The sequence below is a fragment of the Psittacula echo genome (assembly GCF_963264785.1).
Source record: "Psittacula echo genome assembly, chromosome: 5".
Lineage (NCBI taxonomy): Eukaryota > Metazoa > Chordata > Aves > Psittaciformes > Psittacidae > Psittacula > Psittacula echo.
In genome coordinates, this window is record NC_137739.1 from 65,224,141 (window position 1) to 65,333,043 (window position 108,903).

Sequence of the window (108,903 nt, forward strand, 5' to 3'; positions counted from 1 at the left end):
GTCTTCACTGACATAACTCCTGTGCACATTAAGGGGTATAATGTAGAGAAGACCAAGAAAGGTGATCAGGAATATTAACAACCTTGGCAAGCAGTAATTAAAATGAGAATCCTTCCATTCCCAAACAGACTTACAGTGAGGAAATGGATGAGTTTTGAATACTGTTGAGCAGGTGGGTGAGAAAGGACTGCCCAGTTTCTCCATGTGCACATCCATGCTGCTGATCAGGCAGCCAGCAGAAGACTAAAGGAAGGGTTTCTCCACACCACAGTTCAGCTCTGCCAGTTAGCTACAATGAGTTATATCCGAAGAATAGAAATGCATTCAGAAAAGGTTCAGACAAAGTCCTGGAGTAAAGGTCAAACAGCAGCTACTGAAATAATGATACAAATGTACAAAAACATACACATACTCCATTGCATATACAAAATCTCTGCCAGCAATTATCAGAAGATACTGGATTAGATATGACATTGAACTAAAGGCACTCTTGTGTTCTCCAGAAAGTATCATTTACTACTGTGTGCCAGTCCTCCCTGCTTCCACAGTCGTGTGCACACAGAGCATCTACATCTTACCTGGCATGAAGAGAAACTAGTCCAAAACTACGCACACTCATGCTCACACATACACGGATCAAGCATTCTACATTGCAGATAAGGCCAAAACTCAGATGTAGGCACATGTGGCCCAGAAAGTTAATTCTAAGCCTAGGCCAAAGGTTCACATAATCATAGCTTACTCTAATCTATTTTCTCAAGATTACATACACAAATATTCTTTATTAAAAATTATCAATAGTCTAAAATAGTGCATCCAATTGCTTGATTTCCATACTTATCCTCTTCATCTAAGGAGCACACACCAATGCTAATTCAGCACACACAAACATCCTCCTACTTTTGCAGAGAAGTCATTCAAATGAACACACAAAACACCAATGCAGCTGGCAGAGCTAGTCCGTTAGCTTTCTTTTGCCAGCTTGCATAGTCTCTTAACTCTTGAATAAGGACCAATAGTGTCATCAAAAACGAAGTCCCACAGAACCCGAATCCAGGACTGGTGATATGGAAGGTTATCATAATATTCTGCTGCAATCTTCTTCACCTGGAAGAAAAAGAGAGAGAAACAGCTATTTAGCTGCAGTGTCAGGTGTGTTTCAGTCCTTGCGTTTAGATCTGATAGCACAGCCATAACCTGAAGTTACTTGTTACTGCTTGTGAGCTTCTGAAGTTCAGCTAAATGAGATGTACTTAAACACATTTAGATACTTCTCAGCAGATTTCTGATGTAAACTTTGCCTCACAATGTCAGAATTTGAAAGATGATGGATCACTGCCTTCAATCAGAACTATTTTGTCTCATTTTGGTGGTGGAGTAGTCTCCACAATAAGATGCCTAATCCACCTTATAAATCACTGAGAATCCATCTATATTTAAAGCCCTGTTCACCACTCGTAATACTTGTCTTCTGAGGGTTCTGGGTAGGAGAGAAATACCAATTGAGAAAATACCAGACACAGCCTGGCCTGCACTTTAGGGTTTTTTTCCTCGATTCAGCTAGTGTGTTGCAAATCTGAGAGATGGGTCCCTCCAGCAGGCAGAGGAAATTGCAAGGGTGGTCTGTCCCCCTCAGTCTGGTGTTAAAAATGCAGCAAGATTCATTATTAGGTCAAAAGTGTAATAAAATTTCATCGCTTTTGCAAATCCCCAAGCCTTAGGACTGTTGCCATCAGAGAACCATTGTGCACCACTGGGGGTGGCGCTTGTAGCAGGAGTAACGCTGGAACCAGAGGACAAAGAGATTTCAAACCTGGCAGGTTCAGGGAACTATGAGGATTCCCGAGTTGTCAGTAGTTCCTGCTCTAGCTAGATGCTCTGCTTTCTGAACACACTTATGAAGCAGCAAAGTCTGCTAACTATTGTGCACTTGCAAATAAACTGCTTGGGCATGGTTTTATTGCAGCTCCACCTCCCAGACACACAGCTCTATTCTAGAGTAGTTTGTCTTGCTGGACAGCAGGACTCCTCTCTTTAAAAACCCTGCAGAATTTTACAGCCAGCTATGCTGAGTGCAGCATGGGTTTCCAGTGAAGAGCAAAAGGGTTACACAGAAATTGTCATCCAGGAGGAGAGTCTCATCAGCATCTGAGCTGTAACAGTGGAATCTTAACACAGCATTTTGACTGTAAAAAGGTAAGAATCCCAGCAGAAGTTAAATTATAAACCAGTATGGCTCACTGATAGTTACTTCATTAATTCAGCTTCCTACCAGACACTTCCCTGTGAGGTAGTTGGGTAACGTACAGGTTTCACTAAGATCTTTTACCTTGTTACCTCAGCCCCTAAGCATTCCCTGTGCTCATGGCATGGTGATGCTGTGTTGGAGGTAGAAGATTCAATTCAGGTCTGGTTGTATTCTGCCTTTCACTGAATACCTCTGACTTTCTAATAATTCCCTATATCCTGCTTTCAAGTGTTGGTCTGTAAGCTCCCTTGACTTCTTTGAATGAAATCTACTAATAAGGCCTGCTGCAAACACAAAGGGAGTCTCAGACACCCAGCCCCAAAAGCTTCACTCCGGCTCTGACATGGTCATTCCCTAGCACACTGCTGCTTAGAGACCTTCCCTGCTACCTCCATTTTAGAAGTTCTGCCTGAATTTTTACTTGCAACAGTAATTTAGCCCTCATCCATACTAGCCAAGTTCATTTAGCAAGTCTACCATTCCCCTCTTCTCCAGATCCCCTATGTTTTTCTTGCTCTCAGAAACAATGCTGTGAACCAGACACATTTTCTCAGCTAGTTATCTGCAAAGCTCTTAATCATGTTAGACTGATGACTATGAGGGCTTCAGAAAATCTTTCTGTATTGACCCTTGCACATGGAAGCAGATGGCTGGAGATTAACAGAAAACAATTCAGCTCCTAGGAACAATGTCTCAGGCAACGGCTGTGCCCTCTGGCACTAAAAGCTAACTAAGAATTATCCCAGTAATGAAGTAGGAAATAAAGGGCTCCAAGAAGAGGCCAATAAACAGCCCATCTATGTTCAACCCAGTAGCTTCTGTGTTTTCAGCAAACATGAGCAGCAGTATAGTCCAGGCATAGTGCTGAAATGCTCAGGTGGACACAACATGCAGGTCTGGAAAATTGCACTTAAATATATTCCATACACATATTCTGCAGTTGCATTGTGGATTTAAAACGGGCACCTAGAATACAAGTGTGATTTCATAAGTAAGATGATTAATAAGAATACTCAGCAGTGAATTTTGAAGCTCATACACATCATATTCTGGAAGCAGGCAGCCTGCTTCAGCATCAGCTGTCGGGGGAGTTGCTTGTTCACCAGGAGTATCTGTTTAGCACCTTCCTGAAGTGTATGGTGACAGCTCATTCTAGCTGAGAAGGTCAGTATGGAAACCACAAGAGATAATCAGGGACTTGCACTGGAGTGTGTCACCCTAGGTCAGCCGTGGGACAGTGATTCACACCTACATGAAGTGATTCTTTGCTTTGCTTGGCTTTGTGCCCATCAACACCTTGTGCAGGAAGGCAGGCAGCACTTCTACCATTGGGAAGGTTCCTGTGCTCTGGGCAGGGCAGTTTTATGGGATGCACTGCAACAATGGAGAGAAGGTAAACTACAGTAAAATATTTGTGACAGAGGAATTGGGAAAAGAGAAAATAAGGACTTTCTTATGGAAAAAAAAGGAAGTGTTTTACATGCATGTTTCCATTTTGCTATCACATGGCAGGAAAGAATTTTTAAAATGGTTTCTCTTTTACAATGAATCTGCAGAAGTTTCACAACAAAACCAGCTCATCTATTACAATTTCTTTCAGCATCTCCATATGTAAAGCAAAATTATCATCTCCTCCATACCTACCATAAAATCTGGGAGTGGGAGGGCAGAAAGTAATTGTGTTTAAATGCAGATTACCTTTTAAATACAACATTTAACTAAATCTATTAAGTATGTTTAAGGCTGAAAGAGTCATCCTCCATGTTGCATTCTGGGTGCAGTATAAAATCTGCAGTTTCCGTATTGCAAGTTTTGCAGCCAGATTATAGATAGTCTCAAAGAGGATTGCACTGTGACAAAGTATTCCTAAATCCTGCTCCTGACTTCCCCTTCAAGCTCTCCATATTGCTTTGGAGAGGGTCCATGGAAGGATAACAAGAGATCGCAAAATCTGTAAGAAGCTTATCAGGCACTTGGCGTCTGGTATGTTTAGGCTTCCCCTAAAACAGATCAAGGTGGTAGGTAAGAAATCACATCTTTTAGACTGAAACTTTGCTTCTGGTTTTGCGCTTGTAGAGCACAGGAACAGGACTCCAATCCAACACCATTGTATCTGGTAGGCACAAAAGTTAAACGTGACCTAGTATATCACCACAGCTGTTATAGACCCTTTGTCCTGGACCTATACATAAACTAGAGATCCTTATGACAAGACTAAAAAAGTTTTTTTAGAATGCTAGAAAGCACATTACAGAAGCTTATTCTATAGTCCTTGACCGGACCTGGAGCGCTCAAGCTAGCCCTCCTGGCCATCACAGGGTTAATGCAATCTGCAATTCAAAACCAGCACATCTACCATGTTTTCCAGTCTTGTCTGTCTAATAAATCTGGTTTCATACCATGTCTTTTCCTTTTCCCACAAGCTTAATGAGTAACTAGTTTGCCTCTGGTAATGCTGCAGTTTTTATTGCAGTTTGTAGGACAAAGTACTGAGTTTCTCCTCCTCCTATCCACTCTCTGATAAGTGTATTCAATCCTCCAGATAATGAAGAATGGCTCTTTTACTCATTTCATAAGCAGTGCAATGTTTTATTGTTATAAGGCTTCATTAAAAGACTGATCCAGTCCTAGGGGTTTTTTTTAGAGCAGGTCCTTCATTGTAATATTAAAGTTCATGGTCTCTTGCATAATCTCTATTATACTAGTGGGACAAGTTCTTACTGCACCCTTATGTCACTCATCCTTAATATCTATAAGTTTACAGCACAGCCTAACTCTTCCTCTTTCAAAGGTCTTTCCAGTGGCAAACACATTACTCAGAACATTCTGAAGGACATACCTGTAACAAAGGACAAAACTGAATTTACTTTTCTGATAAGCAAGCAGAAGAGCCAGTTAGTTTCCAAGATCCAGTTATTCTCTGATCCTCTTTTTCCCCTGCTCTCAGTCTTGCAGGAACTAAATAAAGATCTTTATTCCACTTTCTACTTGCCAATTATTAAAAATTAAAATATGTATATTGAAAGGTCATCCATATTACACAAGTCAGCTATTTAAAGTGCATAAGAGACTAGATATCGAAAAACTAGACTTCTGTTGAGTGAGGAATTTGCTGGGAGGTTAAGCAGAGGAGAGCAAGGGGAGGATTCTACCCCTACCTGCAGTGGAGTTCAAACTTTAAAGCTTTCCAGAGATAATCTGTTCACTTATCTCTTTCCACCAGAGACAGAGATTTTTTCTTTACAGAATCATAGAATAGTTAGGGTTGGAAAGGACCTTAAGATCATCTAGTTCCAACCCCCCTGCCATGGGCAGGAACACCTCACACTAAACCATGCCACCCAAGGCTCTGTCCAACGTGGCCTTGAACACTGCCAAGGATGGAGCAGTCACAACCTCCCTGGGCAACCCATTCCAGTGCCTCACCCCCCTCACAGTAAAGAATTTCTTCCTTATATCCAACCTAAACTTCCTCTGTTTAAATTTTAACCCATTACCCCTTGTCCTATCACTACAGTTCCTAATTTCTTCTCGTTTTGTAGCAAAGAATAAACAACTTGTTTTAGCGGACAAAGGATTTTCTTCAGTAACTGTTTGCCAAAGGATTTTCACTTCCTAATACATTTTGCTAAGCCACGGTCCATCATATTTGAAAAATCATGGCAGTCAGGTGAAGTTCCCAATGACTGGAAAAAGGGAAATATAACCCCCATTTTCAAGAAGGGGAAAATGGATGATCCGGGGAATTACAGACCAGTCAGTCTCACCTCTGTGCCTGGCAAACTCTTGGAGCAGATTCTCCTGGAAGACATGCTAAGGCACATGAAAAACAAGGAGGTGGTTGGTGACAGCCAGCATGGCTTCACTAAGGGGAAATCCTGCCTGACCAATTTGGTGGCCTTCTATGATGGGGCTACAAAATTGATGGACAGGGGCAGAGCAGTTGACGTCATCTACCTGGACTTGTGCAAAGCGTTTGACACTGTCCCACACGACATCCTTGTCTCTAAATTGGAGAGACATCAATTTGATGGGTGGACCACTCGGTGGATAAAGAACTGGCTGGATGGCCGCACGCAAAGAGTTGTGGTCAATGGCTCGATATCCGGCTGGAGACCGGTAACGAGTGGTGTCCCTCAGGGATCGGTGTTGGGACCGGTCTTGTTCAACATCTTTGTCGGTGACATGGACAGTGGGATTGAGTGCGCCCTCAGCAAGTTTGCCAATGACACCAAGCTGTGTGGTTCGGTTGATACGCCGGAGGGAAGGGATGCCATCCAGAGGGACCTCGACACGCTTGTGAGGTGGGCTGACGCCAACCTTATGAAGTTTAACCATGCCCAGTGCAAGGTCCTACACCTGGGTCGGAGCAATCCCAGGCACAGCTACAGGTTGGGCAGAGAAGAGATTCAGAGCAGCCCTGCAGAGAAGGACTTGGGGGTGTTGGTCGATGAGAAAATGAACATGAGCTGGCTTCAATGTGCACTTGCAGCCCAGAAAGCCAACCGTATCCTGGGCTGCATCAAAAGGAACGTGACCAGCAGGTCGAAGGAGGTGATCCTGCCCCTCTACTCTGCTCTCGTGAGGCCTCACTTGGAGTATTGTGTGCAGTTCTGGTGTCCTCAACATAAAAAGGACATGGAACTGTTGGAACAAGTCCAGAGGAGGGCCATGAGGATGATCAGGGGACTGGAGCACCTCCCGTATGGAGACAGGCTGAGAAAGTTGGGTCTGTTCAGCCTGGAGAAGAGAAGGCTGCGTGGAGACCTCATAGCAGTCTTCCAGTATCTGAAGGGGGCCTACAAGGATGCTGGGGATGGACTCTTCATCAGGGACTGTAGTGACAGGACAAGGGGTAACGGGTTCAAACTTAAACAGGGGAAGTTTAGATTGGATCTAAGGAAGAAATTCTTTTCTGAGAGGGTGGTGAGGCACTGGAATGGGTTGCCCAGGGAGGTTGTGAATGCTCCATCCTTGGCGGTGTTCAAGGCCTGGTTGGACAGAGCCTTGGGTGGCATGGTTTAGTGTGAGGTGTCCCTGCCCATGGCAGGGGGGGTTGGAACTAGATGATCTTAAGGTCCTTTCCAACCCTAACTATTCTATGATTCTCACTTGTGATTGATCACTCTTGAAAGACTCAGTTTTTCGTATAGTTCAGATAGACAACAATGATTGACAAGCCTGGTATCTCCTCCACCAGCGATGCAAGTCTCAGTTGCCCAAGAGCGAGAAACACATGAAATGAGCCCATCAAATTCAACTAATAACTCTTTCCTCTTCAGACAGGAGGGCAGACACTTCCAGCTGCGACACTGCCTCAAGGAATTAGGCTGAACTATTTGTGGGGTGGGTGGGGAAAAGCTTTGCAGGTCTCAATCAGGTCTGGAGCAACAGTCCCAGCAAGTTCAATTAGTCACACACCTCCCTTGTGTAAGATATAGAGCTAACCTTTTCTTCTATTTACATTTCAGTAATTTAAGTATCTAAGCCTATCTAACAAGTTTGAACATTTCAAACTAAAGCTAAGCTCATGCACTTCCCAGCTGAGCTATCGGGTGTATCAGCAATGGGAGTGCCTGTCAGGAGAACTTCACGTGTGAACATGGGCTGCTTTACCAGCTGCTCTGGTAATGCCAGGAATGGCCAGCTTCTTCAGGACAGACCTCCAGCAGTAAAGGAGGTGTGTTAAAACAGAACTACAGGCTATATGGAGGCTCCCCACACTCTTCTACACCACAAGAAAATCTCTTCTTGTTTTGAATCTCCTCTCAGACAGTGTTTCTGTGATGAAGAACATTAAACCATAAATCAGGGTTTGCCTGGACATACCGACATGAAAGTTGCACATGTTACACAGGAGTGAGAGGTCACAGTTCCTGAACTTCAGATTCCTCAGCTCTATTTCCACCTCATAAGGATGTAGCCCCCAAGTTCGCATCGGACCAGCGACAGAAGATGTTTCCTTCCTACTGTGCCAGAGGATTTGTATGTAGGAGTAATACTTTGAAGTCACATACCTCTAACACTGTGAGCACCTGCTGAGGAACTCTTGTATTAAAACCCAGAAGAGCAGCTACATACCTGGAGGCAGATTGAAAACCATTCCTAGACACCTGGGCTTTGCAAATTTGATTCCCACAACTGATAAAACATAAACAAAAAGTGGCTTGACTTTCAAAAGAGGAAAACCACAGCACTTTCCCAGTGACAGATCAGGCATCCTCAGTTTCTGTGGGTGGGGCAGCAGAGTTAAAACAAGTCATGTAGAGCAGGGCTTTATTTTCTAGTGCTATTTGTGTCAGGCTAGAACATGCCCTAATACTTATGTCATCTCAAATATAGAAAGACTTTTGTTTGATGTTAATCAAGCAATATAATTAGCAGATTGATCATTAGACAAATTTCAAGTAGTAATTGCCACCTGCGTTCCTTTAGCTGGGCCTTTCAACTTTCCAAGAGATGAAAGCTAGTGGCTAAGTGAAGAAAATCGAGAAATCTAGAGTGTTGTTGGAGGGTTTTATCAAGAAGAACTCCTCAAGCCCTCTAAGGCTCAGACGTTCTTGTTTCCATAAACTAAACTAAATATTACAGCAGTTTGGCAGCCATTTCTCTCAATTTCCTGCTTGAAATGGAAGAATTAGAAAAAAATGAAAAATAAATTATTTTTTCTTTTCAAAACTGGTCCATTGCTATCATTTGGAGTGATTTCTTTGAAACAGTTTATCAGCTTTTATAAAAATCCAATTCACTCATGCTCATGCCGTACTCACCATTGGCAATCTGCATCCAGGAATGCTGGGGAAGTCATGATGCTCCATGTGATAGCCTACGTTAAAGGTGAGCCAGTTCAGAGGTCCATAATAAGAGTATGTCTCATACCCTTTTAAGAACATGTAGTGTTCAGCTATGAAGTGACCAGAAATGGGATGTAAACCCATGCAAAGAATTGAACCTGCTATTAAATAAATAATAGGTTTGAGCCCCCAAAGGTAATAAATTATAAGGTCTATGGAAAACTGGGCAACAGCATTAAAAATTTCCATCTGTGTAATTGCTTTGGGGTTCACATACAGTGGTCTCAGACTGTAGAACAGAGGCTGGAAGAAAAGCCAAATCAGCTTCCGAAGCGGCGTACAGAAAAACCAGCCTTCAAAGTCTGTGGGAATGTCCACATCCAGGCGGTCCCCACCAAGATACCGATGATGATCAATGTGGTATTTCTTGAAGGAAGCAGAATAAGGGATGCCAATAGGCAAGTTGGCAAAGACTGCAAACCATCGGTTCCATTTGGTCTGCTTATTCCCAAAGGCGACGTTGTGTGAAATATCATGGATGGCTAGGGTCAGTGAGTGGTTGATGCAGCCCCCAAAAGCATAAGCCCAGAAGAAAATCCATTTCCAAGATAAGTCTTTTACCAGGTAGCATGCTAGAAACTGCAGGAAAACCATTCCAGATACAATCCACTTTAAATGTGGATCTGGTCCCATCAGAGTCTTGATTTCTGGATACTTTGCTAAAGGGAAATATGAAGAGAAATATCTCATTAGATCACAGTCAGGTATACGTAATCATCACTGGGCTCTCTATTTTCATCACCCCCTGTTTGAGGCCCTGGATTTATCAAATGGCTATTCCAAAGAGGAGTTGCCACTACAGTGAAAATTTTACTAACGTATGGCCACTATTCCTACTTCCAGCATCATGTCCAATTGTGGTTGATACGGTTAAATATAAACATATAGAGTCACATAAAAAAACCCCTACCCTGATGGTCAATATGTGCCTTCAGAATGGTGAGTATTAATATGCCAAACCCATCAGGTTTAAGCTCTAAGAAACAGAAACACCTTCTGTAAGATTTTATTTCCTTTTATATTTTGCCCAGCCCAGATGCTATATTCCACAATGGAACACAACTGCTCTCTTTGTAGCCCTTTTCACACTGTTGCTTCAGATGTACAGCAGAGGAAGTAAGGCTGAGCAACAGGCTTGTCAGGTTTCGCTTTGTGGTTAGATGACAAATGTAGCATTAAAAAAAAAGAAAAAATCCTAAGTATTTGAGTGTTCACCAGTGCTTACAGCATGTACAACTCCTTACACATGGTAACATCACAAGCAAGTCAGTAAAATTATCAGGAATTTGTAAGACAGAACATTTTTCTCTGTTCCCATTCATTAGCTTGTTCCCAAGTCACATACCAAAACCAGGCCTGAAAGTCACATAGAGTGCAACAGCTCCATTCAGCTTCACAAACACTACAATACAGCATCAGGGAGACATGGCTTGGCTTGGCTTGACTTGTGTCGGTCCAAGATCACGCTACTGATCTGTGGTTCTATTGTCTATCTGTTTAGCCTTTTAAGAAAAAGAAAATACTCAGAACTGCAGTTTATCTTTCAGGTGCTGTTCATTGCTTCGGGTCTCTTCTTTACAAACCCATACTTCTCACTTCCACTATTAACTTACACATGAATTTTTCCACTGCTTTATGGCCTTTAGCCACCTATTGGCCTCCCTCCTTTAACTCATATCTGCATTTCTCAGTAAGTACATCTTACACAGATAAGACTGTAGGACAAGTCAGTCACTCTGAACCCTGAGCTTACACAGTGTGTCCCTGTAAATTTGAAGGGCAAATTTTACAACTAGAAAATGTTTATGAATTTTAAGATAGAGAATATCATCTGACTAACAGTGTGGTATCAATGCAATAAAATTGGATTATTATGATTTTCATCTACACAGCTGTATATACTACAAACACTGGAGACAATACACATAGCTTCATGTGACCTTGCAGGCAGTGGCAGGTGAACCCTGACAAGTCTGCAGGTGCTTCATTGGAGAGATGAAACACTACTTAAAGAAGCAGGTTGATGTGGTCATGCTCTGCTCATGCTTCCAACAAATTCTGAGCCTTCTGGCCCACTTCAGCCCAGCTTGACAAAGGTTAGATGCAATAAAGATGACACAAATGCTGTGGAAGATGATGAAAAAAGAGATATTCTTAATTTTTCCTCTTGTGAGGACAAGGGGCAAAAATTACCATGAGGAGTATTCAAGCAAGAGAGATATTTTCCTAAGTGCTGGGAAAGCTTTTTAATAAAAATCTCTGGAAAACCCATGGTTTTTATTTTGTTGGTTTGGTTTTGTCCTTGTTTTTGCAGTTTTTGAAACTATGGTTTTCACACTAGGAATGCTAACATACTAAAAGTTGTTCTCTGGTACCTACACAGGTACCAAAATTTTACACGAAGTGTTGGTATATCCACTCCAGAGAATAACTTGATATAATGACCTGGCCAGAAAATCTATTACAGAAATAGAATTTTATGTAGCTTAATCTCCTGCTTTGGGGCATCTGTCCAAAACCAGGAAAACCCTTTAATAAATCAAACCACCTCAAATTTTCAGTCATGCGGTTGGTGGAGATAAGTTACTGCAGTCACCAGGAGGGATGAAGAAAGGTAAACCAACCAAATCTGTTCCTCAGCCTGGTCAAACTGAGGCCACTCTAACCAAACAAAAAATGGGATAAGGAAATGACTAAGAGATGCTTTATATTGTAGTTTAAGGAAAATGAAAGTTTTCAACCTATTTCTCTCTGTGGCAGCTAACAAGGACTGCAGATTAGATTTAAGAGGTTTCAGAGCAGTAACTGCCAATCGGCAGCAGCAGTGTCTGCAAGCGGCAGTGCAGGTAGGCTGCATTTATCACAGGTGGCAGCTATTAAGTAACTTGACAGGGTTTAATATTAAATCCAACACATTATTAAGTCCTCTCCAACAGTAAATTTTTGCATACTGGTTAAACCACAAGACTGTGTATGTTTATCATTAATATTGAGAAACCCTTCCTGTTTCCATGGCATGGGGGAACCTCAGGGAGCTAGGAGAACTAGGTCTGCTGGCTCACAGGAGGCTAAAAGCCCCACTGGTAGAGTAGCCTGCTAGTAGGTAGACCTTTTGGTTCAGGAACACTTCACGTGCAAAATGTTGAATGCTGACCCTTTCAAAACTTGAGGCCACATACTCTTCAGCAAGATACATTTAATGTCAGATTAAGTGATGCTGATGACTGTGGTTTATATATAACATACTGACACAAGAATGTGACAACATCAATATATATCTCATTTTTATCTCATGTTCATGCCTTGCAGTTAGCTGAAGCAATGCTAGTAAGGCAAGATAGAGCACTTGCAGTTGAAGAACCTGGATAACCCTGTAAGGCTGCTGAGACAAGTGTCTCTAGATGCTGCTCAAACCAGACATCAGCCATCTGCGCATCCCAAATGTAACAGAGAAGAGACAGGGCTACTGTGCAGTGCTGAACCAGGAGCCATAAAGGACTATCAGACCTGTGGCAGCTACACATTAAAGACCACCCTTGTTTCCTACATATCGCACTTAGAGAAGTAAACAGACACCTACTCTTGAAACTGCTAAACTTTCACACTGCATGTGAGCAGAAATTTTCATCATGCTGCTCTTTCGTGAATTGCTTCCATTTTGGTCTTCCTCAGCACTTTCCCATTACAAAAATGATCAACTATATGGCTGGAGTCCATTGCTTCCCAACAAGCACTTGGTCAGGGATAACACATGTTGATGGGTATAAAATGTAATCTATAGTGAGCTCTTCATTATGTGCAATTATGGCATGAAGAGGCACAGGAATAGGAGGTAGGGGGAAACAGAACCAGAACAGCTCCAGCTACTCTGTTGACTCCACAGCACATTTTCCAGCCTGCAGCTTATTGAGAAAGTCTGTTAGCATCATGTGGCAGATAGCTTATCCACATGTGCTGCCTCTAGTTGTCCAGATTGAGCCGTCATGTCACTGACAGGATGGGGATACTGGTGTAGATGTACAGCAGTGCAGAAGTATGACTTTTCTGTCTCCAAGGTCAGCACACTGCAAAAGCAGTGCAAGCACTTCAGTATAGTGGGTAGGTGTACTTACTAACTCTGCACAGCCAGCTCTATGGTCTCTATACCATAACCTTAGAGCAACTGCAATCTGTACCATGGCAATGAAAGACAGCATTTAGCGTTTGCACAACAGTGTGGACGAAAGAACAGCAGTCAAGAAACAACAAATGCTGCGAGTATATTTTCAGAATTGCACATGATTCTGAAACAACTCATTTACTGAATTAGCATTTCACAGAGATCACTCCACTGTTGTGTGTAAGCATCAGTTACCTTTCTAGAGGCATGCATCCCTCTGAAACACTGCTGACAGATTACTTTCACTACATATTTTTTACCTTAATGGTCCTCTCTGGAGATCCAGGAGTGCTCACCATAGCCCTACACTGATCCTCAGCTAGGACTGGAGTAATGCTTCCTCGAGAAGCCATCAGCTGCTAGGTCCTGGTGTTCCTCAGGAGACAGCAAATATCTTGTTCTGAACCCTCACTCACCCTCTATTCCTATTGACATGTTCCGAGAATGACTCAGGAGAGACCCAGTTAGACCTCAGCAATGGCGCCAGACACAATTTCTCGTTGATGTGACACCACATATTTAGCTCTCACATGTTGACATACATTGGATTTGGATGTGGGCAAGAGCAGTTGTTGTCCACAAACACAGGGGTAATGGAGGTTTAAAGGAGCCACAGCCCTGCCCACATCCATGAGAAGCTAGGCAGTAACAAGGGAAGAAGTTTACTTTCCTCATCTTCCTTTGTTTTGACCACAAGTGCAGTATACAGGTATAGTCCAAGTGGAGATAGTACTCAGCATAAGAATTTTAGAAGGCCTGTTAAAAAGAAAGGGGTGTGGGGACTCTTGTGATGCTGCTACCCTGGACCATGTTCTGTCAACTCTAAGTCCCTGCCAGAAAAATAAGAGACACCAGGCACAAGGTATTAGCTTTACTGTGTCATGCCCTATGCTGGAGCTGGTATTAGTACCAAAATAAACAAAACAAAAGAAGTCAGTTTGCTGACATGACAGTGTTTTCTGTTTTAACTGCTCAACTCATAAACATGTTCATTAACAGCACAGCACACCTGAGTCCTCAGCACAGGAAAGATATGGACCTGTTGGAGTGGGTCCAGAGAAGGGCCACAAAAATGATCAGAGCGCTGGAGCACCTATTCTATGGAGATAAGCTGAGTTGGCGTTCAGCCTGGGGAAAAGAAAGCTCCAGAGCGACCTTACTGCAGCCTTTCAATATACTTAAAAGGAGCTTATAAGAAAGGTGGGGACAAATTTTTCGTAGGTCCTGTATCAATAGGACAAGGGTTAATGGTTTAAAACTAAAAGAGGGTAGATTTAGACTAGATATAAGGAAGAGAGTTTTTTACGAGGGTGATGAAATATACTGGGACAAGTTGCCCAGAGAGGTGGTTGATGCCCCATCTCTGGAAACATCCAAGATCAGGTTTGACGGGGCTCTTAGCTCAGATCTAGTTGAAAATGTCCCTGCTTACTGCACGGAGGGTTGGATTAGATTAGCTTTAAAGATCCCTTTCAACCCAAACTATTCTATGATTAATTCAAACCATACATAAGCCAGGACACAGGTAGGACACACACAAAGGACAATGTGCATGATAAAAGATTCCAGCTTTGCACAATTTCCTGCCTGCTCCATTATGCAAGCTATTAAGAAACCTTTTTGGCCCAACTAACCATACTAAAGTTTTAAGTATCAACTGTGAAAGGATGAGGGTCTTAATTTTGTATTTGCCACCTGCAAGCTCCTAAATCACTTTGTGCTAGCTGGTCCAAGGGGGCTGGGTCACACAGAAGTGGCCACCAGAGGCAATGCACTGTAACAGTGCCACATGGCTGGTAACAACAGAGATGGATGGTGTCAGCACATCACAATGACTGCAGCTATGACCTGTTTGTTTACACTTGTTTATTAGCTGGTTCAGAGCAAAGGGATGTAGGAATGCTAGAAAGAGGGCTTCCAGCTCCCTATGAAACAAAAACCTGCAGCATGGTGTAAGCTGAAGCCCTCAACTGTGTTTGATACGTTTTCAGCAGAAGACCACAAGTGCCTAAAACAGTGACTTTCTGCTCATGTGATTTATTTCAGAGGTGATCTCCACAGGAAATTGGCACAAGCAATGAGAGAGCAGCTATTCTGAATGTGCTCATCAGAAAACATGCACATCAACGGCAGCACTGTGCCCACATACTGCAACATAAAGGGGAAACAAATTCACAGTTTCTTCACCAGAAGCATCTGTAATTCAGAGCTTTGATTTCAGCCAAGGAGATAGACATCTTGCCCATTTTTGTATCTTCAGTTTATCAGAATTTACATAAATGTAAAGTTTAAATATGCAACAGAAAAGTCAGCTGGTAGAAACAGCAGACTAATTACTAGATAAGCGAACAGAGCTGGAAGCTATTATATTCAAATCAGCTAAATACTAAAATAAAATTTATTTGGGCTTTTTCAGTTGTTCTACCTCCTCCCCTCGTAGACTAACATCTCAGCCTTTCTAGAGGCTAAAGCTCATATAAAACATTTGCACCATCTCCACTCTAAAATAACTTGGCAAAAACCCAATTATATGATTAATAATTATTCTTGGATGTTAGATCATCTTTGGATGCTCTTTGCACAACACTGATTCAGCCCTCATCTTCAGCAGCAAACAGTGCTCCCCTAAGGATCCCGCGAGGCAAGACACTTTCTGACCAACCTACAGTAATTTTAAGAAGCTAGATCAAACCCACAGCATAAATGAGATCTAATTCTTTCCATTGCTTGTATTTGGAAAACTGATTGCAGGTGAAATGACCGTTCATTGTGTACTTATTGTACTACCAGCATCTGAGCAATGATTTTTTTATCTTCTCTCAAGACCAAAAAGCCAACAACACTTCCTGTTGCAAGTCCATAGTTCTCTAAGTGTTTCAATCCAATGGACCCTTACTGCCACTAAAGTAGAAATTCTACTTCTACTACTACTTATTTCTACACTAGAAATATTTATCCTCTGTATGTTATACCCTTTGATATACCTCCCTCTAATAGCATTTGTATAACTATACAGCAAGGCTAAGCAGATCCTGATGAAAAAACTTTCTTCCATCAGGTTAGTTTTTACCAGGTTTTTCCCTAACACAGCTAACTGCAACGTTGCACAAATCTTAGCCCTGACACAAGACAGTAATAGGCTTTTCACAAACAAGAGGGTGAGAGAACAGCAACAAAACAATTCCATTTCATAAACTGAAAAGCGTGAATAACATGTTCAGGAACATGAATAATGTGATCAGGGGAGAAGTGCCACCTTGGCAAGAGATCTCCACTGTAACTTAGAAGCAGCTGGCACCCAAACAGTACCAAGCACAAGCTACATTTTAATACCTAGAGTCTAAGAGGAAGATACTACAAAGAGATAAGAGAGAAAGTGTCACCTTTCTCTTGCACAAAAAGTTGATCTGTTTGCTAATATAATTATTGCCATTAGGAATCACATCCCTAATAGGTTCATCTAGTGCACCATGTCCTGTCATAAGCTATCTGGCAGCCAGCCCAGTTGACATACACAGTTCACAGCTCTGCTGCCCAACTGGAATAGGTTTTCCAGAGAAGCTGTGTATGTCCCATTCCTGGAAGTGTTCAAAGCCAGGTTAGACAGCGCTTTGAGCAACCTGAGCTAGTAAAAGTGTTCCTGGCCATGGTAAGAGGACTGGATTCACAGAGTTATCATTCAGACATATTGTCACCAACTACAAAACTCTTATAGACACCTGGGCTACTAACTCTCAAGCCAGGACATACAACTTCATGATGGGCAATTATTATCTCTCAGTTGCTCTATAGCAACGTTTAACTTTGCTCAAGGAAAGACCACTTATGTAGAAAGAAACTGCCTTATGTGTTTGCCCATATTTCTTTCCTAATGGATAAATTCAATTTGCATTTAAATCAAGTAGCCATGCCTGAGAGAGAACAACATTTCAAAAAGCTTCAGCCTAAATAGAAAACAAGTTTCAGTGCCTAGCAACTAAATCATTAACCTATTGGGAGGGAAATACTTCCTTTACCAGCATGGAATGCTGTCCCCAGGGCATTGCTATATACAGAAACGTACACAACACATGGACAATTGTAGATATTTGTTCATATGTATGTAGGATTCTTACAGTGCACTCCAGCTCAACAGACACTAAACACTTTGGCAAATTCATACTCTAAATTCCATGGGTTTGGTGACCCTCAGGCTTTGGATAATGCAGTGATGATCATTATACCAATATTATATGGGATATTATGATCATTTCAATAACTTTCAGTAACAATTTGGTATTTATGACACTAGTTTTATGATCCATTCTGCCTCGTCAGAGGCAGATAAAGATTGTCCTGCACACATCTTCCATGTCTCTTTCCATGTTATATGTTTTTATGCCTTTCCTTCTGCTCTCACAGCTGGGATGGAGGCTGTGAGGAAGGAGATGGACCTTGATTCTGATTGTTCGTTCTAAACCCAAAGAGAGTGAGGGCAAAACCTCTGTAAGTATGCAGTTGAAAGATCTTAAAAAGAATTTGCTGCAGTAAGGGTAAAGGAATCCAACCACTCCAGCCCTTCTTTACAATACAACTTCACCATGGTTTGCAGTCCCCACTCTGTAACAAGATCAGGAAAGCAAAAGATTAGCAAGGAGAAAGATCCACCATACACATCCCTACCCATAGCTCACTGAAACATAGCTCCCTTGATTGGAATGATGAGTAGCATGATGTCAAGAAGCATCAACTTATATAATTACATCATTTGACTCTCTATCATGATTGCATAGTAAAATAACTATAATTTTCCTTAGTGTAACTCAAACCTGGAACAGGAGAGTCCACTACCATGGTGGAAATGTTTTTGTAATTTGAATGAATCCTGGGTTAATCTATTAGATTGTAGGGGAGTTAAAAATCTACCCCTAATTATCATGGATCCTGTGCAGCACTTCAGTCACAAGCTCTGGTGCCTTCCTGTATAAAAGATCTTTTAAAAGTTTATCCCACTCAGAGGAAAGACAAAACCCAAGCAAACAACCCAAATAAAAACAGAAGAAAAATAAATCTTATTAATAAAATGTCAAAAATGTATTTTCAGGAGATATGCAATAATGCTCTGCAACAATTCTGAATTATTAGTTCTCAGAAATGATCTTCAGAAAAGCCTAAACCCTCAACCCAATAGTGAAAACCTCCCAACCCAACATATTCATGTGCACAGTTAATCCCTGTGTGTGCAAGGTGGAAATACGAGAGTACCTCACCTCTGACGAGTAGCGAGGACTTTCTCCAGCAAACATTCACCACGTCCTCGTTTGTTTTATTGCACTACCAAGACATCGGGTAACTCTGCCTGTGGGGTGCCCCAGCCGCTCCTCGCTCAGACCGGGGAGCTGGGCCGGCAGCCATGGGGAGGCGCGGGGAGGGTGATCGCAGCTCCGGCAGCAGGTGCGGTGAGCAGCCCCGCAGTGTCACCCCGCAGTGAGCCAGCCGGGTACAGAAGGACGCCGTCCAGCCGCCGGTGCCCTCGCTGCGCCGCTCCGCTGCCTCCGTAAGGCGAGGCGGCGCCGGGGGACCTTGGGAGAGCAGCATCCCCGGGGCAAGCACCCCTCTGGGCCCACCGAGCTGCAGCCCCCCTCTCCACAGCCTAGCCAGTGCTCCGAGCGCCCCTCAGCACGGGCCTGGAAGAACCCGTGCTGGACCCCCCGCTCCGCCCGCGCCTGCCCTTCCAGGGCTGCAATCCAGCCGGCCGCCAGCCGCGACGGCGGCCGCTTCCGAGCCCCTCAACGTACCCAAGATCTCCTTCCTGCGCTGCGTGTGGGGCTGCTCCGTGTAGACCCACTCGAAGTCCTCGCGGGTGACACGGTTCCCCATGGTTCCCGCTGCGCTCCGGTCCGCTCCGTGCGGCTCTTATAGCTCCGCGACCAGCGGAGAAGCGGCTCCGCCCGCCGTCTGCCTCCGCCCCGCCGGCTGCCTCTCGCCTCCGGTGGGCACCGGGACTGCTCCGCGACGACGGGGCGGCCGCGGGGGCAGGTGCGCGGCTGCGCTCGGGTGTGCGAGCATCGGGACTACCTCAGGACTGGCTGTGGGGGCAGAGGGCGCTCAACCGAGATTCTCCGTGCCGTGGGGGCTCCGAAGGCAGCCGAACAAGGACTGCTGGGCAGGGGGTGGTTTGCAGGGCAGCAGGATACCCATCATGCTGCTGCCAACACCGTGGTGCCCACTGGAGCTCAACATAGCCACCACAGCCTTCTCTCCTGGAGGAGACTCAGAGAGCCGGGCATCACCGGCAGTGCAGGCTGGTCCCCGGGAACTTCCAGACAAGGCTTTTGGAAAACAAGGGTAGTCCAAATGCCATAAATCTAATGCCAAAGCCCTGAGCAGAACATGACTTAGGGCGAAGACCGGTCATGTCAGCTCCTCCCAGGGGTGGAAGAACTGGGACGGTGCAAAAACGACCAACGCCTGACACACATTTCCTTGGCCCTCTGACAAATCCTGTGTGAGCTGTTTCAGTACCATCCAGCCCTCGGCTGAGTCACACTTCACTCCTGGGAGTCTGTGGTGCATTTCTCAGGTCCAGCACCATTGTGGCTAAGAAGCAGGAAATCCCTTAGTAACAAAGCCAGGCAAAGGACTTGCTAACCCTAAAAAGTAAGGCAAGCTTTCTGACCCTTTTAGCCTCTCTGATTCACAGAGAGAAGAGTTACATGGTGATGTGTCTTCACACACCCAACCCAAAATTAAAGTGTTGCTCTTGTTCCCACTATGCTTTTTTCAAGCCTGACCCACTGTCCATCTTCAGTGTTTGCTATCCCAAATCATTATTGCTTCCACTGACAACATCCCACTTGGGTCAGCTCCATGCTCTGAAGACAACTTTGTTCAATTCTGTTTCATTATGAATCTCTTTAGCTCCCTCCCTACTCTCTTACCCTTACCAATGCCTATCGCACCTGGAAGTGAAAAGGGGCAAAAATGCAGCCTTGCAAATGTGAAATGTGAATATTTTCCAGCAATAACTTTTGCCTGCAAACACTGGCAATACTGTCACCTCTTATGTGGTGAATATCTAAACGTGATATTTACGTGGTAAATATCTAAACGCCTAGTTTAGATATTTAAGATGTCTTGGTAGCACAGTCACATGAAATGATATGGGTTGAAAACCACTAACCAAAAACCCCCAAGCCCCAAACCCTGCCTCTTTACTGCTAGAAAAAATTTGCAGGCTTCTTTTTTTTTTTTTTTTTCTTTTTTTCCTCTTAAGTGGTCTAAATATAAACCCTTGAATGCTTAAATGTCCAAAGCAGGTTCAGTGGAAGGAGTATGGGGTAAATGTAAGCAGCTTTACACAGAGCAGGAGTTTAACCACTTTTCTTTTAAAGGTCAGCTCTCTGTAAGTGCAATGGTTTCTTCACCTCTGCTCCAGCACAAAGTTGATGTTCTCCCATAAAGTTGCAGGGCCCAACCCAGTTAATGCACTGTTAACCCAAGTTAAGGTTATTACATGTCTCTATAACAAAAGAATTAGGGTATCTCAGCCTAAACCTTTAATTGGCTCAGATGTTTTGGCTTGTTGACAGTATCGGAGGAGAAGCCAATGACAACATGAACGTGATGACACCTTTCTGTCACTTCCTGCTCAGGAGTGCTCAAGGTGAATAAAAAACCAAATTAGTGGGGCAGTCCATGCAGTTGCAAAGAAAACAAATACGACTTAATCCCCAGAAGTTTATCCAATAGGCTAGTGCTATTGCATATGGTAAGTTACCCATGTTAAGTATCTCCCCCGCAGGCAATGGCATTGTCTTCATGTACCTTATTACTATAGCCTCCGCCCAACCACATCATAAGAAGAGAAAGCTTTTTTGTCTCCAGTGATTTGCCATCTCTTTTTGAGAATAGAATTTCATGCTTTATTTTTCTATAATAAGCCAAACAAATTATACTAATTTCAGAGTAATTGTGAATGCCAGACAAATAAGAAATGCTGGCTGTAGACCACTTTCTAGAGTTGGAAGAACTATCATTCAGCTCTGGCCATTTAGCATCCTTAGTTTTATAGCACCCTAGTAAAGTGCAAACAGGCTTACAATCATTCACAAAGGAAAAGGAAGGGGTATTTTAATGTCACCTGGCAATAATTGCCCTTTTAATGAATGCTGACTGTAAACTCCACAGGTTCATATACTCACTACACTTTATGGTAATTCAAATGTGCTTCATACAGTCAGGTTCTCCCAGCTGTAGCCTTCCTTTCTTCAGCAATTTCCTATACTAGTTCAGGATTTCTGTCTGTTTGGGAAGCCTACATGAGAGAAATTCCTAACACAGTCTACAAAAGCAGCACAACTGCTGACACTATGGTGGGTACCATTAAATATCTCATTTACCTCTTTTCAAGTACACATCACGCTCACCTCCAGCATTCCAGCTGGCAATTTCCATGGTAAAAAAAAAAAAGACAAAAATCCTTTGCTGCACTAAGCACATGACCTATGATATGCAACTCTGAAACAAGACTCCTGGTCCTCTCTTCCACATGGCCAGGCAAACTCACGCTTCCCCACCCAAAGGTGGCTTTCCATCAGCTGGCTTCCAGCAGGACTGTATTTCTGTATGCAACCCAGCAACTTCCTCCTTCCACTTATTAAAAGAACAGGTGACACAGTACGTTTCCCAACAGCTATTGCCAGCCCAAAAAGCAGGCTTGGAGTTTGAGGTATCTTAATTCTGCCCTGGTGTGCAGGCCTTAACTCCTCTTCTTCTGGTTGCTCGAGATTAAACTTTGTTAAAGTTGATGTTCTGGAAGTAAAACAAAGTTGTTTGACAATTTTGTCTCTGAGTAAGTATTTCCTCCTCTAGAATAAAGGGCTCCATGTCTGATGACAAGCTTGTATTTTCAGTTCCTATATTACTTAGCTTCTTCTCTGCCTGTATAAATCGCACCTGCCTTCATAATTGATTACTTGAAGAAAACATAGCTGTATGTTCACGTGTTTAGAAAACATCCTGCAGACATTTCAAATTGGTGTCATGCTCTGTGTTGATGTAACGAGCGACAACACTTACAACGTGATGTACTCTACTGCACAAAGTCAATTTTTCATAGGCAGCAGAATTTGCCAGTAAGCCACGTCATCAACACACACTCCCACCACAGTTCACTCAGGGGAAATAATTTGCCAACAAGTAATATCTTCTGATTCCCCTCATACCCGTGCTGGCCCTTCCCTGGCCAGTTCTGCTTTTCTCTTTCCACTGGGACAACACAACACCAGAACAAAGGTGTTACGGAGCTGGCGCAACAGAATCTTAAGGGGAGGAAGATGTTTTCCAGTTGCCAGTGTAAGTTATTAGATACATTTAGTTCTGTTACATGTAACCAAGCCGCATTTGCCCCGCACTCAACGAATCCTGCAGGATGCAGGCTGGTTCACGGCGTCTCTGTCCGGGAGCTCCCAGGATGAAAGGCGAGGTTCCAAGGCAGAAATAGCTCCCTTCACCACCAGCTCACCCCTGCCGTGCCTTGCTGTCACCCAGCCCCGCACTGCGGTGCGCACAGAGCTCGCCCTCCTCAAGGCCCTGTCCCGCAGCGTGGCCGCCGCCGTGTGCCGCTCCTAGCGACACTCTCCCGCGGCCGAGACCGCCGCTAACGCGGAGCGGCCAACGCCCCGCCCAACGGCGACCGCTAGCGCAGGCCGCCTCCTGCCGGGCCCGCTCCGCCACTGCAGAGTCTCGCCGGGCCCGGGCGCTCCCAGCCGCGGCAGAGTCCCGCTCGGAGGGCAGCGGGCAAGGGGCAGGCAGGGGGCAGGCAGAGTGCAGGATGGGCTGGGCTGCCGTGCCCTGGCCTGCCGCGCCCTGCAGTGCCCTCACCCCACGGCTCGCACAAGAGCATCTTTCCCCACCCGGGGAACCACACGGGGGCACTTCTTGTGCGGGATCCTGGAGGTGAATCCCCTAGGAACGACCTCCGGGCCATGAGTAGTAATGCTGTGCGTGCTTCGCCTGCTACAGCTATGCGTTTTCTTTTATTCCAGCAAGTCTCGTTGTCCTGTGGATGCAATGGAAGCTAGCAAAAGGGGAGACTACAGCTGACGAAGGGCTAATCTCACGAGAGCAATAGATGTGCGTTGGTTGCACATCTAGGTGTTCTCATCTCCTTTAGAAAGACGTGCTTAAGGAATTTTAAAATCACAGCATGGTTCGGGTTGGAAGAGACCTTAAAAATCACCTACTTCCAACTCCCTGCCATGGAGAGAGACACCTACCTCAGGCTGATCAAAGCCTAGTCCGACTGAAGTTTAGCAGATGTAGGCCTTCTGCAATTAATGACCAAATACTGAATGTGTTCAGGATCACTTCTGAAAATTCAAATGGAAACAATTTCCTCTTCTACAAAAATATTTTTTTCTCATGTTACATTTTTACTCTTACGCTTCTTAGCTTTTTCAAAGAATCACAATCTTTCTGGAATGTAATTTATTCCACAGAGTGGTTTATATTGTTCAAAGCATTTGCAATTGCTTTCTACAATGACATGTATTTGCTGTTACACACCAGAAGTACTTATCCTATGAGTAGCTTACCCTACACTCCCTGCAATCTTGGCATGTCAGGAACAGTTTTATGAGCATCCTAGTAGAAATACCTGAAGGGAGTGTATTAACTAGACATCCCTCCCACAGCAAAAATGCTATATACAAAAAGTAGCAACACTTGTAATTGATTATCCAAACGTGAGAACCTAAGGGCTTCTTTTTTGATACGGAGTGTCAGGTTTATGAAAGGATGTCAGTCCTGTGAAGAAAGGCATCAGATTAATATTGAGTTTCTCTCCTCCCCCTCGAATCATTGATGAATCTCTCCTCTAGAACTCCACGCTGCCACACACCACAGGTATGGCAGTGCTTTCTAGGCCACGGTTAAGCAGAGCAGATCTCCTTTTTCAAACGCCCTTCCTGACACTCAGGTTTCAACCCCATACACTTAAAACCCGATTCATTTCAGTGCTGCTGAGCTCACTCTGATAACAGGAGTGACATAGGGTTAAGAGAGGGCCTTTGTTCAACCTCTTGAAGTCAGAGCTTAGAGTAGAGGGAAAAAAAAAGCCACTTGAAAATGGCTAGCTGTGTCTATGTGTACGTATGTGTGGATGGGAGTTTGAGATGAATTCCTGCGTCAGGGAACAGTTGGAGAACAACTCTCATAACAAACTGTGCTAAATGTATAGATTGTGTCATACAGTCTCTTTTTTGCTCAAGAAATATTTTTAGCCTGTATTTATATTGTAGCAACACATACAGTCCCTCCAGAATGGACTAGGATTTGACTATAAAACCATGAAGTAAAATTACAATATTTCTACCAATAAGTCTGAGTTATAAATCCTTCTATTATAAGCACTCTAGAAAAAAATATTGATCAGCTTTGCTTACGCCCAAGGAGTATGAATTTTTATACTCAGATTTTAACAAACTGTCAGAGAAAATTGAGCCGCAGTGTCTATTGCCACGTAGAAATTTAGATAAGTTGATTTAAGAAAAACATACTTGCCCTTGGGCTTTCACTGAGACTGCAGCAATTTATAGATCTTATTTATTTCTGACTATTTACCCTTATTCATTTCAATCCAAGATTTATTTTTCTTTTAAAATGTAATATGAACTCTAGGGGTACTTCTTTCTTAGTGTTACTGGGCTCTATCAATACCTGGTGACTTTAATGGAAGCTCAGAGCTCAGCACTTCCCAGCATCATGTCTGGCGTCTGTAACCCAAGAAAACACACATGCAGGAGGAGGGCTAGGAAGTCTGTAAGACAACAGGACGGATGGATGAGAGCTGTAGGTTTGCTCCCAGGGTGCAGAATGAGCAGTTAGGACACACATTCACACATATTGCCTATGCTGTCATGATTTCATGTATCATGCTGTATTATTTTCCAGAAGCTTCTGCATCTTGTGTTGTCCATGATTTACAAGACACAACCTATTCAGATGTCCATACACATCCTATGTTGTTAAGTTTAACATGTGTGCTTTGTAAAAGCTGCGGATTTTTGGAAGAGTAGTTTCATATCCTCAACCATGAAATCAGGAATGGAGGAGAAAACCTATATTTTTGATCATCAGCTTTACAACTCAATAATAATAATTTGTGTTTTCCACACACAATTAAAGGGTTAAATGTTTCTGGGGCAAGGATTAGGCCCACTAATTCATGTATCCTTTCATACAGTAAGAAAAACAAATTACATGATCTTGCCCTCACAACAAAATGTGTTTAATGAGACTGGGTTGACGAGTGACCATAACTTAGAAATTAGTTCGGAATGGCGGCAGTGCAAGCTCTATCTCCCTCCCTCTGCAAGATTACAGATGAGAGAAAGCCCTTCCTTGCTGTGCTTAGTCTCAAAGATGCAAGCAGATGACAAATGGAGAAGAGTGCAATAAATGTCAGCAAATTGGTTGGTGTAGGTTTGTTAGCTGTTTCGTTTATTTTTAGGAGGGGAATCTGAAGTAGGATGTGGTACAGCAAAGAAAACAGTATTAAAAGCACCAGGGAAAGAAAGAGAGAAAAAGAGGTGCACACAGAATTCATTGCTTGTTCCTAGGCATGGTCAGCAAGCAGAACCGTACGCTCATAATGAACCTTTAAACATGCTTTGTAGGAGTCCATACATAAATTGGGATCAGGGATTTCCCTCATGTTTAACTAGCAGTCTGAGGAGAGAGGACAGGGACATCTGCGGCAGAAGCTAGTGGGCCATAAAGGCCAGGCATGATGGTAGCTATATTAGATCAGCTGCAGATAAGAAGGCTAAATTATAGAGGACTATAAAGGTAAAGTTAAAACTGCATTTCTTACAGAGCTGCAAAGAGCTAGGACAAGGACTCTGGGAAAGGGTGGCATAGCTAATTAACATCTTTATTAGTGAATTGCCTTAATGGCACTGAAAATCCTACTTTAGATTTTCTCAGATTTTTTTCTTCAAGATCTCTCCTGTTTTAATTGATTAATAATCCATTCTAGATGCAGAAGGAAAACCTGATGTCCTAAATTGGCAGAACTTCTTGATTTGCCTTACCTAGGTTTTTAACAGTTGTTAAGAAGAGAGCAACTTATAAACTACTGATTTTCTTTTCCTCCATTAAGTTACTCTATATCTGGTCTTCTTTACAAAAGAGCTATTCATGACACATATTTAACTAGACAGGTAAATATTATCAGTTTAGTTTATTGGTGTCGATTTACAATAGGAGGGCTAATCTTTCTGCTCAAACATCAGGCAAATTGTGTGAGAATGAGAAGAAAAAAAAGAGGGTATCCGAAGTTTCCAAATCAGTGGATTTGAATGGCTGAGTGAAACAAATTGGGAAAATGGTATGTTGACCCCATTGGAGGCAAAAGAGGAGGCTGTAGATGATGACTATGAAAAGGTCAGTTGTTTCTCAAATTTCACACTTTAAATTTCTTCCTCTTTCTCACTTCCATGTAAGCTGAAGGTGAAAGGAATAGTACTAAAACAAAAAAAATATTTAGAAAATAAGTGGTTTTTTGTGCTCATTCTTTCACATTTTGTGCAAGACTAGTTTATTTTCTGTGAGCTTCCTTTCCTTAAAATACAACAGACTTATGTATTTAAGAAGTAAATCTCATTTAAAAGAACAGTTACCTAGTTTTGGCTTGATACAGGTGTAATAGGGCTAGAACAATTAGTTCTGCAGTATGAAATGAGAATCATAGAATAGTTAGGGTTGGAAAGGACCTTAAGATCATCTACTTCCAACCCCCCTGCCATGGACAGGGACACCTCACACTAAACCATATCACCCAAGGCTCTGTCCAACCTGGCCTTGAACACTGCCAGGGATGGAGCATTCACAGCTTCCCTGGGCAACTTATTCTAGTGCCTCACCACTCTAACAGTAAAGAACTTCTTTCTTTTATCTAACCTAAACTTCCCGTGTTTAAGTTTGAACCCATTATCCCTTGTCCTATCTCTACAGTCCCTAATGAACTGTCTCTCTCCAGCATCCTTGTAAGCCCCCTTCAGGTACTGGAAGGCTGCTACAAGGTCTCCATGCAGCCTCCTCTTCTCCAGACTGGTTTCTGCATACTGACGGTGGATGACAATTTACTACAGCAGATTTTAAGGAAGGAACCAGGAAAAAAAAAAAAAAACCAAAAAAACCAAACCAACAAACAGATAAATCTGAGGCATCTAGAGCTTGTAAAGAATATATATTCTTAGAAACTTATTTGTTATGGAAGTTTAAAAATAACTTTTTTTTTAATTGAAGGGTTTAAATTTTTTAAATAAAGTTCCCCTGCCTCCCCTCCCCTAACTTTTTAAATGTGGCTAAGAAACAAGCTGGAGTTCTGAGGATGGGGAGTAAAATGAGGTGTTGAAGGCAGGAAGATAAGGGATTATCAAGGGAGCAAATTCTGCTGCTATTTGGATAGAGCACAGCATCTTCTTTCAAACACTTTTTCATTGGACAGCTTCCATATCTTTATTTTTGCTTGTTGCTGCATTTGTTTTCTCATGAAGCATTTGAAAAAATTATGTCTAATTCCTGCAGTTAATGAAAAATGATTATATGCAAGTTAAGCAAATCATCTTGCTTGGGATGAAGAGAACTGTATAATGGAAAAACACAAGATCTGATGAAGAGTATTTGCCTCATGTACCATTTCTCAATGAAAAATAATGTAATGTGAATGTTGCAACAAAATATTAAAACATTGGTTTTAGGCCAAAGTATGGGGAAACTAGAAAACATTAGCAATATTCAAAATAAGTTGGTTCTTATGCTTACAAACTTCAAAGTGCCTTTTCTGTCCAAAATTATATATTTGTTTGCAATAAAACACAAAAATGAAACAGGATTGTATAAAATTGTTAAACTACTATCACTGACCCAGAGAAAAAAAATTACATTGATAAACAAGAGAGACTTGTGACTTTGTTCCTATATTTGACAAAGCTCATTTACACAAACACCTTCGCCCAAAATAATCAACCGAGGGCCTGATCCCACTTGCTCTAAAGTCAATGACAGCTCTGGTGTGAATTCGAGAGCAGAACAGAATGCATGTTGAACATGTAGGTGAGACTACTATTTTGTCTAAACAAGCTTAGAATAAAAAGTGTATGTGAGTTGTGCATTTTTCCTGTTAAAAATAGATAAAAATGAGCTCTGTAATGACTCACCATTTTTCATTATGTTTAACTTTTACTGTGGGACAACGGAGACTTCATCCTAATTTTCAAATATTATTTTTAAAACTTACAAGCACTATTTTTCCCACACTGTTACATTTGCCCTTCCAAGTACAGACAGAGAAGCATAATTTATATGTAACAATCTGGAAATCTCTTTACAGGATCTAAAAATAACCTTTCAGTTTATGGGAATTTTGCAATGATAAACCTCGTCTTGCAGTTTGTTAAAATGAGAGTGCTGAGCATGATTGGAGGGAACAAATTCCCAGATCTACATAAGTTAAGTAATTTTGTTGCTATTTTGAATACTTAATTTCCTAATCTCATCATTAGCCCAAGGCTCAGTACTGCTGTCTTGAGACTTGGAGTAGACTAACCTTGAAAACACTTCATGCTGAGGTAGAAGAAAGCATTTCTTAGCAGGAATCTTTGACCGGTTTCTGTATCCTGTCAACTTGGGATATGAGCAAGCAAAGCAGTGACGTAGTGGGAAATGAAGATAAAAATTGAGCGTATTTTGCACCCATTTTGTTATTAGTCTTATAAGGGGTCAGGCCTCCTGGGTAACCGAGTACACGAACTTGGTTACCGATCTCCTCCACGGGCTGTGACTTCAGACCGCGCTCCCGCTGCCGGCGAGCTGGAACCGAGACCCGGCGCTCCGAAAGCGACCAACTCGCCTGTGCGCAAGTTCGAGAGGAAGGAAGTCTGCAGGGAAGCGCTGCGCTGTACGCAGCGCTGCCCCCACAACACCAACAAGGAACGAGAGAGAAACGCTGCCAATTGCTCGTAGCGGTTCAACCGCAGAATTCAAACAAACCGATCCCGTCGCCACCATCCCAAGGCTTCTCTGGCGACTGCGCAAGTCGAGCCCAACGCTCCGCCGGGGACAGCGCCCCCCCCGCCCGCCCGCTTCGCAGCGGGACCCCACCGGCAGCCGCCTGCCGCAGGGCAGGCAAAGGGCCTGGCCCCGGGCGGAGGGCTCAGCCCGGCCGGGACACGTCCGCTGCTCCCGGTCTGTGTTTTAGGCACTGAGCCTCAGCCTCCGCATCAGGAAAGGGCTCACGCGCTGCCCGCGCCCGCTGTCGGGGCCGCGCCCCGTCCGTTAACGGCCGCTGTGGAAGCGCGCCACCTCGGGGAGCAGAGCGCGCCCCCGGCGGAGACGAAGATGGGACGGTCATCCTGCACAGGCAGAGGTGCCAGGGCGGTGCTTCCCCGCGGGGAGGGACGAGAGGGAGAGGCGGGGCAGGCGAGGGGGGACACGAGGGTGACACCGCCGCGGGCCGATTGGCTTCGCGGCGCCGGGAGGTGCGCTTCGTATTCGCAACGTTCTTTGATAGGCCGGTGGCAGTAAATGGGGGCGGGCGGCTGCGGCACGGCGCGTCCTCGTAGGCTACTTGGCTGCCCTGGGTGAGCCGTGGGCGCGCCAGGCGGTGCGATTGGCCGCTGGGCTGCGGGGAGGCCGGGTCCCGGCGGCAGCGGCCTCCCGGGGCTGGGGTCCGTCTCGGCGGCAGCAACGGAAGTCTCGCGAGGGAACGTAGCCGGGATTTGGCGGCTGGCTGCCTCCCTCTCGCTGGCTGCGAGGAGCTGGTGTTTGTGTGGAAGGGGGAGGAGAAGAAAAAGCGAGAGGAGCCCGAGCCCCACCATCCGCTGAAGGGAGCGGACCGGAGCCCCCTCGCTGCCCGCGGAGCTCTCTCCCCCTCCTCGCCGCGCCATGGCCTCGGGAGACACCCTGTACATCGCCACAGACGGCTCAGAAATGCCGGCCGAGATCGTGGAGCTGCACGAGATCGAGGTGGAAACCATCCCGGTGGAGACCATCGAGACCACCGTGGTGGGCGGCGAGGAGGACGAGGAAGAGGAGGACGAGGACGAGTGCTGCGAGGAGTGCGGCCCGCACCACCCACCCCATCACTACCACCACCACCAGCCCATGATCGCGCTGCAGCCGCTAGTCTCGGACGGGGACCCTAGCGGGGCGGGCGGCGGCGCGGCCGGTGGCGGCGGGGGACAGCTCCATCTGCACCACCACCACCAGGAGGTGATCCTGGTGCAGACCCGCGAGGAGGTGGTTGGGGGAGATGACTCGGACGGACTGAGGACCGACGACGGCTTCGAGGATCAGATCCTCATACCCGTGCCGGCTCCCGCCGGGGAGGACGAGTACATCGAGCAGACCCTGGTCACCGTGGCCGCTGCCGGCAGCAAGAGCGGAGGCGGCGGCTCCTCCTCGGCCGGCGGAGGAGGCCGAGTTAAGAAGGGCGGCAGCGGCAAGAAAAGCAGCAAGAAGAGTTACCTGAGCGGGGGAGGCGGCGGCGGGGCCGAGGGCGGCGGCGGCAGGAAATGGGAGCAGAAGCAGGTGCAGATCAAGACCCTGGAGGGGGAGTTCTCGGTCACCATGTGGGCCTCGGGTAAGTGCGCGCCGGACCCCACCCTCCCCGGGTCTCGGGCCCCGCCGACGGCTGCCCGGTTCGCCTCGGACAGTTTTGTTTTGAAGGGAGGCCATGTTTTGATGTGTGTGATGGGCGCCGCCATGTTCATCGCCAGGGCAAGTATGGCGGCTCCCCCGAAAAGATGGCGGGGTCTGCGCTGCTGCCGCCGCTACTCCTGCCCGGCTCCGGCGGGGGGAAGGAAAGATGGCGGCGGCCGCCAAGATGGCGGCTGAGAGGAGTGCGAGAGGGAGGGAGGCAGCGCGGCGCTGGCTCCAGCACTAGGCCGCAATGGCGTAGTTTCTGCAGCAGGGGGAGGCGGGGTGTGCGGGCGGGCACAGGGTGCGGGGCGAATCCAGCCTCCTCGCTTCTCCCCCCGTCCCCGCCCTGCCGCTGCCGCCGCCGCCGCTCCCCGCGGCGCCCAGCCGTTCCCTCCACGCCTGCCCCTCGCCATTTCCTTCCCCGGCCGCCGCCCCCGGCGCCTCTCGGCGCCCTCTGTCCTCGTCTCCCCGTCTCCCGGCTCGCCGCTGCCGGCCCGCCTCCCCTCCCCCCCGCCGCTGCCTTGCCGGCTGCCCGCTCGCCGCACCTCTCCCTCCCTTCCGCTCGTCGCTGGCGCTGCCGCTGCGCTCCCGCGGCCCCATTGGGCTGCGTTTCAATGCCAAACGCGGTCGGCGGCCCCGGGTACGGTGTGTGCTCCGGGCCGTGACCGTTATGTGCGGGGGAAAAGCCAGCCGCCCGCTGCAGCGTCGCCCGCCCCGCTGGCGCTCCCCGGCCCTGGATGGCCATCTCCCCGAAATACCGTTTTACCGTCCGCACGGTGGGGTGGGCCTGGGGCCGCCCGTCCCGCCGGGCCGCTGCGGTAGCCAGGCGGGGTGTGGGTGGGGCCTCCCCGCTAGAGGCCAGCGGTGCTGGCGAGGGGGAAGCGCCTCTTCGCCCCCGCGGGGGCTGCCCGCGCAGCTCGCCGGCCGCGGAGGGGGCGGCCACAAACCACCGGCCCTCCAGAGAACCCCTTGTCAGGAACCGGGGTCTGACAGCCCGGGAAGTGGGGGCTTTGCGGTCTGGAGGCAGAGATCCGGCCATGGAGCCGCCAGGAGGAATGGACCAATTTCTGGCTGGTGCTCGGAGGCTGCTCAGCTTTCCTTCGGCTAGGTCTAGCGCTTTAAATAGGATTTTTGGATAGGCTGAGGGCGTCTGCGTTTTGTGAGGTTGCATATGTTTTTTGAGGAGTTGGGGTTTTCGTGGGAATGTGTCTTGGAGTGAATAAAATTTTGTGAAGATATTTAGTATCTGCGGGGCTTGGAATAAAACTGACATATGCCTGCCCTGCCACAATTTTCTGATCCTTTCCTTTAATGGTTGGGGGGACAGAAAGAGAACCCTTCCAGTCAGCAGAAGTGTGACATTAGGGTTTTTGTTTAGATTGGGGATTTGGTGGTTTTGTTTTGGTGGCGGTTTTCTGAATTTCAGAAAATGTACTGCTGGCAGCTAGGCTCTGTAGTCAGAGTTCTTGCTGAAGTTATGTAAATGTGCAAAAAAAAAAAAAAGTGGTCAAATAGTATGTTTATGCAACATATAAACAGGTGTGTAGTCTTTGAATAGTAGATTGGTAATCTATCTTGCATATTGTAAATTTTGTTCTCCTTTGAAATTGATCGAGGTTAGTAAGGCAGAGATACCCTGTAAGATTCTAGTGTAGTCTAAAATGTTTGCTCTCTGGTGTTTGTGAATTACCAGTAGTTGTTACAAAGGGCATTGTCAAAGGAAAACTATTGGATGACTGAATTGACTTGTCTGAAAAGATGTATAGTATGGTGATTCAGATTTTATTCTCTTTAAATATAAGTGATTACTTAGCAAGTTTGACACTGTGTATAACACTTCTGGTGTATAGTCAGTTGACAACCCGATGAGTCCTATCAATTCTTGATGAACAGAAAAGAGCTTTCATTTAAGAGTTTCCCAAATACTATTTGAGAGTAGAATGGTGTTCTGTATGCTTCCGTGTATTTTTGTATGAAGTCTGAATAAATCCACTTGGGTTTGTTTTTTGGTTTTTTGGTTTTTGTTTTTTTTTTCTTAGAATTGACCATCCAAAAAAGGAGGAAAGATACAGAAACTAATATAGTCTTCTGATTTGTGGAAGCTACCTAAGATAGCAGCATGCAAGTGGATGTATGACTCATGAGCTGGCAGGATACAGGACCTTGCTGAGATCAGTCGACAATTTCTAGCATACATTTGCACTCTGGATTTCAGAGTGCCTGATAGGATGCTTCCTTAGAGCTCCTGCATGCTGATTATTACTTGAGTGAAGTGAAGCATGTGTGTAATCAATACCCTTGATTCTCTTCCCACATACACAACTTTTACATCAGGGCAGCCCTATTGATTTCAGTGGTTTTGTTCTTTATGAGCCTGACTGTGCAAGCTCATTGGGAAGCAATACCCACTTGTAATTTACTGGGGGTTGAATTGCATTGCTACATTCATATCAATATCCATGATACAGAATACCTATTCTGACTTGACTTCTAATGCCCAAAAACCACCCTCCCAGGGAAAAAAAAAAAAAAAAAAAAAAGCAGCATAAAACCACAAAGTACATAGGTGAAAGAAAAGTACTGAAGTTTGACCTCCCCTTTCTGCATGTATGTGTGCTTCCTCATACAGCTTGTTGAATGGGCTAGAAGTGATCTGAAGTGGTCAAATGCTGAGGCTTCATTGTCTGTTTTCTGAAATTTAAGAGGGGGAATGATTGCTAGAAAAATTCCAAAAGAAGCAAAATTGGAGGGGAGGGGGGAGAAGGAGGGGACACAATGACCCAGAACAAGCCACTGACTTTCGAAAGGGTAGTTGTATTAAAGTTCCCCTGCAGAACTGGGCATACTTCATTTTGAACAAAGATAGTGGTTTTGCCTCTGTATTTTGACATAATTAAAGACTTGCTTGAAGACTTTCTTGTACACTGATGTAATTGACTGGCTTAAATACTTAGCAAAAAGTTTATCAAAAGATGAATAGTAAATAAGGCCATGCATCAAGATAAAACAATGAGCCCTATATTGCTGTGCATGGGTATTTGAATTAGGAACAAGGACACTTTGCTCACTACTGTGTGGGAAGACAATATGAATTAATTCCTTGTTACTGTTTTCTAGTGCTGCTATATTAGCTTATACACAAGTAGTACCAAATTTAGCCAGTCATAAATCTTTTTCCCTAAATGAGTATAACATGTTTGGTAGCACCTCTTGAAATGTGTAGAAATAATTTGTGAAATATACAGCAGTGTGATTAAAGGGGACTATTCAATCCTTGTCATGTTACTTGGATACTTAGAAGTTGCGGTACTGTTGTTGGCTATGGTTTAGACTTGTCATAGCTTCTCTTATCACCTTGGTATCTATGGTGATATCAAACTTGTGACCATGATTACTTTAATGTGTTTAGCTTGATACAGGAATGCTTTGTTCTAGTTCAGATTAGCTTTCTAGATCTTCAGAATGGAATTATTTGTCTGTCTTCACATGTGAAAATAGGAACTGAACAAAGGCGTTCTATTTTCTGATAGGGTTCAAGAAGTGTTTATGATGGATACTTTGATCATGGTCCTGTAGTGTGTTTCCACTATACTGTCTCATTATTTTCATTTGGGTATCCTGTAATGGATTTAGAAAATTGTATACAGTTAATGGGACTGTCCAGGTACAGACACCAATTTGTGCTAGGAAAATTGTTTTTATTAAGTGGAATATGTTTGTGCCTTTGCTAGATTCCACTTGATCATTGTCTTCAGTGACTGTCACCAGGTTGGGTACACAATAGTGATGAGAGAGGGGAAGGCTCCTTAGAAACTTTGTTAGGTTGTGCTTGCAAAACTAATTCTTGGATGCAGGAGGGCTTGGAAAGGTGGTGCTGAAATGCTGGCTCCACCAAATGCTGGAATTTCATGCAGTTGGGGCTTATTTTTGCGGGAGCGGGGGGGGAAATGTATTAGTGTACGTCTACTAGTTAATGACTCTTGACTCTGTCAAGCTTTGAAACCTAAAATAGGTGTTGGCTTAAACTATTATTGTTAGCATAGATAATCTGCAAGGTCAGGGCTGAAATAGCACAACCAAACTAAACATTGCCCATGGATGTTAAACTGCTCAAGTATCCTATTCCTAGATGGGAAAGACAAAGTTTTTCCTAGATGGGAAAGACAAAGTGCAGAAGTTATGTGTATGGTTTGGAAATGATTTTTGATAATCTGGGAAGCCATTGCTGTGGACTCATATTTGAAAACTCAGAGAGTTTATGTTGGATTTCTAGAAGGTTCTTCAGAGCATCTTAAAAAAAAAACTTTTAATGTCTTAAATTAAAAGCCTTCTATTTTTAATTTTTTTTTTTTTTTTTTCTTTTATCAGGTTGCAGGGGTGTGAAAGATAATCATCTGCTGTCTGACCAGTCGTTTTACATAGTATAAATAATGGACGAGTCAGTTCTGTTGTGGGCCTGTATCAAGGATAGCCAGAAGTCTTTGTGATGACAGATAGGCAATCAACTTCTTATATGAAATTTTTTCATAATGCAGGCAGAAAGTGATTGTCTGGATCCTTTAAAGTGTTACGATGATAATTATTTCTGACTAAGACAGTAATATAGGTTTTTGATATCCATAAGCACTGAGTCTGCCCTGACATTTTTGCCAGTGAACCTGAGAGTATGTTAGATATTTTCCTGCAGCTGTTTTAAATATATTTTCAGATTCAAAAGTGGTTTATGGATGTGGTTGATGAACCACATGGACGTGGTTCATTACTTAAAATATCTCTGTGAAGTTGCCCCTCAGCTCACCTTCAAATTAGAGTCCTCTGAGTTGCTTGTGGATCCTTCCGTGAGAGGTCCATGTCACTTTCATGTTGATGATTCAGAAGGTCGTAGTACTTCAGCACAGTGCCTCACAAGTGTTGAAATCAGATGATGACTGTTGATATATACAGTGTTTTTGTCAGTTCGTGTCTCGGTGGTGTGAAATAAGAGATGGGTGACATGGGGAAAGAAGAACCTGTTCTCTATCTGTGTGTGCAAGGCGTATCGGAGAGAAAGTAGCCTAACAGCTGATTAGGATAAAAATTGACATACTATGCAAAATGGAATTTTAACATTCAGAAGTTTCTGCTAAATAACTGTCTTATTTAACAAGCTAATTATGGCCTTTTGCTTCCAAACATGACCAGTGAACTAATATGCCTGAGGAGACTGCAATGTGGTAGCAGAAACCAAGCTGTTACCACAGTGCCTTGGTACTGCACTGTTGCTGAATACGTCTTTTATCATGTAATTGCATTTCAGCTGCTCCTAAAAACAAATGTGCTTAACCATGTAGTCATGAAATGGAAATTTAAGCTGAAATGTTTTTCATCCTTTAGTGGGTAAGCAGAACATCTCTTAACTTGGTACTTTGCAGAGAAAGCTATAGGATCAGGTTTCATTGCTTTGCTACCAAGTGCACCTTCTGAAATCCTTTTTGCCCTCCTTATTTTCCACAAAGAAAGACTGATTGAGTAACAGTGTGTTCTCCCTGCTCTGTAATAGAGGAGGAGGGTGGCTTGGAGAATTAGAGATCTGAAAGCAAAGTACAATGCCTGAAATCAAGAATAACTGACAGGGCTTCTTGAATTGAGAGTTAAAGGGGTCATTTTACAAAGTTGGGGAGTTCCAGAGATGTCATCTGGAGCTAGCTACTATTCTAGAAATGTGTGAAATAACGGTTCTGAGGTGGATGGGTTTTCTGTGCAACAGAAGGATCGCAAGAGATTTAGAAAGCATGGTAATAAGCGCAAAAGGTAATAAAGTCTTGAGAGACAGTGTCTACCATCTTTTATCATTGATCCATTGCATGGAATCTGCAGTTGCTATCTACAGGTTAGTTTTATCCAGTAGTCTGGCTTCTTGCTACTTCAGTTGGTACTTGGGCTTGGTACTCTTAAAACTTCCAGTTATTTCACCAGTAGAAATGCGTTTTAAGTATTAGTCAAAAGATATGGCTGGCTAAAATACTAAACTTTCACTGATCTTAGGAAAAAAACCCAACCAAGCATACGTTTGCTTATCTTGTATTCTTGCTTTGAAGTGCTGAAGTGATTTCAGTTCAAGTTCTGTATACAGGGCATGAGAGAGGTGGGGATGGAAGGATGTTGAGCATGAAGATTTGGTTGAATATGTCGTAAAAAAGTACATAGACCAACCCAATTTAGTCTAAATATCTAATGTGGTTGGGCATAAAAAGATTTTGGGGTTGTCTGTGGTGTCTCTAAGAAATGAGTATTTCACAGCTTTGTAAGATAGGTGAATACTGGACATAGCTATTGCAGTGACTGGTACCGTGTGTTTTTTGTGAAGAGAGTGATTAACTAACTGACGTGCATTCAAATCTTCCATATCTTTCAAAAGACTGGACTAAAAATGTACTCCCAAATCCCTTACAAAAGGTTGCATTAGAACTCTCAGAATAGTGCTAAATACACACTTAAGCGGCATGCCTTATATTTGAGTCTGCTATACTCAATTGGTTTTAAGGAACAAGACAAAGCAGCTCAGATAGTATGTAGCAGTTAATATCCTTTTACTGACTGCCTCCATGGCTCTGTCTGTATTTAGCTTGCATGGGTGGCATCCAGATTAACTTGGCATGGTCATAAACTGCAGAGAGGTGCTGTGCCTTACTTGTTTTGTGCTTCCCAGAGGTGTCACTAGAATTTCAGGGTTGTGTCTCTGTGTTTTGCTTTGCTTTGGATGCAGTATGTTTGATTCTCTGATGTTTCATGAGAGGAAAAAAGAAAGTAATTTGATTGTATTTGGCATCAGGGCTTGTTTGAAGGCAGAAAACATCAAGCAGTCAGCTTGGTCTGTTTGCAGTGAGAATATTGGTTAACTTGTCAGCCTGAGTGAAAGTTTGCTTGAACTTTACTCTCCAAACTTTGAGCTGCCTATTGCAGGTTGGTAGGGGATCACAAATGAACTTGCAATAAATTTGTGCATAGAGGACGTTGATAGAATTCTTCCAAAAGTTTTCCAAAGAAGTGTGTGTGTGTGTGTGTGTTTTTGTTTGTTGGGTTTGGGCTTTTTGTTTGTTTTTGCAATGAGTTCATAGTGGCATAGGGTGGTCTGTAACTAGGATGATCTGGATACTAAACAACTACTGAAGTCTGCTGCAACTTTAGAAAAAGTATGTGTCTTTTGGTGTGAGTCAGGCCTTCTATCTTGAAGGATGGTAGCCTGGCATAACACTTTTAAGGTAACTGGTGTGTTGGTTTGGTTTAAATTAGTTTTTAAAACTGCTGCTATATGCTGCCATAGAGATACAGTTTTTTGATACAGGAACATTTGATTGTTTCTTGTTTTCACATAATTATCAATATATGAAGTGATACTTTCTTATTTTCTTCTGTATTAATGTATTCATAGTTTTTCACGTTTTAGTTCAGTAGCCCATGGAATTGATTACCTGTGGAATTGATTTCTGTGGGTGGGCTTTTTGCAACTAAAGGCACTAAAGGCTGACTTTCAGTTTTGCCCTCACATAGCAAGAAAACGTTGTGGAATAGTGAGTCTTTACACCATGGAAGGAAAGATCTTAAGGAATATATACAAGATTTCCCTGTTGAGTCATTGTATCTGATCTGAGGCAGGAAATGAAAACTTGTTTCTGTTATGAATGTCATCAAACAGTTGAACTGGAAGTTCTGGGGACCTGTTGAAATAGCTGCATTGAAGGCAGCTGATCTCATTCTAGTCTGGTGCATGGCAAAGTGTCACTTTTAGCTTTCCAGAAGTTTTGTGCTCTTCTGAGTTTCATAATGTCGTTTCTGCCTGCAGAGGCACTGCTAATAATCTTTTTTTAGGCTTCTGTTTGGAACAAAACATTGTTGCCAAATTGGAGATTTATTGACTTGAATTTGTAACTCCGGCGGGTGTTAAGTTTACCATGTAATCCTTGCTAAAGGTAAATTCAGTTGCTTTCTTTAAAGCTCTGGTAAGGACTGTCAGGTAGTGTGGTGAGTGAAAAATTTAGATTAAAATTTTAAAAATGTCCAAATAGTCAGTTTTGTAGTGTATTTTCAGTTTAATGCTGCAGACAGTATTTTGTTGTGAACACTTCTGTCTTGTGTCAGTGTTGCAGTCTATTTTCTTCTTTCACCATGGAACATATACTTGAAGTGCTATTTGATCTGGTAGATCAGATTAAACTCCAAAGTGGCAGTAGCATTTCTAGAAATAGCTCAGTGGCAAACATAAAAGGCAGGCAGTACAAATTGAATAGAAATTTGCCTTAGTATATAGCTTTTATTTGCATATGTCTTGACTTTTCCTTCCTACAGTAAGTTACTGAGTAATAAATAGTGTTACTTCCTGTGGAAGAAAAAGGAAAGAAAAATGTTGCTTCGTTTGTTTTCTGCTTTACGTTTTTTTGGGGGGATTTTTTTTTTTTTTTTTAATTGAGGGAGTATTATTTCTGTCCTACTACCTTGTATTTCAGTTCCTTAAACACTACTCATAAAAGAAAACTTCCCGTAATGTTTTTAAAGTTTCTTGTGTATAAAGTGATTTGCAGAATCTGCTTCCCATACGCAGGTTATAAGAAGTAATGTAGTAGCAAGTTTACTAATTTTTTAGCGTAGTTAAAACCATGTGTATATGCATATGTTTATTGTCGTAGCTGTATTTGAGGGTGAAAACCAGGGTAGATCCTGTGTCTATCTTCCTTCTGGTGTGAGTGCTGCAGTGAGGAGCATAGGTGGATATTTCCATTCTTTCCATTCTCTTTCTTCTTTGTCCGTCTCTGGTTTCTGATACAAAATGGCAAGAGGAAAATATTGTGTCTTGGTATATTCTGAGGTCTGGATGTGAGTAGCTGGTAACGGCAGGTCTTCCACCTGATCTTACTGCAGTCCTTCAGCACAAATCCATAGGAGGAGCTCTAGAGCAGATATAATAGCACTTAAATGGTTTGCAGATCAAAGCTCTGAATAATCCATCTGCTGTTTATATAGTAAAGTGGGAAAGATCTTAGACTGGCCTCTGCCACAGAAGAAAGAAGCCCCCTTGGGAGAGAGATGTACCATTTAGATTTTTGGTTTCTTTCAGACCTGTCTGCAGGAATTGAAAAACTTCAGTTTTATGGGCAGGTGCTGAAGTTCATTAGCAGTTATTTTTAAATTTCTTGTTCCTCTGTGACACTTCTGTTAGAGGTCAGTGGAGTCTGAAGACTCTGAAGTAAAAATCAGTAGTCCTGACATCTTAGGGTAAGTATCTGGCACTCTTCTGATAAGCTTGCTTAGTTACTGACTGCTGTTGAGATCCAAAGTGGGTATGGTGAAGGCTAATCTTTAAGAGGTTAAGGGAATTAAATATTTAGGCACTGTTTCAGGAAAAGTGCCTTATCTTTTAAATACAGCCAATATTCGTAGGATTGTTACACTTATTTGTGTTTAACTAGATATGCAACTTTTGCTTCTCTTTTTTTCCTCACCATGTTCTTCCTGTGTTCTTCATTCTGTAACTATATGGATGTCTTTTTGCTCTTTGCAATTGGCATGGATATCTGGAAGTGCAGTGTATACTTTTAAGTATGCAGCAGTGGGGAATTTTTGTTGAGATACAGCCTAGTAGCTTATATGCTGTTTTGATCTTAGTATGTATTGAATTCGGTATTTTTTGTGTTTCAGATGATAAAAAAGATATTGACCATGAAACAGTGGTGGAAGAGCAAATCATTGGAGAGAATTCTCCTCCAGATTACTCAGAGTACATGACAGGGAAGAAACTTCCTCCTGGTGGAATACCTGGCATTGACCTCTCAGACCCCAAACAACTGGCTGAATTTGCTAGGTAAGTAGGAAGAAAGTATCTTTAAAGTAAAATGGTTTTCTTTTTCCTGGTTTAATGATGAAACTGTTAGCCAAAATAAATGGTAGCTGTAGTGTGGCTTAATGTTCCATTTAATCATTTTTTAAAACAAGTGACTTAATTCAGAGCAGAGGAGTTGATACTGTGTTAAAGCAACTGGGTTTTATATTCACTTGTTCAATGACTTCTGGTCTCTAGTTCCTTTTGGGTAAGACGGGATCTAAATACATTGATAGACTGCATCTTTGCCCTGACAGAATGTAGCTTTCATGTGAGTATCCTTAAATTCTTCAGCATCAAAGGATCTGATACGTGAAATGCTGTGTTCAGGTAGTCCAGCACAAGAAAGCTAGAGTACACTATCACTCGTTTACGTATCAGTACCTTGACGCGATTTACAAGGTTACTTTTACTTTCAAATAGAGGTGGAGTGGCTGAAGGTCTGTTCTACAGGAAGTACTGTGTCATGTGTCTCTTCCCCCCCCTCCCTCTGCAGAGGCTTTGGCTGTGGTACTGAGTGCTCAGGGCAACTGGTGTCCACTGGTGGGAACTGAGAGGTCACTAGAAAAGCCTGCTCTGGCACCTGGGAACTGTGATACTAGAGTTGTCTTTGCAGCCTTTATTTGGTTTCCTGCTTTGTTTGCATATGCTTGTAATTACCAAAGGCATTCTCCTTCACTCAGTGCATGGGCAGTGTTAGTCTGGTGTCTCCAAATATTTGAGCACCACTGTTAGCTTCCTGTAGCTGCTGTTCCCTGTTTTTTCCCCATGTTGAGAGCCGGTAGTACGTATGAAGGTATACTTGGGTACCAGCTGGCTGTTTTTCAGGGCTCTGGTGCACAATTCCGACAAAGCAGATGGATAGTCAGATGTTGTTACTTTTATTTCCTGGGTCAGCTACGAGAGCAAGAAGTATGTATGGTGGGTTTTTTTGTTTGTTTGTTTTGGCGTCTTTTTGTTTTCTTTACCACTGGGTTTTTCAGGTAGTTAGTAGATGGCAGGGACTATTGAAACAAGTTCTGGTCTGGCTTCTTGGTTTGGTGTATCTTGGTGTCTCCTGTGTGCATCTACTGTTGTTTCACCTATTTAATCTTGTTGCTTTATACAAGCTTTCTCTGTTACTCTTAGGTGTCTTTCTGCTGGAGGATTACCAACACAGCCTTGTCTCACAATTGTTTTCAGTAAAGCCATTGAACTATGCATTTTGAAGTCTCCTAGTAAGATAGTTTTGCAGGACTTGCTCTCTGCCTGAGGTTATCTGATCTGGAAATGTGTCAAAACACATTAAAATAGCTGAAAATGGGCCTCTATCTAAAGTGCTGGGCGGTTCTAGCTATTGATACTGTTGTTACTTGTTTTACTGTTGTGATAAAAATGATTGTGTTTTCCTCTAAGACCTGCTGTGAAAGCTCAAGATATTTTTTAGTGATACTCTATAAGTATCACTAAAAGTATACTCTCTATATATATTCTCTATATAAAAGTATTATATATACTCTACCACTAACAGTACACAGCATTCTGATTCCAAAATGTTACGCATTTCTGCTCATTGTGTGTTTAGAATGGTATTCTGTTATTTTAAAACATGCTGAAACCTCTGCTTTCTGTTAAATATTTAAGTACTGAATAGCTGTCTTCTGTTAGGAAGTTTAAATAGTTTCTCATAGGGTATTCTCCATGCAAATACTGAATATTTTTTTCCAGATTGCTCTGAGTACTTGAAATGGTTGCCAGGATTTGGGCTTCTCAAAATGATCAGATTGCTTCTGTCAGATCTGTCTGCGTATTTCTTAATGTTGTAAAATGTACTGCATCTCTGGGTTTTAGTTAGTTTTCTGTTGAGAAAATAGTGGCAGCTGGCAGTAATTTAAAATTACCACTTTTTATTCATGGTAGAATGTTCTAGGAAGTTCTAGAGCTAGAATTTTTAGCAGATGATATAAAGATTGAGTTCTGTGTTTACAGTCAATTTTCTGTTAGCATATTTCTGTACAGCAGATAAAATGTAAACCCCTTCAGTCAATTTCAGTCAATATTCAGACAAATACATGGTGGTAGAGTAAGCAACTGTGGGGGGATATCATATGTAGCATATCCCCAAGTTGCTCAAGCCTGTGAAGAATTGTTCTGATAGCTTATTTGTAAATAATGTAGAAACTTCAAGAATCTTCTGTTTCAAAAAAGTTGTTTTTTGTATTTGTTTTTGGTTTTTTTATTTCTTGCTCAGAATCAAATTTTCTAAGGCCAGAGTAGAAGAGAGAAGAAAAAGAAAACTGTTAGATTATGTTAATCTTAAATGATTGTGTATAACTGAGGCTGAAGAATATGGGTTTATTAGAATTTGATTATTGCTTGTTAAGGTTTTGGTCCTCTTGCAGTGAAGCATGTTAAAGGGACTTCTTTTAGCTATTAACATTAGTTCAAGCACTGTTGCCTACAAACCTGTTTTTACACTGATCAGTTGTCTTGTTGGTCTAGGTTGCTCTGTGCAGCATCACTGAAAAGTTTGCATGGCAAACTAAGGAAAAAAAATGGCTTTACGTGTATGGGAATTGTGCTTGGAGGTCCTAGGAATATTTCAAGCTTAAAGAATGTGTTTATTTAGTGTAAAGTTCTCTGAAAGTTTCAAGCATTGCTGGTTGTTTTGCAGTTCACAATTTTGAAATTCTCAGCAGCTGTATTCAGAAAACTTTGAGCAGCATGTGAGTTGAAACTTACTTTTAAACTTAAGTAGCTTCACGTGCTGTAATGTTTTTGAATAACATTTATATTTTGGTGACTTGAAAATTATGCACAGCCTATGTATAAGGAAGCATGAACTGGCTAGTAAAAATGTATGCTCAGTGTATTTTGTGCAGTTGAGAGCAAGTTATTTTGGGCTGCTTTCCTGTTCTCATGAAAGTTCTTGGACTAATTTCACTATATATTTGTAGAAATTAGCTACTCAAAACCAAACTAGATTCACTGTTTATAACTAGACAGCTTATTTTGGTTAAGATACATTGGCATCAGTTATTAGGAACAAAGTTCTGAGGTTAAGTTTAAATGGGCAAAACTTGAATTCTAGTGGTAATAGATTTCAAGCAAGGTTCTGGTTAATGAAAAATAAGGCAGGTGTAGACTTGATGCTTGAAGTCCTCTGTAGCTCTGCAGCCCTAAAAATAAATAAATAAATAAATATATAAAATCATAAAGATCTAAAAACTGTAGTAATTCAGCATCTGCAGTGGACTCCTGCTGCTCAGCAACTGGGTGGCACTAGCAGAGTGAGCAGTTATACTATCTCTTGTGATACCATTGGCTTTCGCCGCTTTTTTTTAGTGCATTTATTGTTGAGTCATGTAGGAGTTATCCAGGTCCTTTAACTGGAACTCTTTTAGCTCTTCCTGGAAAAGGCTTTATACATTTTAAAACTATTGAAAATACTGAATAAACAAGCTTTGTCAGAACATGAAGATGTGTTCAATAACACATTGAATGACCATAAATTATACCTCATTGGGCAATTTATTGCCTTTTACAAATTATTTTGTTCTGTTGTAGGACTCATGCATTTTCTTCCATGTGCTTTAAAAATGCAATAAAAAAGTGGATTTCTTTTAGGTAGTCATATCAGAATGTGAAACATTAGTTGTGAATTATCTGCTCAGAAAGAAATAAAACCTAATAAATTACCACTTTCCCATCTGATACCTTTGACTTGAACACTGGAAATCCCTTCAAGTGAAATAAAATGTTTCATCCAAGTCTTAACTGATTACAAGTAATTCTGTAGTTAGGTGTAAGGAAGTCATAACTGCTTGGTAATAAAAGCTTGGGGAAGTAGTGCACATATATCTAGTTGGTGCATATGGCAAATTCCTTCTAACAAAGCCACTAAAAAGGCCATTCCTGACTGTCCGCTTCCTCCCTCTTACCATCCTGACAGATGCATGACTTGAACTGGCTAAAGACAGCAAAATACAGGCATCAGTAAAACAAACAAACAAAAAAAAAAAAAAAAAAAAAAAGAGGGAAATATGCTATAACTGGAAAATTGGCACAGTAATGGGTCCTAGTGGTAACAACTTTACTGTCCATGGCTTTATCTTCTGCTCTTTGTAGTATCTTTTCTGACTGAGAGCCATTGTGAGAACTGCCTTTTCTTTCTCTTTGCTTAACAAAACAGAAGACAAAGAAGTGTTTGAAATAAGATGCCCTTCTTAAAAGTGGCAAAACATTCTGGTCTCCTAGATTTATGACTTGGGCCTCTTTACAAGTTGTACGCTTTTGTATTGGTTTTGTTCTTATTACAGAGATGCTTAAAGAGCAGTAAACTGACAATTGCTTTACCCAAAGTGTTCTTTCAGAGGAGGGCAAATCTCTTGCTGTGTGTACACGTGATATTCTTCACAACTATAGCAAAGCCAGTAATTATTTTTGCCAGAATCTTAGACTGAAAGATAACTTTTTATGACATTTTCTACTTGTCTGTAGTATAGTAAGGCACTAGATGTGTGCTTTTTAGTTGTAGATAGATTCCTAGGACACCTTGCAGCACTTTTCTTTTGTCTATGTAAAAGCCAGTCTAGCCAGTTTCAGGAGTTCTTCAGCACAAATAAATTATTGCAGCAGCATAGGGCCATGATGCTCATGTTATTTCTGCCTCAGCAGGGCAGTACAAGGGGAATGGCAGAGCAGGGGAACAGATCAGAAGCAGCAGTGATGCTGCTGATAGGGAATAATTTCCTCCTCTTTTAACTATTCTTATGATTGTGGTCATCGGCACAGGTGAATATCACTGTTTGTCATCAGGGACCTCCAGGATATGTCAAAGGAGTTGCCTGAGAGAGAGTAAAGCTGTTTAGGTTAGATTTATGTATAAAGGGAGAAGAAAGGATGTGGGAACACAGAATTTTAACAGAGATAAAAAGAATATGGTAGAACAAGGAGGAAATTCTATAGTGTTACTGGTTTTTTGACTTGGGGATTTTCTCTATTCCTGGCTTTAACATTGTCGTAACTTTTAAAATTGGATCTATCTATAAGACAATAGGTTGTGGAGATTGACAGGGGCTTGAAGTAGGGATTGGTTATGTCAAGATACAGTTCTTTCAATTCAGCTGGGAAGATGAAAAGAGGTAGGTAACTGTTACTTTCTGATATTGCACAGTGACAGAGTTGCTTTCTCTATTTTAAGGAACTGAGTGCTTTAATACCTGTGATTTTTCACTCAATCTTTTTGCATGGATAAGAGGGTACGCTTTTTTGGAATTCATTCTGTGAAGCTGTTGGGTTGCACACCTTCCTATTCCCTCTGCTGCCCCCCATTCCCTCCCTCCCTCCCGCCAATACAAGTTAACCAGCTTGGCCTTTAATTGCAGTGTCCCAATGCCTTGATCTGAAAGGTTAGCTATTCTGCAGTTTCTGCTACTAGGCATGGCCCATATAAACTAACTGCAGAAATGAAAATTCTGGTCTTGCCGTGTAAATTGACTTTCTGCAAAGGCAGCCATTTCAAAAGTTCCACCCAGGTATTACTGTGTGTGTCTGTAGTCATTTTAAATAGTGGTATGTGTTAGAGTTCTGTTTTTGATTAATGTTTCAGGCTAAGAAAACTTGGACGGAGCTGGTAGAGATGCTCTACTGGGTGGGAGCCAAAAGTCTAACCACCAGCAAGAGCTACCTGCAACAGTGTAATTAAGATCAACTGCCCAGGTTCTAGTCTGGTCTCCTTTTGCAGAAAGTTAATTTTAAAGTAAGACCAAAATCTTTTATTCTAATACATTTGAATATGTAAGTCTTTAAATCCTTCTTTGAGTGATTGTCCATATGGATTCCACAGCCTTGTGAGCAGGATGTTTTTGGCAAAATGATCTGTTGTAGCTATGCCTGTGGTGTACATACCCTTGTGCCTTTAATCCAAGGGTCCAGCAGCTTCTTCCTGCATGTGGCACTGAGATGTAACCAGGATATTGTTTGCTACCTCTTCCTGTTGAAATGCCTGCTTCTGTTTTACTGAGTAGCTTGGTTGCCTATGGAATACATAGTGTTGTTCTGCTTTTTAAGCTTAAGTTTCCCACTTCCCATACTTGAGGGAGAAATGAAAAGATTTTACATCTGGCCGTTTATTAACTAAACTTTGTTGTCATTTTGTAATCAATAGGGCTAAATGTTTTTATCCAAGTATACTTCTGGGCTGATACTCCTCATTTGAGAAACAAAGCTTGAAAATCAAAAAGTCAGCTTATTCTAGAATGGACACTTAAAATTCTATGTGCCTGCTCAGGCACTGAACTGAAAAGTGTATGTTGAAACTCCAGTCTGTCCAATGTCTGACCCTCCAGTTCAGCTGTGATTGATTCCTCAAGCTTCCTGACTACACTGAACTGGAAGCTTCCTGACTACACTGGCCAGGGTATTTTCCCTCTCAGTTTCTCCCTCAGTCTACTTTGACAGCCTGTTGTAGATGACACTGTTGCAGCATTTCTTTCTCAAAGATTGACTTAATAACGGGGCAAGACACAAGAGTTACCAATAACACTTAACATGATCAGTGGGATATTATGCCAAGTGTAAAAAATGCAGGCACTGCCCACTAAAGCTGTTGACCATATCTTTTGTTAGTGATTCCTTTTCTGTCTGTTCTCTCCCTTTACAGGTGGGCATTTAAGACTTCAGAACAAGAGTGGGTTTATTCATTATGATGATGTCACAACACAGATCTTAGGCCTAGGAATTTTTTACTTTGCTGTTTTGGGGCTGAGGGAATGACTCAGCCAACACTTAACAAGTTGATAGGGTTAGAAGTAAAGGAGGTGGTTTTGGCACCAGTTTTGCTCCCTAAGGGTGTTTGTTCTTTAACATCTAACAGCATTAAACCAAGACACTAATTTCTTTGAGGTCCCGTCTTGTCAAAGCATTCTTTGTGCCCATTTTGGTATAACAGGCACTCATTTCTATGCCTTTTCCTTTTGTAAAAGCATAAAGACATAGTAAGGAGAATACCATGCAAAAGGGTACTTGGAAGCTTTCTGTAGGGGTACAGAAAGAAAGCCTTTGCGTGTGTGTTTTCCTATAGCCTCAGTACCTGTAGTACTATCAGGTTAGAATCTCACTGGAGAATGTAACCAATCAGTTAATCCCAGTCACTTTTTTCGATTTAGATATTTGATACTTAGAGAGGCTGGGTAAACGAAACACAGAGCAATCATGCTCTATTGCAACTGGATTATATAAATTACATCTAACCAATAAGGCCATCTGAGTTGAAAAAGTTACGAGGGAGATTTAATAAAGAGGCTGGATTACAGGAACAGATACAGCTTCCTGAGTTCAGGATTTTTCTGCCCTTAAATTGACAAAATGTTGAGTTATACCGCTGGCAATGGCACAAGAGGAGCTTTTTCAACACAAATATTTCGTACCTGTCTTTTGGAGCTGTTAGTATCTGTGAATAAGGGAATTGTTGGATGTGATACTCTCCAGTTTCTTTATTTTTGTAACATTTGTATTTTTAATCCTGCAGGAGACTGCAGTATTCTTTAGTTAGCACTGTATATATTCAATGTAATCTGGAGGTGCTGAGGCAACAGGAGTTTCCTAAGCGTCCACTTAGAGAAAAGAACAAAAGCCACTTATTTGTGTTTCATTTAGAGTAGAGACTACACCAGAAAACCTCTTGGTTAACTTACAAATAGCCACATTTAGTTACCTTGTCATACATAACTATGTTGTACCAGGAAAAATAATTCAGGAACTCAGATAAACAGGCTAGCTTCTACAGCAAGGTGTTGGAATGCACAAAATCTCATTACTTACCTAAGTGAATCTCCAGCTGTATGAGGTGCATTTATTTACATCTACTTGCCTCTATTATAAGGTGGAGATAAGCCACTTCTTTTTCAATTTTTTTTTTAAAACAGCACTGCAGTTCTGAGAAATAAAAATAGGTAAAAGTGCAGTGCACTTCCCTGGAATAGTGTCAGAGAAGTCAGCTGTATGGACATTGAGACAGATGCCTATGGCACGACTGTTCTAACATTGTTTTCTATGTATTGTATTTGAATCAAACACCTCATATATTCAAGCAGTAGTTGGCTGGTCTTCTTATGTAGTTGGTGAAGATCCCTATCAGCAACCAAGAATAAATAGATGATTGTTTGTCAGTTGCCAACAGTGGAATCCATGTGTACAGTAACTTAAAGTAAAAATAATTGCATTTTCTGTGGTTATGATGGATGTCTGCATTGTCTATGTAGAATCCACAACGTCCTGCCTTCCCTGCTTCTGTACTGTTTTCTTCTAAAGTCTTGTGTGGTGAAATACTGAAAAATGATTGAGGCTACTCTGTTCTTCGTATCCTGGTGAGAGAAAGTGAAGATAAATAGGCTGCATGGGTACTAGCACAAGAAAAGTACAGTTTTCAGAAAAAAAACTATTTACAATTAGTCTAAGTCAGAAAAAAACCCCCACTCTGTTTCTACATATTCAAAGGACTAAGAAGGTAGTATTAAATGTCTTATTCTATATTTCTGAGGTCCTTCTGGAAAAGCTGAACTTTCCAAATGCCAAATTGCACTGTTAATTTTATTATGAAGGTTTTGAAAATACTAAGCTGAGTAACTGATGCATGTAATGCTATCAAATAAATGTGCGCATTATCTAGGCCATTATGTGAGAAGACCTGTCTACTAATTTTTCTACTAATGTGTTGTTGATTTTATTTTTTTTTTTTAATCTTTAAGAATGAAACCAAGAAAAATTAAAGAAGATGATGCTCCACGAACAATAGCATGTCCTCACAAAGTAAGTGCAGTGCTCAGCTTCTGACTAGGTAGTAATTTTTAGACCAGAATTTTGTATTGGTGTTTTCTCTTGAGAATGAATAACTAAAATATATTACTGTTAATAGACTACACTCTGTTAACTGTATTTTAGTTATAATTCTTTAGAGGCTGCTTTAAAAACCTTTCACTGAATAATATATTATTCCCATTCCTTGTCTTAAGGTTAGTGCATCCCTAATCTTCTGGTAACCATGATGCACAGTCCCTAACATGCTGGTTTTACTGTTGTGATTTCCTGCCACCCAAGAATACATACTTGAAAGAATGTTCTGAAAGCTGTTCAAAGTACGTTCCTAAGATCTATATATCCTCTGCTTGGAAACTGTGACAGATTTGGAGTCTAGATCAGGAATCAGCAATTTATGATGCAGATGCCAAAGTCAGCATAATTGGAAGACTTTGAATTATATTCCAGAGCTGGAAGGTGCATCGTCTTGAAAGAGAGAGAGAAGCATCCTGGAGATAACGATTCTGACCCACTGGTAGTGGGGAAGCCTCTATCTTGAATATGTGTTCCCAGTCACCTAGATTGGTAGCATCTTGCTTTACTGCATTATCCAGCTTTTGTAGAGCTTCTGTTAGCTGACTTAGTCTGTAATGAAAAAAGGCAAATACAATCTTGCTGACTTCTGGTCCAGATAAGCAATGAGCCTAACCAAATAATCAGGGCAGATAGCTAATAGTACACATTAGAGAGCATGAATAAAAGGCTGCTTTCTCACAGCCATAGTCTAAGGAATTTGGTGGATTCCTCTTTGTGCTTATATTTATTTCAAATTCTTTATGTTCTACAAATATAATGTATTTATTGTAGTATAGTGTGTGGAGATACAGGAACAGTTACTCCTTACAATACTAAGGAATGCTGCCTTCATTTCTTTGATTTACTTTTTCATAGCCTCAACTTCATCTGAACAGGGATTAAAAAAAAAAAAAAAGAATATTCTGTCCTTCCATTTTCTCTTTTCTAGTGTTTCTAGGCTTTGTGCATTTATGACTTCAATTTAAAAAAAGAAAAATACTGTAGAAGATGTAACTGCTTCTCTTGGAGGCAAGCAGGGGCTTTGAAATAAACGCAGGAAAGTTGATGGTGTATTTATTTTGGTGCTGCTTTGCCAGCAGTTCTGTTACATGAAATGAATGGTGGCACAACGCTTCTTAAAATTAGCCAAAGAAATTCTAATGCCTGAAGAGAGAACTCTACCTGAAAGTGTCATTTCCCCTTTTTTTTTTTTTTTTTTTTTTTTAAGAAATAAGGCATACCTAAAGGTGGTTATTAGTAAAAAAAAAAAAAAAAAAAAAAAAGCCAAAGAGGAAGCCTGCAGAACTTAACTAGTGATTTAATGTTCCTTTTAGGTTCAATTGAATTTTATGCCCATAACAGTGATGCTGGTAGACTAGTTTTATGGAAGTTTAAACAGCGTCACGTGGAGTACAGATAAAATTTGGTTGCTTATATAATTTTATGAGGGATTTTGAACTTTGAGGAAGACATTTATAAACAATATAGATTGTTTGTAGATGTCTGTAGATTGTCACTAAAAAGTAAGGGGTGGGGGGAATAAGAAGGTATCCAAAGATTTAGGTAAAGAGAACCCCAGGTTGCTGCTGGCTTAAGTGTACTCTGGAATCAAAATGCTGTTGCAGCATGGACCCCAGATTAAGACTTCTGATGCTGTACCTGAGTTAATGTGAGTATCTTTTGCTTTTAGGTTGAGCTGGCAATAACTTAGGTGTTCTACCTTATTCACTTGCCCCGTATCACTTTATAGATTTAAACTGTAGAAGCAGTGACAATCTTTATATCTCAAGGTGGTAGTGATCAAGCTGCTGCTGCCAGTTTGGATAAGGTAGTTTCTGTAGGCTGTTACCTACTGGAAACCCTCTTGCTCCATTTCTTCTCAGCAGTGAGAAGGACAGAAAAGGAAGAGGACAATGTTGGGAGGTGGAGTGGTGCACATACAAATTGGTACTACAGAATAATCTGTAGTATGTTAGAGAATATAATGCACATTGAACTGTAGTACTCAGAATAGCACATTGAAGAATATACCATAGGTATCCATGAACTATCATTCTTTTTTTTGGGGTTTGTTTTTTTTTTTATTTCCCTTTTTTCCTTCCCTAAAACTGTAAGAGCTTTTGTTTGGTTTATTCATTTGCTTCTGTCAGAGCTGCATCTTTTCCATGAGACTGTCCTGTTACTCACTTGACTGCACATGGCTCATAATACTGGGGGAATGGTTTTGGAGGTTTTTGTTTGGGATTGCATGTGTTTGTTTTTGTAAGCTTTTCAGATGATTCAAATGATTAGTTATCTTTGGTATTTTTTATTGTTTTTTAATAAATGTAAGGGTTTTTTTCTCAGGGCCAACTTTTAAGGCAGCGCTCAGGATGAAAAAGCATTTTAAATGCGTATGCTGTAGCAGATAGATAAGCTAGTGCTGATAAAGAAGGTTCTACTAATTGAGTGTCACTGTTCCTTTCAAGGGCTGCACAAAGATGTTCAGGGACAACTCTGCCATGAGGAAGCATCTGCACACTCATGGCCCTCGAGTACACGTATGTGCGGAATGTGGCAAGGCCTTTGTGGAGAGTTCAAAACTAAAGCGACATCAGCTAGTTCATACTGGAGAGAAACCCTTTCAGGTATTGTTAACTCTCAGACTTACAGACCACAGTTTTATTTGGTGAACAGGTGTAGACTGTAATTGTAACCTAGCTTCTGTATGACTTTAGGGATACTATGTTTCTACATCCTAAAAGTAAAGCTGGTAAAGAGAGCAAATCTTTGCAGATTATCACTGAAACTTTTTTTCTGGTTTTAGTAAGCCATAGCAAAATACAGTTTCAGATGCAGAGAAGGTGTGTTTTTAGTGAAAGCATAAAGCAACCTGAAATATATATATATATGTATTTTTTTTTAATACAGTTCACAAGTGATGCTCACAGCTTCACTGATGATAACCTTTAGAATCTAGCTTCATGTACGGGCATTCTAGTGATTTAAAGAATAATATTGTTGATAGAAATGAGCAATTTTTTGTTAGCTAATGGAGTGTGTCTTCCTTTCAACAGTGTACATTTGAAGGATGTGGAAAGCGTTTTTCACTGGACTTCAATTTACGCACACATGTGCGAATTCATACTGGCGACAGGCCCTATGTTTGCCCATTTGACGGCTGCAATAAGAAGTTTGCGCAATCAACTAACCTGAAATCTCACATCTTAACACATGCTAAGGCCAAAAACAACCAGTGAAAGTTGGAGGAGAAAGTTTTTGAACTCAAAGCATCTTACTTACAGGAGTATGAATTGGAAATAAATATGCCTCCCCTTTGTATATTGTTTCTAGGAAAGAATTTTAAAAAAGAACCCTACAAACCTAAAGGACGTGTTTTGATAAGTAGTAAATAAAAAGCAAAAAACACATAAAAAAACTTTAAGGTGACGTTGCTAAGATGCTCTACCTTGCTCTGTAATCCTGTTTCAAAAGAACACGGTGTTTTGTAAAGTGTGGCCCCAACCGGATGGGTCAGTTCATGAACTTGCATCAAAAAAAGACAATTCTTTATACAACAGTGCTAAAATTGGACTTCTTTTCACATTCTTATAAATATGAAGCTCACCTGTTGCTTACAATTTTTTTAATTTTGTATTTTCCAAGTGTGCATATTGTACACTTTTTGGGGATATGCGTGGTAATGCTATGTGTGATTTTCTGGAGGTTGATAACATTGCTTGCGGTAGATTTTCTTTAAAAGAATGGGCAGTTACATGCATACTTCAAAAGTATTTTCCTGTAAAGAAAAAGTTATATAGGTTTTGTTTGCTATCTTAATTTTGGTTGTATTCTTTGATGTTAACACATTTTGTATAATTGTATCGTATAGCTGTAATGAAATAATGTAGTATCAAATATTAGATGTGATTTAATAGTGTTAATCAATTTAAACCCATTTTAGTCACTTTTTTTTGAGAAATACTGCCAGATGCTGATGTTCAGTGTAATTTCTTTGCCTGTTCAGTTACAGAAAGTGGTGCTCAGTTGTAGAATGTATTGTACAGGCACTGACCTTTTATTAACACCTGATAATATGTACATCCCATGTAATGGAAAGGGCAACAATAAAACAGTGGTCCTAAAGAAAGAATATGGCAGAAAATGATCTGCAAGCACAGTCTATTTTCTTTTTTTTTTGTCTAGAGCAGCCCTAGTTCCTCTTGACCTCGCAGAAACTGGAAGCTAAATAAACTCAGGTTTCCTTTATTCTGCATTCAATTGCAATGATTTGTGATTAAATTACATAATGCCATGTCAGGTGGTATACCCAAACAGAGTTGCTGACTGTAATTCTAATTTTTGAGTGACCTAGACTTCTGTTAACTGGAGCACTGGGTTTGGAGACCTGGCCATGTAGCGGTGGGTTTTCAGTGTGCCTGGACAACAGCTAGGTGAAACAGTACAGTAAATAACTAATGGGTACCTTTGTTTAGTCAAGGTAAGGGATCTTGCAGGTTTACACACAATAGGAATACAAAGTCAGGGAACGGTAGGGTTTTGAGTGGTCATACCAGAAAAAAAAGAAACTGGTCTTTGTCTTTTGGCTGACTTATTTGACTGAGTCTGATGATGAAAATTCTTGGGATCTCGTTGGACACCTTTTACTTCAAAACAGCATCTTGGAGTTTTCAGAGAACTTGATGGAGTTTTGATGGTCTAACTAAAAGTGATTACTACTCATTTGTTCGAGTGTTCAAAGTAAGAAATTTGCAGATACTATAGTAAAATGTGGCAGATTAATAAACATAATATGCACAGAAATGCATAAGTATTATTTTTTAGATGCAGCATATTTTAACATAGTAAAAACTGTTGTCAATCTTCTTTTGAATTCTGTTCTTACAAGGTTAATCAAATTTTTCATTGCTAATTGAGTCCAGTTTGGTGGTAGTGGAAAAGCCATAGGTAATAATGAAACAATATTAAGACCAAGGGAATTTTCATCTGTACATAGGTTAATCTGAACAGGGCAGCTCTAGTCTGAGGTTATTAGGGGTAAGGAAAGATGAGCATTTAATTGATTTAATTATAAAGTATGCTTTGGAACTTTGGCAGTAATTTTATATATATATATATAAGCAGTTCTTGGAACAGGACAATACACTGAGACTTTTATAGTTAAATTCTGTATACAGTTAAATTAGTGTCCATGCTTCTTGGAAGGAAATAAAATCAGTCCAGTCTAGTCCTAAATGACCTTCTTTTCTTAAACAGTATATATGATGGTGTTAAGCTTGCTCAGGTTTGCTTTCCTATGTCATAATGGTATCTGTTTTATTGGATTGCCAGGTAAAGAGATTCCTTGATGATGTCAGTGCTTCATCCTTGGACATACATTTGAGACTAAATTATTTGTTAAATATTTATTTGAGGATTAACTTGGAACTGAAACTTGTATTGCCCTTAGTTATATTGCATCTAATTACAAAGACAAATCTAAAAATTTTCATCTAGGCTTCAAATGAGTAGCATTCAATACACTCCTGAGTGTAAGTAGCAACACTTAGTAACATGAAAGATTTTGCTTTGTAACTAGCTAATTTCTTCTTGGGTGTGAATAAATACTTGCATTGAGCAGCTTCTGTAAGTTATTTAAGCTTTTAGAGTGTAATTGGCACATCTTGTTCATGCTTGGCTGATTTCAGTCTTCCTTGATGGATTTTCAATGAAGAAATTGCAGGCATGGAGAATAGCAGCAGAGTTGACTTTGAAACCACCATTGTCGGCCTGCTGTCAGCAAGTTTCTGCCTTATATAATCACCTACTCCAACGCAAGTTCAGGTAAGGGGAGGAGAGTAAGGGGTGGGAGAGATACAGACAGTGGGTTTAAAGCTGGCAAAACATTTAAGTATTTACTCGTCATGCCTGTTCTGCTCCTTTGATCTTAACATTTCATATTGCCTCACCTCGTTCTCTTGCTCCTGCAGTGGAAGGAGATACACAGCTACAGAATCTATCTCTTGGCCTCAGATCAGTTTTTAAAAGGTAGAAGTGCCTAGACTAAGTAGCTGTGATGATTTGTGATCTGCCAGTAGCCATAAGTCCTGCTTTAAATAGAAGACAAGGTGAACTTAAATACCTGTTACTTCTGGAAATTGTTTTTCTTGAAAAGGTTGTAGGAGGAGCCCAGTTACAGATTTGAAACAACTAAGTGTATAAATTCTCAGTGAAATGGAATGCCAGGACCTCAGCTGAACTCACACTTGATTTAGGTTACCCTCTTTTTGAAGAGGTTCACTACTGAATTGAGGTGGTGCAATTTGACATGCCCCCCACCCCAGTGGCCGCAAATTGTCAGTCAACAAAGCCAGGTCCTAAACAGATTATAACAACATAGCTTATCAGCAGTAATGCAGTTTTAAAGGCACTCAAAGATCCTTTCCCTCTGCTAATTCCACAGTAAAATCCAAAAGAAGCAACATAAATGGCAAAAATATTGAGGCTTTAAAATATCTGAAGAAAGCTGATCCCTTCAAAGTACTTCAAAGAATGGCGGTGGTAATAAAAGGTGTTTCCACGTGGTCATCATCTGCCCTAAAGTGATCACAGGATATTTTATCAGTGTGTGCCTTGAAAAAATGGACCAGTCAGTCTTTTTACTCAGTTAAGATGCACAAACTCGACAGTATGCACTGAATAGAGTGATGTGATTCTCTAATGCCTAGAAGAAATGAAGAAAAATCAGGTTATTAGGGCTATACAAATCACTATCGGAAGTCTAATGGATCAAGTGGTAGCTGTTACTGGCCTTGGTCAGCTGTTTTATAATGACAGCATTTTGGAATAATAAGTTCTTCATCTGTACAGTGCTTTTCTTAAGTCTGTTACAGTGGCTTGAGATGAGGAGGGAAATAAGCAATGCTTGTTTCAGCATTAAGCTTTGACTTCTTAGTAAATGCACAAGTGTTCCTATATTGCTTAAAACTGGGGGGAAATCAAAGGTCTTTCAAAAGCTTCAGAACTTGGGGTGGATTTTAAAACTGAATGTAAATTGGCTGTAAGTTTTTCAGGAAGGAATAGAAGTTGGACTCTTATTCAGGCAGAAATTAAAGTGTGTTTCTTCATAACTGTGTAAATGAAATGATTAAAAAGTAGCACTTTCCTTGGGAAGAATCCCAGTGCAGAATGCGAGTGTGATGTGAGGAAGAGGGCATGAGACCCTCCTGTGGAACACAACAAGCAGAAACATCTACACAATGATCCGCAAAGGTATAAACAAATTAGAGGATGAATGTATGTGTTCGTATTATCATGAGACTCAGTATTCATTTTGATCATATGAATTGATCTAATGTCAAGCTGCGGAAGTCTAATAGTGTGAAGATGACATTTACAGCAGTGCTTAAATGCCACCTGAATGGCTACCAGTCTCATTTTGTAAGGTAATCTCTGGTCCTTCACTCAATTTCATTCTCTCTGCCTAAAATAAACAAGCTTGGGCATGTTTATATATACTTACAATCATCCTATATTTTTTGTGTAAAATTTTTCTCAGTCTCCTTATTTCTCTGGAAGCAATCTGGAGAATATTGAATTTCCTTTTGGAGTAAGCACATAAGAATCAATGTAAGGGTTCATACGAACTTTTCAGGTGCTATCTTCCCCTAAAGTTATCAGAAAAGCACTGTTCTGCTGTAGGCAAATAAGTAAGATCACTTGTAGCAACTGCTTTTTAGGCAACTCCAGTTTTGGGGCTTAAATCTTCTGTTGATTTTTCCTGACAAGCTTTAAGACTGGATGCTGTTTGGATACCATTCGTTCTGTTGTACATTACAGTGTGGACATAACATCTCTCTTGTGAACTGTGTTCTCACCAGGTTCCAGCATAAACTGGAAGCTCTCTTCAGGAGGATGCCTGAAATTCTGTAGAAATGGTCAATTTGGGGAAGATAGGGATGGAGAGTTGGTGGCGTTGTTGCAGGACTTCTGTATGCTTCTCTTGAAACCACTTTTGTGTTAAGTGTTCTTGAAAGTTTATCTCTAATTGGGCTGATGCTAGGTAGCATCTATGTCAAGGCTTTATTTTGCTCTGTACGGATGCTCTTGAATAGTAGTTTGCCAGGAGATGGCAGTGAATTACCAGTTTGTACAGCATGACCAGCAGACAGAACAGCAAAGTGTCAGGCTGCCCCTGTGAGGTCAAGTGTGCGTAGGGTGTCCTGTGGTGTTCAGTAGACCTTAACAGACTTGGAAGATCTAATGTTGTGTAGTGTTAATGAATGTGCTTTCAGCTGTAAATGGCTATTTTAGTTAGCTGATAGACATGTAGAACACCTGTGCAGTGGCTTCTTGAAGAGTCTCAGCTCGCCTGAGGCAGTTAGGACCTTGCCATTTGACTTCCTTTCAGTGTGTTGCTGCTGGTAATGATTGCAAGGTAATTTCAGGGACTGCAGGACAGATCATCAGAGGGCCCTGCATTGTTGCTCTTCAGGGAATAAAAGATCTCAAACTGCTTCTCTCTCCAGACCAGGCCCACAGTAAAGATGTATTTCAGAAGAATGTTTTTCATGAGTAACAGGTTTATTTTCAAGATACATCATAGAGCAGATAAATAACTAGGCGTAAGATGGGCTGCTTGTTAAACAGTGAAAGATGCGTACACAAAACAGCTTGGTGACCAGATATGGCCTAATGTACTTTAGCTAAAGCTCATTACAGCAGTCAGTTGCAGGACAAATCTGTATAAAACTGTCTTATTTTACTTAGTGTTTTCATTTAAGGGCTCATGAAGTCAGGTGTGCTTTAGAGCTGCAAGATGCTTGCCAAGAACCTCACTAATTGTGCCAATTTCAGTTTTGGCTTGCGTTTTTTTTTGCCTGCCTCACACATGGGTCATCATGCAGCTTATGTTTTAACTTATTTTTTCAACAGGTTTCTATTTTTCTCAGCAAAACAGAAGATTCTCCCATAGCCTGAAAGTGCTTACCAATGTTTATGGTTTGGAAATGGATTGCAAGGAGTAACCTGCAGATAGGCCATAGTATTTTCCTTTTGTGTGGTTTCTTGTTTGTTTATTTTTTTATTCTTTCCTCTTGCATAGGTTAGGGATAGGGGATTTCATCTCAATTTTTTCCAGTGTGTGAAATGAAAGTGTACAGTACTGGCAGGGAAGCAGGTATCTGCCTGGAGGAAATAGAGGGTGAGAGTTATTTTTACTTTTTACCTCCTTCAATTACAGTTTAAATACTTGAACTTTATTACTAGCCTGTTTGAAAATTACCTTTGTAGACTCTTCCTTAAGTGAAAGGTGGTATTAAGTGAAAATACATCAGTGCACAAGGTGTGTGGCCTGGTTGATTGCAACACTTGAGTATAACTGATCTAGTATAAATCTCTGTTTAAGGCACCTAGATTAGAATCATAGATCATAGAATATTTTGGGTTGGAAGGGACCTTCAAAGGCCATCTAGTCCAACCTGCTTGCAATGAGCAGTGCAGATTGGGTCCTAGAAAAAGTGTACTAATTTTATTTAATACCAGCTTTAGTCTAGCCAAGTCAGATTACTCTACCAGCAATTCTTCCTATTTGGATATATTTAGCAAGCAGTGCAGACTATGAGGTCAACCTTCATTATGATTTTAGTATTTTATTGATTGACACCTAGATATGGTTGAAATGGAACAACTCTATTTTACTGTTAGTAAAAAACCAGTGTTTCAGTAAGAAAAAACAATCAAAATACAATAATGATTGATCATATAATCATAGAATGGTTTGTTTGGGTTGGAAGGGACCTTAAAGATCATCTAGTTCCAACACCCCTGCCATGGGCAGGGACATCTTCCACTAGACCAGGTTGGTCAAAGCCCCATCCAACCTGGCCTTGGACACTGCGACGGATGGGGCAGCCACAGTTTCCCTGGGCAACCTGTTCCTGTGCCTCACCACCCTCATCAAAAGAATTTCTTCCTAATGTCTAATCTAAATCTACCTTCTCAGTTTACAGCCATTCCCCCTTGTCCTGTCACTACATGCTCTTGTAAAAAGTTGCTCTCCAGCTTTTCTGTAGGTCCCCTTTAGGTTCTGAAGGCTGCAGGAAGGTCTGTCTGGAGCTTTCTCTTCCCCAGCCTGAACAACCCCAACTCTCTCAGCCTCTCAAATGATGCCAAGAAGTTTAACTGTGTTATTTAAAAGTTTTACTGACTTGAAGGGTGTTTTGTGAACATTAGGACTTGCCTTTTTTCCATTTATATCAATATATATGGTATTATTTTTCACTGCAGACCTCTGCTTGCTTGCTTTTAATTTATTGCTGAAACTGTATAGCTTAACATCACATTCTAGGTCAAATCAGTTAAAAGTGATAATAAACTAAGTAGACAGACTTTTGCTGTATATCGTGTTATTGTGACTATTATGTCACTATTCATTTTTCTTTTTGTTAGTGACAAGCATTTTTGTAGTTAATGAGCATGACACTAGTACAAAAATTGCAAAGCAGTTGCACTGGGAGTTTGAAAATGGCTTATTTTCCTCTGGTTCCCTCCCTTACTGCCCATGAAATTACATAAATTCCTGGACATTGAGAAGCAGTTTGCTTCCTTGGGATTTCAAAGCCTATCTCAGCTAAGTTTGGCCCAGCAAGTTTTCTGGTTCCCTACTCTCTTGCTGTGCCTCATAGAGTCATACAGTCCCTTGGATCCTTCACCTATCTCTATGACTGTGGTGTTTGATACATCACATTGCCTTGTTAAAGCTTCTGTTTTCTCTAGCTGTTTTTCTGGCAGAAGAGGGGTTTGAGTGCACCTTCTGCTGATCTAATGGTGTTTGGCACACTTCTGGCCTTCAGGTTGTTCTTTAACTACCCACAGATCAAAAGCCTAGCTAACAACAGCTGTTAATGCCTGTTTTCCAGTATAATAGTAAATATACTCAATTTCAGAGAACAAACAGATCTCTTCTCCGAAAGGTCAACTCTATACTTGTGCTGTGGTAACTTTCCCAGTATGCTACCTGTCCTGCACCTGCAATGTACAGGTTTTCATCCCTTGAATGTCTTGCTGCTTTTTCATGTGAACTGTAAAAAAGCGGTATGCAGAGAAAGGCAAGGAAGAAAGGCAAAAAAAATACTGTTGTGTTACAGTTGCAGCCATGATAAAATAGCTTCTTTAAAACTTGGGGGGGGGTTAACTGGCTACTTTTTTTTCCTCTTGTCCTAATTGACCGTATTTTGGCTGCAACTTGTGACACTGGTATCTCCCATCCACTACCAGGGTGGGTTGTAAGAGAGTAGGGTATGGAGCGTTGATAGTAGGTGAGTTTTACTTTCGGTTAATTTTATCTTACTCCCTTCACTTGCTGGGGTATTAATGGAGCATCTCCTACCAAGTATTATGATGCTTGATAATACTTGTAGGAATGAGGATCTGGCGAGGCAGAATACAGTTTGTCTGACTTGGTTAAATTGGATGACGTATCAGAAGTCTAATGGAAGAAACTGAATCATGTTTAAAAAGGCTGAAACTATTGCCTAGCTTGGTTTAATAATTAGAAGCTCCACAGCTTTTGAGCAGCTAACATCAGACTAGATTGAAAGCTGGCTTTCTCCCTCCTCTTTGGCTTGTTGAGTAACCTTTAGTGTCTGCTACTGATTATTTAAGTTCCAGATGGATGAATTTCTGGAGAGAATGTTTTAGTAAATACTGCAAGTAAAACATTGTATGTCCCTTTCTGTTTTAATGATGTTACTGTCTTCTAGGGAGACCATGTTTGCTTATTCTAAGTATTTGTTTTGGTGCCATAGTTCAAAGCATTGTTGCTCCTCCTCAGAGAACATTAGGTACTTGACTGGAACTGCTCCTGGTCAGGGTTAGTTGGAGAAGTGGTGGCCTTTCCCTTTTCTCATCTAGCACCCTGTCTGTGTGGCTCTTTATTTAGAATATTGATGCTTTTTGTGGGCTGGTTGTGCTGTCTAGAAACAAAAAGCCACAACTGACACAGCTTTTTTGCTAAACTTGTGCATCTTGGAGCCAAGCATTCTTCTGATTCAGGTATGAACAGTGCTGTTGGCAGACCTGGTACTTGATTCTGATCTGCTTTGCAGGGACCCTTGACTTGTCTTCTGCAGTTGTGCAGCCCTGATGCTGATCAGCACTGCTTAAACCAAATAAATGCACAATATGAAAGGGTGAGGCATGCTGCTAGCTTTTTGGCTCTAAAAGCAGGATTTTTCTCTTAGTAGCTATATCTTTGAGTGAGGTACTCACTGAGAACATCAGCTTGAAGAAGCAAGTTCAGGCAACTTCGCTCCTTTGCTTCAATGAACACTAAGCCAGAACAAAGCACTGCCCTTCCTGGTGGTGTATGGAAGGTGGATGAGGAACAAGCTTCTTCAGGTAAAAGCCAGAAACCCCACTCTTTTCAAGCTAGATTTAACACAAGGAAGCATCTGAGCAAAACAGAAGAAACTTTAAAAGAACCAAAGTCAAAATTTTTAAAAAATTTATTCCCTCAATTTTATATACAGTAATTACAGTACAAAGGTGTAAATGGTCTTTGTTGTGAGTTGTTGTGCATATGCAGCTTAGTAGACAGATTTAACATTCAATTTGAATCTCAGTGCAAGTAGGCACTAAAACATCCAACATACCTCCAAGGTATAAAAAGACATACCAGTTTTACAGGTTTCTCCAGCATATTTTGTTACAGTGCAAAATGCTATGAAATAAGGTTTCTTTAGAAAATTCACATAAATTAAACACATATTGCACTTGTCCCAACCAAAAGGGTAACAAGTTATACTTACTGAACTAGTTTATGTTTCAGAACATTCCTCATACACATGCACTCCTTCCTCCTGACTATTTGTGCTAAATATGTGTAGTTCTTACTCTAAATCTTAAATAACTGTTTATAGATCTTTGAACTAATGCAGTCCCTCTTGAACAGACTGCTAAAGAAAAAGAAATCACAGCATATTAATGTAACAAGAAAATTCTCCAAATTCTATTCAGGCTTCTATCCAGTAGCACTGTAACTAAATACATAAAAATTGGTGTTGTTTAAATTCGTAATACAAGTGTATTGAACATCAATCATTTCAGGTGCTTACACCTGTATTTTCTGCGAAGGTCTAAAACCTTCAGTTCTAGACATGTACGTATTTCTGCTGTACATCAAGCTGCTAAGCTAACATTGCACCCACAAATGTTTGTGCAATACCACAGGTAGGACTTTGATTTCTGTACATCACTGGCTGCTATGGGGCATACTGGGAGAAGGGGGGCAAAGTTGCATTAACTTTGGAGAACAAAGTGTACTTGCGCTGAATCTGTGTCAGTGGAATCCATGCACCGCCCAACAAGAAATACAGGTGAAGGCAAATAACATCAATGTTGCTAGATTTGAGTTTCCCTAAATCCTTACAAGCCTTGAGAGTTAAAGGAGCAAGTGCATATGAATGCAGATAACTTTGTGCTTAAGATATTTATTCAAAGCTGAAAGGTAAGGGAGTGGCTTAAGAACAAATAACTTTTTTGTGTCTTTCTTTTTTTTTTTTTTTTTTTTTAGCAAACCAGTATGAACAGAGTTGCTACTAAAATACGGACATATAAAAGCAGAAGAAAAGTAAAACACATGGCTAGCGGAATGCTAGTTCATGTCTTAAACAGTTCAGGGTTACCTGCAAAGTGCCTCCAACATTTCATTTCTCCCCACACTTCACCTTAGAGGACTATACTTATTCCTGTTACATACAAAACCAGCATTTATTTTCTGAAAACATTTCTGCATTCAACTCACTCATTCAGAACATGAGTGGAAGAAAACCTGATTTCTGGTACTATGACATTCTTCAGAGCCAAATCTGGAGCTGCAACAGTGACTTTACAGGACTTTCTAAAGGCAGGTTCCCATCTTTCTTGCTTGCTACTAGATATGAAGTCCTTAGTAAGGCAGCAGGTTCCCATCTTACTTGCATACTACTAGATATGAAGTCCTTAATAAGGCAGTGTGTACTTCATACAAGTAATGAGATGAAATCCTAACTTGACACATTTAGGAATTCTTTATACAGATAGTATACGTTCAAACCACTTGTGCGGGTCGTGTTAAAAATCCCAGGCAGCCAGGCTTTGGATCAGGAGAACAAACAGATAAGGTTCACAAACTGGAAGGCTGCTGGATTACTGGACCTGGTTCACATTCACGAAGATTGTCTTCTGACCTCATATACATTAGGAACACAGTGACAGTAGCAAAGGTAGCTGCATTGACAGGAAAAGCACGGAGAAGTGTGGAAGTAAGACCTCTTGTGAACACCCTCCAGCCTTCTTCGTGGTAACTCTTTCTGACACAGTCTAAAATGCCATTGTATTGTGTAACGCCTCCAACTCCATCAGCCTGAAGCCGGGATTTGATCACATCCATGGGATAGGTTGAGAGCCAGGATACTATTCCTGATATCCCTCCAGAAAACAGCAGTTTTGGAATAACATAACTGTCTTCAGCTTCACAGCCTAAATACCTGGTCATTAAGTCATAGGTCAGGAAGTAAAAGCCAAAGCTTGGAGTCTCTCTTATGAATGTAGAGACCATGCCCCTGTTGATACCCCTTAGCCCTTCCTTTTGATAGATTTTGATCAAACAATCCAGAGAATTTTTGTAGTTCTTTGTTTTTAGTTTATATTCACCTGTTCCTTGAAGCTGCATTCTTGTCTTTGCCAACTCCATGGGACAGCAGATGATGCACTGGATAGCCCCTGCTGCTGACCCTGCAAGGAACTGGTTTAGAGGAGTGTCTCTTCCAAGAGCACGAAGTGTGTTTCCTTGTACACCGAACACAAGCGCGTTAATGAAGGTGAGTCCCATCATTGGTGACCCAATACCTTTATAGAGTCCAAAAGCCTAATGGAAGAAGGAAGGAAAAACCCTTTTCAACAGTTATATTCATAAAACTCCTGAAACTGTGCAGAATGTGGCTTTTCTGGCTCTCCCTTGTGTCCCAATTTTCTAGGAGTGGCCACAAGATGAGTACCATCTTGCTTTATAATAATAATTTAATTGCTGCCTAAGACAGAAAAATCTAACCACTTTTAGCAGGACAAATACAATGCTGAACACATCCAGAAAACAATCTCAGTCCTTCCACAGAAAAGTTTTTTTGGCAAATTTTACACTTTAAGTAGCTAAAAGCCGATGGCTACCCTTTTAGTGACGGTATTTAAGCTTCAGCAGCAAATAAACCCCTTCACCAGTTTCTTCACTCATTGCTCAGATTGCTTGGATTCTCAGAAAACTAGCTATTCGAATAATTTATCTCAATTAAAATGTTACCTTCAAAATAGCAACTTTCAATTTAGTGATCTTCATAAAGTTTCTGGCAAACTTCTGGCTACACTATCTGCCCTATGCTCCAGTGAGGTTCAGAGTATGCCTGTCTCTTGATCTTCAATATTTGTAGGGGTTTTAGCAGCTTTCTCACCCTTCTGATTGCAAATACATGAAGATACAAAATATGAAAAGCATTAATTTTGTACTTACAGATTCTTGCTTTATGATGGATTGAAAGCAATGGAAGGTCCCACGGTAGAGAGGTTTCTCTACATTTTGAACTTGCAGACGAACCTATAAGAAGTTGTACAAGGTACCAATTTGTATGTCAAGAACAGCCTAATTGGTAAATTAATGTCTTGTATATGTATGGAGATTTGTTATAGCAGTGTATATGCAAGAGCACAGGTTGGACAATGGAACACCACATGTGGCAAAATAATTTAGAAGTACTGTGTCTTTTGATTTAATTTTGGGGTTGAAAACATGAAAGTAGGAGGGTTATTAACTACTTGTGAATAATAGAAAAACACTATGTGGAAGTACAAGAGGGTACACCATTCTCTAGAATTTCAGACAGGAGTTTCCAGTACTGACTACAATAATTACTTTCTTTAGCTGCCAAAAATACTTCTGTTCACACTAAGGAATAACTGTACAAACCTGACGTAAATATTTTTATAAAATTCTAAGCATGAAATAAGGATAATTTTTAAAAGGATGGGAACTTTCAACACCACCCCCACAGTGTTTCTGCTGCCAGACCTGGGGACCCTTCACTAACACCTGGTATTTTTCAGAGGGTAGCTGGAAAGTGACTCTTTAAGTTATGTCTTTGCATAACAGTAAAAATCAACTTGTCCCTTTAAATCTTAGTCTTAGAACACAAACCATTGGTGACAGTGTGGCCATTTCAAACCTTTATTGTTAGTAATCGATTAACTTTTCTAAAATGGACATGGTATGACCCGCTGGACAGAGATGTCACTGTAACTGGTAGTATGAGGGGAAAGTCCCTTTTCTAGATGTTTTTTAACTTGCAATGGAAAAGTCCACTCCTGTTTCTTCAAGTCTCTTAGTCTGAACAGAAGAAAATATTATCAGATCTGTGTGAAAAATTCCTGACTTTGTGATCTTTTTGTCATTGTTTCCCTAGAGTAATAATAAACACCACCCCAACAATGACAGCCCTGCACGATGATGTTGGCCTAGAAAAGGGTTTGGGGACATGGTTTGTCAAAATTCTATAATTGGGGTAGCTTTCTTTTTGAGGGGAAAAAAAAAATATGTTTTAGGGGGTTTATATTCTTACAACATGTGACTTTTGATTTACAAAACAAAGTTTAGTTTTCAATGTCTTTTTAGTATGCACATTAGCGTTTGCTAGCCATGCTGAGAGGCCAAGATCACTTCATCTTCCAAGATGGAAGAGGGCTTTAAAACATTTTAGTGTCAAAAGTAGGCTTAGGGTAGAATTCAAAGAAAACAAATCCTTTGTTATCCAAAGTGACATTTGGGGGTAGGCAGGTTGTTAAACCTGATCCACAAGCAAGGTCATAAATCTCAACAAGCTGTCAGAATTGGGTAAAACAAAGGTTTTATTCCATTTACAATTTACTGCTATGATTTCAAACCCTATCTGTAAAGTCAGGGGACCTCCAAGTGGGCAAGGGCTTTGGGAGAATTGCAGCTTAGGAACCTTCTTACTTTAATGTTCCTAATACATGTCTTCAGTAGTTTAGAATTAATCATATTCTGTATATAGGTTGAATTTCCTAGTGGCATAAAGCTCCTACTGTTTTTTGTCTAAATAATTTGTGAAATACTGACCAATGAAGCCTTGTTATGGGATAAAATATTTAGAAAATACTAACACTCTAGGTCCAAGAATGAAACCCAGCTCTTTCACTTGAGCACAGTGCTGATCACGTAGGGGTACCCACATCAGCAAACTACCAGGTCAGGCAATGAACGCATATGAACTTTATTTCATTAGTATTAAAATGCCATATTCAACAAGCTCTTCAGTGTGTAAAACTATTGGAAGGATGAATCACGTGCAAAGTTTAACCCTCTGTTCTATTCCTTGCATAATATTCTTGCTTCCTCCTTATTTGAAACCACTAGTACTAAAGTCTTAAGTCCAATAGTAACACACTGTAATTTCATGTCACTGAAGTCTTGCATAGAGGTACTCAAGACTAAGCAAAATAACCTACCACACCCCCACAACAGTCCAAACATTTCATAATGTGCAAATTAAGTCATTTAGAAGAGTTTGAGCAATGAAAACGACCTCCAAGGATATGCAGTGTTTAAGACCTAAATGACTGTGTACCTGAGATTGTTTTAGGGCCACTGTATGTAGAAATGTGTACAGCCAGAAATGCGTACCAGAAAGAAGGTTCAGAATGAGACTTTACTTTAAAAAAAAAAAAAAAAAAAAAGTATCTTTAAACCCCACTCCCTCCATGCCATAGCTGTAGAAGAGGGACACATCAGCATAAAACTAAAAAGGGAAAAAGCTTCATAATTCTTTTAGGTCTTTATTTGAACTAATACATTTTGGAATAAATTAAGACTGAGAGAAACAGAATTCACCTGGGCTATACTTACTAGGTAACTCTCCCGTGATGAGGCTTATCTGTCATCTACAACAAAGTAACACTTTTGCTGTTAATGAAGACAGCCCCTAGCTCAGAAAGTAAAGGCAGTTAAAAGCAAAAAAGCAATTTTATACATTTATACAACAAACCAGGGTCAAGGAGTTTGCCAGTTCTGAGAGCAGCTCAGCTGTGGGTCTTGCAGGGCAACTTCACAGGCTTAATCTCTCCCTGTGTGTCCCACCATCCCCCTCCCCGTTATGTGAAACATGATCAACAGCCAAAAAAAGAGCTTTAAAGCCAAGACAGAAGTAAAATTCTGGCTTATCTAAACAGCTTTCCCATTGTTCAATTACATTACGAACTTACAGTCTAAGGTGACTACCAGTTAGCCCTTTAAACACTACAGAACTATAAAAGAGGTTAATTCTTAACACACACACACCCCCCCCAAGTTATGCAATGTCTTTTTTTTTTTTTTTTTAATAGGCTGGTTATAATGTTAGTTTTCCCACGCAGAGTGGTGGCTATGCCAGCTAATAACACAAACAAAAAGAGATAATTGTTTATAATGCCTTCTAATGAGTATGAAAATATAGTGTGCCATGCTGGATTTCATAAAACATTTAAAGTCATCCAGAAACAAGCTATTTGCTCTATTGTAAAGCAAGATGTTTTCTCTAAAGCCAACACATCTATTTGCATTAATAGATCTGCTGGAACTAATGTGGAAGCCACAGTTTTGCAGACATTGCAATGTTCAGTTTCATGCAGTAGAAGCTATTCCACTTTACAAACCGGGAAGACCCCACACATGGTTAACTTTAGTCTGAGCACAGAATTTTAGCAGTTTTGCTGGCGTCAGTGAAATGACCCATCACCTTCAGTTAAGCATGTAAAATTTGGCAGGGTGGGGGCATGAGAAGAGAGACAGCTGGCCCTGTACGACCATAAGAAAATGTGCAAGTCTGGATAATACTGCTCCTGAAAACATATACTAGGATCCAACCCAATTATTTAACAGTTAAGTTTGCCATGTTCTGATAAACATACAGGTTTTGCTATTTGAGCAGCTTGCACTTAACTAGCAAGGACTAATATCTAGATAGGAAGGTCTGTGTTGAATTAGCCAGAACACAAATAGCTAGAACACAAAATGTGGTGACAACCTCAGTAATACTATCAGCCCTTTGCATATCTAAATTCAGCAAGGTAGAGTTATTCCAAATATAGGTCTAGTGGGTGGCATGCTGTCTGCTGTAGTCAAGTGATCAGCTGTATTAATTCAGCAGGGAATATACTTACATGCCTTCTTCTATTCTTCCAGTGCGAGACCTTGGATTCAAGAATTTTAGGTTTCAAATCTTATCTTTGAAGTAGCATACCCTTAGTATGCATGATATATACGGCTCACAGACCATCAGAAAATCAATCTTAACTTGCAGAGTTACAAAAATATATTATCCTTAAAAGGAGGAAAAAGCCCCCAGACAAGCTTCATGCTGTGGATCTTTATGCACTTATGCCCTTTGGCTAGTATAACAAATTAATGCTTGAGGGGAAAACAAAACACAAGGTTTCAACCTAGTAACAAAGCAGGTTTGAGTTACATAAGCAGAGGGAGGCAGTTTTAGCAGTTAGTGATGAACAGTTGCAGAGAAGCAAGCTTAGGACAAAACTAAGTTAAATGGAAGATTGTACTTTCTAATACAACATTTTTACTACACTAACAAACTTTAAATTTAGACCAATATTTGTCATGTTCCTGGATTGAATCATACATATAGAGCTTTTTTCAGTTCTGAATAGCTGCAGATCTACAACAGTGGTTGGGGAGGGTTGCTCCAGGCTTTCCAGCACGGATTTATGCTCCTACAGTGTCTGGGGATTTTTGTTTTTTCCTACCCCACTCCTCAAAAAACTTCTACCTAGAGACAAAGGTATTTCATAATCAACTCACCTTAACAGTGTCAAACGGATGTCCTACCAGTACTCCCGCAGCACCTGAAATAAAACAAATGCCATGGTTATGACTCACAGTTTTCTTCTTTCATCAGTTTTCTTCCTGAATCCTTGGGGCTGCAGTAGCCCAAGCAGTACCTCCAGACTGAGGCAGAGCCTTATTGGTAGGCCAGGGAAAGAGCATCCTATCAAGTCAGAAGATGAGACATCTATAATTCAGTCCTTTAAGCCAACACTTGATGCCTTTATGCTCCAGTCAAGCTCCTGGGCCCGAGATGGGGGTTGAGGTGTGTGACTACAGAGCATGCCACACCATACAGGATGGTCAGCAGTGATTCTGGGCCTCAGCCCAAGGCGAGTCCAGTGGGCAGAAATCACAGGTTTCTTCCGAAGCAAAACATTTCTCATACATGCCACCCTGTGGAGGCATAGGAAACCTGGAAGTTTCCCTAAAGGCAGAAAAAAAATCCCTGCACTCTGCCCACAGCCTTTCCAGATGCAATGGTAGCACCTGCAGAAGGACCATGCATTACCAAAGCGCTCTGGTTTATTCTAGCATCAAAGGATTTTTTAGAAATTATATGCAGGCCTGTTTGTTATACTAATCTGAATACATGCATTTGGCAAGTACTGGCTGACGCAAGGAATCCTCTGGCTCCGTATTTCTCTGAACCATCTATCCATTTATGTTTGCTGACAACAGCAAGAACTACAAAGAGTGGTTCAGTGCACCTTCTTGCGTTGACAGATAACATCCCTCCCTCTCCTGAGAGGATGTGGCAGAAATACAGCGCTCACTCTAGGATGGTGTAGTCCAGGTTGTTCAAAGCCAGCACAAGGGCAAGATAGTCCAAATCACAAAAATAGCGATGTGCTGTGTTCAGCATGAAAAGACTGGTGGCACAACCAATCCTGTGGGATCCCTGACGAGGCAAGGATCACTAGGATGAAGTCAGAAGCTGCAAGGAAAAAAAACCCCAAATTCTCTTTGCCAGGGTGGCAGGGAGAGCATCAGACGTGAATATCTGAAAAGACGCGAGAATAATCTCCTGAATGCAATTTAACAACTGCTAAAAATAGAAGGAGGGCCGTAAGCAGATGCACAGGGACGAGCAAGGCGAGCATAAGCATTCTCTCCTCTTCGTGTTCAGCCTCCCCGCTACGGGCCTGCTGCTGCCCGTGTGCACACCCGAGAGCTCCCTCCCTGCCCGCCGCCGCATCCAGCCCCTTCGGGCAGGCCGGGTTCCGCCACAGGCAGGGCGGCCGCGGCCCCGTTCCTGCGGGAACCCCCCGGGACCTTCCGCACCCCCTGCCCTTCCCCGGGCTCAGCACCACCTGCACCGGGCTGACCGCTCCATCCTCTGTGCCCAGCTCAGGTCTCCGCTCCCCAAATAAAAGCGCGGCGCCCAGCCCTGCCCTCCCTCCGCCCCCCGCCTTTTTCTCGCCCCTTTTTCCCAGCTATTCACAATTTTTTTTAAATTTCCGCCGTGTTTTACTTTCCTCCCATCCCTTTTTGTTTCTTTTCCTCGTTCCCCCCTTTTCCTGCCCCTCACCGCCGACGCATCCAGCGAGGAAATCCAGAGCCATGCCCGCACCCTCCGTCTCCGGTGGGGCCCGGCCCTTGCGCGATACCGCTCCGCGCACTGCCGCTGCCCACCCCGCCGCCCGCCCTTTCTACCGCCCGCCTCCGCCCCCGCCCGCAGGAGAGGGGCCGGGCCGCGCCTGCGGAGGGGCGGGCACCGGGACAACTCCCCCACGTCGCCCGCAGCCACTGGCGGCTGCGCCGGGCGGCTCCGGGCAAAGGGCGGGGCGGGACTAAAGGAGATGCGGACCGGAGCCGCGCGGGATGAGTCTGTTCTGTTTTACAGCTACATCCGAGCAGTTAACCTGATGTAAGGGCAGAAATAAACATTGGAGGCTGTGATGTAGTGGTCTGGGGAGGGAGATCAGAAGTCAGAGCATCCCTCCTGCTGAGTATCAACACCCCGAGCTGTTTGGGGTGGATAGGGACGCTGTCCGCGGCGTCTTGCATTCTGGATGAGGCATCCCTGGGCGCTGATGGTTGGAAAGCTTGCAGAGCTTATGCCGGAGGACTTTGGAGGGGGTGCCTCTTTTTAATAGCGGTGAAACGTTTGTAACACCTCTTCTAGGAAGAATGGCTGAGAGAGCTGGGGTTGTTCAGCCTGAGAAAGAGAAGGCTACAGAGAGACCTTGTTGTGGCATTTCCATACTTAAAGGTGGCTTATAAAGATGGAGAGAGACTTTTTACCAGAGCCTGTAATGGTAAAAGAAGGGGTAACCATTTAGCCCTAAACCTGAAGATACAGATTATAAACAAAGAAGAAAATCTTTAAGATGAGGGTGGTGGGGTGCTGGCACAGGTTGCCCAGAGAAGATGTGGCTGCCCCATTCCTGGCAGTGTTCAAGACCAGGTTGAATGCGGCTTGGAGCAACCCGGTTTAGTCGAAGGTGTGCCTGCCCATGGCCAAGGGGTTGGAACTGGATGAGCTTTAAGGTCCCTTCCAACCCAACCCATTCTGTGATTCTATAACACACTCCCCCACCAGTGTTAAACCAGAGAGGGGAGGAAGGGCTGCACCAGCAGATGTGGGCTCTAGGCTAACTCGTGTCCCCGTGGCACAGCTGGAAGCACAGGGATGAGACCCTACCTCTGATGGTCATGGCCACAAATCAGTAGCCTGCTGCCCATAGGAGTTAGGAGAGACCTGGATCTCAGTATTACACATTGCTGCCAAAGAAGCTTCTCCCGTCCCCTCCTCTCAGGCTTTTCTCTGTTTGTATTAACTGCTTTCCTACTAACATTACCTGGCTTCAAGGTGCCCCGCTGATGCCAGACACTTTAAATGGGAAATTTAAGCTGTTGACAGTTTCAAAAGGGAGGCCTGTTTAAGCCACGCCTTGTTTCTGCAGGCAACTTCTGAGAAAGGGGCATACCAGTGGCCTGGAACAATAATTTGCATATTCAAGCTTTGCTTAGAGAGAGCAAGTTCCAGAAGCAGAATGGAAAAGCAGCTGGATTTCTTTCCATTTTTTTTTTTCCCCCCCAATTGGCATGGCAGCCCTTTCCTAGATGTAGCAGCTCAATACAAAGCTGATAAAATCTTGCAGTGGAATAGCATATTAAAAATTAAGTCAGCTTTTCCCTTCTGTGCAAACAGAAAACACACAACAAATGAGCAAAGACAAGGATCTTTCCCAGGAGGTCAGAAACTACTACTACAGAACAAAACCTGAGAACCTGCCCCAGATTTAGCTGCTCGTGAACCATCATTACTATTAATAAGCAGATAAGATGAAAATGCAAAGCACACAATGAATTCCTGACCTTTCCCATACCTTCTACCAACCCAACAGTCATCTGAGGCCCTTCTCATCTCTAAACTCTGTCAAATCAAAAGAAGCCCCCAGGTGTCTCCAGGATGCTTTGGATTCCCTGATTCACATACCCATCCTACCTGGGGACAAGCAGTTGGTGTTAGAGAGCAGGCAGGTAGGCTGGTCTTGCCCTTTGCCACAGCACAGAGGGCTTTGGAAGCTGCCCACTCCTGTTGTACCACACACTGTTCTACCTCCTGACACATATGTTAGACCTTGCTGAGCCCATACACTGGCAGCCAGTACTTGAAATAAGACAGGAAGCCCCAGACAGTCCTATTCCTTTAAATATTTTCTCTAAGCAGAGGTGGAAGTGGATTTCTGGGAATCTGTCTGTTCTGGCATCCATGAGAGGAACTACAATCATGTACACAGCTTTGCAGGTGAAAGTCCAGATGTTATGTACATCTGCCTTACAGCACAAGCCTCGGAAGGATCAGTTTGGCCAAAGTGTTCCTGCCCAAAGTGGTTTTAATCTGTTCTTAAATCCCCTGATCTCCCAATCAATCTGCCTCAGAGAAATTACCTTCTCCCCAGAAGTGTTTTGTAACTTTAATATTTGCCCACAATGGACAGGGAAGACATTTCCTCCCTCTTTGCAGGCATTTATTCGGTTATCTGAAGACAGTTTCAATATTAATATTTTCTTCTCTGTGAATTATATTGATTATTATCTTTTGACCTCTGATTCTTCTAACCCCCTCTTCCGTTGATCTGAAGTTCCTTGTACTAATCCTTAAAGCCTTGCTGAGTGAGTACTGGGAGATTATCTTGGGTATTTGCAGACAACAACTCTTTGTCATACATCTGAATGTAAGATCAGATATTTGTAAGAGTAATAACATTTTGTTCATTATGGGTAGCCTGTGACATATGATGCGCCCCAGACCCTTTCCAGTAGATCAGCTTGTGCCACAGCGTTCCCTATCCTATTGTACTTGCCCTTCCTTCCTACATAGTCATTTCTAGCTGTCCATGCTAAATGGGTTTTTCCAGATTGTTTTTCCAGTTTGTCAAGATCATTTGAATTCTAATCTTACTGTTGATGTTTGTGCAGCCCCTCCCAGTTTGCTGCAATCTCCAAAGGCCTGTCTTGTTCCTGCATGTTTGAGCTGTTCCTACTAAACTTTATTCAATGCTACTGAATGTTTTACTCGATTATTCAGTGCTATTGAACCCCACTGGAGGAGGCATGTACTGCAAAGGGGGGTGGTGGAGCTTTCTATATTAGTGCAGAGAACATCAAGGGCTCCTGGGTATAAAGTCTGAGATGTCAGGGGTTGATTCACTAAGAACTGAGCATGGCTTTAGCCCCACTGGGGAGTTCCCTTTTGATCATTTTTGCTTGCTTGGGGTTTTGGTTTTGGTTCAAGTTACACTTGTGAGGCAGTGTTGTGTGAATGCAGAGGAGTTTATTAAGAGGGGGAGTGGAGGCAGTGAATCAATACATGTGCTTATATTTGTGTGTGGCTTCCATAGGAGCTTTGCAATAAAGGGAAGGAGGTCATATAGGTCTTATATTTTAGTAGTATTACTTAGGCCAGACATTTTGCCTGTTGATCCAGGGCCCTATGTGGGCAGTAGAGACATATTTTTGGAGAGGAGAGCTAACCTGACACTCAAGGAAACCCAGATTTAATGGTTCTACTCTACTCTCTCAGGCTGTTTTTCTAGATAGCTCAAATCTTGCTTGTCAGATCTTGCATCCAGTTTGTTGGTATGTGATGCCTCCAGCTCAGTGTGACTCGTCTGTTGGGAGCTCTTGTACCCTTCAGGCTCCATAGATCCAGCTCACCTGTGACCACCCTTCTTTTTATTCTGCTAAGGCAGATCCAAGCATAACTTGCAACTCGCTGAGATGCATCCCCTAGAAAGCTGGAGTGAGGAGTTGTGCTTTTCCTGCTTTCTTCTTCTTTGGGAGCGCTTAGCTTCCCTGCTGGATAATGAAATGGGGGCTTATGAAATAGAGAAAGCAGAAAAGAAAGAGCTAATAGCAGCTTGGGACACATATAGAGTCTAGCAGCATGTACGGCAGCTGCACTGCCACATGTCTGAGAGAAAAATTTAAAGTTATAATTTAATGTTATCCTTCAAAGACCCCCTTCTCTTTGTCCTGTTGTCCTTTAGGTCTGAAAGTTAAGGTGGAAGAGGTTTTACAGATGATGCTGGAGGGGTGAGATAACAGAGGTTTCCCTTCATTCTTGTGGCAAGAAGTGAGTCTGTTGGCTGTCTGTTGTCCTTGATGGCACCCAGGTCTGGGACAAGATGAGCCCTACCAGAAACCTGGGAAAGGGAGTTGAGAGCGTAGGAAGGTTAATAGAATAAGGCCAAAAGTAAAGAAGCAGCAGGGCAGAGTTAACACTGCAGGTAAATGAAACACGAGGTGCAAAAGCAGAGTGAAGAAAGAAAGGAACAGGAATGGGGAGCTGTGACAAACTCAGAGAAATTCTGGTGGCAATGGCATACAATAAAATGCACATTGTTGACTCAGATGTTTCAAAATCTTTCTGTTTGCTTGTGAATTTGGCATCAACAACTGGTCGTGTCCCAGTAGACATGTCTCACTAGAACGTGGAGGGTCATGGGTGTCCTGAGGTTCTCCCGGTTCTTCCCCACAGCTTCAGTGGGGCCTGGCCAGCTCTGGGATTACATGGCAGAAGAATTTCCTTTCATACAGCCTTCTGCCCTCAGCCTTTTCTTCATCTTCTGCTGCATCATCACAGCTTCAGTACTCATCATGTTATCAAGAAAAATGCATTGATTTCTCTTTTTATTTTGAGTGGGGACTGGATTTTGATCTTCTTCCTAGCATCCTGAATCACTCTTCAAAGGCTCTTTGGGGCAGAAGTTCTCTTTATGCCCTATTTATGATGTGAACCTAGGCTGCATACATGCAGCTGTTTAAACGTCACATTTACACTAGCAAACTGCTTGCAAGGAAAACCTTGCATTTTCCAGAGACTGTAGGCCAGCATAACTGGGCTTGAAGGTCAGCTAGTGCTTTACCAAATGGCTGTCTACAGCAGTAAAAAAATAAATCAAAATGGTGAACAAGAAAAATACTGGGACATAATAATAAGTGCATAAGAAAGAAGCTGAGCTGGGTTGGGTGGAAACAACCAGTGTCAGGAAAAGGATCTTCTCCAGGTGAATTCACTGAGTACCTTTGTGTGGATTCAAGTCCATTTTCTTTGTTTTCCTAAACACAGTTGTATTCATTGCCCCACTTGTACTCATTGCCCCACTCAATGTTATGTTGAGACAAGTCATTAGGATACCCCCAGATCCTCAGGATGCAGCTGTGTTTGAAGACAGAGCAGCAAAGGTGTTACTCAGGGGACTAGATGCCTTTATTATCCGTTAACTTTATGACCTTGGGTGGGTATTCTCTGTTGCTATTATCCCACTTTCTTCAAAGGTATTGTCTATCAAATGTTGAAACATCCAAGCCTCATCAAATCCCTTGTTAAGACTGGTGTTTCAAAGCATGAAATGTAACTGATTCTTTGTACAAAAGTCAAGTGCTGGTGAAATAGAGGTGCCTTGCTTACAGATTTGCTGATTGGCAGGGGTTTTGTTATGCCCCTAGATGTCCTGGTCAGGATCCCAGGAAGTGAGACCCTTTCTGTTCTGAGGAAAAGCATGGCAGGTGAACAACTGTCTAAGCTATCTCAGGTGCTGAAGGAAGGGAGTGTCTTAGTATGGCTATAAATTGTAAAGTTTGGTGAAAAAGTTTGAAAAGTTTGGTGTGGGTCCAACTTTCCATGCTTTATCCTGTTAAAGTGGAAACATTTTTATTACTGAGCTGTCCTGGGTTCAGCAGCAGCAGTTTTTCTTCTTCTTAGTAGCTGGTGCAGCGCTGTGGTTTTGACTTTCGGCCTGGGAAAATATTGATAAAGCCGATGTTTTCAGTTGCTGGTCAGAATGTTTATCCTGACCAAGGACTTTGTGAGTCTCATGCTCTGCCAGGGAGGAGGAGAAGCCGGGAGGAAGCAGGGACAGGACACCTGACCCAAACTAGCCAAAGAGGTATTCCATACCACAGCACGTCATGCCCAGGAGGTAGAACGGAGAGTCCCCGGAAGGGCTGGATCATGGCAGGGTGGGGGTGAGGTACCGGTTGGTGAGCGGTTGTATTCTCTTCCTTGTTATTTCCTTTATCATTATTACTATTAGTGGTAGCAGTAGTGATTTGTGTTATACCTTAGTTATTAAACTGTTCTTATCTCAACCCGTGGGAGCTGCATTCTTTTGATTCTTCTCCCCGTCCCTCCAGAAGCGGAGGGAAGAAAGGTGGGGGGGGGGGAAGTGGACTTCGTGGTTCTGATTTACGGCCTGGGCTTAAACCACGACAGTTTTTTTTGGCGCCCAACGTGGGGCCCGAAGGGTTGAGATAATAACAGATCTGACTGAGGCACAATGCTGATTTATGGGCTCTCAAAGTTGTTCTTTTTGATACCACAGTTTCTGTATGTCGTAGCTTGCTTGGAGCCGGTATTTGCTGTGTTAGTGTTTATCAAGTGTGGGCCTTGGGCTAAGGTTCTTGTTTCATTGTACTTTATGGTAATGGCTTGTAATGCGGGCGGGCTCCGGCAGCAGGGCGGGATGGAGGTGGCCGTGGACTTGTACCTGCCCGTCCCGCTGCTCTTCACCGTCCTGGCCCTCGTCCTCGCGTCCGTCTGTGTGAGGCTGCGGGGAGCCGAGGGGGAGCGGCCCCGGGAGCCGGCGGCGGCCGAGGCAGCCCGGGAGAGGGGCCCCGGGGACCAAGCGGCGGCGGGAGAGGGGCCGGAGGCTGGGAAGGAGGCGGCTGCCGAGGAGGGGAAGGAGGCGGCCGCGGAGCAGCGGGAGGAGGCGGCGGAGGAGCCGAGCCCCACGGCCGAGCCCAGCCCCGCGGCAGCCGAGAGCATCCCCCAGCAGCCGTCTGCCGAGCCCGGCGAGCCCGAGTCGCAGGAGGATGCAGGAGACCCCGCAGCATTTCCCAGCAAGGCAGAGGAGGAAGATCTGGACTCAGAAAAAGAGAAGCTGGTGGTGAGAGAGCCTTCAAGCACAGCAGCTACACCAGCCCCAGTGACAAGTACAGCAGCATCATTTGAGAGTTTTGACGGTTTTGAATGGCCTTTGGGTACCCTTGGGACCTGCCTGCTGATTGTGATGGGGATCACCATGTTGGCACACACACAGAGTGTGTTCTACCCACAACCATTTTGTCTGATCCCGAGAGTTAAGCAGAGTCAGGTTTGGGTCTTGTCTGGGTTTAGACAATACAGGGGGACCGAGAGGTTTTCCCCAAGGCTGGACAGTCATGAGTGTCATGGTGTGTGGGACAGTTTGGGCGAGTATCTAATCCACTGGGCCCCTCCAGTGCTTTGGAAGCGTCGGAGATGGAAGGCAGCTGTGTGGAGTCCCCAACAACAAGTTGCAGAGACTGCTGCAGGGGAGGGTGAATTATTTTGAGCCTGATGGGCCCGTGACACTTCAGGCCATCAGGGCAGAGATGCAACATAGAGATGGACTCATGATCGAGGGGTGGACTTTGCAATGGGCCTCTCCTGCTCTGAAAGACTGTTACAAGGGATGGAGCCCACCATCATGGACCGAATGGACTCAGCAGTTTTATAGGGATTGGTCCGTGCACTAAGATAAGAGTGCACTGAGATGAAAGTGATTGTATATTGAAAATGTGGGATCTGAGCATGACGTGAATGGTATGGAATAAGGGGTGGATACTGTCCTGGGTTCAGCAGCAGCAGTTTTTCTTCTTCTTAGTAGCTGGTGCAGCGCTGTGGTTTTGACTTTCGGCCTGGGAAAATATTGATAAAGCCGATGTTTTCAGTTGCTGGTCAGAATGTTTATCCTGACCAAGGACTTTGTGAGTCTCATGCTCTGCCAGGGAGGAGGAGAAGCCGGGAGGAAGCAGGGACAGGACACCTGACCCAAACTAGCCAAAGAGGTATTCCATACCACAGCACGTCATGCCCAGGAGGTAGAACGGAGAGTCCCCGGAAGGGCTGGATCATGGCAGGGTGGGGGTGAGGTACCGGTTGGTGAGCGGTTGTATTCTCTTCCTTGTTATTTCCTTTATCATTATTACTATTAGTGGTAGCAGTAGTGATTTGTGTTATACCTTAGTTATTAAACTGTTCTTATCTCAACCCGTGGGAGCTGCATTCTTTTGATTCTTCTCCCCGTCCCTCCAGAAGCGGAGGGAAGAAAGGTGGGGGGGGGGGAAGTGGACTTCGTGGTTCTGATTTACGGCCTGGGCTTAAACCACGACATGAGCACACATATCTTCTGAAAATCCTGACTGCACATATCTTCTGAAAATCCTGACCCTTGCCATTTTAAGCAGAAGTGGCCAAGTTCTGACATGCATCTTCTGTTGTTTGTCTCAGCCTCTGCTCCATGTGATATCATGTGTATGGAGGAGCAATTTAGTTTGAGTTGAGATTTTAAATATACTGGTCTGCTGGAGAAGGCAAGAGGATGGAGAATAACCTGAACTTAACAGTCAACAACAGGCAACCTGGTCTAGTAGAAGCCGTTGCCATTGGCACGATCTTTAAGGTTCCTTCCAACCCAAACCATTCTTTGATGTATCATCACTCTGAGAAAGAATTCATCCCTGTTCATAGTATGTTGTCTTGTGCTTTGTTTGAAATACAAATCCATAGCCAATGCCCTGGCTGCTTCCCCGAGAAATAGACCGAAAATTCAGAAAAAGCTGCCTACAGGCATTTAGTCCAAAGTCCTTTCCTTGGTATTATCTTTAATTTCAAAGATCATATATACTTCGAGTTCTGTTAACTAAACTGCTGAGTCTTTGTATTTTCTGTTGTGTTTTTTTTTTAAGCAGCCAGCAAATAGGCTGGAGAGAGCAGACCTGCACAAACACAACCCTATACTGATCTTAGCTTCTCTTATCATAGGTCCCATCTTTATTCTCTGGCCTGTTCTAGTACTATGATGGCTTAGACATGATAATTGGTTTTTATGTATGTCTGGGGAAAGGAACTAAGTCCAAAGTACCTGAAGTCTTATGAGGACTATGTCCTCTTGTGTTTGCTGCAGGTGGAATGAGCTTCTTTGCTGCTGGCTTTCCTTGGAGAAGACCAGAAAACTGCATGTGCATGCAGTCAGCAATAGGGAGAGCAGAACTCTAGCAGCACCCAAATGCTGAGCTACTTAGCAACACAGTTTTAAGATGCCAGAGACCACAAAGAGGCATGCTGAGATAAGTGGGCGGGCACTGAGTCCAGTTACCTGAATTAGTAGCTGTCTATCAGCTCAGCAACTTTATGCATCTCTCCCTCTGCACATTTCTCAGTCACTCATCAAATGAACTTGTGACTAGTGACAGTGAGCAAAAACTACTGGGAAATAATTCAGAAAAGGAAGGTAAAAACTCACAGTAGCTGGTATCTTTATGGTATTTTTCCGGTCTAGATTTACAGACAGTATAACCTAAGCCTCAGGCTGCTTCTAAGTAAAAACTGTACACTTCTGCCTATTTTAGCCGTAAGAAAACTGGTAAAACTGACTTGACCTAGGAAAAGAGGAGGCAGAGGTGGGAGGAGAGCCTCCTCTGCCTGCCTGCTGTCTTTGTTTTTAAGCCACCTTGTTCTTACCAGAACATATCTGTGAAGCAAATTGTTTTTCAGTGCCAACAGCCATACAAATATATCTTTAACGCCATGTACTTCAAATCCTCTGGCACAGTTTGTATCCACATGCAAAGTCAATGACTGGGGAACCAGGTCTCCAGCTGAATCTGAATGCTAAGTAATTCAACAGTGCAGACGCGGAGTATGATGCACCAGTTGGTAATGAATGAGGAGAGACAGCAGAAAAAAAAGCAGGAATATGTTGTGAAGCAGTGCCACTAAGGTTTATATACAAACACATTTTTAATATCCCGGCCTGTCTTCAAGGCAGCTTCCTGCTGGGTCACATGTAGGCTTCCAGCTGTCATGTGCAGTATGTTTGTTGTTGCATTAGTCACACAGAGAAGGCACCCACTTCTTAGAAACTGAAAGAACAGGTTTAGCAGAATGACTAATGTGCCTTTGCAGAAACATCTCAACTACTCTGTGAAATAGGTGCTCATACGGCTCCTGAACTAATGCCAGGGAAAAGACAAGAGTGGTAAGTGAGGCCGTGAGCTTCATATTTTACTTGGAGACTGGTACTGTTAGTACTGGTATCTGGGCATTCTTTGCTAATGATGAGAGTGCTCCTGAAAAGAGGAGAGGAACCTCAATTTTTATCCATCTCGAGCCAATGAAAAAAGCCAGGTTAATATTGGAAGCACAGGATTGAACTCCTGCTGATGGAATGGGTCTTTATTTCCAGTAGAACAGTGCACACTGCTTACAAAGATTTACAGCAGAGATCCCTGAATTAGTAATGATCAAGCTAGCATGGGTGTCAGCAGCTCTTTGCCCCCCAACAATATGGGGATCTCCTCTGACATTAAACTTGCTTTGTAGCAGAATTTCTAAGGGAGATGCTTCTGTTTTGCTTGAATGCATTAATTAACTCAGTGTAATTTCACTTGTTTTCCACTCCTGCAAGATAAAAAGTGTTGAATTCTTTTGTGTATATCCCCTCTTAACATAAGCTTATAATAATGCTGGTATTTAGAAAAAGTTCTCTCTTCTGAACTCATTGGTGCCAGGTTTGCCAGTTAAGTATATTTATAACAATCTTTCCCATGTCATTTTAGCAGCCGATATCAAAGTCCTAACAAATAATGCCTTATAGTTCTAGAGGTGAGTTTTCTTCCAAACTTCCAAGTAGCTCTGAGGTTACTAAATTAAATCAAATCAGTTACTTCCAAAGGGAAGAAAGACTGTCAGCTAGTCATAGTGATGGAACATCTCATACATTTTTCAGCAGTGTATAGCAGAGATCTGAGTGTGAGAATATTGAGAAAAAGATACAGAGACATAGCCTCTGGAGAGAGCACTGATGTTGAACAGCATCATCAGTGGATTTGGGGCTTGTCACTGTTCTTACCACAACAGCTATGTTTTACTGCCTAATGCCTGAACTACCCCTGCTGAAAATTCTGAGAGTTGTACATTAATACCATAATAAAGAGTATATTATTACTTGGTGGGGAGGAGAAGGCCAGGAAGGTAAGTGTGTCCCTCTGCTCCTGGCCCTCCAAGGTCATTGACTATGTCTTCTGTTCATTAAAGTGCAGAAAATGCGCAAGAGGTTGGAAAAGAGGCTCAAAGTGCAATTGGAAAGTCAGTAGCTGTCCTGAAATCCCCTTGCTCTATCACAGCCAGGAGTCATTCCAAAGTGCTAGCAATGTTGCCTGGCATAAAATCCTTTCCCAGAGCTGACTGCAGTGGTGCATGAAGTGACACATTTCCTCTTTCTTACTGTAAAGATCAGGATTTAGAGGGAAGATTTATATAACATTTCAAAAGAACCATGACAGCAATACTATTTTTAATATATATACACATATAGATAGATAGATTCACATGGGTGTTCATGTAGGGTGGGTGCTACTCTTGCTGCTTCTAACTTTTCCCATGATTTATTACCAAACAGGGACTTATGGCTTTCTAAGAAGTGCCTGAATCCTTGCAGTGACTTCATGGCCATGGACACACACCACTGTGCTGAGGAGATTAGGTACAGGGAGATTGAGTGACTTGCCCAAAGCCGGAAAATCTGTGTCATTTCTTAAATTACTGCAATCATCTTCAGCCCTCTTGGAAATGTATCATTTTTCCTTCCCTTGGAAATGCAGATAGAAACATTACAACCTTCTATCAGCTTTCCAGAAGTGAAGTCACTGATCACTTATACCTGGCTAAAAGTGATGCAGCTGCTGATGCACAGAATGGTTTCCTTACCAGTTTTGTTTGTTTTGCTGTGAAATTCCCGCTGCAAATGTTTGAGTCCTTGGAATTATTGATTTTTCATTAGTACCTGAGGTAAAGGACAGTGAGGCGCTTTGATTTGAAAATCCACACTGCAGCTGGAGCCAGGCGGTTCCACCCCCTTTCCACCCACCACCATGCAAGCCAAGTGCCAGGCTCTGCCAGCTCAGCGCTGCTGGTGTCACTCTTTCCTGTTCCACAATGTGAAAACAGCCCCGTGACGTAGCAGAGCAAAGCTGTTTGAACAGCCTTTTCAGTCAAGGATTTATGTATAATAAATAAACTGGAAGGGAGCTAATGGATATGCACATGAGTGTGGTACCGCATAGCACAGGGGCAATAGAAAATGCAGCACATTATGGCAGCAAATCTCACTTGACAAGCTATCAGGTGTTTGCAAAGTCTGAAGAGGACAGGCTTCCCTCTTGCTTTGCAGAATGGGTGGAATTGGAAATGTCCTGGGAGTGAGCTGTGGAAGGAGAGGGGTAAAGGGATGCCCCTGTTTTTTGTCTCACCTAAAAGATGTTATATAACATGATTACAAACCTAAAGTCTCCTTCTTCACCTTTGCTTTTGCTCCACATACTTCTATCGGTCCTTTAAACCTGCTGCTCCTGCAGCTGTGGAGCAGTTCTCTCTGCCTGGGTGGGCAGACAGCTGCCTCCTTCTGTGAAGCAAACAGAATGTTTCATCCATCATGCACTGTGCAAAATTAAGGCCTTCCTCACTTCTCTATGACTTAGTTTCATAATTTCTCACAGACTGCTTTGTATCGCAGATTGCTTCATATCATATGTTTGTATTGCTTTCATCTGATAGCACCTTCCACACACTGCTTTCTCAAAATCCCCTATGAAATTCATCCATTTTGAACAAATCACTCTTAAACAGTTTGATACAGGAGGAAAGGATTTGTGAGGTCTTTTTAGTGGAGTACTATCCCTTGTGGAGGGATGTGTTTTGTGTGTTATTTTCCAGGGCACGCTTTGAGAAGACCAGCTGGGTTGGGACCAGTCACTTCTGTTCATCATAGAATCATAGAACGGTTTGAGTTGGAAAGGACCTTAAGATCATCAAGTTCCAACCCCCCTGCCATGGGCAGGGACACCCTGCATAGATGTGACAGCTTTTCTTTGCAAGCTGGACTAGCAGTGATCTCTCTGTCCTTGGACACTGTGTCAAAGAGTGACAGGAATGACTCATATTTAAGTCATCTTGAAGATATTCCTGATAATTCAGGATTTCCTTGGGCTGGATTTTTTGGGCTGTCTCTGTTGACCTGTGGCACTAGGGGGCTTGATTCTGGGAAGTGTTTCTAATGAGGCTGGTATCAGAGAGCTGGTATATCTCTGAAACCTGGAGAAGAGGGGGTAAAGGAGGAAGCTCCTTTAGCAAAGCATGAACACCTCAAGGACTCTACATCTTTAGGAGGACTCCTGTCAAGGAAGGCTGCCTTGAGGATCTCTCTGTTTGGCGGGGAGTTGATTTGTACTATTTGGGGCATGCCAGCGAGCAACAGCAAATGCAGTAACACAGGTTTCATTCCTCAGACAGCTTTTCCCTCATGCCAGATTACACCTTCTCTGTACTCGCTTGTGTGTGAACACTTCAACACTTGCGCGGGGCTCCTTTTCCAGAAGGCTCTGCCCTCACCACCATCGCATGGCAGCCAGGCTGGTCGAGTCAGATGAGGTCACACAAGTCCAAGTCCTGGCCAGACACCAGGAATAAAGACTGGAGACTACAGCAGTGACCACTGTGTTTGTCTGGGGCTCGTGTTACCCTGCTAAGACCTGTCAAGACAAATGTCCCTGAAGTAGCTGTGTTATGTGCATTCCTCCAGAGCTGGCTGTCCCCAGTGACACCTTTATGGGAAAAGGTGAAACATCTCAAGACCCAAAATATTCTTCTTTCAAATGTCTGCCTTGTGAGCAGCCTTTATTTACAGAGCAATTCCAGTGAAGTGGAAAATGGGACTTCTCCTGGTATACCTCAGTATCTGAAACCATTATCAGAAGGTTATCAAAATGCTTGAATTTGGAATCATCTTTGTGCTATATAAAGCAAACTAGCATTTTGATAGAAGCAGTGTGAATGAAAGTTAAAATACTAAAAAGGGTTAATTTTCTGTTGCAAAGAGAAGATTCTGGGCTGTGTTGATTGTTTTACTATCTCAGAAGGTTTCGTGAGGAAGACCCCATTTGAGCTGTTCAGCTCAGCTAAAGAAGGTAGACATTTTGCTTGGTCTTGTGACATTTCATGGGAAATACTGACACTCCAGTCAGACAGTGTGATGTGCCAGCCGGTCTCTATTTTCTTGGTGATATTGCACCAGTGCAATAAAGCAATCTTTTCTATTAAGTACATACAAAAATCCTCCCCCAACATGACGCCCTGGCCATTTGATGGGAGGGAACGCATGGTGACACTTTCACGTTGGGAATGTAATGAATTTCTTCACTTTGCCTGGAAGCAGCTCCCAGAAAAGCCATATTAAACAGTGGTGTCTAAACAGCTATCCAAAGGCAGCAGTGGCTGCTGCGGTGTGGGCTGGCGCAGCTCAGCAGGTTCCCCAATCCCTGCAGGAACCAGGAGGCTGAAGGCTCCCAGGCAGCCCCTCCACAGGGGAGCTGTGTTCTTGTCCCCAAGTGTCACTGACACAGCAGGTGCCACAGCCGGTCCTGCTGCTGGAAGGGGCTCACAAGGACAGCAGCTGGGAATGGATGGTAGAAGAAGCGGAAATGTCACCTTTCCCTGCACTTGGCATGTGCGTGCTGTTGATGAACCATTAAAAACTGTGCTGGGGTCACCAGGTGCAACAAGGAAGGGCTATTGAGTAACCCAGTGTGATTTAGCAGAGAGAGTGCTACCTCTCTAGATAATATTTTACTTCTGGTTTGAAGTTTTTGCTGTCCTTGCACGATGTTACACTGGAATAAACTGTTCTCTCACGCACAGAAAATGTTCGGGGAAGGACATGTACGAAATTATGCGAACCAAGTTTTTAAAATCCTTTAATTTTCAGTTCCCAGAAACTCTGAGCCCTTGCAATGAGCTGTGCTGTAAGTCATTGACACATCAGCCTATCTAGGACAGGTACCTCACTGAGAAATAGGCTCTTGTGAAATGCACAGGAGAGCACTGTCAGCCAAAGTCCTCAGCTCCTCTCTGCAGCCAACCTGGGGGGGATTAGCTGTGAAATTTTATTTTCCCATTGCTGCCAGTGAGCCTTGGCTCTGGCCCAGGGAAACCTGCTCAAGAGGAGTACAATTCAGGTCACAACTTGGCAAGCCCCTCTCTGCATTAGGACTTTGGTTTCCAGGTTGACTGGGAGTAAAACTTCACCTCTCCCATGTAGATGTGGCAGCCCTCTGGTATGTGGCTGTTGTGCAAAAATAGGCAACATGGCATTATCTTGAGCTCTTGACTAGGAGGTCTCTCTCTGTGCTTTTCTCTTTCCCTTGCTGAGAACACCGCCCTGTGCTGGGTGTAAATTAGGAAGAAAAAAACAGGTTCTGGACCAGTCTTCTGGCAAAATCCACCTCCGATCTCCCCTGCGGGGTAAAACAGTGGAGTATGGGCAGCAGCAATTGTGATTCCTGCTCCGCCACTGAACTCAGCAACGAACTGACACTGGAAAGGGGGTTGGGAGACTGAGCAAGAAGAAGCAAAGCTCCTCCATGGGCTGGGAAAACTGGAACTGCCCTGCAGTCTGAAAGGGAAACAAGCACATTGTATGTGGTTGGATTAATTTCTGGGCTTCACAACATGTATACACAATGAGCAGGTAATAAATTCATTGAGGAACTGGGTAGAGGTTTAGGGTCAGCTCTGTGGGTTAGGAAACCCAAGGAAAATTCCTTAAGAAGGGCACGAGGAATTTTCCTTGGTAGGAAACAGGGCAAGAGTGACCTCTGGCAGACAAGCATGCAAGAATATCTTCTAGGGTTAATAAGTACAACGGGAATGGTCCCTTCATATCCAGCTTTATCCTGCAAGGCACCACCCCTCGTTATTTTCCAAGCAGAAGGGCACTGGGAACAGCGGCTCTGGAGCAGCATTGCAGGGCTTCACGGGATTACTTATTCAGTGTTCCTGGAACAGCTCCAGGCTTCCCCTCTCTGCCTTCAGTGTACAAATTCATCAAATACCCACAAGGCTCACAATCCCTAGAGGCAAGAGAAGACAGTAGGAAAGTGATTCATATTCCAAATCACTGCCTCCGAAGGACCTGCGGGGCTCTGGAAAGACTGAACCGGTATCCTCCTTTCTTCTACCTCCCTAACGCTTAAGCAGGGTAATTAAGGCAGCAGAGTCAGTCTGGATGGATTTCATTGCCGGGGCCATTGGAGGTAAATACATAAGTAGTGCTTGTTGATGAAAGCAGATTGCTGTGTTTCCTTCTTGTCCAGCTAATGGGCAGGTCTCATTGGCAGAGCTGAGAGTCTTTCAACGGGGGCTGCTTGTTAAAAGTGCATTCTTTACTAAATGGAAAATGTCATCTGAGCAGGCTCACAGAGCCACTGGAGAAGCAGTGCTGCAATTTGGTCAGCTGAGGTCATCACCTTACAGTCTCCTCCAGTCTAATTGCAGCAGGGCAGGGCAAAACTCTGTTTGGAAGAGACAAAGTGGAACATGTTGTGTGCAGATACAGATGGGCTAGTACTGCCTGGAGAGCAAAAGCTCATATGTCTCATGCCTGGGGGTGCTGGCAGGCTGCTGGGATCGTGGTTCTGGAGGACTGAGGACGGGAGTTGTGAGACAGGAGGGGAGGAAGCATGGCTTTCTTGCAGTGAAGAAGGTCTGAATGCATGACCTTTGCATTATCTTGAGTTAAGATGTATTTGCAGTTGTCATGGTAGTGTCAGTGAAGGCATGCTGCGGAGCAGGCTTTGATCTGAAAGAAAGTAGGTTAGCCGTAAATAAAAAAAGTAAAAGGAGAAAAGTGTGATTTAATTGCAGCCGTTTTCAGAGCATGTGCTGCTCAAAGCCAGCTTTGCTTTAAACAACAAAATGTAGCCACTGGTTTAATTTCTTTTTGAAATCTTATCAGACTAGTGGAGTATCAAATACCAACACAAGAGCCTTGGTTATCACTGCCAGAAAGGCCAGGTAAACCTGAGACACCCAGTCCAAGCCTGGATGTCAGATCTCGCTTTGAACTCCACTGGAATTTGGCAGTTTCCCTCACTAGGAACAACAGCCTGTGGGCCTGGTGCAGATGTGCATTTCCTGGGAAGCACCACGATGAGTTTTACCCTGCAGCCCCTTACTGCTCATCACCCAAAATGTGCAAGTGGGGCAAGGTTTGGTGTCTCAGCAGCATCCAGCACTGGAGGTGCCTGTTGCTTGGGCTGTTGACTTTCCTGGGGTACTGAGGGGACCCTGCTTGGCAACAACCTTTCATGGGAGAGGGGAATACAATCAGCCCCTCCATGACAGTTTTCCTTTCTCCTCCTCTTTCCTTACTGACTTTAGAGCACCCAGTGGAGATGGGAGCCCTGTGCTGGGGCTGGCAACTGCATGTCCATCTGGAAGGATTCACCAAAACTCCTCTGAGACTTCATGTTAATGGTGGGGCAGTGACGACTGCATTTGCTGCCTGGACTCCTTTGCTTTTGTGGGCACAGTTGGAGCTGGGTCACTTAAGGATAATCTTGTTTTGCAAGAGAATGTGGAAAGCTGAAAACACAGTTTCAAAGTGACCGCTCACCTGAGCATTCTGTCCCCACTTCCATGCAAAGCCATGGTTTGTGTGGTGCCCCCCATCCTGGCACCCAGCCATGCAGCAAGCATCTCCCATGGGTGCCTTGGAAACAGGTTCAGCCTGGGAGGATGCAGGCTGGGGAGCTCCAGCGAGGACCAGAAATGTCATTGCATGTTTTAAGGCACTTTACTGATCTCAGGGTGTCAGAGAGAAAGATTTTGTATCCTGTCATTTGTGTCCAGCTCATGGCTTTCCTAAGAGGGATAATGCAACTTTCCTCTGGCAGACAGAGGTGTTTTCTGGCATGCTGATCCCTGCTGGGAGCTTGCACATAAACATGTGTGAGGTACTTGGGCAGGGCGTTAGGGCCATGGTCCCTACCCCACCATGGGACAGCTTCCTGGGGTGGGACAGCTTTCCTGCAAGAACTGGGATGTTTTTGATGCTGAGCTTCTTTCATGGCTTATGTTAGAGCTGAAGCAGTTTTCATGTTCCTATAAGGGCTACAAACCCAGCTGAAGTGCATCAAACAACTCAAGGGGCAACACAGATAATAGCAGAGTTTCTGTTTAGTGAATTACATTCTTGTGACCTTGACCTGTTTTTGGAGTGTTTTAGAGAAAGTGTGGCTTAAGCACCTCTGATAAATGGCAGAGATGCTGCTTGTTTTAATACCATGTAACTATCCAGCCTGGCTCAGGCACATGCACAAATATCGCATCTCCTCCACAGAGCTATTGCTTCTGTGGCCATCGGATAACCTCAGCATCTTCAGCCCAGGAAACAGTGACCTTCTGTGACTCCAGATGGAAAAAACCCATGAAAGAAACATGCTTAATGACTGTAGAAACTTTCAATGACCACCAAATGGGGCTGCATGCTGCAGAAAGCAGCTAATCTGTAAGGATGTCCTCCTTGGCAAATAAAGCTGAGCAGGAGATTGGACTAGAAACCTTAAGAGATAATTTCCAACTCAATTTTTCTTTCAATCTCATGTATTTTCTAGCCTTGCTGTGGCAGCAGCCTGGGCCATGACAGGTGATGGGTATTGATGATTAGGGTTATTTATGACTAGGAAGTGACTTGACCCTTATGCCAGGTGTAACAAATTGGGAAGTGGAAACTGAGGTTTACCCAGTGGTTTTAGAGCAGCAGGGTCTGTAGCATGCCTAGGTTTCTCCACATCTTGCTGCAGGGTTACATATCCAGTCACATGCAGTTCAAGGATAGATAAAGTAGTCCACTTACGGAGGGAGCCTGCTGTCTTGTCCATGCAACTAAAGCAGCTCCTGCTGGACACTGCCAGGGTCTCGTTACTGGATGGAGTTCAGCTTGCTTCGGGTATGGGGCACTTCTTATGTTCCCAGCTCTTCATAGAACTTTGGAAGTTGTTGTCTACCCATCCAGCATATGGACCATTATCCCTGCTTCCCCCTGGGTCTCTCAGCCAGGGGATTGCCAACAGCTGGGAACTGTGGCAGCCTGCTGGGCTGCTGCTTGCTCTCTGCTGATTGCCATTGTGGTGGTCACCATGCCAGGTTCTCTTCTTATTTGAATTGCTTGGTTGAAGCCACCTGATTCATGAAGAGACTGTGAGTAGCCCAGTTTTGTACCTGTGCTCTGTGTGTGTGTGTAGGGGATGCTGCAACCTCTGCACAATGCCTGAGAACACCTCAGATAAAGTAGGCATAAAAACTAGCTCACTAAACCCCTGAAAGATCATTCACCTGATCTTGATAGTTATTTTTGTCACAGCTTGTGCAGCGTTACTCAGCAGGAGTCCCACAGGAACCCTCCCCAATATGCATGCTACACATTGCTGGACTTACTTGATTCTGCTGTGCAAACAGGGCACGTGTGGGTCATGCTATCTTCGTCCTGAGCTATTTATACTGTGTGACATTGTGCAGAGCCCTTCCTCGGCCTTTGATGGACTTGGCTGAGCTCCTTAGCTCTGAAAACTGAACTGCTGAGTGCTTTGGCTCTTACGGAGTTTGGTTCATGGCAGGCTGTGGTTGTTTAGAGGTTTGGGGGGCTCACATCTCCCAGTGGCAGCAGTGAAAAACTTATCTTTATGGCCTCCTCTCAGCAGGAGTTTGATCGTTGCTGGAACCAATCTGCATGGAAGCCCTTAGGACTGAGAAGCAATGGGAAACAGGCTGGTTTGGGGCAAACCTGCTTTATTTTGTCTATGTTGCTGCTGTATCTGCAACTTAATATGTGAACCGGGCAATTTCTCCAGAAGGGAGGACACTTAGAATCATAGAATAGTTAGGGTTGGAAAGGACCTTAAGATCATCAAGTTCCAACCCCCCTGCCATTCCAACCCTTACACTAAACCATGTCACCCAAGGCTCTGTGCAGTCTGGCCTTGAACACTGCCAGGGATGGAGCATTCACAACTTCTTGTCAAAGGCTGACCCAATCTGCCTTGGTTCCTGATGTTCACGAGCCAAGGCTCTTGAGCCTTTGGGACAAGCCAGGGCTGAGCTGTGCAAGGCTCACACTGACCTTGTGTTGCTACTGTCTGGTCAGTTCACGGCCACTGCCTCTAAGGTTGAGGAAAGCTGAAGTTGATGTGATGCCAAATCCTTCTGTCTGGGACAGGGTGCTTGGGCTAGGACACTGCATCTCTGAGGTCAGTGCTGTCACACTGACAGTGACTTATATGCTGCTCTTCCCTGGCTGGCAGGGTCCATGTTTGCAGTCTGCCTCTGCCTGATGGCCGGGAATCCCAGGCAGTGCAGATGGCCCTGGGTGCCTTTGTGCGTTGTCACTCTTTGCTCAGACCAGAGGCATTGCTCTTATTATTATTGACTTATTATTCTGCTGGTATATTCCCCCTCACTAACTCTCTTCCAGCCTGATCTCATTTTAGTTTTGAAATACAAAAGGTGGACCCATTTTTCGTCTTCATTGCTGTTTGTCTCGTGGCAGATTTGATTTTTGAAGAATAAACCTCATTTTTCTGCAAGCATGATACTGTTGGTTGTTTTCTCCTGAGTAACGCACTTGCGGATTGTCTCTCGGTGACTCACACCGAGATTTCACAGCTGCTGATTTTTTCCAAAACAAAGTAGAGCCTTCCAGAACTCTCAGGCTGCTGTGTAACCACACATGAACATGCCCTGTGAAATGCTCGTGGCTACTAATACTTTTCGGTATCTTGGTTTTTATGTTTTTGTTTTAAAGCAAGGACTCAATAAGAAGCAGTTTCCAACCTGTGAGCCACCCTATGTGTACTGTATCTTTGACTACCTGGCTCCCCACAGGGCTTATCCAGCACTTTTATGAACTGATCTTTAAGTAACTCACATGGATGTAGCTCTGTCATCCCCCAGCCTGATTTCCTCTCAGATGACTTTGTGGTTGGTGTACTAGGAGGAAGTTAGCTGGTCAGCCCCTTCATCATCTGTTGATATACAATACAACAATAGATACGATACGAGATGCATTTAGACCAGAGCTGGGAAATGCAGTGATGTAAGTGCAGGAATGGTGGGTGATCTCTTTGTTACTGTGACCAAAAGAAGTCCACATTGGAGCTCTTTTACTCTCCTTATCTGCCATTAAGGCAGTAACTTTGACTCACGGGATGAACATGTTTCCAACTCCAGTGGCTATTTTAAGGCCTCAAAAGAAGACCAGGTGTTGATAGAGGATTGACACCCCCCCTTCACCCCTCCCCCTCCATGCTGGACATGCCATCACTGCCACAGGTGGGGAGTCGTGGGGAGTCATGGTCAGCGGGCGTGCAGGTCGTGCTGCCGTGTGCACACCCAGCACTAATCCATCACTGCCCCTTAATCCTGCTGAGCCTTGAGCGGCGGAGGACAGAGAGCACCGCAGACCAGCACCACCGGTTGTCACACCAGCCTGCCAGGGCTCCAGCAGCCTTTGCTTTTGCTCCTTGCTCTGCTTTCTGAAGCAGTGTTTGGTGCGTGCAAGAGATGAGATATGCTCCAGAGGCTTAGTCCAGCATGGTGCCCTAAGCCCTAGTACCCAGTGAATTCCTCACCCAAGGTTCTAGATGTGCTTTGCAAGCTTGAGCCAGGGAACGTCCAGTCCCTGGCATGCAGGAGGCAGCAGGAGTACCTCTTTTGGCCTCCAGACAGATTGGTCAGAACCTGTAATGTGTGAGGATCATCCCTCTTTTATAGACTTCCTTGTGAGAGCTGCTTTTATTCCCTAACGTTTCCAAGTTAACCATGGAGAACCAAAATTGCTCCAGAGACCCTCTTGTGTGAGTGGGGTGCTCTGCACCTCACATGGGGGTGCTTGGTCATAGTCCAAAGATGCGTTACTCCCTAAGCTGAGAGGGGGAAAAAAACAGTCCAATATACAAGTAATCTCTTCAACCTTCCTTCAGCAGTGCTATCAGTGTTTCTCCCAGTCCCAGCTTTCACTGTGGTGTTATTCCTCCTGATAAGTTTCCCATGATGCTTGGATTCCTCCTCTGAGCCTTGGTCATGCAGAGAAATCTGCGCATTCTGCTCTGTCATTCTTGGCTCAGACATCAGCGCTGGAGCTCGGAAGAGGTCTGGTGCCAAGCACAGCACGGCTCCGAGGCTGCATTTTTCTGTCATTCCCCTAATGCGGGGGAAAACAGTTTGTTGTGCCATGTGCTGTTAACCATCTCCTATACACTCTCTGTTTCAGGTGGTCTAAGCACAGCAGTGGGTTATCCGCTGGACACAGTGAAGGTACTTGTTAGAGCTTTATTTCTTGACCACAGATTGAAAACAAACAGGCCGTTGGGCTTTCCCCCTCATTAAAAAAAACTATTCCCCTGACAATGCTTTCATTTTTGTTATGTCGACATTTCACTTTATTTGGTTGTGCTGCTTTTCTCTTAAAGAATTAAAAAAGTCAATTGTTTGGTGATGCTATTTTATGGTTAATTATCTGGTTTGCTGCTATGGCATTTGTTGGTTGTATTTTTTTTTTTTAAACTGATACCTGCATTTTAAAGTTGCCCCTGTATTTCTAGGTCAGAATTCAGACTGAGAGGCGTTACAATGGGATTTGGCACTGCGTTCAGGAAACATACAGGACAGAAAAAGTAAGTACCTCCCATCAGAATTTCTGATAGCAGTTATGGATGCCTTGTTTGAGATAAACAGAGCTGCCTCTGCCAGCTTGGGAAGGATGGGCAGCAGTAACATACAATCATTTTCTGGGAGAACAGTCAGGATGCAACTTCGCTTTGCCAATGATCTGTAAGATGGGAGTAAGCTTTAGCTCAGCTATGTGTGGCCTGTAGATGCTTTCCCATGCCATTCCCTCTTAAAAGTGTTCTTTTTCCTCTGTTTCCAACTAGGTTTGGGGATTTTACAAAGGTATGTCTGCATCAGTCCTCACGGTATCGGTGATCTCTTCTGTTTCATTTGGCATGTACAAAAACTTCCTTTGTGGCATCTGCAAGCTGCGATACGAGGCTGCAGATGTGAAGCCATCCAAGATGGATGTTTTTCTTGCCGGCGGTGCTGCTGGTGCTGTCAGGGTAGGTAAACAGCTGGAAGGGAAAGCACAAGAGATCTTGTTCACAGACACAGGAGGCTGGAAAAGCAGTGAATGTTTGCTGTCCAGGAGGCTTTGCTTTCACAGGGGGGTCATGCTCTGCCCCCTCGCTGGTCAGCTTTGCGGCATGGCTGAGTCCTGCTGTGCAGCTCGTGCTGGATTTGGTTTAGAGTGCCAAAACACTTAAGAGCATGTTGTTAAGAATGACATGGGCCTTGGCAGCACAGACAGGGAAGTAAAAACAGTCTGTCTGGGCAGCAAACTTTCAAAGTGACTCTGATGATGTGTTTGTATGCAAGACTTAACTCAGTGTGTTACAGCACAAGCCCAGCATGGTGTTGCTGTAGAAATGGGTGGTACATAAGCTCTGCATTGTCAGGACTCAAAACTCAGCAGGGCATCACCGAGAAGTGATGCTGCCTGGCAAACGTGCATGATGCCAGGATAGGGAGGTGAGGCTGAATCCAGAAACGGTTTCCCGTAAGTCAATGGATTTCTGTGAGCATCTGCAGGTGCTGTGAACCCAGCAGAGCTCACCCCAGTGATCCAATGGCGTGCTGGGCAGAGATGCATGCCCAGTCACTGGCAATCCTCTTACAGAGCAGTCCAGATGGTCGGGTTTCTAGGTGTTTCCTAGCAGGCAGTGACTCGGCTTTACGCAGGCTGATTTCTTTAGTCTTTTCGGCCTTGGTTCCAAATATAGGTAGATACAAGAGCCCTGATGTATGCTACCTTATTGCTGAGGACATCCCCTTTTCATGCCCATCTGGTTTAACAAGTTGTTACAGGTATATGATACCTTCTGTTGATTTCTGCCCCGCCTTGCACTCAGTACAGTGCAGCTCAGACGTGTGTCCTGCTGCTGGTGGGTGGGATTTAGCACAGGCAGAGGGAAGGAGGCTGGAACTCTGTGGCTTCAGGGAATATTATTGCCTGAAAAGGTGGGAGACAAGCAATTTGCAGGAAAGGGATCAAACCACTGTTTAAATGTGAAGGGTTAAAATACCATCTCTGGTGTTCCAGGTTCTGTTTATGGCTCCTAGTGAAGTGGCCAAAGTTCGCATGCAGACTCAGAGGAACCCACATCCTTCCATCGCATCTCCCCGGCCTGTTTCCAAACCAAAGTACCGAGGGTCTCTGCACTGTCTGAAGGTGATCGCCAAGGAGGAAGGTTTTGGGGGTCTGTACAAGGGCTGTTCTGCATTACTCTGCAGGGATTGCTTTTCTTCTGCAATATATTTCCTCACCTATTCTGCTCTGTGCGACTGGCTCACACCAGCTGGGAAAAATAAACCAGGTAGGTACCAGAAAGCATCTGGCATTACCTGCAAAAGTGGCTTATTTAGTACCACAGTAAGAGGGAAATCAGGCTCTCAGCAAAAATCAGCCAGTGTCTATAAAATCTCACCCAGATGTGGTCTGTTTGCTTCTTGGTGCTACAGGGCCACTTTGGTAGCATGACCTTGCCCAGGAGGAGTATTTATGGCATGCTCTGGTGCCTAGTATGTGGGTATGAAATCGTCTTAATGAAGAAATAGGACATAGAACTAGGAATGAAACATGGTCAAACCTCCCAGGAGTCCTCACGGAGCACAGGTCAGGATCAGTCCAGAAGTCCAGGTGCAGAATTAAAGGCACTTCAGTTTCCTGGTTGTGATTTGACTCTGAAAAAAACCCTATCCACTTTGAGAAAATATCAAATAGGTGACAATTCTCCCCAAGAATTTTAAGACTCAGTAGATCCAGCTGAAGAGAGTGTGATCAGCTCTCAGACTGCATCACGTCTAATTTGTGCGGTGTCAAAAGCATCATGTAGGCAAAAGCAAGCTGTGCAAACCACAGCAAAAATGCTGTGAAATCAAGAGGCCACATGGTTTGTGTGAGATCACTGGAACTGAAAGAGTGTGACAAAATAACTGCTGAAACCCACTGAAGTTAACATTAGTTGACAAATCTGAGATGCTTGTCACCATATGAGTGCAAGGTTGGAAGTTAACTGCTCCTCCCTTCTCTCTCCTGCAGATTTCCTTGTTGTGCTGCTTTCTGGTGGTTTTGCTGGAGTCCTGGCCTGGGGATTTGCTACTCCCATGGATGTCATCAAATCACGGATGCAAACAGACGAATCGGATCAGCACAAGTACAAAGGCCTTGTCCACTGTGTTAAGGAAAGTGTGAGAAAGGAGGGTGCAAAAGTGCTCTTCAAAGGACTGGGTTTAAACTGCATTCGTGCCTTTCCTGTGAACATGGTGGTGTTTGTAACGTATGAAGCTGTACTGAGATGTACAGATTATTATTTAAACAAAAAATAGCTTGTTCCACTCTATTCTGAGGCGTGTTTTATTTAGATTGTTTTTTGTAACATGACATCCACAAACAACTGCTGAATGCTGTCTCCTTTGATGGGCAGCATAAGAAGCATGGGCATTTCAGCACAAAGCTGGATGACTGGCAGCTTTGTCCTATTCTTATAGGATTACAAACTCATCAGGGAGCCTTGGACTTACAGACAACCTCCCTTTCATCTTGTTAATGTGTTTAGACTGTATCCAGTGCTTAGGCCCTTGAAACATTTGCAAATATTGATGTTCTAAAAGCCTGCTAGTCTGATTAGAGATTTTGGTAAAGGATTAATTTTGTTTTCTACTGGCACAGAAATTGATCCTCACAACCAAGGCAAGGGTTGGGGGCAGTCTGTGTAACATTCAAGACTCCCCAGTGTGTGCTCTTTACATATAATGCCTGTATCACATTCACTGAGTAACTTGCATATTTGTGCTTCAGGCTGCAACTTTTCCTTCGCAGCTATAATTCTCCCAAAGTACTCTACAATTATATCCTTTTGGTGGTGGCTGAAACGTGACTCTCCTTGCTTTTTCCTGACATTATTTAATGAGTGGCAGACACATCCTGTTTACATAATCATACTAATGGCCTCACTGAAAGTGAAGCCAGGCATGGTTTCCCATAAGCCATGTGATTTCTCCTTGTACAACTCCGAGCCCTACAGCATCGGTAACCCTACAGGCTGATGGCACCACAGCTCTCCAGAGCTTGGCACAGCTTTGGAGACAATCTGTTCTGATCCTGGATGGGAAGAGATGCAAAACCTCTTTGCTTCTCAAAGGAAGGCTGCCATAAAATCTCTGCGCTGACAAGTTAAAGGAAAGTTGCAAAGTTGCAGAATATAGTTAGGATTTACAACTTTTAAAAGGTGCAGTCTTCTCCCTTTACACTATACTGTCAGGAGCAGCCAAGTGTTTTTTTTTTTTTTTTTTTTTTTTTGTCATGGGTATGTTTTGAAAGAATTTCTGACTTTTCTAGCAGCTCTTTTTCATAAAGGTAGAAAGCTTCATCAACACATCCACACAATTGCTTCAGAAGATAAAACCCCTAAACTCAGAAATACTTTAATTTGCTCATCCTGGTTCTGGATACAGCATGTATTTTCTGTATCTGCTTTAATCCCTAGATGATGCCATCTGGAGCAAACTGGATTCAGCCCCTATCAGATTCTGCTGAAAGTGCATTTTTTGGAGGGAAAGAGGAAGCCTGTATTTTTAAAGGAGTTCTCACATTCAGGGTTGATGCCCTTCTGGCCCATGACCACTTTTACCAATTAACATGGCTCTGACTACTCTGACAGCAAATTTGCAGCAAGCAGGACTTGTCAGCTACCCTAGATGTATAAAAAGGGTTCTTGTACTAGAACAAGTTTAAAAATCTCAGGTCTACTAGGAAAGAATAAAGGGAACCTCTCCAACTCCAGACAGACCAGTAAAAAGCTCCAGAACTGTCCTTCTGCAATTTAGGCCTTTAACTGGCTTTTTAAACATGGTCACAGACATGTTATCCACCAGTCATTAAACTTGAGTCTACCCAGATCTTGCAGCTGATCCAAGAGCAGGGTTAAAACACCAGGCAGGGTCTCCTATCCTCACCTCTTTCTGCAAGGGATGCATTTCACTGAGTTCTGTTCAACCTCTGCCTGGTTGTTTTCTGGAATCAAACTCCTTTAAGCTGTATTATTCTCAGCCAACCTTGTTCTCAGGCACCATGTCCTTTGAACACAGACAGTTACAAAATGCTTGCAAATCAGACTAAACACGCATTTACTGTTAGGCAGTGTTGATACCATCCATGGTCAGCCCAAGGTTTGAAAGTAAAGTAGCTCAGCTTTCCTAACTGGCTCAAGCATTCAGATAACTAAAAATGTCTCTTCCTGTGGGTGTAACTGAAATAGAGCTGGTTTCAAGAAACAGCAATTACAGATGAATTGTAAAAATGAGTGGGAATGACTGCAGAAGCCAGAACTGTAAGCCTCAGGGTATTCAGCACCATGTACAAAAGTAGGTTCTCATGTGGCCTGAACAAATGCTACACGCGAGGTGAGTTGTATCTCCAGGCAGCGTATTTCAGGAAGGTAACCGCTTTGCAATCCATCCCATTCAAAGCCCTTTACTGGAAAAAGATATACAGCATATGGGAGACAACCTGCCTTAGAGCAAGAACTCATCTAATTCATGCTGATACAAACTACCAACAGGCACAGGAATTGACTGTAAAAGTACTGTAAACACAGACACATAAGCATGAACCGATTTTTGTTTAACAACATGACACAGTGTTACATACTATGTACTTCACCACAAGCACCCCCCCAAGCTGGGCATTTGGCTTCTGGATTTCAGAATTCGACTGCTTTCTTTTCTGGTTTCTTTATTTTACCTTGACCTTCAGCTGCTTTGATAATCATAGAACAATTTATTCTGACAAACTAGCTAGCTGAAGGCTGGCTAACAGAATTAAGACACCACCTTTGTTGTGCTGAAGTTGGGTTTACTTTGCTGTAGGGGACTGCAGCTTGCTGTATAGATGTTTTCTTTCAGTAACAAAGTTGGTTGCCTCAAAAACAAGAAAATTTTCTTTAGAAGAAAATGTGCCTCTTTCTTTTAGATGGCACATTCTGCCTCATGTTTTCATGTTGCTGATAGTTCCTGTTTTCTCTGACAATGTTAATGGATATCCAAGTAGGTTTCAGCAGGCCTCTTGGTGATTGTGAAGGAGTCAAGTCAAGCTACTTGGAATTTGTGCTTTTCAGACAACAGCAATTGGGGAGAATCATGTTTCCATTTAAGTACTAGTCTTTACGCCAAACCTACTGAAGCATCATTGTAAACAGGTCAAATCAACCTTCCCCTATTTCTGAGATGGCTGTTGTGCACAGGGAAATTCAGCATCAAGTCTTGTTTGCAATCAGTTAACCAGGACAACTGACTCTTACTAGCTTGCTCTGGGAGCAAGCTGAAGTCCACCTGGTAGGATTGGATAGAGGGGGTTGTAAGGCACCTTATTTCATTACTTAAAAGGCACTGGACATCAAAACAAGGGCTAGATCCATGAGATGACTAAATCAACACCTAAAAGAGTAGGAAGAAAGGTCAAAAATAGAGTAAGTGTAAATAAAACCTTTTAAAATAAAAGATAAATTAAAAAAAGATTAAAAAAAGAGTAATATCAAAAGTTTAATATAGAATTTTATCTACATTTTTATTACAGTGAGATGAACAAAATACGAGCAAATTGAGGAATTCTTAGGTATTTCACACCTACTTTTGAAGACTGCCTTCTCTTGACTTTTAAATACTTCTGGGACATGAACTGTAATTACAAGAGCTTTAGGAATCTGCTAAGACTTCTCTGAGAAACTAGAAACTGTGTTATTTCAGAAGCATGTTTGTAAGAATTCATCAGAGTACTTGAGTAAGGCTCGTGATCAGTAAACAAATACCAAATAATTTTGTTATCACTTTCTTTTCTAGAATGTCCAAAACAGATTTTAATTGTTATGTTATAAAATCAATCCATATGGTTAGAATAGAACACCACTGTTTGTTTCTCCTACAGCATATTGCCTTTCCCTAAATAACTAAATAAATTCATAGTTAATGAAATCTTGCAGGACAAATCTGCATACAAGATTTTAAAGAAGAAATCTTTCACGTATATCTTAAAGATGGTCATGAGAAGACTGCAAGAACAGGAAGGTCCTAATTAAAGTCTAAAGTAACTAAGAATTAGTTTATTTACTGCTGGATATAAGAAGCTATTTTTTTTTTGTCCATAAGAATTGCTCCACCACTTTACAAAAAACAGCTTTTGTACTAATTGTTAAATACGTGTTAGCACTTGGATGCTATGTCTGTGGGTTATAAAGACACAGTTGCTTGTAAATATCTACTTTAATACATTCAAGTCAATGACATTAGTGATGCGAGCACATGTAAACTGTAAAGGAAAAGACAAAAGCTAAGCACTGCTATTTTCAGCACAAGTTTGAAACACATGCAATAGGACTAAATTTGCTTTGAGCTTCAGTCTTTTCTGTCCCTTGCACAAACATAATTTACATACAGTTTGGCCCACAGGCACTTCCATCTCAGAAATGCAAGGTCACTGCCAGAGAGGACGTGTATGCTGCGAACTGGTGGGAAGGCAGCAGCATCAGCTTCAGGCAGCATGAACAGCCCAGCATGTTCTCACATACTAATAGGCCGATCCAAGGTCTGCTGAAGTCAGTGAGAAGACTCACCCTTGAAAATGCTCCCTTAACCCAAATGTAACCAGCTGACTTCAAAGGTTTACAGTGAAATGAAAGAGTGCTTTTTTGGGTCTCTTTAAGAATGCTACAGTCAATACATGTCCACTAGGCTCCACAGTACACAACCTGTTCAACCTTAAATCTTGCACACCTCAAACTACCTTTCTCATATTTTTAAATGATTTGCAAATACCACACACCATTACCCACCTGTGTTATGAAAGGTATTTTTATTTGATGTAGATAAGACTACATCTGGGCTAGCAACTTTCTATTCTGTATAAAACCAAGACAGATCCAAGTTTGCATTCAGCACTGTACATATCAAACCAAATTAGCCAATAATTTGAATTTTTTGTTCAGAAATCATAGCAAAGCCATTGAAGTTCTTTTTAAGAAAGAAGATAATTAAATAGTATGTGAGGTATTTTAACAAAGTATACTTTCTCACTGGAATACATCTTACAGTAAGTACCCCTAATTTAAATGACTTGGTGCAATAGAACACACAGTACTAGAAGTATCCAGCAGTTATTTCATTTTCACAGTATGATTAACACTTGATATTTTTATAGCTAGAAACAAAAATTTGCATGCCTATACTAGCTTGCACCTGAGAACATTAACAAACTTTACAACCTTATGATAACCTCCTCCCTCCAGAAGCAGTCAGACCAGTTAAACAGCTGCAGAAACAGAAGTACAGTGAGATTTCGGTGACTTGCCCCGGGTCAGAAAGGAAGGCTATAACAAAACCAGTCTGATGCTCTTTCTCTCATGTTCAACTTCCAGATCTCCATTCTTTCTGCATCAATTCCAGGCCTAAGTACTGTGTAATCTACCCTGTAACACTCACTATCTTTTTGTGTGCAGCGTGTTCCCAGTAGCTCAAAAGGACATGCAGTCTACTATATCAAGGTACACAGTAGAAAAGAAAATGGAGTTACTAGTTATTACGTTGAGGTATGACCTCTTACCAATGTATTTAGAACAATTTACAAGTTAGGTTTTATCATCAAAATGGAACTTTTATTTTATATTTTCAACATGAAATACAATAAAATAACAATGTTGTGCTGAAAGACATGCTCTTCTGCAAGATTGGGCAATTCTATCTTGTATATTCTGATTTTAAATAGATACAAGCTCCTATTTTAAACTTTTCATGTACTCTGACATACACAGTAATTAACACATTAACAGCAGTATTTATAAAGCACTGATTGCAGGCTGTACATAACTAGGGAGTGATGACATACAACAGAAGACAACACTTACTCGGTTTTGGTTTATCAGGTGATAAGTTACATACACATTTCTTCAAAATTCAAAAGCTAGCTTCCGTGGAGTCATGAACTGCTTCACCATTTCATCTGTGACCTGCTTCCGTCTCTCTTGATGAGCTGCTATCAAGGGCTGCAGTGTTTCAATGAGTACCTTCTTCAGCTCCCCTGTGAGCAATTCCCCACTTGTGTATGCCTGTCAAGGAAGTGTTGATTGCTAAATATGGTGCCATATGGAAAAAGACTCATGACAAGTATTGCTTTAAGAGCCTGGCCCTAGCAAATACAGATTTGGATGTCTTAAAAATAAACACATGCCTTAGAAGACTGTGTGGTTTCACTTTGAAGATGTAACTTGCAAAATTGCTTGCTGCCTTCTAAAAGATTAAGGCAGCTGTACAATTTCATATGCGACAAGTTATATGGACTAAATAAACTATATTCACAAGAATTTAACTGGGAAATCCTGTAATTATTTGGAAGAAAAGGTGTGTTTTTCACCCCAGAATCCCAGTTCAAAAAAAGTCACCTTAAGCTTTTTTTGCAATTAAGTACAAATTCTCACTTCTTTTTTTTTCCCTCACTGCATTTAGGTATGAGATCAGATGTGATTAAAACATCTTTTTTATAGCAAAGACACTCAGAATCTATGTTCACACTAGTAGTCATGTTCACAGCTGGGAATTCATTCAGTTAACTGTGATACTGTAAATATACTTAGCTATAAGCACAGGCTAACTGCTGACGGGTTCAGCCCTAGTCAACCTTGGCTGGGGCAGTTCAGCTATGATACGAAATGGCAATCTTACCTTCTCTTGCCATCAAGCCATTTGTAATACCAATTCAAGCTGTAATTGTTGCTGACGCTCACTCAGCAACAGTAAAATATAGACAACAAGAATGAGCTGAACTGTAATTTCAGTGGTGGTTTCTGGGGTGTGGTTTTGTTTTTTGTTATAAAAACACCAATATTGCTTTCTCTGGAAGCTTCTTCTTCTGGTACCATACCTGAAACAGCTCCACTAATGCCAGTATAAGCAGTTACTTCATGTTTTCTAATCTGGTTCTGGGGCAATATTGCAGCAAGTTGCTAGTGGTGGTCTAGGCTTTGTGCTCTGTAGCAGTTAGGCTGATAATGTTGCAGTGGCTGGAGACTGATGGCAAACAGTTCATTAAGTCAAATGTGCTCCAGATTTCCATAAGGAATTTACAATGATCTGCATAGGGACCAACCCTGCTCTTGTGTGGAATTTATATAAAATAATATAAATTTACCAGAGGGCTGGAGAAGAATCTGCAGCTGTTGACTTTCTCACAGCTGTTCCCAAAGCTGACAAACCTTTTAGCAACCTGGTCTACTGAAAGGTGTCCCTACCTGTGGCAGGTAGTTTGGAACTAGATGATCTTTAAGGTCTCTTCTAACTCAAACCATTCTGTGATTCTGTGAAACCAATGTGACACGGGTACTTTCAACTGTGGATATTGCCTTCTAGAGAATGCTTACTGCGTAGTATTGATGACAACCATACAGCTGAAGGAAGTGTAGTGTCTTGCTACCAACCCCTGGGGACAGAAGTCTGCCAGATAGGTTTAAGGAAAATGTCACTTACATGAAGCATTTTTTGCATTTCTTGTGATAAGAAAACACCCAAAACCCTAGCAAGTTTAGATGTGAAACTTTTGTACTTTTGCACAGTATATTGGTACCTTGCACATAAGGAACAGGCAGAGTGTATTATACAATAAAAACAACACTAATCCTAAGGTGGCTTCATTTGAAAGGTAGGGGAGATGTTCTACACAATGTTGGAGATCTTTATGAAAATACTAGGAGTTTATTTATTTTTTTATTTATTAATTTTTAAGAAGAGATAGATTGGCCTGTGATAAAGAACACTGCAAACAAACACAGATATTAATATTGAGACTTGCAAGGGCTGGAGAGTGCAAGAGTAACACCACAATTACCTTCCTGCAGCTAGCTCACAGGAGGACTTGGTTACAGCTTTGTCCTTATAATAAGGAATGAATAATATTATCTTCAACTTGGTTACCTACCTGCTTCAGTTGTTCAAGCCTGTCATCATCTTCTAGGAAGAAAGTCAGGTACATAAAAGACACGTCAACATCACAGTTACCTCCGTACTTCCTATGTTCTTCAATGGTATCTCTGCCTCCTGAGAAGGCATGCTTGTTAATCTGAAACAACATAAAGATTTTATGGTATAATTTCTCCTAAATTCTGCACTACTCTATTGTAAACAGAGGTGTATCATGATCCTCAAAATTCTCTACTAAGGACAAGCTGAAGGGTGAAGGGTGGTGCAAGTTAACGCAGAGCCTCAGGACCAATGCAGGGAGGCAAAAGGTCATTAGAATCCAAAGACAAAAATGGCTATATGTATATTCCTCAGACTGCATATCAGAATGAAAATGACGCAAAATTAAGAATAATCCACTCAAGATTCAGTCAAAAAAGTTTTAAGTCCCTTTTGCTGAAGCAGTTGCCTCTTGAATAGAATTTGTGCTTACAGGAAATGTACTTCATGTAAAGAAAAATCAGATATTCACTTCATCAAGAAATTAATTTTGAAAGAGATGAAGAAGGCATGGAGAATTTTGAAGAAATCTTAGACAGAACCTTGGCTCCTCCTTTTTTCAGTGAAAAGGAAAATAAGAGAAAATAAAGTTAAAGATTACAAGTCTGGCTAGAATGGCTAAAATCAGAAAATGCCCAATTGTTCAGTCTGAAAATTGAATACTTTGTTCCTCTCTTCCCTCCCTTTCTAAGCATATCTTCCTATGGGCAGATGAACTGCACTGGTGAACATACCTACTTGCTAATCCCATTCCCAGTAAATTCAGAAGCCACTAGCATATTTTAAAACTTTACACATGTATAGAGTTCTCAGAGCATGCTAATCTTCCTGCAAATTTAAAGAAAATAAATTGCCAGGAAAAGGAAAAAAAAAGTATTTCTCAACCATAAGTGGAGTTTTCATTTGACTCTTGTATCTTTTCAGATATCACCATCAACCAGCCAAGAGACACACATACATCTGAAGTAGATTTTTTTTTTTTCAGTTCTGGTATCTAGGACCTGTTATATATTTACAATTTCTGAACATTCTTACTATCTGAATGACTGTCCAGTGCTTTTTTGAATCTTTATAACCACCACGTTACAGATGATGTTGTGGCAACGAATTCCATAAAAAAATGATGCACTGATGAGTATCTTCAGAAAATGAACCGCCATCCGCCACATCACATCTATTCTTATATTGCAGGACAACCTGAAGATCTGTCTCAGTATCTGTAAAACTAAGTTTTTACATATCATTTTGCACTTGCCTCTCTCTCCTTTACTAGACTTTTGAAAGCCTTGGTATGAAATCTTTTCTGTCACTCATCTCTACAGTTTGCCTTCTTACTAAAGGGAGAGGGATTAAACACAATATGCCAGGTGAAGACACATTGTTGCTTTATATGAATCTCAAGTTTATTTTTTACATATTCTAGCACTTAGTCTTTGACTGAAAGTTTCAATGATTTATTCACAATGATGAACTGATCTTTCCCTGAATTAGTACAGACAGAATCTAAATAACACTTTCTAGGAAATCAAATAATTGAGCTGTAATTTGGTGCTGATAGGTGCAGTAAGTATAGTTTATTATAATGTTGCCATTTATCTCCTTGGATTTCCCAGAAGCTTCTCAGCCTTTCTCAGTATCTAGTTTGTTTTCATCTACTATTACCTGTTAAGTTTTTGAACATCATTACCTTATTGGCCATAACAATATTTGATCTTTCACTCCAGCTCTATTTCCATAAAGACTTGTTTCTGACAAGCTTCAGAAGCTGAAATAAATCTCAGTTTGTCCTCTGTTACTCAATACTTGACATTATGTTTAGAATTTTTTCTTTATAGCTTTTACACTCCAAGTAGCTAGAATTATTTTTTATTTTTCCAACTAGTTTAAATATACCAGAAATAGGACTTATTAACTGGACATAGGGCATTTTTGATCTTTTTGCAGATTACTAGCTACTTGCCAGGTAAAGAATGGAAGAATATTGCCAACATTGACACTAACCATGTATTCTCTATTCGGAAATTACAGTTTTATTTAAAAGGCAACTCTTTAACTCTGCAAATAAACTGGAGTTGTTATAATCCAAACACATGAAGAATTCCAGTTCTTCAAAACAATTCTGTTTAATCAATTTCTTCATAAGATAATGAATCATTACATTATGGCTGTAGAAGAATCTGAGCCACCATGGGTTCATCAGCCATAACAGAACTAATTCAAGCCCACCCAGTAAAACAACATACACATCTTTCTTACTCTCAGTTACTTAATGTCTAGTTATCATGTCTATATGAACCCTTTGCCAAAGACTGATTTTTATTTGTGTTTTTTAAATACCACAACACAGGTGGACTTTTGCCAAACTAGATGTACTTTCCCTTGAGCTTGAAAAAGAACTCTTAATATACTCAGATAGGAGAAAATACCCCTTCTAAATCTTAGGTGAAATTCAACACAGTATTTATTTGTCAATTGGAGTGCATGGCAGCAGCAGATCCTCAAGCAGCAGGAAAAGCCTAATTTGTGTTGTAACTCACACTGTGCAACACTTGGTGCTCCCAGCATGGAGAGGCAGTCAATAGAAAGAGCTGTTTATTAGATTTACATCATGGCTTGTCAGATTTCAAAACTATGGCAACATTATTTTTAGAGCAGGAACCTCCACAGCTCTTATTCTTACACCACTGCTATGCAGACATCAGAAAAATAAACATGATGTTTTGTCCATTATTCTAGCTAATGTTTGTACTGTTCGACTAATTGGCAAGGCAAAAGGATATATTTGATAGGCTGGTTAAATTTGTGTAACTCAGTCAATTCCTGAGGAGAATTTGCCATGAAATGTATGGGAAAAAGGATTCAAGTATGTTTGAAAATAACATTAGAAAACCGTCCTTGTAACCATGAGGACCACCATTCATTTTTGTTATTAAGCTTTTAACTCTCAGGTTTTGTAGGTCCTTACCTTTGTCTTGATTTGTTTGGGTGTATCTGTGAGGAAGATGGAGGAGTTAGGGTCACTAGCACTCATTTTTGTCTGTGCTCCTTGCAGGGCTGGGAAGAAGACTGAATGGAGTAAGGCTGGCTTAGGTTGTCCAATCCTAGGTGCTACATCCCGGGTCATTCTAAAATAAGGGTCCTAGAACAACCATCAATAAAAATACAGAATAAAGCTGAAAAACGTAATGTAAAAGCTGACTAGTGCAGACTCCTTCAGGCTTTAGCAGGTGGTCTCAAAAAAACCCACAACAAACCCAAAACAAACAAAAACCCCAAACTCCAATATTTTCCAGAATCTACTTCCAATCCAATTCATCCAGAGGAACAAACAAACAAAATCTCTTTTTTCCATCTCCATAGTTTAATTATACACATTGATTCCCTCAACTAACAGGCATATTTACAAAGATATACATGAATTCAAATAGTTGTGAGAACTATGCTTAGTATACCAGCAGATGGATGAAGACTAAGATGCAAGCTTCCTCCCAAAGTGTTTTAGCAACCAGCACAGAATCTGAAATAAATCAGTGATCAAGCTGCCAGTGCTGTGCTGATGATCTGACGTAAACCAATTGTAATATTAGTACATAATATTGTGGCTGATGAGTACAATTACATCACTCTTCCTGTGACTAAAATAGCTAATTATTCAGACAGTCCAGACTTTGATTCCTAGAAACAATACTTATTTAAAGTAATGGCACTACCACTGTCATTTGTAGCTGAAGTTCTTCCAATCTCTATATAGATCTAAATTGTTAAGGTTCTGCAGCCTTTTCGGCAAACTACTTCAATGCCTCTTTATTCTTACTGATAGAAGGTTTTTCCCTATGGTTAGATATAAATCCCTTGTGTTGCAAGTTGAGCTCATTAAATCTTGTCCTAATTACCATGGAGGTGGCCAAAGATTCTTCCTAGATCCATGTCAGTATACTTTTGCACAGATTTTAGTGTCTTTGCTTTCACAGGTGTCAGCTCACTGTGAAATGGGTTGAGATCAAGAAAGATCCAAGACTGGCAAGAATGAGTAATGCACAAATACAGTTGGCTTAAGCCTTCATATTTGTCAGCACACCACACAACACACTTCTAGCTCTTCCAGCTTCTGCCCCAGAAACGTGCTTGCAGAAATGTTTTACAGATGTTCCAACATACCACCATGAAAGCTTGAATAGTACATCATAACAACAATCCATGAAAAGCAAAGTAAGTAATACGATTTTCTTACCTGATCGATAGCACATGGGATAAGACACTGAATGTTCTCTTTGCCATTGAATATCTGTGGAAATGATGAACTGAAGGATGGAGCGGCTTGAATAGCAGGAAAGCTGATCTTTCCTAGGAAACAGTATATTTGGAAAAGCTAAGCAGCCAATATAAGCAATGATAAATACCCAGAACTTTTCAAAATATGTCAAATGCACAAGTAAACCATTCAGATACTCAGTTGAACACCAACAGCTATCTTTTTCAAGCAGTCTTGCCTTACCTGAGGGAATCTTTTAATCTTTACCTTCTATGATGTCAAAAACCTTCAAAGTAACATAGAAACTAATGAAAAGGGGCAGGCTGTGATCACAAATGTTTCAGAAAAGGTTAATCAGCACATAATCTCTTCATCATTGAGCTGTCTACCCTCCCCAGAAATTCAATTGACTATATCATCATCCAGAACTGCTCTTTTCTTCTTTTAACTCTTTGTGAGAATGACTCTAGAGCTACTTATTAGGCAAATTCTGCTCTAAGATCTTAGAATCATTGCTACATGCATGCTATGTTTATGAAGCATCTCAGATACGCCTAGTTTTCTTTTTTATACAGTGCTTAATCACAAGGTGCCCAAGATGCTTCCTTGATCAAAA

At 42.3% G+C, this 108,903-nt stretch overlaps 6 protein-coding genes across 6 annotated transcripts in view; 2 read left to right on the plus strand and 4 right to left on the minus strand.

Moving 5' to 3' along the window:
- Positions 1–963: 963 nt before the first annotated feature.
- DEGS2 (delta 4-desaturase, sphingolipid 2) lies at positions 964–19,120 on the minus strand (the record flags this gene model as incomplete). The annotated part of the gene is made up of 3 exons (XM_080619503.1): positions 964–1,107; positions 9,019–9,761; positions 19,039–19,120. The coding sequence occupies 3 exons, from the start codon at positions 19,118–19,120 to the stop codon at positions 964–966; spliced, it is 969 nt and encodes a 322-aa protein (XP_080475629.1).
- Positions 19,121–26,465: 7,345 nt separating this feature from the next.
- LOC308222134 (uncharacterized protein) lies at positions 26,466–30,195 on the minus strand (the record flags this gene model as incomplete). Its single annotated transcript, XM_080619755.1, has 2 exons — positions 26,466–26,770; positions 28,857–30,195. One exon carries the CDS (start codon positions 30,193–30,195, stop codon positions 29,542–29,544), a length of 654 nt encoding a protein of 217 aa, XP_080475881.1. The 3' UTR covers positions 26,466–26,770; positions 28,857–29,541.
- YY1 (YY1 transcription factor) lies at positions 30,194–53,802 on the plus strand (the record flags this gene model as incomplete). The annotated part of the gene is made up of 5 exons (XM_080619754.1): positions 30,194–30,890; positions 40,622–40,784; positions 49,532–49,592; positions 52,124–52,282; positions 52,712–53,802. The coding sequence occupies 5 exons, from the start codon at positions 30,194–30,196 to the stop codon at positions 52,892–52,894; spliced, it is 1,263 nt and encodes a 420-aa protein (XP_080475880.1). The 3' UTR covers positions 52,895–53,802.
- Positions 53,803–61,718: 7,916 nt separating this feature from the next.
- Positions 61,719–65,204, minus strand: SLC25A29 (solute carrier family 25 member 29). The gene is made up of 2 exons (XM_080619756.1): positions 65,179–65,204; positions 61,719–64,542 (listed from the first exon to the last, which is right to left on the minus strand). The coding sequence occupies exon 2, from the start codon at positions 64,507–64,509 to the stop codon at positions 63,799–63,801; it is 711 nt and encodes a 236-aa protein (XP_080475882.1). The 5' UTR covers positions 64,510–64,542; positions 65,179–65,204; the 3' UTR covers positions 61,719–63,798.
- A 21,948-nt stretch (positions 65,205–87,152) lies between these two features.
- On the plus strand, positions 87,153–96,364 carry SLC25A47 (solute carrier family 25 member 47; the record flags this gene model as incomplete). The annotated part of the gene is made up of 6 exons (XM_080618754.1): positions 87,153–87,180; positions 93,195–93,238; positions 93,526–93,597; positions 93,856–94,038; positions 95,079–95,352; positions 96,078–96,364. 6 exons carry the CDS (start codon positions 87,153–87,155, stop codon positions 96,362–96,364), a joined length of 888 nt encoding a protein of 295 aa, XP_080474880.1.
- Positions 96,365–101,734: 5,370 nt separating this feature from the next.
- The window catches only part of WARS1 (tryptophanyl-tRNA synthetase 1), a 22,159-nt gene continuing 14,990 nt past the window's right edge, over positions 101,735–108,903 (minus strand). Inside the window, exons 9-12 of the mRNA XM_080617475.1 lie at positions 108,267–108,379; positions 107,001–107,174; positions 103,995–104,135; positions 101,735–102,132 (exon numbers count right to left, since the gene is read on the minus strand). Of these exons, the coding sequence (XP_080473601.1) occupies positions 101,974–102,132; positions 103,995–104,135; positions 107,001–107,174; positions 108,267–108,379 (587 nt within the window). The 3' untranslated portion in view covers positions 101,735–101,973. The remainder of the gene's footprint in view (positions 102,133–103,994; positions 104,136–107,000; positions 107,175–108,266; positions 108,380–108,903) is intronic.

What these genes read in the sequence shown, in the direction of transcription:
- SLC25A29 (XM_080619756.1), bottom strand. Translation starts at nt 64,509, where the DNA reads ATGATGGGACTCACCTTCATTAACGCGCTTGTGTTCGGTGTACAAGGA.